General features: G+C 38.2%; 5 protein-coding genes, 1 long non-coding RNA gene and 1 pseudogene across 8 annotated transcripts; 3 read left to right on the top strand and 4 right to left on the bottom strand.

Moving 5' to 3' along the window:
- Positions 1-16042: 16042 nt before the first annotated feature.
- On the top strand, positions 16043-22999 carry LOC149812315 (LRR receptor kinase SERK2-like). 2 transcript variants are annotated; one of them, XM_089992595.1, is made up of 12 exons: positions 16043-16277; positions 16629-16769; positions 17673-17805; positions 17990-18061; positions 18983-19126; positions 19231-19302; positions 19481-19546; positions 19729-19799; positions 19930-20073; positions 20816-21157; positions 21860-22254; positions 22340-22999. In XM_089992595.1, exons 2-12 carry the CDS (start codon positions 16703-16705, stop codon positions 22652-22654), a joined length of 1821 nt encoding a protein of 606 aa, XP_089848721.1. In that variant the 5' UTR covers positions 16043-16277; positions 16629-16702; the 3' UTR covers positions 22655-22999. The 2 variants fall into 2 exon arrangements, with proteins under 2 accessions (XP_089848721.1, XP_089848722.1); XM_089992596.1 differs by lacking the exon at positions 16043-16277 and having other exon boundaries at positions 16586-16769.
- A 3834-nt stretch (positions 23000-26833) lies between these two features.
- On the bottom strand, positions 26834-28386 carry LOC149812316 (uncharacterized). Its single transcript, XM_089993422.1, has one exon. The coding sequence runs from the start codon at positions 28379-28381 to the stop codon at positions 27266-27268; it is 1116 nt and encodes a 371-aa protein (XP_089849548.1). The 5' UTR covers positions 28382-28386; the 3' UTR covers positions 26834-27265.
- A 7813-nt stretch (positions 28387-36199) lies between these two features.
- TOC64-V (translocon at the outer membrane of chloroplasts 64-V) lies at positions 36200-57477 on the bottom strand. Its single transcript, XM_089993028.1, has 14 exons — positions 57328-57477; positions 52822-53108; positions 52557-52709; positions 51991-52115; positions 49739-49864; positions 46855-47037; positions 46549-46693; positions 44190-44358; positions 43341-43475; positions 42982-43182; positions 39412-39539; positions 39260-39311; positions 37947-38016; positions 36200-36580 (listed from the first exon to the last, which is right to left on the bottom strand). Exons 1-14 carry the CDS (start codon positions 57475-57477, stop codon positions 36498-36500), a joined length of 2007 nt encoding a protein of 668 aa, XP_089849154.1. The 3' UTR covers positions 36200-36497.
- Positions 57478-59101: 1624 nt separating this feature from the next.
- Positions 59102-66612, bottom strand: LOC149812318 (putative protein phosphatase 2C 10). Of its 2 annotated transcripts, none has more exons than XM_089992786.1 (5): positions 66299-66612; positions 65529-65774; positions 65161-65437; positions 59717-59871; positions 59102-59624 (listed from the first exon to the last, which is right to left on the bottom strand). In XM_089992786.1, the coding sequence occupies exons 1-5, from the start codon at positions 66341-66343 to the stop codon at positions 59481-59483; spliced, it is 867 nt and encodes a 288-aa protein (XP_089848912.1). In that variant the 5' UTR covers positions 66344-66612; the 3' UTR covers positions 59102-59480. The 2 variants fall into 2 exon arrangements, with proteins under 2 accessions (XP_089848912.1, XP_089848913.1); XM_089992787.1 differs by having other exon boundaries at positions 65529-65793.
- A 4741-nt stretch (positions 66613-71353) lies between these two features.
- LOC149812319 (tobamovirus multiplication protein 1-like) lies at positions 71354-80169 on the top strand. Its single transcript, XM_089993498.1, has 11 exons — positions 71354-71460; positions 76765-76855; positions 76945-76997; positions 78218-78310; positions 78395-78466; positions 78552-78624; positions 78800-78845; positions 78950-79013; positions 79676-79729; positions 79819-79896; positions 80037-80169. The coding sequence occupies exons 2-11, from the start codon at positions 76786-76788 to the stop codon at positions 80127-80129; spliced, it is 696 nt and encodes a 231-aa protein (XP_089849624.1). The 5' UTR covers positions 71354-71460; positions 76765-76785; the 3' UTR covers positions 80130-80169.
- Positions 80170-99916: 19747 nt separating this feature from the next.
- On the bottom strand, positions 99917-101286 carry LOC149812320 (transcription factor MYB93 pseudogene; annotated as a pseudogene).
- A 7305-nt stretch (positions 101287-108591) lies between these two features.
- Positions 108592-111767, top strand: LOC149812321 (uncharacterized). Its single transcript, XR_016428597.1, has 2 exons — positions 108592-108678; positions 111576-111767. It is a non-coding gene; the product is annotated as an uncharacterized LOC149812321 (long non-coding RNA).
- The last annotated feature ends 23242 nt before the right edge of the window (positions 111768-135009 follow it).

Below are 135009 nucleotides of genomic sequence, written 5' to 3' on the forward strand. Positions count from 1 at the left end.
ATCTAGATAGCGAGATTTTTTAGTATGGTTTTGCCTAAAGTTTAATCTTGAACCTAACGACTTCTTCTTCAACTGTTCTGATGTTAACCTGTGTAGCAAAGAGCTTAGGTCCATTTTTAGGTGAGTGGTTTAGCATGACCAGGATTGCATTGTTCAATGACACGACTCTTTCAGCCCATTAGCTTTTTATGCCTAACCTAGTCCAACTTAATATGCAGCCAATACATCAGTGCTCAAGTGTTTGAAAAAGTATTGCCTCCATCAAAAGACTTGATGACTACTGTAAAGACAGATTTGAAGAAATAGTCATGATGTGCCCAACATCATCTCCCTAGTTGTCTAATTTTTTCTAGTCAAAGAATAGTGACTGATTACTAATTAGATGGTGGCGTGCATTTCAATAAAATACTAAAAGAATCTTAAAGAAATGGCATAAGGAGTGGATGATTCATTGAGGTGCAATAACAAACTCTTAATTTATTAAAAGTGCTCTCTATTCACGAAGTTAAGGCCCACAATCACTAATTCATTGTCACAGAACACCAGTTGGCTAACATCATTGACAGAAACTAAAACACTTCACCTTTTACTAAATTCTTCTAGACAATGAGTGTACCAACAGTACAATCTATCTATGAAAGGCAGCCATCATTTAGCCAGTTCATATATATATATATATATATATATATATATATAGAGAGAGAGAGAGAGAGAGAGAGGAATGAAAACCTACCAAAACCTACCCACTAAGAAATATTTTATCGGATTTTGATATTTTTTTAAAAATTCTGATGTGATCTATGTGCTTGTTTTTATAAGAATAAGTTCTTGGAGCATTTTATTCTGATGCATGAATAGGTTTTTATAAAATTTTAAAAATCAATATCCTACCATTTTTATAAAATTTTTAGGCTCCAAATACAATTTTTTTCATTTCTGGTATATCAATCATGTTGAATACTAAGGTCAAATTTTGAAAATATACCAAAAATCAATAAAATGTTTAGGTAGGTATGGTAGGTTTTCATTCTCCTGTATACATACACATATACATGAGAACTGAACATATTAGGCTCCATTTTCACGTCCCATTCTGCCCATAGTTTGAAGTGTTTTACGATAGATCTGAATTGTTAGATGTGTTTAGCATACTTGATTTAGTGGGAATCAAGTTTTTATTATATTTTTTCTACAAAAAAATATATTTTTATGAGCCAAAAAATTTGATGCATTCGTGACCATTGATTTTGGATCACCAAAAAAACTTGTATACAAGTCAAATTTTGGTGATCCAAAAGTTGGTTCTTACTAAACAAAACATATAAATCACATCTATGGTGTTAGATGTGAGAAAAAATACCAAAAAATTACGATTTTGAAGGGCTAGAATGGGGGCAAAATGAGAAAGTGGGCAAAACCAGCGCATTACTCTATATACATATATAAATATATATATGATAGTTTCCTTGTGATGGTAGACACTCGTATTTGCATGAATTTAGCCATCATAATGGATTTAACCATATAGATGTGTTTTAGCATGGTTTATTTACTATGTTAGAAAGTTTTTTCATGTCTAATACATTATAAGATCTTGCTTTTGAAAGAGTGAAAATCAACTGCTCACAATTCATGAAAATAAAGGTGGTCTATAAATGGTATAAAACATCATATTTTGGTCAACTTTAAAACATGAAAATTGTAAATAAAACATGTTAAGCTTGATCCAAATGTTAGATTTTGCATTTGAAACATAGATCTATATAAATCAAGTGTCCACCACCATAGAATCACCTTATATATATATATATATATATATATATATATATATATATATATAGAGAGAGAGAGAGAGAGAGAGAGACCTATCCTAGTCTGATTCTGATTCTGATTCTTTAATACCATTATACCGCATCTGATTAGATCAAGTTTGGCAAGTACTCGCATCCAAACAGGATTTGACTCTTTGCATCTTAGGCAATGTTGACACTGATGTAGCCTGTAGGCACAACTCACCAACTACCTCTTGTACCAAAGAAGGTCATCCTTGAGATTCAAGAAAGCAAGATTGCACAAGATCTGTGCATTGTCACAAAGCAGCACTCAGTGGCTCAAAATATACAATCATTTTGGACCACCCATTATTCCACCACCTAAAAGTTACCTATGGAAATGGTCACTCTAAGATTATGGTACAAGTTTTGAGCATCTTTTTCTTACCTATTTTTTACTTTTTACCTTCTCCAAATTTGTGTACCAAAGAACCACAGTGCTGCGGGGTTTCTTTTTTAAGCTAAAAGAGAAAAGCAACAAATAATTTCACCATGGTGCAAGTCGTCGAACAATCAACGAAGAATCAAAGTAAAGATAAGGAGGCATAATTTTCACTATGGAGCTTGCCTAACCCTACTATCATCCTTATCTCTACCCACTAAAAGTAGAATATGGGAGTGACTGGTGCTTAGATGCTGATTAATCTACAGTACTAGCAAAATTGGCTAATAAACAAGTTTAGAAAGTAGATTTTTTATCTCAGAACTTATGACCAAGTTCAACATCTATAATTCTTCTCTTTGGTATGTTTGTGTATCACGTCAAACATCTCAAGCTAATGAATTCCAACATCTCTCATTAATAATAATATATATAATTATAATAGTAGTAGTAGCAGCAGTAATAACAATTATTATTATTGTTGTTGTTCTTTTATAGTCCAAGAGAAAAGTCCTTAATCATTGACCACAAATTGGCTGGCCAGTGGATCGGGGCGAGGGCAGGGGACAAGGTCTCCACCCTCGCTCCGTCTCAAAATTCTGCCCTCAATCCCCGCCTTCATCCCGCATGGGTTTTGATTTTAACCTCCATCGCCGCCTTCATCCACGTTTCATGTCCTCCATCCCTGGTCCAAACAAGGCAGGACCCTATTTTCCCTCAATCCACTGTCATCCATAAAAATTTTTAACATTTTACTAACAGTGATTGGAGATAGGGCAGGGCGGTGGAAAGCGTAAGTCTATTCTTGCATGGGTTTTGATTTTAACCTCTATCCCTGTTTCATGTCCTCAATCTCCCATCCCAAATGGGCAAAGCGGGGTGGGTCCCTATTTTCTCCCTGTCCACTGGTCAGCATACCTCGGGTTGCCCAAGTGGTCAGGGTGGTTTTTAAAAGTTGGGTGAAACCCCCATCTCAGGATCGATTCCTTGGGATCATGCTAGTCGCTTGCCTAGTGAGTATTTTTTGTGGGCTCAGGGCAATCACTCGGGGTGTATACCTAGGAGGGGGTGCCATGAACCCGTTCCTAACCAGGTTCTTAGTCTTTAAAAGCTATATATATATATATATATAGAAAAAGAGAAAGAAAGAGCCAAAAGTAATTCAACATTACCACTCATGAAAATCAACAAAATGTTGAACACATGAACTGATCAAGAACAAAAGCCAAAACAAATAAAGAAAGCACAAGAGAAAAGAACATTAGACAGATAAAATGGGTTCACGCCGGAGGGAGAGAGAACTTGCTTTTGGATCTCTTTTAACTTGCTACTTGATGCATTATTAAGAAATAGCAGTGATCGATATATTCAAAAGTTAATTATACCAACTACTGTTTTCCATATAAAAAGATGCCTATTTTTCGAACTACTCGATGGGACATTTTGGACTCTCATGAGGACATAAAAACGTGTCTTCTTTTGGTGCCTTAGTGAAAACCACCTATTGAGCATGGCTTGCGTGCCCCCAATATCAAAAGACCTTTCTGTCGCAAAATTCAAGGCATTGAATATGCTCAACATCTGGATCAGTTCCTGGTACATACGGATCCAAATATATCATTTCCTTGCTCTTAGGTGAATTTGGATCCTTGGCCTTATGGTGTTCAGTCTGACTTAGTTTTCTAATCCAACACTATCCAATTTAGGTGAATACAATTACTACCGGTAACCCATGTGGTCAGGGGTCCTGTGTCGAGCTGAAAGCCTAGGATCGAATCCCGTTGGCACATGAGGGCTGACATTCCTTCGTCACTGTTGGAGAATGTAAGGTTGGGTGGTCCTCTCCTCAACTAAGAGTTTTACCTATCCGAGAGGCAAGCTCATTAAGTGACCCAGTTTTAAACGAGGGTTTTTCTTGGACATAAAAACAAAGGAACATATAACCTGCCCGCGTTTTGTACTTAGGATAGCAAGTCGGTCTCAATCAAATTAATTCTCTCTCTCTCTTTATGAGATATTTTTTTTGTTGAGGTAAAAAAACACATGAAAATTATTTAATCTGATATATATTTTCTACTAATAAAGCGTTGAGATGATCAAATCTATGTGCTTAAATTAAGAAAAAAAACACATGTAAGTATAACGTATATTTTTTGAAAAGTCTGGGACAGTGTTTGAGATAAATGATTATATATATTAGCACGTAATAGTGGATGAGTTAATCTTCCACTGTTAGTCGGACGTGTGCCCACTGCTGATCGCATATGCAATCAGCGGCGGGAATTTTTTCTTTTATTGTGCAAAATCAAGGAGCAAGTCAGACGTTACACGTTTTCATATATATATATATATATATATATATATATATATATATATATATATATATATATATATATATATATATATATATATATATATAAGAATAACATTTGATAATGGCATCATTACATTAAAATGCCTATGGAAATCAGTGGCACGTATTGTTCTGATCCGTAAATGTGTTCAGCGTGTTGTAAATAGTAGGAATCAGCTTTTGATTAATCTTTTTCAATAAAAAATATGATTTTATAACCTGAAAAAATATCACACACTATAAGCCATTGATTTTTTAGCCCTTATAAAAACATGCCTATGTCACCCAATTCGATAATTTAAGAACTGATTCTCACTAACCAAAACATGTAGATCACATATGTGCAATTAGTTTCATTAAAAAAAATGTTTGTACTTAATGGTGCTAGGATTTACTGCTTGCATTGAGTTGATATATCTACATTTCGTGTGGTTATGAAGTTGAATCGCGTAATTAGCTATATTTTGATATGCCTTATATTTTAGCTTTATGTGCGCGACCCGAAAATCGCGTAAGTACAATGTGTAAGTAAGAAGAGCCCAATTCTGGACGAATTAACCTCTGAAAATTTAAGGATAAGTTTGCAATATATTTGTATAGTTTGTCCCTGAATTTGGGACCTATACGACGAAAAAACCCCATCAGTGCATGTGAATTACGGGATTTGCTTAACGATTATACGCGAGCCGTAATAAGCCTATTTCTAGCAAACGAAGGAGAATTTTCTCAAGAAGCATTGAACATTCCATGTTAATCGAGGGCTTGAAAATAACTAAATGAACTATTGAAGTCGAATTTTCAGTTAAAGGCATTGAAATAGCATTTTATCTTCTTTACTATTTAAAATTTCGTTTTGGTTTTTGGATCCGGAGTTGGTATGGATCCATGAACGTCCAACCCCTATGAGAGCCCTCTAGGGGACGATTTTGAACCTTGGTGGACCAGTTGGTCAGTAGTTGACCAGCTGGGTGGCATTCTTGCAAAGGATGCATGACTTAGAAAAAGGGAAGGCCTCTATTGGCCCAACCCTTGATTCAAGGCCTCATGATGAGGCTTGGTGCTCATCATGAGGGGCGCATTTCCAAGAAGGGGAGCATGAGGCTGGCGCCCCATGGTCTTTTTGAAATTAATTTGAACTATTTCAAATAGCTAAATTTGGTTAGATGAGTTGGGCGGCAAGCTTTGGACATCCCATGTAATTTTTACAAAGAATAATGGCTTTTATAAAGCAACCCAATGACATTTTTGAAAGAAATTATAAAGTTTTCAAAAACAAGACATGCATTGGAGGCTTGGGCGGCTATGGGGGGGCGTGGAGCACCCCAGCCCTTCATCTCCTCTCCTTTAGATCTCAACCACACGTTATGTTTACCCCTAAGTATTTAAGACTTTAAGAGAGAGAAAGAGAGCATCTTCTCCTTCGGCGATTTCTCTTTGGGGACTCCCTCTCTCTCTCACTCCTTTCTTCTTCTCCAATTAGAGTTAGAGTGTTGTGTGGGTACCATCTACGCAGTAGCTTCAGCCTTAGCTTCCTTTTTCCACCATCTCCACCGTTGAGAAAGCCTCGAAGGTGAGACGCACCTTCACAAGACCATGAACATGGCTTACGGTTGAGCATTTTAATTTCTACTTCTCATTTATGTATTTAACGAATAGGCTGCATGCTTTGTAAATGCGTTTTTCGGTTGAGCATGCCTTCATGCATTGGTTTTTCCTTGTTATGCCATATAGTCGTTGTTGGCTTGAGAGCATTTCGGTTTTTATTTCATATTTGTTGATTTTATTAAGTACACTTGCATGCATTGTATTTGGGGATTTTAATGAGCATGCATGCATGCATTTTTTGCTGAGCAATGTAGTGGTAGGTTCGATTCATAATGGTGGGTTTTTAACGAGGATGCTTGCACGCATTATGCCCTTGTTTTCCATTTCATGTCACGCTCCATCCATTTTTTTTTTGTTGGCTTGTCTCGTGGTAGCCCACGTTCCTGCCCAGCCATGGCAGCGAAACAAGGCTACCAAGGGGTCATTTTGGTTGGCAATAAGCCTGTGAACCGGCTCTAACCCAGCAACCCTACCCAGTTCGGGTTAGCCCCTTTGGGGATTCGGGTGCTGCTGGCTAGGTTGGTCAGGCTGAGCATAACTCCCCTATTTCTTTTGCAGTTCGGTTGGACCCGTCCAACCAGCTAGATGTGTCCAGCAGGAGGTGTCAGCCTGGGACGTCCTCCTCTTCCTATCTCCATTTTTGTTTTTGCGCAACTTATGCGAGCACCCATTTCGGGTGGCTGGGGTGTTTGGATGGCCTAACATGGTCTGGACCGGATATGGTCCAAACCTGTTAGAGGCCCCTAACCGAACCAAGTTTCGGTTAAGGGCTCCTCGCTTTTGTGCCCAGCTTAGTGTTGGTGTTGTTTGGGCTACTGCAGCCTGGCTGCAGCATTTTGGACCGCGGCTGGGTGCATGCCATAGGCCTGCGCCCCTTTGTTTGGTGGCAGCTGAGCTACAGTTTGGGTCTGGACATTCGGTCCAGACCCTGCTCAAGTTAGAGCAGCCCGTTTGTGGGTCTGGACCAGTCGGTCCAAACCTGGGCCTTTTCCTTGTGGTTGCAGCCGGTGAGCGTATTGTGCGGGCTCTTTCCCCGAACCCGGCACACCTAGTCCTGGTATTTCGGCCCTTACAGCAGGGTCACTTTGGCGCCTTGTGACAGCATGGTATGTTGTCCTCCTTTCGGTTCTGCAGCATTGCCCGAATTGGGCCTGCATGTGTGCGCATGGTGCCCATGGCACCGATGTGGCTGGTAAGGTTGCTGGTCTTTTTGGGACAGCTCCAGCCTAGCTGTTGTTATTTTCTCCATTTCGCCACACTTTTTGCTTCGTTAGCAAGCCCCGGACTGCAGCCTATAGGGCTGCATGAGTGCCTACGACAGGGGTTTCTAATGCCCCGACAGTCCATAATAGTGACTTGCCATGACGACGACGATGAGCTTGTGATCGCTCCAAAGTAAGTATATATATATATATATATATATATATATATATATATATATATATATATATATATATATATATATATATATATATATATATGCGCAAGTAATAGTAAAACCCATCAATTTGTGTAGTATAGATTCACCTCGTTGGGGGTATGACCGACTTGGCAAAAATGTTCGCAAATGACACCTTGTTTGATGCCTTTTTGTAAAATAAGGTTTTTACGATAGTGAGAGGTTGATGGCACTTCTCTTGCCATACATGGCACGACACAAACTACGTGTTTATATAAGAAATCATCACAAGTTATGTGTTGCAAGATATTGTAACGAACTGCGTAATATAATGATAAACCCGTCAATGTGGGTGCATACTTTTATGCATGTGTTCGCTTTTGCATAGAACCCGAAGTACTTGTAGATGATGCTTTGTTTAATGCCTTCAAGTAAAATAAGATTTTTACCTAATTACGAAACCTATGGCGTATGTCATCAAATGAATGTAGGCGCATGGTCGTGCTTGTTATATTTGATTGCACGAATCACTTTGGCAAATTCAATGTATTTCCCTAAGTACGTAGGGATTCTCGAGATACATGTTTGGGATTTAGTCTTTCAAGACTTATGTGTTTTTGGAACTCCTTGGCGAGTTCGGGTGCGGGTGATGGCCCCAACTTCGCGAGATGAGCTCGCTAATGTTAGAAATACATGGGTTTTATGCTTTTGCATGTCTCGTGGTTCGTTTCTAGAGATGCTTTACTGTGGCAAAATGTTTCTAACTATCTCATCGTAACGCTCGATGTTTTGTATTGCCACATGACTAGATACGCGTGCTTGTTGCATGATGTACATGCTTGTTCACTTATATTTTTGCACAGTCCATTATAACTTATTTGTTCTGCATAACACATTGGTTAATTATGTTCCTTGATGCATACCATGTTATTGCTAGTAATTGTCATTTATTGCTCCATGTGTAGATTTGTCACTCTTGTATACTTGGTCATGTTTTAACTGTTCAATCATTGTAAATAAGCATGTTACGTGTTTCATGATAAGCTCTACTTCGTTTTTCATATATTGGTATATCGTGATTGGTTTGTCTCACCAGCTCGAAAGAGTACTGACCCCGTTTTATGGGGATACAGGTGTTTGCTTAGGCGTGCGATGGAGCTCGATGTGCGGCAGCGGACATGAACTCACACTTCTAGCACTTCGAGGATCTTGTCAGTTGTTGTTTTTGTTAAAAGGGAATGGTTGTACTATTTGGAAATGTATTAAATAAAGTTGTTTCAAATCAGTGTTGTTTCACTCCTGTGACCCGCTTAGAGTTTTCCGCTTGTTTCCCTTTTTGTACTTCGGCACTTGCGCAAAGGTTTACAACAACAAAAAAAATTACCCAAAATCCAAAGGATTTTTAAGGATTTTCAAAGTTGGGAATTCTGGGGGCGTCACACCGTTGGTGTACCTAATGGTGGTATTATCAAATATTATCTCATATATATATATATATATATATATATATATATATATATATATATATAGAGAGAGAGAGAGAGAGAGTAACACGCAGGTGCATGATCACTTTTGAACATGACAAAAACGAACTTGTACAAAGCGTTCATCGTGTATGTGATGGACGCCCCAAGCTTGTTTCCGCTGAACAAGAGCTTTAGTGAGGACAAAAGTCGGCATTAAAGGTTTGAGACCTTTAGCGGTGACTTTTGTCTTTGCTAAAAGTCTCGTACAAGACCTAACATCAACTTTTGTCACCGCTAAAGGTCTTCTTTGGCGGAACCACGTGCAGAGCATCCATCACGCACGTGGCGAATGTTCCGCGCGAGTTCAATTTGGTCATATTCGAAAGTGATCATGCACTCAAGTGTTTTAGTGTATATATATATAACTTAGTTGAGTCATGCCAAGTTTTGTTAAATCTTGGGCCTTTCAGACCCAGTAACTGACTGAGTCCACCCAAGTCAACTGAGTCAACAGGGTTTGGTCAAGGTTGCAGTTCTCGGTGAAAGAAAAAACACACAGATGGTTTGACCCCAACATTAAAAAACTAGAACCTTACTATTTATGGAGTGTGAGTGCATTTATATCCACATTGTGATGTATCATATTCATGTATCGGTAGGGGTCTGACTAGGGGTGTCAACGGGTCGGGTTAACTCCGACCAAACCCTATCCGGGTATGGTGACAAATAATAAGACCCGATTAGGACCCAGGTCCGATTAATACATGGACCCGGGTATAGTTTGTGAAATTTTATACCAGACCCGAGACCGACCTGAATTCCGATTAAGACCCACAATTTTTCAATGTAAAAATGATAAAAAATATTATTTTATCGGGTATGGTTCTAGTTCATGTAGTTCTTATCAGGTCTGGGTATGATTTCTTTTATAGTAAACCCAGATCCAGACCGAATACCATACCCAAAAATCTGGTCCAAGTTTGGTTCCACCTGGTCCCAAGACTAGTTAAAAAAAAGATCGAAAGTTGGTAACATTATGTTTAGATGCACCTCCACATTTAAAAGGTCGGACTTGTTCGAAGAGTCCAAAACATGAATAAATGCGGTGAATAATGCTTGCAATCCTTTGACTGTTAATTCGCTAGCAGTTTGGACCCAATCAGTGTGCCACATCTTCACTTGCTTTAACTGGGTCCCAATTCAGACCAATCGGATCAAACTCGACTTAAACATGACTTGAATTGGGCAAAGTGTCGGATTCAGACAAGGGAAATCCGTTTCTGCAGACCACTGCTATTGGATCCCACTGATCATATCCAGAACCTAACTGATATCCATTTTCATCATAATGATGTAAACAGGTAGGATTCGGGTTAATCTAGTCATTACCAAACCCAGACCCGACTAGCTTAATCGGGTTTGGCCTAATTGGATGAAAAAGATAAAACCAAACCCAGATCCAATTAGCTTAAAACTAGGTATTTACACTCAATTGTGTCAGGTTTTTAGTGGAATTCTAAACTTAATATCAAACCTGAATCAAATTATTAATCAGATCCAAATTCGGCAACCAAACCCACCTAATGAACTTGGATTTGGGTCGGGTAACGGAAACCCTAAAAAGGAGAAATTTCACATGGAGCCCACCTTTACTAAAATGTCACTATACTACCCCCTTTTTTCTGAAAACTTTGTTACAGATCAATTTTTTAAAACAAACCTTTTAAAAAAACCGTTTTCGCAGAAATTCACCCCCTTCTGTGGATTCAACTGCCGAGGAAAATGAAATCCAAAACCCCCATGAAAACCGTTTTCGCATCAAACCCACCTTCAACGTGTAAAATGGCATGCCCGTCCAGGGTTTCTGTAGAAACTCAGGTTTCTGTTGTTTGTATTATCACCCTGGGCCCCACAGAAATGCACGCCCGTAGATGCATTTCCACGAAAAACAACCCACTTTCCGTGACACACAAACGCACCCTTAGGGGTAGGTGCTGGTTTTTTTTTTTTTTTTGAAAGGCAAGCTTGGGTTACGCAGACTCTACCAGGTATACAACAATACCACTGGGATTTGAACTTGCAACGTCCCAACACAAAGTGGCGTTCACTAACTGCTCCTACCAAGTGCCGGTTTTACCCTTATATAACAAAAGAACGTATTTGTCCTTAATGCTGCACTTGGACATTCTTTTGTTCTACACAATACATGGACACACCGCTGCCGGCAGAATGACCGTAGGTATGGCAGGCTGAGGTCTCCAGGTTATAAATCTAAAAAAAAAAAAAAATATTTATACGCCAAAACAACAAAACTACATTTTTATCGACTAAATACTAAAAAACTAGTGCTCTAGTATGGTTGCACATGAGCCAATCTAAGCCCTAGATTGGTTATTTGATGGTTGCTCAAACTTGAGTTGAGCTTGAACAATAGTGTTCGAGCTCAAATCAGTCGAGTTTGGCCAAACTCAACTCGAGCTTATAACAATTATAAACAAGAAAAGTAAAAAAAAGGATGGGATTTAAATATGTGAACTCAGGGTGTGTTTGAGTGCTTGTCTAAGGTTGGGGTCATATATTGGCTTGCTCCAGAGTCAATGACCCAATTAGTTTTCAACGGCTTCTGATGATTGAAAGAAAATATACCTGCAAAGTTTGCACTTGATTGACTAGAGGTGGGACTTCACCTGGATCATTACCTTTTACCTTTGAACTCTCAGCTTTTGACATATATGCAGTCACAGTGGATGCTGATTTCTTCTTTTGATTTTTGTTGGTTTTGAATAGTTTATGTTCATAAGGATATCCCACCAGTTTGTAGCATTTCTTCTTCACATGTCCTGTCATATAATAATGTATGCATGTATGATGTTCTCTTCGATTATTACAACTCAACCTCCCTCGTTGAAATCTATTTTCACCTTGAGTTGAGTTAAGGGCAGCAAAAGCAGACCCGTCAATATTAGGGTTTGTAATCCGTACTTCATGTTGATTTTCTTTTCGCAAAACCAAAGCATACACTTTCTCAATACTGGGAAGAGGATCCATAAAAAAAAATTAGCCCCGTATAACATGAAGTGAATCATTAAGTCCCATTAGGAACGGCATAATTATTTCTCTCTTAACTTGATCAACAAAAGTCTTCATAGCTCCAAAGTTACATGTAGGAATTTAAGCATAAGTAGATAGCTCATCTCATAACGCCTTCATTTTAGTAAAATAATTGTTGTCAGAAGAAGTTTCTTGCATCAAATAGCAAATAGCATTTTGGATTTGAAAAACACGCTGAGCCAAACTTTGAGAGTAGTGTTCTTCGAAGTCTTTTCAAACAACACACGCAAACGTAGAGTAAATCACACTATTACTAATATCACTATTTACTGAGTTCATAATCTAGGAAAGATGTATCCATTGATCATGATTAGTTGCATTCTTTTCAGGTTGAGGGAGACTTCCGTTTATGAACCCAAGCTTTTTTTTTTGCACTTAGGGCCACAGTTATGTCTCTATTCTATGTGGAATAATTATATTTATTTAAGAGTTGAGAAACAAGTACAACACCTGGATTGTTTGAATGATGCAGGAACAAAGCATTTGGACAATCATTCTCTGACTTGGTACGTCCTCTTCGAGTTATCTTTCTCGGTCATGATGAGATTAGTTAGCAAACAGGAGATCCCACAGATGTGTAAATGGCTTAATTACAATCATTCAACAAAGAATAGCTTGCAAAAGGGCCTGCAGTGATTGTTTATGGTGTAGGACAAAAGGTGCAGAGCCTGCAGTGACGAAGATGATGGTCTCTCACGTGCGTCAAAACAAAGTAAGATTGACTCTTGTCGATGCAATCCAGAAACAGAACCAGTAGATGCTTTTCGATGGAGCAGTGAGGATCACTCACGTGCAGAGGGTGAAGAGCAACAACATCGTCTTCTGTAGGATAAAAATATCCTCACAAGCATCAAGGAGATCTTCGACAGGATGAAGGATCTAGGCTAATCCACTGGCCCAACAAGATAAAAAAAAAACTTCACGAGAAAAAAAATGGTCTCAGATATCCTGCTATGATACCATGATAAACGGAAAGGAAGAAAGAGATAAAACTTGATAACGTTCTTTCTTAAATTTAATAGCACGACAAGCCTTTAAATACACAATAATACAAACACTTTACAAACAAATAACACAACAAGAAACACTAAACCAAATTCTAAAAAAAGGCTGTAACCAGTTGCCAAAGATAATAACTCGCGGACACCACAACTCTAACAACCTTCTATTCATCTCATGATAAACACAATCTTCTAGCCTTTCAACATGAAAACTTTGAATGAATTAGAGATGATATCATATCTATGTGGATCAGAAGGCAGAATTTTGATATGTTGCAGGGCCGATTTTACTATTTTTTAATAAATATAAAAAAATATTTGTTGATATTATTTTAAAATTATTTTTAATAATTTTAACATGTGTCACATTCTATATAACACATACTCTCCTAACAGGACACCGCACCCATGTCACACGACACTTGAATACAACTTTCTTTGTTTTAGGTGAAGCTAACAACGTTGAAGTCCATTTCTATCCAAAAAAATAGATTTAATTCACTCTAATCAAGTATATATATATATATATATATATATATATATATATATATATATATATATATATACCCTTTTCAGACTTATGTGAATGTTATGATTGACATGTGATAATTTTGAAATATTTTTGGACCCATAAAGATGAATCTGCAGTCCAACGATTGAGGGCCCATACCCATACTGACAGCATTGGTCAAAGGGTGCATTAATGCCATGAAAGGCATCCAACAACCGAGCATTTCTTTTTTTTTGTCTCAGCTGTCCATTTTAGATGACTTAGATGCCGTTCATCTAAAGCATCAATGGCTTCAACTGAGGGGACTAATATAGAACATGAGTAATCCATTCATGATGGTTAGATGCGGTTAATCCGCATTGATGAGCGGCGTCAGTGGGACATCTGACTAAACTACCCCTAACCTAACCTAACCTGATCCATAATCCAGTTCATATAGACTTGTGGATCAGATTGTTTTGCGCGGGTCAAGTGTCATCAAAACTCAAAAGTGATAGGCACCGTTTTGGAATTCTAAACTGCAGGGTGGCAAAATCTGACACGACCCGCCAACCCGCTTCTTAGCCGGGTTCGGGTTTGGCTTAAACTGGTTCGTGTCATAAAAGGGTTGACCCGCCTAACCCGTTTATTAAACGGGTCGGGTTTGTGTTAGGGGTATGCCAACCAGGCTGACCTGTTTAATAAAGCGGGCGGGTCAATCTGTTTACCCGAACCCGACCCGCCAACCCGCCTGCCAACCCATTTACCGGACCTGCCCGCCAACCCGTTTACTCTTACCCGACCCGCCAACCCATTTACCCGTTTACTTGAACCCGACCCACTAACCTGCCAACCTGTTTACCCGACCCGACCCGTTTATTAAATGGGTTAACCGTGTCGTGCCGGGTTATCCGTTTAATAAATGGGTCGGGTTCGTGTTTGCCACAGGCGACCCGTGTTGAGGTATGCTGACCCGCCAACCCTCCAACCCGACCCGATTGCCACCCCAGCAAGATATTAATAAGAAATTACATGTAGGCGGGAGGGAAAAAGATCAACGACGAGTCAACAAATAGTCCAGCCTTTGAGAAAACAAAGTTTTCAAAAAGGCGTCCATATTTTCTACTGCCACGTTTTGACCGACTTCATTTTTTGCTGATAAAGCCTCAATCTTTTAGATCTATTACAATAGTACCCTCTATCTTTCAACAAGATCTGGGTGCCCTTGACCTTTCGGTGTTTTATTGAGTCAATCACCTTACCGAAAATAGGAGAGGATGGTCTCTATGAGGCGGCCGCCCCACTCATTCATCCCCCACAGGCACAGTCCCACACTCCAAAATAGTCCCCGGGGCTCTACTTTTTTTTCTTCTCTTCTTCTTCTTCTTCTTCTCTTTCTCCGAACCCGAGAGATACAGACGTTCTTGTGTTTCCTGCTCTCGAATTTCGCCTCAAACTCGAATCTTTGCGATGTTTCTTCTTTTTCTCGATCTTTGGGGTTTTCCGAGTGAGTGTGGCTTGGTGGACTCGTTGCTGCTGTTTGTTTCTCCTTCGTTTCTTGTAGGAATCGAGGGTGTTCGGTTTCTGCTTGATTTGTGTTTTACCGGCTGAGTGTCTTCTTCTGCTGCTTTTTTTTCTCTGAACTGGGGTTTGTTTGTTAGTGGAGGAGATCGCGTTGGCTCTCTGAGAATTGTTGGTTTTTGCTTTCTTTTTTTCTTTTGTGGATTTTAGTTTTTGGTGGGTTTTCTTGCTTGGTTTCGTTGTTGGTTTTTTTTTTGGGTAGGATGTTCACATTGAAGTGATGATTTTTTTTTCTTTCTTTTTTTTGGAGTTGTGTAGGATTTTGTGATGTTTGTGTTGATTTTTTTTTAATATTAAGGTTTTTTTTTGTTTTCTGTGTTTTCGTACGCTAGTGATTTTTTCTGCTTAAGATGAAATGCTTGTTGTTAATTTTGTTTTTAATAAGTATTTTGAATAATGTGAAGAGGGTATTCCTTTGAATGTACTTGCGGCAGAATTTCTTTTCGGATTTTCATTAATATTTTTTGGAAAATTACGGTAATGGTTCGCTGGTCTGGTAATAAGATCCATGGTGCTGCATATTATTCTCTCTCTCTCTCTCTCTCTCTTTGTGGGGAATGTTTCTTCCTTAGAAGATTTGCTTGCTGTTAAAATTTTCTCTTTTTTTCAAAATTAAATAGTTTTGATTAAAATGGCCATAAATTCCTTTCATTGTATCTGCTATGGAAACTGGGCCCCGAATTTTGTTTCCTTTTTTTTCGAGATATTTTTACCTGTTTCTATGATCCAAGTTGTTTTCTGTGTTCACAAGTACGATAGATTAGTGTTTCTTGTTAGTGCCCATGATTCATAATCAACGTCTGATGTGATGTGTTGTTGCAGACTGGCTATAAGTGATCATGATTGGTCTCCATTTTCTCAGAGAAATTTGTAGCGGTTGCCTTTTGCTCAATTGCTTGAAAATTGGTTAATGACAAGAGATGGTAGAGATGATAGCAAAAGGGGTTTGTGGTATAAGGAAACAGCGTGCAGTAGCGGATAATCGATTAATGTTGACCAAATTGTATGCTTTCTAGGAAATCAGAAAGGATTGCTTGCCTTATATGTTGTTTTACAGGTAAGGTGCACTTCAACTTATGAATGTTAACATGCTTGCTTTGTGTTTTCAGGGCTATCTTTTGCTGCTATTCATTGATTTCACTATTTCTTGTTTGTTGAAGTTTATATTATTTATGATGTTTTTAACATAGATTGACTATTGCTCATATACATTTAGTTTTTCTTTTTTGTTGCTTTTGTATCGTGTCCTGTGACTGATGAAACGAACTAATATCCATGGTGCATGTTGACACAGGCTTCAATTGTTATGTGCACCAGCCTACTTTTAACCGAATGTCACCTACTCCTGTAAATTGTTTCCTGTCCTTTATATTATTATCATTGCTAATCAGGTGAAATTTGTTTGTAGGAGATGATATACGATCAGGAATGAATTCCGTTTCAGGCGATTTGTTGTGATCCCATCTTATACTCTCCGCAAAAATGTGGTGGGCTTATGCATTTTTTGCTCTGGCAGTTTTGCTGCAACAGGCAAGATCTAATGATGAAGGTATGTGATTTCATTCGATCTTGTGATTATGAATGGTAAAACATGATTTTGTTTATGAGTTATTATTGTACAGGTTGAAAACATTATAATTTTTATGGTTTTCTTAATTCTTCTCCTGTGATCTATTCCAAAATTCTTTCCTTAAAGCATCTTCTATGACGCAGACAATGATAACGTCATACTCATCCATTTCAAGCCATCACTGCTTTGTTGTAGAAGCAAACTCCTTTCTCTGTGACCCATTCATCATTTTTATCTATTATACCCAAAAAAAGCAGGTGTAGCATTGTGTTCGTCTTAATCTGCATATGTTTAAGCTTCCAATTATACATCATAAACACCACAAATCGCCCACATGATTAGCACCAAATTTATTATTATTTGTTTTTTGTCATGCACACCTGTTAACAGTTTATATGTGAACAACATGTTTCTTCCACACTATCACCGATAAACCACTTATGACTTCTAACATGGAATTGGATGTTTACAAATAAGAAATAAAGTTAGGTATTTTCTCATAAAATCTGATTAAACGAATTTTACCATTGCTGACACCCCAAGGGAACTGTAAATCAGCTTTTCCATTTGTTTTCTCATTCTTTCTTTTTGACTTGTCATTCTTATTATCTGCTATTTAGATCTATGTTTGCTTTTAATTTAGATGCTGAACCATCTGATTACCTTTCCTTCTTGGCATCTTGCTAAGTTTTTGTTTTAAAGACTAAAACTCCCTGGTCATGACTGTTTAAGATAAGATGTGTTGTATGATTGGTTTTCATCTTCAAGTTGAAGCTTTTGTTGCACTATTTCTCTAATGTTGCATAGATGTAACTTAGTGGACTGTTTATCTGCCCTGGTCAGCATTAGCATTTGACTACTTGGCATCCTTCATTTTCACAGGAAATGGATTGTTTACATTGAAGAAAACTCTGAACGCCACTTCCAGTCAGCTTAGAGATTGGAATCCATATCTAGTTAACCCGTGCACTTGGTCTCTTGTTTCTTGTGATCCAAACAATAATGTAACTTCAGTGTAATTTCCTTCAACTTGTAGCTACCTTCTTTTTCTGTCTACAAATGGAGCTCCTGATTTTATTCCAAAGTGTTGATTTCATTTTTGTGTGTCAGATTGAAAGTTGCCAACTGGGTTTTGCTCATTTGACCCTTTCTTTGTTTCATTTTTTTCCTTTTTGTTTTAATAATGTGTTTGGCAACAGAACTTTGGTGTCCATGGGATTGTCAGGAACTTTGTCACCCACAGTTGGAGTTCTGCGTTCCCTTGCTACTTTGTAAGTCTGATTTGTTTGTTAGTCAGAAACTGGTTTCATGAATTACATATGGTGTAATGTTTTTACATCATAAATAAGGATTATCATGATAGTTTTTTTCTTATTATGCTGTTTTTGAGACTACCAAATTTCTGCTGAACATTAGAAAGATTGAGATCATGTTGAATACTTGCATATGCACCCACATCCGTGTGCACACATACAAGATTTCTATGTAGAAGTCTGTTAAGTTGCCACTAGTTGCAAGAACTAGAGATGATGTTGAACCAAAATGTGGCTTTAGTTTCTTTTCTGTTATTTTTACTTGGGTATGGCATTTTAACAGCTTAGGAAAAGGGAGGAATGTCATTACAAATAAGTCCTATGGGCTAACAAGGAGGGTGCTTCTTGTTGTCATGCTAATATATATGCATCATCTTAAGTCCTATGCACCTAATGATTCTTGAAGATCTAGAGTGCTATGTTACTATGTTTAGTTCAAATCAAGATGAGACTGTAAATTTGAGAACAAGTTCTAAATCCAGATATCACTTTTGGAAAAAAAAAATCTAAGCTATGCATTTTCATCTAATAACACAAATTGAATAGGAGTTGGATGTGAGCCACTCTTGCACTAAATCTTTAATTCTTTATAGTCAAAGGACTGGGGGTTGCCTAGTTGGTGTGATGCCCCCTAAAACCCTAAGTGGTGCCTAGTCAATACCTAGCTGTCGAGTAGGGCCCAAGCAAGTTTTTTTTTCAAATTTAAAAAAGGCTAAGGATAACAATGGTACATGTAAAAACTAAATGGGAGAAGATGGAGAATGAAGCAAAAAGTGGAGAAGAGGAAGATAAACATTGATAATTTTCTTCTGGTTGATTCACTACTTGATTCTGTATTCAGGGAACACTGATAATTTTCTTCTGGTTTGCTTGATGCAGTTCAGTTCAAGGTAACAACATTACGGGTGAGATACCAAACGAATTTGGGAATTTATTGAAGTTGACAAGTTTAGATTTGTCAAACAACCGATTATCTGGCCAAATTCCAAGATCCCTTGGGAACCTCACAAAGCTTCAATATTTGTAAGCTATACATTGGCTATCCCTTTTCTGACATTTTGGATACTCAAGGTTGAATAAGTTGAAAGATCTTGTGTGACATCTATTTCTTCGATCATTATGGCCAGGATTTTGAGTAAAAACAACCTGATAGGAAGCATTCCCGATTCTCTTTCAAATATTCCAAATCTGGTTGAAATGTAAGTAGTTCTGTTCTTGGCATGTTGATTAAATAAAGAATAGCTGGTGAGTGAAATGATTGAAACTGAATTTACCATGCTACATGATGCTCGTTTTTGAGAGATGTAGTATTTCAAGAAAGCATTCGTTTAGTAATGGTCTTCTTCATTTTAAGTATGTAATTTGTTCTCTATGCAGTCAGCTTGCTTTCAATAATCTCAGTGGTCTCATACCTGATCGATTATTTCAAGTTCCCAGATACAAGTATGTCTCCTTTTATTATGGTTTATCATCATTTTGAATCTTGCATATGACACATAGATGCCTGATTTGCACAATTGCCTGAGTCGTTCAATGGATAGTTATAATTTGTTGTAAATCATTTTGTTCTTATTATATGAAACGTCAAATTTGCCTGAAATCCTAATTTGTGTTCCTTGTTTCAGCTTTACAGGAAACATGTTAAATTGTGGTGTTGGTTTTCCAAACCTGTGTGCATCCTCTCCTAGTGATTTTGGTAACTAGATGCACTTGTCTAGCTGCTATTCCAAGAAGCTGCTTTTGAATAAAAAATCATTTATGTCTAAAATTGTTAGATCTTTCCTTTCTTTGAAGGATAAGGCACCATATTATTTTTCTCTTGATAGGAAACTCAAAGAAATCAAAAGCTGGAGTTGCATTTGGTAGTGTTGGAGGTGTTTTGGCTTTTGTTCTATTAGGAGGTGTGTTTTTTGTTTGGCGGAGAGGTCGGCGGAAAGGCTATAAACGTGATGTCTTCGTTGATGTTTCAGGTTTGCATATCTTATGTATCATTTCAGACGTAATCTATATCCATACATGTTAAATCTTTTCTTTCAGTAAACTTTTATGACATTTTAATTTCTAGGAATCTTTTAGAATCTTTTTTAAAAATTTTAAGATTTTTTTCAAGTACTTTAATTTGCTGAAAATTAATTTCTGAGACATGATTGCACCATGTTAATATTCTAAACAGTAAGTTTTGTTCATGCACTTCTCTTGTTGACAATGAAAAGTCATAATAACCATGAAGTTCTTTGGCCTCTTGAGAGGGACTTGGAACACCTTTTGTGATAAAGGATTTGGATATTTGTTATAGTTGCTTAGAAGTTGGTCTTGCTTGATTCTTGGGTAATTTTAATTTGTGTGTCTTGGTTACACATTTATTTGTTTATTTAGAGTTTATGAAACCTAAACTATTGAAGGAACACAATATTGTGTACAAAGACTGGTGAGCAGCCCGTGGGCATCTTGCAAATGGATGCTCACAATCTTTCTATTCTACTTTCAGTAATGTGTATTGGATATCCATTGGAATCCCATCTTTGTGTTCTTGGCAAAGGAGTCTTTCCTCTTCTTTTTGGAAAAAATGAAAAGTATGATTACAATATGTACTATTGCCTTCTTAATTCTTATGCATCTGTGACTTTTTGAAATGCTCAGATCATCATTGTGTTTGCCTTTTACATGGATGTGGTTTTCTCCGGTTTAACTATTTGCTAGTTAAATTCTCAGGTGAAGATGATCGCAGGATTGCATTTGGGCAGCTGAAAAGGTTTTCGTGGCGCGAACTGCAACTGGCTACTGACAACTTCAATGAGAAGAATGTACTTGGGCAGGGAGGGTTTGGGAAGGTTTATAAAGGTGTGCTTGGTGATAATACAAAGATAGCTGTGAAGCGCCTGACAGATTATCAAAGTCCTGGTGGAGAGGCTGCATTCTTACGAGAAGTTGAGTTGATCAGTGTGGCAGTTCACCGTAACCTTTTGAGGCTAATTGGATTCTGTACAACACCATCAGAACGCCTTCTGGTCTATCCTTTCATGCAAAACCTTAGTGTTGCATATCGCTTGCGAGGTATCGACACTTGAAAACATTTAGGGAAAATGATATTTTTTCTTGATCTCTATCCAAAAACTATTGGAGGCAGTTCTACTGTTCCACTTTAATTCTGCATACCTTTTTGTGTATACTCATTTGCTGTCATTAGCATCTATATATTGTCAAGCAAACCTTTTGAAACAGAAAAGCATTTTTCATGTCACTGCAACATTAGAGATATAGCGTCAGACTGAACGAAATCATTAAGTGTGGGGGCTTGAGTCTCTTCCGGCTGCCTTTTATCTTTGTTGTCAGATATGCCAGTTTTGGCTTCACGCACACACACACTATTTAAACATTTTCCATCTTGTGTCATTCTTTTCCTTTTTTTTCTGGTGGAAGCTTCTGCTGATTATGCTGCAAACTTTCGGCAGTGGTGCTCTTCATCCTATGGGACCTCAATTTCCTGCTTGCTTCAACATTTTCATCAGTAAAACCTATTTTGTGAACTCTAATGTAAATGAAATAGCTCATTCACACTGAATCTGGGGTAAGATTCCTTTACAACATGATCACGTGGTGGAAGCATTTAGAAAGTGGAAACGATCACTTGATTTTGACAGATCAGAACTAGGGTACCTTAACTAATAAGGACTTTATGAGTTGAAGGCTGAATATCTGTCAAGTTCTTGCTATGATTTTTCCTAAGAGGTTGGTGTATTGATTGTATTGATGCAGAGCTTAAGCCCGGTGAAAAGATTTTGGATTGGCCAACTCGGAAACGAATTGCTTTGAGCACTGCTCGTGGACTGGAATATCTCCATGACCACTGCAATCCTAAGATTATCCATCGTGACGTGAAGGCTGCTAATGTTCTACTGGACAAAGATTTTGAAGCCGTTGTAGGGGACTTTGGCCTTGCAAAGTTGGTTGATGTTCGAAAGACTGATGTGACAACTCAAGTTCGTGGGACCATGGGCCACATAGCTCCCGAGTATCTTTCCATGGGAAAATCATCGGAAAGAACCGATGTTTTTGGCTATGGAATTATGCTATTAGAGCTTGTTACAGGACAACGTGCAATAGATTTTTCACGCCTCGAAGAAGAAGAAGATGTCCTGTTGCTTGATCATGTAAGTTCCCTTATCATCTTCCCAAACATATGGGCGTGTACATAAAGCTTGTGGTTACTAATTGGTTGACATTCTGCTTGAAAAGGTGAAGAAGTTGGCTAGGCAGAAAAAATTGGATGCTATTGTTGATCAGAACTTGAAGCAGAATTATGACAACCAAGAAGTGGAGATTATCATACAGGTTGCATTGCTTTGTACACAAGCATCGCCAGAGGACCGCCCCAAGATGGCAGAAGTTGTTCACATGTTGGAAGGAGAAGGCTTGGCAGAAAGGTGGGAGGAGTGGCAGCAGGTTGAAGATACTCGCAGGCAGGAGTACGAGAGACTACAGAGAAGATTTGATTGGGGTGAAGATTCCGTGTATAACCAGGATGCAATTGAATTGTCTGGTGGAAGGTAACCTGATCGACTGAGAGCTCACAAGTTTCCTGTCCATTTCAGTTTTGATTCCAAGTTTAATCTGCGTAGAAACAACTGTGCCGGAATGTGTGTGAAATCAACAGTTTCCTGTTTTAGGCTTGTTGCGACTAAACTTGGCCGAGCCTTAGCATTAATCTGCCTGAGTTCCTGAGTTGCTGAGTTGACTGTGGCCAACCTAAAACTTAGTCTGGAGAATGCCAATCATATCTGAAGTTTCTTTTGTGAATGACTACTACTGATGTTTGATACTTGAGAATGTTCTTGATTGTTCATTTGTGGAGTCACTAGAATATGTTCACTGGAGTGTGAACCAAGATTTTTGTGAGTTTTTTTTGTTTTTTGTTTTCTTAAATCTCACCCAAATGCAATGGGTATGTTTGGTTTTATGGGGACCAGCTCTTGGATCAGCCGATTATGATGCATAAGCAGAACCTTTTGAAGGCTTGAAAATTGAAGGCTCATAACTCTTGTAAATATTCGAGAATCCAAAAATCATATATTTTTGTCAAAAATAAACAATCCGACAGTTGATTCCTAGCAAACGGACCATGCCAAATGCATTTGCAGGGTCAGATTCGCAATAAAAGTGTTAGAAATGCATAATTCACACTCCTGTAAACATATTTCCATTTGACATCTCCTAGTGACTCCATTTGTGTATACCAGCATCCATGTAAAGAAACGTCACACTTAAGCATGTGGTATTTACCTTTCTACATACATATCTGGATCTGGTCACAAAGCTGCCTAATTTGCAAACTTGTGATCCATTTGTTGCCCAAACCTCTTGGGCTTGATATCGGGTATCGAATCCGCCACATACAACACGGTGACTAGGTCGAGTCAAGATTTTTTATTTAATTTATTGAAAATAAATGATAAGTAATTTATGATACAAAAATAAAAAAATAATATATTAGGTGTGATTTATTATATATAGTAATAAACATAATTTTTAAAAATCATATATATTTATATATTAAATTTATTTTTAAAATATTAAAAATGGCATTTTCACTATTTGAAATTGAAAATGGCTAAGACTTGGCCGAGTTTAGCCCTAACTGAATTATATTACTTTTTTAACTCGGTTAGGTCCCTATCGGAGACAACTCCTGCGAGTCACGAGTTGACTCGCCGAGTTTGCCAACTATGCATTCAGATCCAATGGTTTGTATAAAGTTCTTATAAAAGCTACGTGGGTGACAAGGTTCAAGCATGACACGCAGTAGGGGAGCAAACGCATTGGATATGGTCTAGATAATGGTTGGTCTGAATCTAAATCTGAAATTCAAGCAGTAAGTTTGGATTCAAATCTGAATCCAGAATAGATCCAACAAAATATATTTTAACCAGATTCAAATTTATATGGTACTATTGGATCCAGTGACATTAGGTCATTTACATGTACAAAGTACAAATGGTTCAGATATATGATCAATTTCAACATAGATCCCGCAGAAAATGATGATCTGAACCAGTGCCCTAATCTGAAAAGGGCCTGATCGTAATTTTGATCTGAATAACAGTCCTAATTCTGAAAAGAGCCTGATCGTATAAATCTGAATCGGACCCCAAAACACACACGACTTTTATTTCAAGATCCATTAATAATGTACCTGTTTTGAATCAGTGGTCTAATCAAATCCGATTCATTTGCACCTTTAGGGCATGTTTGGATTCAAGGAGTTGGGTGGAGTCTGAATCCAAACATTTCAGAAAAAATTGATCAAAAACAGGCAAAAAAGGAATTTTGATGGAATGAATTCCAAATCATCCTAGGGCAGCTAGTGCCCAAGCTGTCAATGGGTCAGATTGTGAAGATAGATTCGGATCCAGTTAATGTTGCATTGGATCCTCATCCAACTGGTCCACACGTTGAGATAAATCCAGTTGGTGATACATTGGATCCTCTCCAAGATGACCCACACGTTGAGATGGATCCATCTACTGTGAAGGCAAGTTCCAATAAAGAAGACTCCTACCTTGGTGAAGCTTTGAAGAGTCCAAGTATAGAAAGAAAAGCTTGTAACATGGGATTAAAGGTTTTTAATTATAATGAAAAATCTGATAAGGTTGTTGGAAAGTAATGGAATAAGGAAGTTCTAAACAAGCTAAACTTACTATTTTTTATTGTATTTGGGTAACATCAAAAGAAGTTATAAATAGAACCTCTCTCTCTTTTTGGGAAAAGTGTGTGTGTGTGTGTGTGTGTGTGTGAGAGAGAGAGAGAGAGAGAGAGAGAGAGAGAGAGCTTTGACCGAACCACTCTAAATCTGTGTCCCCTGTGTGGTTTGTTGCTTTTCAACTGTATGGTTGGTGCTTTTACACAGATATCGGAACCATCAGGATGCATGTGAACATGGTCAAGTCACACACATTCGGGTTTGAGCAATGCCGGGTCAAAAAGTTGGACATGTGCTTAACCGATAAGACTTCCGGTCGAGCAACACAAATTATTCAGTTTAGTTTCGGGTTGATCCAAATGTTGTCTGGACCAGCAATTTTAGACCATAGGAAACCCGGGTTCAGGTTGGATCAGAAACCTAGAACATATGCGACCCATTGACAGGTCAGACTAAAGCTCCTCACCTTCATGTCCATTGGTGGGTAAATTATTTTCTTCTGGCCTTCTAGGATGTGGATCACCCTAAAACCACAAAAATTCAGTCTTTATAAGGTCCTGTAAGGCCACATTGACTCGAGGATGGAAAGGACATTTAGGGGGTGTTTGATCACAGGCCCCTAAATGTCCTTTCCACAAAAATCCACGGGACGCTCAATGCACAGTCCCCACGTGCATCTGCACGCCCACACAAACACGGGATGCACGGACACCCACTTGGTGCATCCTGGGGACATGAAATATGTGTCCGCCGCTGTTCTGTGCCCCACCCAGACACAATTTATTTTTTTAATGGTGCATGAATAGGACGGGATAGTTCATCCTGTCCTCTCCACAGACAGTACAGGACATGCTGTCCAGACTCCAGACATGTACCCCGCGGAATGGTTTATGGCTGTTGTGGAGGCCAATAACATCAAATTGGTAGTGATAAAAAGGTCACTTTCTAGTTCTATTTTCATTAATTTTCTATTAAAAGAGCCCGCTTTACTCTTTTGTACAAATAGGCTAATACGGTTCATATTGATCCAGCACATCGAACCTCTATGCATCTATCAATCAGGCTCTACTATTCAGTTTTTTTACTTGAAGAAACCACCTCAGGAGCAGACTGCCATACTTATGCTTGCTGTCCTATCAGCATAAAACCCCGAAGGCTTACCCTTCATCCCCAGGGAGTCGCCAAGCTTCGGCTTTCCCAAAGGTGACGCCCATGGGATTTGAACCTAGGCCCCATCTCACTACTTCAAACTCCTTGGGTCTCAGGCTCAACTATTCATGAATGAACCTCTAATCCTTATTTGTAATAATTAGTTGGGATTGGAGAGAGAGAGAGAGAGAGAGCAGCTTGTCATGTGAAAAGTTTGATCTTCAGATATGAAAAATTTTCATATGAATAACAAAGATTTTCTAAAAAGCTTTTCATATGAAAATTTTCTTCTCGTGTGAAACAATTGGAAATCTGTATCTTTTTCTTTTTTACTCACAATTTTTCCAATCATTTCTCGCTTTCGAACATGCCTATACTCGAACTCAAACCAAAAAATTAAACCATCCGAACTCCAAAAAGCAGCTCGTATAACCATCTGAAGACGCTGAACTAAAGGTTTCATCACCTTATGCTAGAAGCGTTATCTTTCACCTCTTTAAGAGATACCAAAGAGCTCCCATATTGATACTGAGTGTGAATTATTTCCATTCTAAATGAAATCTAACGAACACAAAGTGGTTGTTTTTCCATAGTCACCAAAAATGGCACCTGAGCAATCGGCGCTGCCATTTTCTCTGTTTCTCTTATCACTTCTTAAAATACCAGTATCTATGGCTTGGCAACTCCCATGGGCATCACCCCCTGTGTAAGCTGAAGCTTGGTGACTTTGGGGTCGAGGGGTAAGCCCTCGGAGTTTTACACTGGAATGGACAGAGACCGTAGGCACGGCAGGCTGAGCCAGAGCGGCTAAGTCTCTGCTCCTGGAGCTGTTTCTCCGAGTAAAAAAAATACCAGTATCAATGGCCGTGGTAATAGGGGTGTGATTAGAAAATGACTGAATAATTTCATGAAGAGTTGGTACACAAAGATTTAGTTCATTTCTTCAGTTTGTTTAGTTTACTAACAAGTTCATAGCCTTCACCCGTAGACAAATAAGGGCTCCTAAAGAATTAAACAAAAAAAAAAACTAAAAATCTAAAAGAAGAAGAAGCCAACATTGAAGAAACTAAGCTTTGGAAATCAGGAAAGGGAAAAAATATGGTGGCCAAAAGTGCAAGATTCAAAGATTGCAAAACCACTAAATCCATACATGCAACCTCAAAAATTGAATATAAAAATACGGAAAAAATCTGTACTAAGGGAAACGAAAAGAGGAAAGACGGAGAAAAGCCAACCTCAAAAATTGAATATAAAAATACGGAAAAAAAAAATCTATACCAAGTGAAAACTAAAAGAGGAAAGACAGAGAAAAGAACCTAGAAAAGTTCCCTGAAAGCATCGTCATCCATGGGCACCATATCCGAAAACCCTAACCCCATCTCCATCTCTGAGCCAAATAAATCATCCCCCAAACCCTCAAAATAGCTCTCGTCGATGGCCGCCAGTTCCTCCTCCATCGACCCTCCGATGATCCCGCTCCCGGACGCCTCTGCCTCCGGTCGCTCCTCCTCCTTCCTCTCCCCCACGGCCGGCATGTGCCCCTCGAAGAGAGCCATGTGCCCGAAGAGCTTGTCCTTCCTGGAGAAGGTCGTCCCACAGGAGCACGCCCACCGCGTCTCTCCGCAGTGCTTGAGGTGGTTCTTGAGGTCGGCGAGGACGGAGAACGTCTTCCGATTGCACTTGTTGCACGAGTACATCTTGGGGCAGTGTCTCCGCTTGAAGTGGTTCTTGACGCAGATGGACGACTTGAGCGGCCGGAACCTCGGGTGCCGCTGGTTCCGGCAGCACCCGGCGAAGGGGCACGAGAACCGAACCCTCCTGGCCTCCTCCGCCACTGCCGGCGCCGGCTTCGCGAGCGCCTCCTGCGTCTTGTACTGGTTCCCGTGGGCGCGCATGTGCATACGGAGGTTCGCGTCCCTCTTGAACCTCTTCCCGCAGATCTCGCAGAAGTGTACGTGCTCCGCCAGCAGCTCCACCGCGTCGATCTCCACGATATCGAACCCCCCGCCGATTCCGCCGCCGTCCGGTGGCGGTGGAGGAGCCGAGATCACCGGAACCTTCAGATCCGGCGAAAACGAGGCGGTTTGACTAAGCCCTTGCTTGCAGGACGCGAGGAGAACCGATCCGTTAGAGATGATACCGTGGATCGCCGAGTCGACCTCCGACGAGATCGCCGCCATCTGCTCCCTGCTCATCACAGAGGGTCCCCGGTCGAGGATCCGACGGGCGGCGTCCATCTTCCCTTGGAGGATCGCGAGGTTCTGCAGGGGGTCCCGGACATCACCGGACCCGGCTGGCCGATTCCCGTCGTAAACCGCCGCCGTTGCCGGTTGCCGGTCGCCGGAATCGTAGTCACCGACTTCTGAACGGAAAGAGAGACCCATCACTTCTTCAGAACGGAAAGAGAGATCCACCCTTGGAAAACCTGACATGTAAGTAAAAACACATAAATCACATTTGAAAGGTCAAGATCTGCAAACAAACTAAAAATATATAAAATAATATCACATTTTTTCACAACAAGAGGGATGTTGTCAGTATCGGAATCGGACCTGTATAGTTTGGCCAGCGATTTAGGTGAATCGGCCAGATACCGATTCTCAAGTGAATCGTTTTGAATTGACTAAAAAATAATAAAAAACTAATTTTAGGTTTTATTAAAAATAGCCAATTCAGGTCAGTATGGTTTTAAGAGTTTTTTTTTTCTTGGAAGAGTAGCCCCATTCAAAAATTTAAAACTGAACATGGTTTTATCTTTTGAAACAAAGTTTAGGTGTATTCTTGAAAAAATGTTAAAATAGAGTTATTTCTCAAATTAAGTGAAAATTTTAGGTGTCAGTTCGAAAAATAATCTTTTTCTTTTTTCTGGCATTTGTTTTAGTGCCAATAATTGGAGTCGAAGGCTTGACCAGCGAGTCCAATGTGGGATAAAAAAAGGTTCCCATGTGGTGGCCTTACAAGTTTGATTTCAATGTAGCATTTGTGGCTGCCACATTTCCACAGTCTCTAAATCTTGTGCTAAGTCACCATCAAAAAGAAAATCTTGTTCAAGTGTTTCTTCTTTGTCTTTTTAAGCAAAAGAATTTTTCTTGATAAATTGCAGATTCTTATTTTTTGAAAAATATTGAGGTCAGTATTAGGGGTGCCAACCGGTTCGGTTGGGTTCAAACTCAAGTGGAACCAGACTTGGACCAGATTTTTGGGTATGGTATTGGGTCTGAACCCAAGTCTAATTGAGTCTATTATAAAAAACTCATACCAAAACCCTATAAAAATTGCATGAACCAAACCTAGACCATACTTGGTAAAAACCATATTTTTTTTATCATTTTTACATTGAAAAATTGTGGGTCTTAATCATAACTCAGGTCGGGTCCATGTTTGGTATAAAATTTTACAAACTATACTCGGGTTCATGTATTAATCTGACCTTTGGGTCCAGACCCGGGTCTTAATCGAGTCTTGTTATTTATCACCAGACCAGTACATTGATAATAAAAATATAAAAACAATATGGCATGTATATTATTTATAAAAAAAAAAACATAAAAAATACAATAATACCATGGTAGCATAATACGATATATTGGAAATAGGCAAGACCTTGACATCTACCAACAAAAAGTTTTTTTTTTTTAGAATTTTGAATATTTGATGAGAACACCACAACATATTCAAATTCTTAGGGAGCATTGACTTTTTTTTTTTTAAAGGCAAGCTGGGGTTAGGCAGACCCTTACCAGAACAACAGCCGCCCCATGTGGCAGAGGGATTCGATCCTGGGCCAGGACCCAGCTTACCGCATGGGATACCACCTAAGTGGTAAAAAGAATGTGTGGGGTTAGGATTTGAACCCCCCAACCTCCTTAGGGGGAATTCACTTTCTATGAAAGATAGGGCCTCTTTCTCACCAGGGGTGAGACAAACACCCTTGTAAGATTTAGGTGGTGGGGCTCACCTATTAAATGGTGGCACGTAACAAATAGATGTGGCCATCAGGTCGGTTGCCCAATTCCGGGTCAAGCTCGGGCTGCAAAATGCAGCTCGGCTCGATTAAGTGCCGAATCGGGTCGGACCCATGTGCAAAATGCACAAGGCCTAACAGGCCCAATCCATTAAATAGGTTTTGTAAAGGGCCCGACCTGAGCCCGAGGCCGATTATAACTGGGTCCGGCCAGCTCGATTGCCACCCCTAGTAACAAACGCCCCCTAGTGATGTTTGTGACTAACTAGAGTTGGTATGAACACAAATCTCATGGTACGACGTATGATGAGATCCATCATATGACGATCCTAGCTGTCCAACCGATGGCTAGGATTAGTCCATTCTCATCCCAAATATAAACTAAACCTAGCCTAGCCGTATGTTGGATGGCTAAGACCTGATATAATTCCTTTCTCATCACACTTTAATATAGGTCATCTAAATAGGTTACCAAATTTAGGATTTAAAGTTTAGGGTTTACGGGGTACGTTTGGTTGCATCTTATGGGATTTGGAATCGCTTGAGATGCAATCAAATGTGATTTGAAGTCATATGATTTTGAATCACATAATACACCATGTGATTTGGAATCACATGAGATTCACTTCAAATGCAATTTCAAATCACATTTCATTTCTCATTTGCATGAAATTCAAAATCACATGTTTGTTTGGCTGTGTAAATGAGATTCATTATCTCATTTGCGTGAGATTCCAAATCACATGTTTGGTTAGCTGTGCGAATGAGATTCATTCTCTCATTTGCATGAGATTCTAAATCACATTTGAATGCAAGTAAACATAGGCTATAGTTTATTATTGTTTATAGCTTAAATAATGGTGACATCATTTGATAATTAGTTGACATAACAAACGTATTAGATACAAGGGAGATGGGGATTGAGGACTAAAATAAATGTGAGAAAAGTCACCGCCCACTTTGCGTAGAGATGTTGAGTATCTTTGCTTCTAAGTCAATCAATGGCTGACTAATCTAAGCCGTAGTTTTCAGAAACCAATGGTCAAGATTGGAATTCATGGGGATTGGTCTTTTGGCAAGGTTGAGTAGTGTTATGAAAATGTCAAGGGTGCCTGCAAGGTTGATGACGTGCTGACTCAGTATGAGTGGGTCCCATTACCGCCGCATATGAGTGGATCCCCATTAACACACAGAGGAAACCCAATGCTCACATAAATGAACTCTACAAACAGACAAATTTGGGAGTTGAAGAAGTGAAATATTGTTTGAATTTCTTTGTCCCAACTCCCAAGGGCTTGATAGCCTAATTAAGCTGGACAACTTGGATGTGTTTGAAAGGGTGAAAGCATGTTTTCTACTAAGAAAACTATATAGAATATATTTCTAAGTTCAAATTAAGCAAATATCTTAAGCTTTTTATTTTTCCAAACAATTCATGATGGTTTAGAATACTTTATATATATATATATATATATATATATATATATATATGAGTGTCAGCGGGCTGATTTATCTGGACCCGACCCGAACCAAACCCTATAGCATCCGGGTACTGTGATAAATAAAAATACTCAATTAAGACCCTGGTCCAGACCCAAAGATCCGATTAATACATGGACCCAGGTGCAGTTTGTGAAATTTTATACCAGAACCGACCCGACTTCTAATTAAGACCCGCAAATTTTCAATGTAAAAATGATAAAAGAATATGGTTTTACTGGGTATGGTTCGGGTTTGGATAATGCAGTTCTTATCAGGTCCAGGTATGGTTTTTCTTATAGTGGGCCCAATTAAACTCAGGTCCGAACCTGATACCATACCCAAAAATCTGGTCCAAGTCTGGTTTCACCTAAGTCCGAACCAAATCCGACCCGTTGACACCCCTAATACTAGACAACAGCCCGCCCACATGGCCCGACCTGATAAATAAGGTTTAAAACTTTAAATCAATTTTTTTTTTTATAGGCAAGCTGGGTTTAGGCAGATCCTCACCAGTTCTACATTGTACCATTGGGTTTAAAACTTGCAACGTCCCAACACAAGGTAACGTGCACTCACAGCTCCTTCCAAACAAGCCTGTTAAATGTAAGATATAAAATTAAGTGTATATAAAGAGTATCTCATCCAGGGCTAGGAACAAAAGAAGTGCCAAGGCAAGCACATGTGGCGACCCTTTGTTTTTGCAAAATATAGCTTGATAAAATGAATACATTAGATCAACGGGGCTACGCTTGTCTGGCAGGAGCAGTTAGTGCACGTCACCTTGTGTTGGGATGTTACATATTCAAAACCCAATGGTATAGTTGTATAACTGGTAGGAGACTGTCTAACCCCAGCTTGCCTTAAAAAAAATGAATACATTAGACTTCTTGTAAAGAAAATTAACAGTCTTGGATCAATGTGGAAATTCATGCATAAAACCGCCTCCAAGCTTCGTCCATGGACCATAGGTCACAATAAGCACAATGCACACCAGAAAAATCCATTTCATTGGACCCGGTTCTAGAAAAATGAGGTTTTACTTTGAAAATTGTATCCACATATATATATATATATATATATATATATATTGAATATTTAGTGTTTTTTAATGCTTTTATTAAAGGCATTCATCTAAAAATGTTAGTTCTTGAACTTTTTTATAACAAATAACGTCAATAAAGACATACATTTCATTAATACATCATAATGTATTTAAAGTTAAAGCATGCAACTAAAAACCTAAAGCTATTTAGATAAAAATCATACAAAATACTATCACATCTTGTTTATACATGCATTCAATGAGAAAAAAAGTTAATTTGAATATGTAATCGTTACTATTAAAAGGTGAAAAAGAGCATACCTACCATGGTTGCAAGGTAAAAGAAAAGTTTATATCATTTACAGAGAAAACAGAGCAACTTTTGTCTAACACAGGAAAAGAAGGCTGTACATGTAATTAAGAAGAACATAATTAATCTTTCTCCATTTATGTAATGAGATAAAAAAAGAGAGAGAGAGAGACAAAAGGAAAGCTTAAAAGATGACAAAAGAGACATCAGGAACAGCATACCTACCCGCCATGGTTAAAATGTGAAAAGAAGACCATGTTGAGAGGGAATTGAGCAGTTTTTGGCAAAGATATAGGAGAGGGACGTGCATTATGATAAGATCATGCACATTTTACAAAGAGACACATTAATTTTTTATAAAATGTAATGGTTGAAATTATGAAAATTAAAGGGACGTGGTTCAAATTATCATAATAAATTAGAGATGCAAGAAAAATTAAAGCTGGAATGCCATGCAAGTAGCTTTGGTTATGAGGAGACATTGTGAGAGAGAGAGAGAGGTTGTTTTCTCAAATTGACAACTGTATTTTTTATCAAAATTGACATGAGTGTCATGTCAGTAACACATACTCTTTTTGGGACATGGATTTATAAAATGTACACAAATTTATATTTCCACTCCAAAATCACATGACCTATATGTCATTTTGAGAAAAGTTATAAAGCATTTTTTTTTGCCTTCCTTACCCCTGTTTTTGAGTTAATAAGATTTAGGATATAGACACTTGATTTACATAGAGCTAAGCTAGATGTTTAACATATTCTATTTGTTATTTTCATGTGTTAAAGTTAACTCAAATATGATGATTTATAACATTTCTAAACTACTCTTATTTTCATGAATTGTGAGTTCTTGATTTTTTATTATCTCAAAAGCGAAAATTGTGGTGTATTAAACATGATAAAACCTTCTAACACAATAAACAAATGTCAAACACATTTATACAGTTAGATCTATTATTTGGTGGTTAGATCAGATCCATACAAACAAGAGTGTGTACCAGCATAAGCAAGGGCGTAGCTAGGATTCATGTGTGTGTGTGTGGGGGGGGGGGGGTTCGGGGGCAGAGCGCTCGATAAATTTTTTTTTGAGATAAAATAAAAATGGCTACAATTATTAATAAAAATCTATTGCATATGGACGAATCAAACTATTTGCTGCAGTCAGGGCTGGGCTGGGCTACAAAAATGGATAAAAATCTATTTCATATGGAATCAGGGCTGGGCTAGGACTGGGCTTTTAAAAAAAAAAATATTAACTGTTTCCGGAGGCAGGCCCAGTCCTGCCCCCCCCCCCCCCCCCCCCCCCCCCCCCCCACCCAGCTACGCCTTTGAGCATAAGGTATCATGGTACAGAGAACCACCATGTGTGTGTGACTATAATAAATATGTTTGCTGGTATGAACCAAGATTTTTATAGTTTTTTTTTCTAAAAATTTTACTGTATGGATGTGACCTAAATGCTTGGTTTTATAGAAACAAACTCTTGAATCATCCAATTACCATGCATAGGACAGATCTTTTAAGGCTTAAAAATCAACCACTTAAAATTTTCATAAATAGCAAAGCATAAAATTTATATTTCTTGATCCGATTACAGTGATTGAATTATAGCAAATGGACCAGGAATGCATTTACAAAGTCAGATTTGCAAAAAGGCATATGAAATGCCTAGTTTTATACCAGCAAAGATGTTTTTCTACTAAACATATTCTAGTTTCCCTACATATAAGAGAGAGAGAGAGAGAGAGAGAGAAATTGTCCATTGTTATCAGACTATTATCTTCGGGTGATCGCGCGGATCAGCAACAAAACTTTTTTTAAGTTAAAACAAGAATTAAAAGCAGTCGCAATTGTCGCTAATGTGTTGATTTTGTGCAAAATCAACAAGCCACAGCGCATCCGATCTCGTTTGACGTTAAGGCCGTCCAACATTATGTCTTTTGTTATATATATATATATATATATATATATATATATATATATAGAGAGAGAGAGAGAGAGAGAGAGAGAGAGAGAGAAATGAGCTTCTCAAAAAAATATGTCAAATGAACTAAAACCGTCGGATCTTATTTTTATTGGTTGGTTTTGATTAGTCCCATATAATAGGCCCTTTTAACTACCCATCCCCACCCATCTCTCTGTCTCCCCCCATCTGCCCTCTGCCTCTTGCGGCAACCACCTTTGGCTGCACCAGAACCCGCAATGACCCAGCCTCTCTCTCTCTCTCTCTCTCTCTCTCTCCTCCGGCAGCACCCGACGGCAAACCAGCCAAGCCTCCTCCCTCTTCAATGCTGGAGATGGTCTGGGTAGAATCGGAGGCAATGGGTCACCATGATGTCCACAGTGCTGCTCGTCACAAGAGAGGGGTAAGAGGGAGGTGGTGGGTTGCCGGATCATCACCGATGGTGGGGGCAGGGACATCAGATGGTGCTAATTAAGGAGGAAGCTCGTCAATGTCATCACCGAAGTAGAGCTTGTTAGGGAGGAGGCAGTAGATGGTGTTTGTTGCTGGAGAACGTAGGCTGTGGGCAGTCACTGAATATGGTATGGGTGGCTGGGGATGGTCTAGGTCATCATCACCGGAGAAGGGAGGCGGGAGAGGGAGAGAAAGGGGAGCAGTTTAGGGCTGGAAAAGGCAAGAAAAAGGGTATATTTAAGAGGGCAACCAGAGCCTTCAATCAAAATATGATCTGATGACGGTTTCATTTAGCATACTTTGTAAAGAAGTCAGCGGGTTCCCATCTTTCTCTCTCTTATATATATATAAGAGAGAGAGTATAGGGTAGGTGATTGCAATATGTGCTTGATAGGTTTTTCAGTTTTTTTTCATTTCATTTTTAAATTTTGACCATTTTAAATTTTGACCATGAAGATGTGATCTATGTACTTGATTTTATAACTTCAAGTCTTAGATTCGGACACATGGGCGAGTTTTTATAAGGTTCAAAAAATCAATTGTCCAAAAAAAAATTTACATGATCCAAATGTCATTTTTTTAATCGAAAATACATGATCCTGGTGTGGATTCCTCGCAAATCGACCATGCCCAACACATTTATAGGGTCGGAACTGCTAAAAAAACACAGAAAAACCCATCAAACAATTATCGCAAGCACCTAATGTTCAAGCACCTATGCTCATAGGGAAAATATTTGCAACTAATGAAGGTAAGGAACTAATGACCTAGAAATCATAGGTGCAATTTGTATCTAATCAATCTAACTACAGAGGTGTTACAAAACTACCTTTTTTTTCTGAAAGACTCCAAAACTACCTTTTTTTTTCTGAAAGACTCTCCAAAACTACCTTTGCCAAAAGAGTTTTGGCAAAACTCCAACCAATATCCCTGATTCCTATCCAAACCGCCCAGCTCCCAAAGCCTTACACCTGGGGTAGATTTAACCATATCAACAAGACACGGAGTATGCAAAAATGGTTCAAACCAGAGATTTTGATAGCAATGTTCACCTGTAGCTGAAGCAATACTAACAGTGAAAACAATGAAATAAAGGTATCCCTCACGAAGAAATCAATTACTATCAAAAATATGAAAAACATATATTAATTACAGAGTAATGACCATAAGAAGCACATATTACATTTCCTGCTTCGTCAGGCAGGCTAATTAAGCCAGAATGCACCGAACCCTCATCCTGTGCAAGAAATTTTTTTGGCACCGCCGGGGAAATATGTCAGCTACCACACATTCAGCGAGATGGAATGGATGATGCCAACAAGCTTGAAACCCTAGACCATCAGCTTTTTGAGCCTTTCCATTGCAGCAAGAGCAGCCTTGTTTTGTGGTTCCAGGACAAGGGCATGCTTGAAATCTACAACACACGTATTTTAGATGCAAAAATTAGATGTTTTTATCTCTAATCAAACCCTAGAACTTTGAACCTTTTATCTCAATAAACTGATGGTTTAGATACCCACATCATGCTTCATGATACAATTATGAAAACAGCCAACAAATAAAACATACAATCAGAACAAAACTAACCAAGAAATACATGGCATTCATCAAGAAATACATTTTTACTGGCACAATTTCAATCAGCACTTAGAGGCATATAAGTGCCAAAGTTTGACAGTAAAGAAGAATAATGTCATCAAAGCTTATGTATTTCGCTCAAAAAATGGCACAAACACAACTAAAAAATGACAGCTCTTAGGGACCACTATTTAAGAAAACGGCCTCAGTTCTGGCTTGTGTTTGGTAAAAATGTAACATAGCTAGCAAAATGGCCCTAAGTGTTCAATGTCTGAAGAGAACCCAAAAGCAGTGCAACTTGGGATTTGGCCAGACGTTCATGATGACGAACATAGGCAACTTAACTAAACCACTTAGAAGATTGAAAATGATTGAACTCAAACCCCAGGAAAGCTAGTATATCAACTCCACCAGGAAAGATCACAGGTATACCTAATAATTTGCCTTTAAAACATGTAAATAGTTTTTCAATTAGTAGACAACCGAAATTTATTGAGAAAGTAATCTATACAATGTCACCAAATATTGGTACATTGATTGCTAGTGTGCTATGAGGCTTGCATCAACAAATAGCTTTGAGATGCCAAAAATCATTAAACAAGCACCCAACATACCAAAAGACAACCCTGACGATGCTAATGAGCGAAGTTTTAAATTCTCGCCTGTTGAAGCTCAAGTCACTCATATCAGACTTATAAGTCAATACCACGCTTTCAGCCCATCCTCCAAAAGTAGTATGACTGGACTCCAAAAATTGTATGAACACTCATACATCATGGGTCTGACATACAATCTTTACAGGTGAGAGTAAAGAATTTTACTCTCAACCTGACTTCATCATCAGGCAATCAATTTCCATCAGAAAATTCACATGGTCAACAGTGAGAGTAGAAAATTTTGCAACCTACTCTCAACCTGACTTCATCATCAGGCAATCAATTTTCATCAGAAAATTCACATGGTCAACAGTAAAACATATGCAACCAAAATTAAGAGTAATGTCATGCAAAATTGCAATAAAAATCATAGGAACAGCGACTGCAGACAATCAAAATAAATTCATCATATCGCATTTCATAGAATACTCCATAATCATCTTCATAAAGAAAAATAAACTCAGCTTTGTGGTTAAATTATTTTTAGGATAAATGGCCACCATCTATCTCATCATGAATTAAGGAATCTTGATGGAAATAGCTCACCTTGAACTGCATCCTTGCAGAAATATAGCATTTCCCTCGCTGTTCCTCGTCTCAGATATGCCTTCACATTCTGCAAAAGTGATACAACACTGTCAAAGTACCATATCACAAAAGGAGCTTCATCTACTTAAGCACAACAAATATGCAGGAGATCTTCAATTTAGCAAACGACTCAAAGTTCAATCTTGTCGAGGGACATGCAGAAAGTAATAGAAAAGTCCTAGGATCCTTGATAAAGACTAGTGCTCTGAAACACCACTCAAGCACCATGTAGAATAGTGCATACATGAGGAAGAAAACAAACTTCAACATTCATTTCTGGGCTAAGGCACCACTTCTTGCAGTCAACAATAAAAACAAAGGAACAAATAGATGGAGTATAGACAGCCATTAAAGTTCTAAACAGCATATAAGTTCACTTGTACTGTTGTACAAACTGGTAGAAGTTGAAAAATGGAGTTCAACATATATAATGAGTTGCTTAAACAGCTTCTTTATGTAGCATTACCCATGTGATATATGCTGCTACAATATGCTATGTTACGCTTAGGGGCTGACATCTGGATGGGTTCATACTTAAGCCCATGCAAAACCAACCTTGGTAAGTTAGTGGTCCGGTTCTAGTTAGCTCAGACATCGACATAGGCACATTTCTTGTATGTTTGACCTAATCTGGCTGCATGCATGGGAGGTTGGGCACCACCAACCTGGCAGGCTGGGTGCCCAGGTCCATTGGGTAAGTCTGGCCTGATGCCCAACCTATAAAAGTGCTTTCCCAGCCTGATGTCCATTCCTAGTTTGCTTAAGCTGTTACAACATGTAATATCTCAGTGACAAAAGTGCTGAACCGAACTGACTGCAATCATAATCACAGGCTGGCCCAAACTTAGCTTGAGTACTTGCCAGCAAAGGCCCCTAGAGAACATACCCCGGATCTAGTTTGACCCCCTAGAGAACATGCTCCCCAGTCTGATGTCTGCCTCTGGTTGTGATGCTCTCATTTATACATATGGCCTTTTCTAAATCGGCAATAAAGTTCCCAAAATTTGAAAGCATCCATGAACACCAAAATTTCTAAAAGTAACGAGAAGGCAAATTTCTGATAGGCACAAAGAATTCCTACAAGATCTTGAATTCTGTGACAAAGCCAAAGCCATTCAAGGAAAGAAAAAAAATCCTGAGATTTATTAACTACCAAATGGATTTGAAAAGAAGAGGTGCAACCATATGGAAAGTATTATATACCACAACAATGTAAAGGCAAATAGAATGAAATAAAAAATCCATCAAAAGTAATTGGTGTAAACTTTCACCTTCTTATCAAGTAAGAGTGCTTGGTTACAATCAGATTCAGCCTGTTGGAAGCTGCCAAAATTAGAAAGTCAGTAACATTCCACAGATATTGTTTATCATTGAAACAGTTGAAGGTATATGATATGTAGGTAAGTATGATAACATCTAATACCATCCCAACTCCAAATAGGCAGCTGCTCTGTTACTATAATAGGTTGCAATTGTGCTGTTCAATTTAATAGCTTCAGTGTAAAAGTTTACAGCCTTATTCCACTGCCTAACTTTAAATGCAGCATTACCCTGCAAAATAATCAAAGCTCATTTACTACGTGGCAAACAAAGTCTATACTCAAGCAATCACAAGCAACACAGAAGACTTTAGTATATTGAACAGACGTTTGCATTCCAACATACTGAAATGGAATCAATGGATACAAGGAAAATTAGGTCTGTAGCGCTCTTCTGAGTAGACCCCATAAAAAAAAACTTGTAATTATCTTCCTTTTTTCTATGTACAAGCACTGGGGAAGGGTTGTGTCACCATGATGCATGACAGCTAGCAGGCATCACAAAATAGTTCTCAAATAACTTCCCCATGCATGCTCATGCTTGGGTGATCATGCAAGCACTCAAATATATACACACAGGAGATGCAATACAGAATTTATGAATTTCAGATACACACACACACACACACACACAGAGAGAGAGAGAGAGAGAGAGAGATTGAAAATAAAACCGAGCCACATGCTACCATGTTTACAAAATTAGGCAGATTTGGGGACTTGACAAAAAAGTTCCATTGCACCTTGACATGTCATATGGAGATTTAACATGACAAGGTAACAAAGTAGTAATACAGCTGTTGTTTGGATATGCATGACACCAAATTCCAAATATTTCTTGTACAAAATTTTCATATGGTAGCAGATATACCCATGTTGTGAACTATATACTTGTTTATGTCCTAGTGAAGACTAACCTTTCACACACTGAACTAAACAGGAAACATGACAGAAGGAGAATCAAAACCCATTCAGATAATTCTCTGTCAAAAGCAGGGTTACCGGAAGCGCCATAGGACATGGGAAAGCGTGCTTTCCCGAAGCGTGTTTCGGAAGAGCGAAACATGGTGCTTCCAAAACGTGCTGGGAAGCACCAAAAATTTTGGGAAGCCCGCTTCCAAATTTAGGGGAAGCTCGCTTCTCCTTCTTTTCTCATTTTTTTTGTGTTTTCATTTTTATTCTTCTTTCTTTTTTGTCTTTTTTTGCTTCCCCTCGCTTCCTAGGTCGCTTCCTGTTCGCTCCTCTTCTCGCTTCCGAGACAATCCCCGGTTCGCTTCTAAGTCATCATGCGCTTCCCGCTTCCTAAAATTTTGGAAGTGCCTCGCTTCCCTCTCCCGCTTCCCCAACGGGCAACTCTGGTCTATAGCCTAAGCAGGTAATTTTCAACAGTTTGCAGATTTATTACAAGAAAAAAAAAACAAAAGGAAGGTTGTGTTTCTCTAACAGCTTGAACATGCACAAAATCATAACTACATTTCTGGAAAGGTTAGCACCAATGTTATTAAAAATGTGCCTCAAGGTGTAAAAAGCGCACCTCGCCTCAAGGCAAGGGGCTTTATGCCTTGAGACGCATGTACAAAGCGCAACAGCCCCGAGGCGTGAGCCTCATACGCCTTGAGGCGCACGCCTCGAGGCGAGGGGTGCCTCAAGCCGAGGCGTACACACTTTGAATTTTTTAGTCAAATGAGGATCAAAGCCCTCATTTGACCAAAAATAGGGTTTTTTTTTAATGCAATTTTAACTAAGCTGCTAGTAAAAAGGGCATTTACTACAAGGCAAGGGCAGATACAAGAGAGAAAGAAAAAAAAGAATTTATACAAGGCAATGGCGACAGCCCTAAACCTAAACAAACCGGGTTTGATCCATAAGACACCGGGTCTCAAACATAAGCCCAAAAAAAATTCTTTCGGGGGGCGCTGCCCCCCCCTACGACCCCCCGCCAGGGGCAGCCCCCCTGGACCCCCGTCCGCTGAATGTGCAGCGGGACCCGCGCCGGGGGAACCCCCGGACCCCCCTTACTGCAAGGGCAAAACTCTGAATCAGGCTCCACAACTCATCAGTTGGACCTATGTTAAAATGAGTAGGTCCAAACCTGAATCCGACTAAGTAATGTAGGTATCAGATCAAGATTTGGGTTTAACTGGATTTTTATAAGAAAAACTATACCCAGATCCGATAAAAATTACATAAATTAGACCTGGCAAAATAATATTTTTAATTATTTTACATTGAAAAATTGAGAATCTTAACCGAAACTCCGATCAGACCTGGTTTGGTATAAAATTTAATAAACCATACCCAACCCATATAATAATCGGACCACATGGGTCCAACCTGAATAATTAATCAAAATCCCTTCTTTGCAACCAAACCCTGGCCCTATAAGATCCAATATGTGTCAGGATCGGGTCATACCCAATCCATTGACACCCTTAGTAGCAGGTTCACCAATTTGCAGTCTAATAGACACTCAAAGCAACCACGTTAATGAAGTCATTGAGATTAGTTGCTTCGTTTCACAGAAAATCAATATCACCGTGTCAACTTGTTCAATGTATTCAATTTCGTAAGAGCAATAATCTCTTCTAGAATGTGACGTTAAACCCTTTTAGTGGCAAAATCAAGTCATGCAATTACATGCAGTCACAACCCTATATATATATATATATATTAACATTTGGTTGTTAATGCTAAAATGCATTTTCTAATTATGACATGATATTGTTAATGCTAATATGCATTTCGTTGTTAATGTTAATTTTTTATTTAATGAATGCTCATGTTTTATTTATTAGATACTTACATAGATCAAGTTGTTGCATTAATGTTATTTTTACATGTTAATCTCATATTTTTTCAGTATTTATTTGAGATTTTTTATTTCTTGTTGGTTGTTGCTTCATCAATAAAGAATTTTTTATTTATTTATAATTTTAGATATTTTTTATAGTTTTTTTAAGTTAAAAAAAAAACTTTGAGGCTTACGCTTTACGCCTCGCCTCAGATTTTGGTGGAGCGCCTCACTACGCCTCGACGCTTTTCACAACACTGGTTAGCACCATAGACCACAAAAACTCTCGTACCAATGCAATCCAAGAATGATCATTCATCCACAACTCACACAAGTTATCTTACGGGTGATATGGGAGAAACGAGCACCACTTACAACCAATAGCAAACAATGCTGCTTGTATGAAATTATGTCAAAAAGACTCCTGTACACCAAAAATAATTAGCCCACTTCTCTTAGGAATCTTGGCATGCTAAAATTTCCAATAAGCAAGGTGGGTCCAAGAATGACTACTCATGGCCTCAGGTGTTAAACTACATAATATTCCCCAAAGCTTAAAAAAATAAGAACCACCAAGGTATGTAACTATCAAAATTTACCATGTAAGATTTAAAAATATTGGCATCTAATTATTTGGTGATGCACTTCTCCATATCCTACAATACTAAACAACAGTACTACTGTACTATGGGCATACACAATTTGCATGCTAAATTGATCACCTTGAAAACTAAAACAATTAAGCATTAGTGACCAGCCCCTAGCAACAATATTGATGACAACAAGAAAGGTATAATAATCATGAGAAGCCTAATTACAGAGATAACATACGGATCACTTAAAAAATTCCAGCACACAAGTTACTGACAAAGGAAAAGCAGCAAACCTTTTCTTTGAAGAGTTCAGCAGTATCCATATCTCCATCAGTATCTGGCAAGGGAGGTAAATTTGATGCAGCATCAGCTGCTTCTCTAAGTGAGGAGTACATGTCCAAGACTGTATCAAGAAGAAACCTATCCTCACCGTGTGATGCAATAAATGAAACAGAGATAGGAGAACCATCATGCTTCCCAAGTGGAATAGCAACCTGACAAGCAAAAGTTACTACAAGGATAAACTGACAAAGGACCACACCACATTCAAATTACATAAAATGTAAGCATATAACAGTTCAACAAAAGAACAACAAATATAAATCCATTAAGAATGCAGAAAAAAAAGGAGTTACATAACATATTTAAATACCTGACAGCAACCAGACAGTGCAGCAAGACTCATTAGTACAGACACTCTATTCTGAAACTGATCGCACAAGCTTCTTTTAGAGTTGACTCTTGGTGGAGGATCAGGGATTGTTGGAATCACCAATATTCCATCATCCTACTCAAAAGAAACAAGAAAGAACAAGAAAATAAACAAATTATTAATAACCAAATTCAACTGAATACACAAAAGTACATATCTACAAGAGAAACCAAAGAGCACAACATTATTATGTAGATCAACTCATTCTGAATCTGTCTTAGGACTTTAAAAAAGTAAAGTGATAGCAGATGGTGCAATCTGAAAGGAAATAATTTCTTGATCATACTACAGTTTTTGTAGATCAAGCTCCTTTAGTGAGTGTACTTCCATGTGAAGTTGTCATAACATTATTTGCAAAATTTCACTTATCATCTTATTAACTCCAGAAATACCACTAACCTGCTACACATTGCAGCACGGAATTAATAGCTTGATTTTTGGCTTTATATATGTGACTATATGGCTATTCAACTAGAAATATATTTGTACCTTTCAAGATCATCTTGGGTCCTTGGTTACTGCAAAAAAAATGACATGGACACAGTATCGGTGTCCATGTGGTACAACACCTAATTGGATGATAGGTTACATGGGCAAGTTTTGTGTGTGTGAGTGTGTACTTTAAGGAATTAGACTAAATAGAAAAATACCTTCAAGAGACTGTTCAATGCAGATGGCATTTTGGACTTAACATGGATGGGATAAGGTTAGAGGGGTGAGCCTTGTGTGTGTGTGTGTGTGTGCATGTGCCTATGTACATGAAGGTAATTATATTAAATAGAAATATACCTTCAATAGGCTATTCAATGCAGACCGCATTTCAGACTTGACTTTATAGCAAGACTTGATGTTCTCGTTTGTAGTGTCCATCGATGCACGCACATGAGCAGAGATATCTTGTCCTAATCTTGGCTTCACTTTATTGAACCACTCCTCATAATTTGTTCGGAATTCATATCTGAAATCACAATACAAGTTATAGTACGTGTACTCATCTGGCAAGGACAGACTAAGACACAGAGTACTACAAACTAAAAGTACAGATCTGTATGTTCAAAAATTGGAATCACCATAACTGCACTTAATAGTTAATAGGTAGGTACTATTTTCAACCACAAGAATACACCAAAGGAAAAAGGACACAAGCATTATGCATTTAACATGGAGTGCATCTCATCATAGATCTTGATTGGCTTTTTCACAGTTAAAAATAATAGCAATTAGTGAAGAACATAAAAGTGAGGCTAGCATAACATTCAAAGAGAACCAAGAAAGGACTGGAACAGACTGAAGCAATAAAGAAGACATAAAGATGGAGAACATCTAAAGTCCAATGAACGTTGTTCACTCCAAAAATGGACAATTAATGCCAAATATGAAGTAGAATTTAAAGTCACATGATATACTGCTGAACTGTGTCACATGGATACTCCATTTTGGCTCCGATATCCATATCCCCTTATATATTAGTCATGTTGAAAACTTCAAAAAACTGGCCATATACCCGAATTTTCAGCTGTATCGATGTGACACTCCCTACGGTGCCTCTTCCCTTATCTCATCCTGAGTCTCTTGCCCTAATCGGGTAGAGGAATTATTGCTTACTTGATCTATACTCCCCCTTCACCCCCCTCCTTTACTTGAGGGTTCTTGTCTACTTATTGACTTACTCACTTTAATTGCCCTAATGGGCTCGAGTGGCAAAGTTACTCTTGATTTCTCTGATTCTCTCTTATACGCTTTGAGGCTGAGGCTGCTCCTACCTTTTTGAGAGTTAGGAAAGCTCAAGCTATAGAGAGAGATGCTGAAGGAATGACTGCCTGCCCGATAGGGCTGAACCAACAGAGGACCTTTGCATGAACTTTCACCATGGATTAGTTTTACTTTTACCAAGTACATAATACTTAGCCACAAAATAAAGAATCTTCATGATTTTCCCAGTACTTACTGCCTTAGCTGTTTTGTGCAATGTAATGCATCATTAATCAGTGACACACCAGAGATAAATAGAGAATGCTGTGTAAACTCCACTTGTTTGGGCGCATTCGCCGGGATTTAAAAGTGGGTTTGACTGTTAAACCAAAAGAATAATAGAAGACAGATGGAACTATCATATATAAGCATAGTAGGTTGCACAAAGTGCAATAAACATAACAGGAAATGAAGCAGCCATAGAGAACTGTATAAAGACCTAAAAAATAAATATGGCCTCACTGAAGAAAAGCTTGATTACAGTCATAGTTTTTTGTAATCATAGCTACCACATGAATTCATTGTTAAAATAGAACCAGGAAGTTAATGACAAGAATGAATAACTGATCATGTACCCATGAAAGTATATATACCAAGGTTGCCAGACTAAGAAGCGGAATGGGAAACAATATGGAAAGTGAAAGCGAGAAGCAAGGTATCAATTTGAAAGCGAAACAGGAATAAAAAAAGGATGCAATATGGGAACTGAATAGGAATCAAATAAGAAGCAAATAAAAATGACTTCCTATATTTCATGGTTTTTTAGTGTAAGAATTAAATTTTTGTTAAAATCTAACAATGATGGTTACCAATTTAGAGTGGAAGAGTGAGAGGAAGCACATGGAAAACATGAAAAGAAACATGAGAAAAGCATATATGAAGCATGGACGATGTGTGAGGTAAGCATAGGAGAAACGTGGGAGAATTGAGATTCCCATGAAGTTTTGGAAGTGAGGAGTATTGCGCTTCCGAAGAGAGTTTCTGGGAAGCGCACTTCGCACCTACCTAAGAAGCTTCCGGTAACTCTGATATATACCTACAGATGTTAGAAGGCGCATATTTGAGCCACACACACACACAGAGAGAGAGAGAGAGAGAGAGAGAGAGAGAGAGAGAGAGATGGTCAAGGAAACCTGTGTTTTAAACTAGTAAAATGCAAGAGACGGGACATTGACGATCTGAGAAGCTGCAACTTATGCCATTATTACGATCTAAGAAGCTGCAACTGATGCCATTATTACAGTCTAAGAAGCTGCAACTGGTGTCATTATAATTGCACTCATAGCATGAGAAAAAGTCAAAACCATCTAGCAATTGTCCATCAAGTAATCATAGATTAAATCATCAAAATCTGAAGATTTTGTAATGGGAGTTTCTCAAACTTCCTCCACTCTACCTTTGAAGTAATGCCATCACATATGAAAGAACTCTCAAAGTAGATGTTCCTTGTTGCACAACTGCCGAGGGTTCATGAAACCCCCTTAGACTGGGAACAGTTGAAGCAATGCATTGGCCAAGATTCATACGTTTTGGAGGTTGATCTGCAAAAGACAATAAAGAAACATGCTGAGATTCATCAAGTTGCAAACCCACAAAAGTGAATTGTGATTTCTAAAACACTTTATTTTAAATCACTAGCATCAGCATCATGTGGTAATCCATCTATCTGCAAAAAAATTCCCCTTGTTGTAGGCACACTTACACCCAGATAACTTCTCAGTTGCTTTCTCGACAACATAAACAGACTTTTGCTTAGGAACTGTTGATAACTCAAAGCAATCATCAGCAAATATAAACCTCCTTGACCTTCTGAGATTCATAGGTTGTAACTGTAATAATGCATGCCCAACTTGTCGTAAAACTGATGGGTCTCGTGCAAACCATCCTGACCAATTTTGCAAAGCATGGAAAGTGTAAGAGGATAATGATAAAAAAAGGAAAATTGCATAACAGCATACATTGAGAAGCAACATGGAAGCAAATTCAAATCACTGCAACTGAATAAATTTGGCAAACAAACGTCTAGAGGTGGTTGACAATTCCAGTACAGCCATATTGTTGAGAACAAGACACTTTTCCTACCAAGAATAAACAAAAGGTGCCAAAATTGTGTCCAAAGATGAGCATGATGTAGAGAAAAGAACTCCACTGAGGTCATCCAAATATACTCCACAGTTAGATGTGTAACACTTTTCCAGCAATGTTTAGAAACCTGCTGGACTGACTCCTTGACTTGCCCGAATCAGCCATTCATTGGGCTAACCCAGTGAATCACCTAGAAATAATACAAGACTCAGCCAAGATACAGCTCGGCTCACTGAGTTATGCGAGCTTTAGAATGACTCGGATAAAGTTAAAGTCTATGTTAGTGTTTGTGTGTGCTAGTGTGATGTTAATCATGTAATATATGGTATGCATATTACCTATGTAACACGGACTCTTCTAACAGGGCACTGCACCCGTGTCGCACCCGCACCCATGCGGGCGCGACACTTGGACACGGCTTCCTTTGTGTCCGGTGAAGTCAACCACACTTAGGTTCATTTCTGCCCAAAAGTATATTCAGTTAACCCTAACCAAGTACAGTTTTATATATATATATATACCCTCCCCGCACCCCTGCACCCAAATTTTTTTAAAGTGCTGCATCGCTGCACCCGTATCCGCACCCGCAATTATGTGACATAGCATATTACCTATGTCACACATACACTCCATTTTTTCCTCCGTACCTGTGTCGATACGCGTGTCCCAGTGTAGACACGCATCAACACCTGGACACACCATTTTACCCTCCGTACGTACAAATTTGTATTCAATTTATAATTTATATATTATAATTATATTTTCAGTATATAATATATATTTTAGATATCACATATAGAATTAGATTATATTTAGTTTATTTTGTATTTATGTGATATTTAATATATATTTATATAGCTGTGTCCCCGTACCCACATTTTTTCGAATGGTCACGTCGTACCCGCACCCGTACCCAGGTGACATAGCATATTACATACATATAATCTTATCATAAAATGCATAAAGTCATCATGAGCCTGCCGATTCACTGAGTTGATCTAGTGAGTTCCGATCAATCATTGCCAGGTTGCATCACAAGTTGATGGGTTTTAAAATACTATTTTCAAGGAAGCCTGTATCAGGGTACTTTAAAATTCCTGCAAGTTCAAACCAACACTTAAATACGGCTCATTTGGACAAACATTTCAAAAAAATTCTAACCCAATTCCATGTAATTGACAAGGATTATATGACAATAGGCAAACAAATGGCCTAACTAATTGAATGTTAAACACATTTAACATGAGAAATAAGCATCAGCAATACACAATTGCATGTTACAGTCCAAGTCACATAACAAAGTAGTCTGGTTAGGAATGGCCACCCAAGGTTCTTTACGTAATGTTTTCTCATTAATCTTGCATTTGTATACCTATATGTGTAGCATTAACATGCAAGGGGGGATATCTAATTTCACACACAAAGTTATCGCATGAGATTGTCATATGAGCATCTTAGTAGTTAAAATCCCACCTACGAGCCCCTATGTGGTGCTTAAGCAAGTGCTAGGGTAGGAGGGGGCACCAAGGTTGGTATTTTGTATTTGTTTTTTATAATGTTTAAAACATTAACGATCGTGCTTTGTCAAAAAATTAATGTTTTTATACCATTTTATTCTGTGAAAAATTAATGGTCATGTTTTATATGTGTATTTTGAAATATTTAAGTTTTTTTGTTTTTCTTATTTTTATCATTTTTTAAATCTTTAATTTTTTGGGGTCTTGACTTGAGGTGCCGTCTAGCGACTAGGGAGGCTGAGGCTTCTGCCTAGCATAGTGACAAACGATAAAAAAGGCAAAATCTCATTTTTCAAAAACTCGCAAGAATTTGAAAAATTTCATAAATCTTGCATTTTTTTGGCAAAATCTAGGCAATAAAAAATTTAATTAAAAATATAAAAAATATTTTTATAAGAAAATATTAATAAAAATTATTTAAAAATAAAAACACAGCTTTTTCGAAATCAATAGCCATTTAAAACGTAAATATCGCGTTTAAATCGTGGTGTTTATGTTTTTTCATAAATCTTGCGATATTTTGAAAATCTCATGAGAAATTGCCGTTTTAAACTTTCAGGCAATTTCTCACGATATTATCGCTTTGACTACTAAGCTGAGCATGCCCAAAACCATTCTCCTTCTACACAATTTTGAGCCTGAGCTCCATTTTTATATGAAGTTCAAACTTCTTTCACTTTCATTCTCTATTATAATAATGCAGTAGAACTAATTTCACAATCCAGAAAAAACATGATAAAATTCCCATTAAATATTGATTTGGAGTTTAATAACCTATATGTAGCTTAAATATTCATGCTGCATTTTTCACCAACTCTATAGTCAAATCATTCTGTGCAAGCAAACTTTAAAATGCTATGACAGTTTAATCATGATAACCGCAACAAAACCAATGTAAGAAGAGAAGTATAGATAAGAGTACTCAGCAAGAATAGGAAAAATCTACACAGAACAGTATCTAAACATGCTATATGAAAAGCATACCTACAGTATCCAGACTTTGGGAGTTTGGCAGAACTCCAACAGTGGAAACAGAGCCATGAGAAGGACGGAATCCTAAGATTCCACAACATGCAGCTGGTATTCTTATGCATCCGGTGGTATCAGTACCTAAAAATATGACAGAGAGGCTTCTAAGAAAGTGCCAATAAATATCAATCAACATTTGTTGCAAAGTGCACATCTCAACATGTAAATGAAATGAAATCACTTCAAGATTAGTATATAATTATCAAAATATCTAGCCCATACAGAATCCCACACAACACACCCCTCCTGTCTCTCTAACACCCCAATAAAGAATCCAATCCATTCTCTCCTATTAGCAATCCATTTTGAGAAGTGAGATTACATGCCAAGGGAATTTTCTGATACAAAGAGGAAGTGAAAGACACGGTCACACCAGGAATCATCTATTTATGTATTCTCATGCCTCTTGCTTTTTTTTTGCCTCGGATTCATTCATTGGTTAAATAAATGACAGGAAAATAGTGCAAATCTTCAACAACGTTACATGTTGACTCAAAAACCTATGCACAATCTTGTGCATGTGAAAAGCACATTCAACCACATAGATGAGCATTTTTATGCATGTATTCATGGACATCTAACCACAGACACATGCAAGAATTTTCCCAAAAAGGGCATTATGTGGCCTTTGTGATCTATGACATGGGAAGAAGTGGAAATGATACTGAGATGGTGGCATGAGACCAATTGCAGGCATTTGCGTTTAAGAAAAAAATCTATAAGTTATGGAAGTTCCAAGCTGATCATGCAAAAGGGATCCAGATTTGGTTACTTGGCTGCATTTGAAGGTTCTTTGTAGGACTTGATACATTTAGTGGTTTTCTTAACTTTTTCCCCATCCGATTATATACTGTCCTACTATTTTGGAATAAAAGCCCCCCACCATCTCATATATATATATGGTAAAAAAAGACAAGTTTGGGCTTAGGCAGGGACTAGTCGGTGCCTAGTTGGCCTAGGCGGGGGACTACTCGGCACCTAAGAGGGGACAAGTCCGACTAATCGGGACCTTTTAAGTCCAGGGCGCCTAAGTGCCCTAGACTAGGCACTGACTCCATGCCTAGAGCGACTAGTTGCCAATTTTGAATATATATATATATATATATATATATATATAATACAGTCGATTGCAGGTACAATCTAGTTGAAATCTCAGATGAAAGTTGTTTTGACTCAATCTAACCACGTAGATGTGTTCATCATGCTCGAATTAGTGGGAAACGACCCTTGAATCATGTTTTTCCGATGAAAAAACATGTTGATTTGGGTTGAAAAAATCGGTGCATTTACAACTGTTGATTTTTGCATCGCGGGAAAAACCCGTACATAGGTCGGATTCCAGTGATTCACAAGCGAGTTCTCACTAAAAACAATATGTAGATCACATCCATGGGGTCACTTGGACCAAAAAATATAAAAAAAGGAAAATAATAGAAGTTGCTAAGAAGTTTGCACACACATACAAACGATTGTACCAACTCTTAACCCACACATATATATATATATATGTATAGAGAGAGAGAGAGAGAGAGAATTTGGTAGCTGCTCACACGTTAGGTGTGAAATGATAAGTGCTAAATGGGTTTTTTCTGCCCTTCTGGTGTTTTTTCGCAGTTCCGGCCCCATAAATGTGTCAGGCATGGTCGATTTAAGAGGAATCCACACCTGGATCATGTATTTTCGAAGAAAAAAAATGATATTTTGAGCCTCAAAAATTTACAAAGATTTTGGACGTTGATTTTTTTTTACCTTATAAAAACCCACCCATGTGTCGGAATCGAATGCTTCAAGAGATGATCCCTATAAAATCAAGTACATAGATCACATCTGTACGGTCAGAATTTAAAAATGAAGTGAAAAAAGGCTGAAAACCCCATTTAGCACGTTCATTTCGCACCCAACGTGTGAGCAGCTCTCTCTCTCTCTCTCTCTCTCTCTCTCTCTCTCTCTCTCTCTCTCTCTCTCTCTCTCTATATATATATATATATATATATATATATATATATATATATATATATATATATATATATATATATATATATATATATATATATATATATATATATATATAAGCGCCATTATTCCACTAATAGTACGCTTCTTACCAAGCTCGTTAAAGGAACAAAAGATTTTCTGTTAATCAAATAGGAAATACACCAGAGCAGAAGCTCTGTTTTATGTTCACGAATAAAAGGTCAAAAACATACCAAGAGCGAAGTCGACAAGTTCACCAGCAACAGCCACAGCAGAACCACTTGAAGACCCTCCTGGAATTTGTGATGGCTCTTCCGGATTCATAGGAGTTCCATAGTGTGCATTCTGCCCAGTAAAGCTGCAGTCCCATCAGCATTGCTAAATCAAGTCAGTAGTTGTTCACATTTGCAAGAAGTACAAAAAATAAGAGGAAAAAAAACACATTGTTTGAGCCACCAATCGTTATTCCGCCGTTAAGCAACAGCAGCAATTTCTAATAAAAACCAACTCAGCAATTAAGAGATAACAACTGAGTCATTCATTATAGATACCAACAAGATCTCCACTATGCACAAGTAAAACTAGCCACTGAGATGTAAACGTCCAGGATCATAACAACATTTCCAGTTTAATTACAATAACTAAACAAACTTGCAGTTTGAAAAGCAATCGAAATAGAAAATAGATCATTTGATGGAATGACAACAAACAACAACGATGCAACACAGAGATGATCAAATGAACAAATTAAACACCAAAAATTCTGAAAAAAAAAATAATAACAAAAAACCGAAACTACCCAAACGCCAATTCGTCCATCATCGTCTTCCCGGCGCAAGTGGCCCCTTGCTTGAGAAGGCAGGAGACCACAACCGCCGTCCGCGTCGCCGGCTCATTCGTCGCCTTCCAATCGGGGTTACCGAAACCGGTCACGTACCCCTTGATATCGAAACTAAAACCGCCAAAGAAAACAAACGAAAAAGAAAAACCGATCAATTAAAATACGAAAAAAGCCAACGAATCCTAGAAACCCAAAACCCTAACCGGGAAGCGAAGTGGCGTACACGTCCTTGACGGCGAAGACGAGATCGGAGAGCGCAAGACGGGCGGCGGGAGGGGGCGGCTGGGGGGAAGGGAGGAGGACGAAGCGATCGACGAACGCACCGAGGTCCTCCCGGCGGCCGGACGACTTCCGCCGCCTCCGGCTCAGGAGGATGATCCCGGCGACGCCGAGGCCGACGATGATCCAGACCTTGGCGGAGGAGACATGGAGCTTGCCCAGACGGAGGGACGCCGGAGAATCCAGCTTTGCCAGTTTCTGACGGTCTTTCCGGCGGCAATCGGCGGTGGGCTTTAGGGTTTAGTGAGGGTTTAGAGAGAGAGAGATTCGCGCTAAAACCCTGGCGCGACGGAGTCAGTCTTTCTCGGCGTCGGCGTTTGTGGTGGGACCCACCGATTTTTTTTCCTCTTTTCCCGAGGGAGCGATGGTGGGGCCCAGTCACCACTCCCCACTGCTTTAGGCCCAGAATATGCTCCTAGCATTTCTTAAATTAACAGGAATATCCCTCCGGTTTGGCGCTGGGTATTTTTTAAGGAAAATTTCGTTTAGGACCAACTTTTTGACCTATTTTAAAACGTTGCACACACTTTTCTTAATTTCCTGATATTGACCACAGGTTTCCTGAAAACTGTCTATAAGGACCTCAGGTTAACTGCATCTTGGACAACGTGATTCTTTTCAGTTTTCTTTATTGCCCTTTGAATTTGAAACATATTTAGCTTATTTACACGTAAAAATAGAAGCTAGATATTTTACTCATTTGAGAGCATTATTGTCATTTAACTTAATTTAACTAAATATTTAAGCTGAGTTAGTTGTCAATGGTGAGAGAATATCTCTATTTGAAAGTTTTCCAAAAAAGAAGCCTATCTTCTCAGGAAAATGAGAAACATGAGGCCTGCTTTTGAGATTAAGAGCAAAAGTTGGCCCCTAAATGGAATTCTTATATTTTGTGGGATTTTGGTTTGTCTGAACCTGACTTGACTGGATCCAGGGTGACTGGATCTGGATTTTTAGTCGGGTTTTATGGGTGGGCAGTCTGTGCAAATCAATAATGGGTTTGCCGTCTGAATTAGGCATTTTGGTTTTGGATATGGTTCCTTAATCAGAGTCTGAATAAGCAAGCCGATTGGATTCGAATTCATTTAAGGAGAATATTTCCGATTTGGTTGTGCTCTGGATCAGTAATTAATATTGAATTTGTACTTTTTTATGTGAAAAAGAAAATACTTTGAATTCAACCCCTTCGATTTCATTTAGGCTCGTACTCAGATCTGGATCTACATTCAGATGGAGCACGATTCAGCCAGCATCTGATCAGTTTTGCACCACTGGTATCTTCTTTAGTATATCAGTATCATGGGAGAAGTAAATGAATTCATAGTGATTAGTGAATGTTATAATAGAGTTGCTCATGACCCACAAAAGCTTCTCATAAGCTTCAGGAGCGGAGCATAAGACTCGGGTCTATGAAAGATTCGTTTGGATTCATTTCAATATTTTTAGATATTTTTATCATTTAGATTATTTTTTTTATTTAAATTATTTTATAATGAATACTGAATCCTTATACCTTAATCCATAGGGTTATCAGTTTAAGGACTCTATTAGGATTAGAATTATTTTCCTATAAATATAGAGAAGGCCTAGAGGTTCACAGTTCAGAGTTTAGATTGAAGGTGAAATTGATATTTGTTATTTGTTTATCTATTTGATTTATTCCTTGCTTTTTGGCTAATTTTTCATAATTTCTAACTATTTCCAGTTAGTTAAATTCGGAATATAAGATTTGGCATTTGAGATCCAATTCCACAAAGGCAATGCTGGTGGGGGTGCGACAAGGCCAAAATTCAAGGAAGAAGAAGATGGCATCATCTGGCAAGGCAAGAATTTTTTTCTGGTTTCTGATTTCCTGTCGGAAAAATCCCAACAAGTTGCCTTCTTCATGCTTCTGCTGTCTGATTTTGTTGAAAGAATTTCTGTTGATCGACAAGTTTTGATTCTGCGATTCGTGAGTTGTGTTTCTATGATCGATTTCAACCTTGCAAGTGAAACAAAAATCTCTTTTTTTCGGGGCCCTAACTCGTCGGTTGTATTTTTATTTTTCTTCCTCTTTTTCTTTTGTGCTTTTGAATTGGTTGGTTGGGCTGAGTTTGTGTTTGGTAGTTTGGGATTTGTGTACAAGTATTATACTTAAGAATGATTTTTGTCGTCTTTGAGATTATTTACGACGAAGGTTTTGAGTGACGCAGACGGAATTTTGGACATAAAACAAAATTTTTAATTTTGACTTTGATTTTATTTTAATTGCTTACCATCATCTATGATAGGTAGTGTTCTCATAAAGATGCATATAATCTCATATACCCTATCATAGGCTATAACAAGTTTCAAATAATTTCTCATGTTGTTATGGATATGGGTTATCATCGGCCAGAATAAGTTTCAATGATTTCTCATGTTGTTTTGGGTTTACAGAATTTGAAGTTGGTGCTCTTTCTATTGGGTAGCAAGTAGGAGATATAAGTGGTGGTTCTGGCTACTTTGTTAATATGTTTATTATTACCATCATCATCATCATCATTTTTTTTTAATGTGTTTGAAAACAGGTAGCTAGAGAAGGAACTATAAAATCTCCCAAACCCATTTGCAAAGTTTTTGATGAATCTATGATTGTGCTCCCAAACAGGTAGGTGGGAAGTACCAAATCAACAAAATTTGAGGGTTTCATAGTTCCTTTCCCATCTACCTGGGACCGCTAGTTTCCAAACAGGGCCTTAAGTCTTTAACCCATAGAAATTCTTAAGAATCTTAAGCAAGGTTGTTAAATGCGATGAGGCGAAGCGAGGCGTTGAGCCTAAGCTTCGCCTCTGAGGCGTATGCCTCTCACAACTGGTATGGAAGTGAAGCGGTGGGAGGGGAGGCAGGGAGCGGCGGAGGAGCAGTTGGCCGGCACGTGGCGGTGGATCCACCGGCACTTGGGGTTAGCACAGCCGACGAATCGGGCGGAGGAGGAAGACTTGGGGATGAAGGAGGGGGTTCTGGAGGTTGATGAGGGACAATTTGCGCATCACAGCACGCCTCAGTACCTTGAGCGTGCGCCTCGCCTTCAGGTACTGAGGTGTACGCCTCTCACAACACTGATCTTAAGAACAAGTACCCAAATTTTTAGCCAATGTTTGAAGCCTAAGCTCATGGTTGCCATGAATCCACAAGAGCGATGTTACAAGAAAGAGGAAAAAGAACAAGCAGACCTTTCCCCTTAGGGTGTGTTTGGTGGCATGTCCAAGATTGAACAAAACAACCGAACACAAACAAAACACATGTTCTATTTGTATTGTAATAATTGTACTATGTTCATCTTTTGTTTTGACTGAACAAAAAGTTGTGTTTTTTATCAGCGTTTGATTTTTACACTGTGCCAACAGCTTGAACACATGGATAATGGGTTGAATAACTTTGTTTTGAATCACAGGACTCAATTCACTCAGACATATGAGTGTTTTAACCTGTTTATTATGGCTTTTAGCTTTGGATATGCATCTCATGGATCTAAAAACTAAAAAATATTAAAATTTAGATAATTTAAGAAAAAATAAGAATTGATATTTTTTGACATATAAATGCTTTAATCATTGTCACATTTGATCTAATTATGAAAGTTTATCAAAAATTATAGATTTTAGCCACAAATATGGATCTCACACTTGATCTAAGTATGAAAAAAAATGTTTACATTTTGAGTAATTTAATAGAAAAATAAAAATTTATATTTTGTGTATATACAAATACAAAAACCATAAATAAATCATAAAACTCTAAAATGCAAAAAAATAAATCATAAATAAACTATAAATAAACCAAAAGACCTTAAACTACAAGAAAAATAAACCATAAATAAACCTTAAAATTAAATATAAAAAACCCTAATTCAAACTCTAATAAAAGAAAATAAAAGGAAAACAACCTTAATCAAGGACAAAAAAAGTCTTAATCAAATTAAGTACAAGAAACTCTAATTAAATTTTTTGATTCAAACCCCTAATAAAAAAATCAAGAAAAAAAACCTTAATGAAATTAAATATCAAAAATCCTAATTAAAGTTATTTGATTTAAATCCCTACTCAAAGAAAATCAATGGAAAAAAACCTTAATCAAATCAAAGAAAAGTCTTAATCAAAATAAACAAAAAAATCTCTAATTAAATATATTTGATTAAAAGCCCTAAATAATAAAAATCAAAGAAAATAACCCCTAATCAATGAAAATCAAAGATAAAAACTATAATCAATGAAAAAAACCTAATAAAAAAACTAATTAGAAAAGAATAAGAAGAAAAAAGAAGGGAAAGAAAGAAAGAGAGAGATGAACAAAGGAGAAGAGAGAGAGAGAGAGAGAAACCAAAGGAAAGAAAGAAGAAAAAGTGGAGAGAGAGAAGGCCTCGCTGCTGGCCTGGTTGCACAGGAGAGAGAGAGAGAGAGAGGGTTGGGGTTAGACCCTCTTTAAGTACCGTTCTCATCATCTCATTCTCATCGTAACAGGGGGAGTGATGTTTCACAGATGCACAACGTGCACTACATCCAGCGTTCGATCGCCGCGTCGGGCGATCAAACACCCCCTTAGGGTGCATTTGATCGTCTTGGAGATCCCGGAATCTCATGGCTTGAGGTCAGATCTGACATGGAGCCCACACCAGATCCACTGTCAAACAAATATGTGATATCGACACAAGGATCTGAGATCCTTAAATCCATGGTTATCTGGTCAGACTGGGCGGAGGACCGCATAAGGGGTTGTTTTCATGCACTAACAAAGATTTCTACCACTCCTAAAAAGTAACAAAAACCATTATCTTGTTCATTAGAAGTCTGTGTGATAGTAAGGTTACCTTCGGCACCTCAACTCGCCTCTGATTCTAAATCCCAGGGCAACCCATGAGATCGGGTTGCCATGATTATTCTGATTCGAAATCACCATTTCAGGGCTTTTAGAATCGCTTTCTCAGGGAACCTGAGAAAGCGATTCTGTTGGAACAAACCGAGCATGCCCTAAAAGACTGGCACCTTAAGGGGGTGTTTAACTCACTGGACAAATGCCACCTGGACACACCAGGTGGTGTTTGTCCAGGACCTGGGGATGCAACTCACTGGTTCCCTCACGCCCATGTTAAATACAAAGCGGCAGGCTGCGTATCAAATACAGGGTTGCACCCAAACAGGGACCGGTCAGTCTCCGCCCGGGTACCTCCCATGATTCAAACACGCAATAAACCTGACTCATTACCTAAACTTGAGAATATTAATTTTCTCCCTTGTTTCTTCTGATGATGATGACCATAATGACAGAAAATGATAGCACATTATTGTTGCTGCTGTTGCTGCTGTTGTGCACAAAGCCAAAACACACATCATGGTACGTTCACCGCACATCATGAATTTGAAAGCATCCTGGTTCCACAATTATCAACCAAGTTTATATGGTCGAATCCTCTTGCGAAATCAACAAACCCCCTATGGTGTGCATATACTTGCTTTGCAAAAGCATGCTACTTCCATCAGTAACCATACCTATAAGAGCAAGTACAAAATATTACCTGATAAGGTGAGTAGAAACCAGTCTTTTTTTTGCATAAAAGTTGGTAATAATATGGATAACAGGATATTGTTCTAAGCTTTAACACGTATGTGTTCATGTCTTTATGATTTTTTGAAAAATTAATGCAGGTTATGCCATTGCTGTTTGCATAGGTGATGCTTAGGATGTTGTATATTGGCTAGAATACAACTGACACAAACACTACCATACCACTGACGCAAACACTACCATACCCCAAAGAGCCATGGTTAACAAATGATCATTTAACTTGTCAGTGTCAACCATAGTCACAGATATCGCGATATTATCATTGTATTTTTAGCAAACGATATTATAAATAAAATATCATGATATTTTGAAAATATCACTGTATTATCAATTATTGTTACTGTTTTTATTTGTTTTCTACATCTTAAATGTGTTTTTCTTCTTTATTTTGCATTTTTTACTTATTTATTTTATTATATATATATATATACTTATTATCTAAACATGATATTTTCTTACTTATTTTTGTTATTTATATATATATATTTTTATTTTTTTAAGCCCCAAGATCTTCCAGAGATTTTTTCCGAGATTTATCACCAAACCTATAATATCGCGAGAAATGGCCTCACCGAGATAATAGCAGACACCGATATTTGTGACTATGATGTCAACTAAAAGAGAGAGAGAGAGTCCTTGAATCGAGAAATTGATGATTTAGGTCCTAAAGTTATGGACTTCTTACAAAACAGATCCCTGAACCTTCAATCACAATAACAATTGAGAAGTCATTCCCTCATATCGTGTATAGCCACAAACAGAAATTCTGTCATTTGAATAGAGAACGTAGAAAGAGTACACTAGTACACGTTGCAACTCTAACAAAAGAAATCATAGAATTTCCAAACAGCAAAAAACAGGAAAGGCTGAAACTTTACAGGAAAAGGTCATGGGATGTCATCTGCGGATAAGAGATTCCCATGGCATAGGAATCATAATGGTAGGAATGGTGATTTCCATTATGATGGCCTCAAATAGAATCAAATTTTAAGATAACCGAGATTCTCGGAGAGGATTACCTTATGGTGATCTGAATCGTACAACAATACAAGATATATCATCTTTACTTTCTTTATTCACTGCTTCTGCTGTTAATCGCTTTGCTGCCACCATGGGATCCTTGATCTGTCTGGCAAAATCAACCACCTCCTGATTACTCATCACCTAATTCAGATTTGAAAAGGAAAAGAGTTGTTTAGACAATATTCTTTGCAACATGAAAAAGATCAAGAGTTCACATGGAGAAGGAAAACAACCTTCCACAGACCGTCACTTGCAAGAATGAGAAATTCAATACTATTGTTGATATCCACATTCTGTACATCAGGATCTGACCTTAAATGCGATTTGAGGCTCTTATCTCCAAAAGCACGAGAAACAGCAAGCTGACCATTAACTCTGGGTACATCACCTGTTATCAGAAGACATAAAATATCTTTAAGACATGGTGGCAAAAACTTGAAGTTGAACATCCTCCATGTAACCAAACGATGATACAAAAACATGAACTGGATAAAGGGCACACAAATACCTATTTCCAATTAATTTATATGCCAGAGTTCTGAAGCATTGCAGAGAATCAAGTTATGCAAGGAGTATTGAACTTACATACATAAATGGATCCATATAATTTTCTTTGGCTATTTCAAGATTTGAATCATAACCAAGGCTCAATCAAGATTTACGAACATTGCAAATTTTTGTTTGAAAATTCCTGTTCTGATACTAAGCTTGATCAATACAATTCAATGTCGTGCTTCAGAAGGAAAGGTAGCAAGTAAATCTCCTCATAATGCCCACTATACAAACCCTTAGTATCTCAAAGATCCACCTGAACATATTTCTCTTTCTCCTGAGAGGGGAGTGGAAGAGGGGAGAGAGAAGCAGAAACGGCAGTCAACTGTTGATAAAAGTTACAAAATCATCTCCTGGGAATCCATGATGGATATCACAAACTGCAAAATATTTTGTCCCAAAGATTCATTTTATCTTTCGGGCCTTCCAAATCATGCCAATAAGCCCTGTACAATCGTGATATCTGTTTTATAGGTTGACTATGAAATGGTGGATTGGACAAGAATATGCATTATGAATACAGTTTGACAGAAGATTGACAGGCTTGGTAAAAAAAAACTTGGCTCAATGCACTAAGACTTTCACAAATTGACTATCCTAGATTTTCAGTCGGGGCATGTAAATACCCATTTCCAATCATCTTGATTAGCTCAACACAATAACAGACCTATCTAGTCGACATATTCTCAGTTAAGTATGCATCTCAACTAAAAGTGAAACAGAAATAAGCTGCAGCAGAGTGAGATGACTTGGTTTTGACACAAAAACCACCTTCAATTGAACTCAAAACAGGGCCATTAAGAATTCTAAACTGGGTTTTGATGAGGTTCAGTAAAGGAATAGAACATCTATGCTACATGATATATGAAACAGGTCACAAGCTTATCTATCCAGGATGTCCAGGAGGTGTAGAATCAACCAGGCGAACCAGCATTGAATCTTAACCCTCTCAGCTTGTTGAGAAACAGATTGCCTACAAGGTGACATACTGTATAACAAGGAGTTGCACAGGTTTGATGGGTACTCAACCACGATCTTTAGTTAGAAGTATGAATTGGCAAGAAACAACAACCAAATTTAAGAGGGAAAGAATGAGTCTGTTTCCTTAAAAAGTAGAGAGTACATATGCAACAGAAGAGAGGCGACCAGCAAAATATGCAATTAGCCTGAAAAAAAAAAGATAAAAAGGAAACTAAAGTACAAAAGAAGGCCGAAAGGCATACAAATATAACATACAAAGAATAAAAGAATGTAAAAAAAAAAAACAGCGGAAAAGTTCTTCTATTTGGTAGGTATGACCAAAAAGAGTGCTTGATCGAAAGAAAAACATGTTGCCCTTCTGCATGACCATCCATCTCTTCTTCAAATATCTATGTTTTGAAAGTAGTTCCATTGGCAATTTGTGCATAGAATAACGGCCATATATACATATAGACCTATGCATATGAAGGGAAGTAGATAGTTGGGAAAGAATGACAAGTGGACACATGAATGGAATAATCTATTGTATGAAATCTACATATTTGTTAAAAGAATTCTAAACATTTTTATGTGTATGCATGCAGTCACGTGTGTGTGTGTGTGTATGTTGCTTTCCTACATTTGGCACTGGCTTGGCAAGAAATGGACGAGGTGACACCATCATGGATGGACCTTCAGTTTCCAGCAAAACCTACATAGGAATGATGCAGTCAAGTGAGATCTAATTGGCCAAAAAATAAGTCCAAAACCACGTGAGAATCCAGTGCCCCGAAAATCAAAGAGTTCCTTTGTAGGTTTATCCAAAGAGAGTAAGGGCCTAAGATCAGGTCAATCAAAATTCCACCTACACATAAAATGTCATTCAATTACCAGTTTTTGATCATGATAAAGAACGACAGCGATAGAAAGAAAGCCACCCTATGTAGTCAAATGCGCTAGGCGGTGCCTAGTTGGTAGACCGCAATAAAGACTAGTCAAGGACTAGTCAGTCTAGCCGGTACCCCAATTAAAAAATTAAAAAATATACATAAAAATATGCTAATTCTTTTGGTAATATTTTCATCAAATAAGTACACAATTACACATGCAAAATATATATAACCAGAATATACATCTATATTCAATTACTCATAGCCTATGTCACATGGGTGCGGGTGCTGGGGGGGGTGCGGCACTTTAAAAAAACTTGGGTGCGGGGGTGCGGCAAAAAAAACTAATATATATATATATATAGAAGGGGGCTCCGGGGGTTCCCCCCCGGCGCGGGTCCCGACTTTGCTGTGTATTTTTTACTAAAATAAAATACAAGCAGACACGACACGGGAGGTAAGTTTGTTTCGGACCCGACTTTGGTTTGGACACACAGAAGCGTACGGACCGTCCAGCGGGTAGGAGCCGAGTGGCGCCAAGCGGGAAGGAAGGATAGCAGGCGGTCACGTGACTCAGTGGTCACATCAACAGCCACAGTCCCTTTAATTTCCGAATGCACCAAAATTCCCCCCCTTGCAACCCCGCCTCTTTGTTTCTCAATACTCAATAGTTACTATTCTTGTTTCAAGTTAGGAACGTCATTTCTTGAACAATTCACTGGCTTCCTCTGACATCCACTACCATTTAAAAGTTAAGTCACTGCTCTGAAGCAAAAATTGAATGGCCAGATTTATTTCGAAAAGGACTTTTATACCAAATTCACCAATTCAGTAAAGGTGGTAGTTTACGGATTAAAGTCTTGACTTTTATGTTCAATCGTTGTTTACCGCATCACTTACTCGACGCCATAAAAAAACCCTCGGTCACAGCGCCTCCATGACCCCATATAGTGAAGAGAGCGTGGCCTCTTAAATTTCCCTCCAAGCCCTAATTCTCTCTCTCTCTCTCTCTGTCTATCTTCTGCCATTCTTTTGTTGGGGGTTAGGGGGATGGCGGATTTTGCTCCTAATGTGGAGGACGAAGAGCTCCGACTGTCGTCCGATGTGTTCCCGGACGAAATCTATTGTCCGAACTGTCACCCTCCCTCCAAATTCGAATCGGAGTTCTGCGAGCTCACGTCCTCCATGGAGAAGCTCGCCCACCAACTTGCGTTTGGCATTCTTGACGATTCCCACCACCATTCTCCCCACCCTCTTCCCCACCTCAACCCCTTATCTCAAGTAAAATCCCAACGACCTCTCTCTCTCTCTCTCTACCGTTTTTGTTGTTTGAAGGTATTGATCTCTCTCTCCCTCTGGGTTCAGGTGAAGCCCCAAAGGAGCAATGAAGGGTACACGCGTTTCGGCTACTCCGGTTTTCAAGTAACTGGTTTTGCCAACAAACCGGTTCAGCAGAGCGTCTCGAGGCCGGTTCTCGGTTCTACTCAGCTTCTGATCAAACCAGAAAATGGATTGTTTCGGTACATCCTCTTCGCATATTCTCATCTCTTTATCTCGACTCGGTTTTGATGGGTAACTGATTATTCTTCTGTTTATGCAGGGTCTGATGGTTTCGAGGCCCCAGAGCCAAAGCCGGGGGTTGCCGTTCCAGGTGGTCGGTTTGGGAGCGAGCGGTCCAATTTTTTTTTTTTAAATTCCGCAGCCCATTTCATAGGGCAGTTTTTTGTCAAAAAAAAAAAACAAAAAAACAAAAATGGACCAAAATGACCCTGGGTGTGTTGACCGCACCCAGGGTCGGGTTGACCGCACCGGGTGCCACACCCACGTCACGTCGCATCGATGCGGGTGCGGCACGTGTCTGGCCGAATCCCTGTGACATAGCTCATAGCATATTCAGTATAATCAACAAAACATGCTTTTAGCCTTTCATAGAAACATTGATTGTAACACACACACATATTTTATTCATAGCATAATCAGAATATATATATATATATATATATATATATATATATATATATATATATCATACTGTCCGCCTTTCATAGAAGCCCAGTACCACATACATATATAAATAACATATTACGTACGCAGTAATACTAAAATATGCTTTCAAGCTTTTATAGAAAAATTTACAAAAACTCACACATATACAAACAAAAATCGCACATATATAAAAAACATAATCATGCAGAATTAAACTGCCTCCTTTGGTACAGTTTATATAATAATACTACTATATATAATACTAATAATAAATGACTAAACTGCCCTTGCACCTAGGCGAAGGCAGCTTAGTAATTGACTAGGTGCCCTACTCGTCGACAAAATCGATACCTTTTAATGTGCCCACCAAGGAATTGCAAAGTCCAGATGTTTTACTTACGCCTAGGCTGACTAAACGGACTAGTCAGTGCTTTTGACTACATAGAAGCAAAACCCAGGTTGATTCCAGTTGACTAAGCCGAGTCACACTATGACTCGGCTAAGTCTCACTTGGTCTTGCTGGTTCCCAAGTCAATCAGGTTTAACCCAGTAAATGGATGAGCCGGGCTGAGTAAAGGAATCAATGAGTCACAGGTATCATCATCTTGATATTAAGGATCACATGTTGATTTTTACAGAAGGAACAGAGATTGTATTTTCAACAACTACTACTTTTAACAGAAAGATCATCTAAATATCAACGATCAGTCCGAACTCTGAATCATGATTGAAACTCGATGGTCTGGTCCCCTGGCATCCAGACTCTTTGGGACCATAATCACTAATCCACGTTGTTATGCCCTTTAAATGATTGACATTTTTGGATGAGTGGTAAAGACTTGTTAAAAAACATTAAGTGACTGTACAATGACTTCACTTCCTAAGTTACTGTCATTTTTGTGCCCCCCCCCCTGCCGGGCCCAAATAAAGAAACTACTCTATAACTCATGCAATACTTCAACTATGTTACAGAAATAGTGTAAGAAAGATACATGCATTACCTAGATTAGTGAAATAGACCATGCACATTTTCAGGCTTCAGTAAATCTACCTTTTCAATATGCTAATAGTTGCAATTATTGGATGAACAAATGCTTCAAGCACCCAATAAAAGAAAACAAGCATCGAACAACTTCAATTGAAATGATTCTAACAAATTTTCAGGTTTTCATTCTTAAATGTTTTCACTACCGTCCTGCTTGTCCTATAATAATTCAAATTCGTATAGCCTCTCTAGTTCGCCCAGATTAGAGATGAACTAGGTGAGTACAAATAGAATCTTGTAGCACCTGGCATATTCGAAACAAATCCACCCTTTGTCTCGATGCTCCCACGTTCAGTATTAGGCTCATGGTCAGTTGTCAGCTGCACCGCAGTTCCACTTCTAGAAAGGACTGCTCTTGAGTCACCAACATTGGCAATCCAAAGCTTCTGTCCATTTATAATAATGGCAGTAACCGCCGTGGATCCGCCTCTCCCCAAATCCGGACTACGAGTCAGAATAGCCTGGTCCGTCATCTCATAGGCTCTCAAGATGGATTGCCGTGGTTGAGACCAAAATTCTTCCTGCAAAGCAAATGCCAACCAACGAACGAGTCACACCTACAAACATTACATCCACACCATGCACATTCCATCTACGAAATCACGAACCTACCTCCTTGAGTATATTGTTAAACAGATGCTTCTGCAAATATGCCGGAACGCTATGGCCCAAATGCCCATCATAGATCGCAAACATCCCAAGTTCGTGTCTGTTGACTTGAACAAACTTCGCGACATGATAATCCTCCATGGGATGACTGGCTTTGCCTTTCACCAAGCTGAATCCATATGTAATCTTGAAAGGACCTTGCTGATTTTTCCCTTTACCGTAATTACATGAAGACCCAACTCCTACCGACTGAAACAGACAAATCCAACTTCACCCCCAAAGTAAAAACTACTAAAACCGACAATTCAATCCCTACTAACACTCAAAAAACACAAAAACCCTCAACTCAGAACTACCAAAAGAAATAAAGTTCGACTCAATTAATTCATAAAACGACCATCAACACTCAAACCCGCCCCCAAATCACAAATTCTCCAACCAATAAACACTATAAAACAAGTAAAATTTCCTGCAAGTTAATGAACACTCCATTCCATCACAAAGCCAATTAAGATGCTCCGAAAGAAAGGTAATCAAAATTCCACAATCAACAAGTAAAACGCCCACCAACACTCAAATCCAGTCCAAAATCTGAAAAAATCTTAACTTAAAACAAAAAAGCACAAAACCCACAAATCTTCGACAATTCAACCCTAAACACTACCAAAACACACAACCACAAATCAACTAACGCGTAATCACAAAAAGGACGACTCCGAGAGATCGAGAACAGAGACAAAAACAAGAACAAGGATGCAGGCGAGGGGCCTTACCTGAGAATAATTAGCACCGAAGCAACATAGCCGATCGATAAACATCTGATACGGATCTGTTTTACCCAATCAAACTCCTCCGCCGCTCACTCGATCCTCTTCATAACAAAATTCTCACTGCCAGGGATCACAATTCACAAAACCCTAATTGTGATTTGAACCAAAACCCTAAAACCACAGAAACCCTAGATTGCACCCCAGATTTTCTCACTTTTTCCCTCCATTTCCCGAATTCGTCTCAACCTCACCACCAAGAGAAAGAGAGTTCGCAGATCGGTCTCTCTTCTGCTTATTTTTCTCCGTTAATATAGTCCGTGCTAAACTTTTTTCAGTTTCTTTTGTGCTTTTTACGCGGTTCTGGTTCTATAAATGTATTGGGCATGGTCGATTTACTAACAGAATCATGTGTTTTCGATGATCAAAAATTTATAAATATTTTGAGTCGTTAATTTTTTGAAAAACTCTTCAAGAGCTGATCCCTAAGTACACAGATCATACGGTTAAAATTTAAAAATAAAATAAAATAAAAAAAAACTCGAAAATTTTATTTAGCAAAAAAAATAATGGTAAAATTAATAGCAGTGGTTTATGTAATTTAAAAGTCAAGCCCGTCACAAAATTCTGACAACTATTCGATATACGGAACTGGATGTGCAGTACCTAAATGGTGGCATAGTACCTACAAGGACTTGTTTTATAAGTTTTTTATGTAATCAAGGACTATTATCCGAAAAAAGAATGCGAGACGCTGTACATTCTGTGATGGCAGGCTTTTCTCCGATGTTGACTTTGTATGTACAAGTCCCAATCCGTCCTTCTCGTTTCTCCATAATACCACTTTTTGTTCTTTGTTTGCCTTTTTTGCCCTCAGCTTTTGCCATAAGAAATTTGAGAGGTTTAATAGGAGAAAATATTTCCTACGCTTTTAAAATTTTGGAAGCTCCCTACAAACAAAATAAAAAAGCAAAACTCTCTTTGAAAGTGTGAAACTAATTGCTTTTTTTTTTAAGTTTTCCAAATTTTATGAGCAACTCATTTTTTTTTCAAAAATAGCTAGCTTTTCACAATAAACATTGAACCTTTCTTGATATTGTAAATAGAGGTGTCAATAGGTCGGGTTTGACCTAGACTCAACCCGTACCAAACCCATAAGGTCTGATTGAAATCCAGGGTTTTGTGATAAAGAAGAAAGTCTGATTAAAATCTAAGTCCCACTTGAGTTTCTCTTAAGATCCATGATTTTTCAATGTAAAAGAGATACAAAAAATATATTATTTTGTAAGGTATAAACTTGGTCTAGTTTATGTAATACTTATAAGGCCCGAGTATGGTTTTCATTATAGTGGACCCAATCAGACCTGGGTTCAGACCTAGTACTCGCACCTCAAAGTTAGATCTAGGTTCAGACCCACTGGGTTTGAACCAAATACGACCCCGTTGACATCAGTCACACCCATTGTAAATGTCTTTTTTGTATGAAAAATTGTATTTATTTCAAATTTTATTGAATAATTTTTATAAAATACTTGAAATTCATTTTAAATAAAAGACCACAATTGTCGAATGTTTCGAGTTTACAAATCCAAACATTTTCTAAACATTATAATTATAGGATGTCAAATAACGGCCTTTTGTCGTTTCTTCAATATTTAAGGGCATTACTGACATCATGTTTAGGAAAGTAGACTTTTTTGTCTTTGACCAAAAACTTTGTTCACTTGTGCATGTTCAAGCCAAGCAGAATCTTTTACCACAGAATGGAATATGTAATTATTAAAAAAACCGACTCGTTTTTTTGTGCTTCATGGGAAACGGGTCGGTGAAATGGATCCCGATTCACCTGCTCCCTTGTCACTTGTGAAAATGAATTATTAAAAAAATATTTTACTCCGTGATTTTCTTATACTTTACGTATGTATAAATCAATATCACATCTCACGTTCCCGTAAAAAAACTAGGCGAGGAAAATCTATGCATAGTAACAAATTTCGCTAGATTTATGAAAATCTCACGATAATATCGTGAGAAATTGCCTGAAAGTTTAAAACGGCAATTTCTCATGAGATTTTCAAAATATCATGATATTTATGAAAAAAACATAAATACCACGATTTATATGTTTTAAACAGCTATTCATCATGAAAAAACCATGTATTTTTATTTTTTAATAATTTTTATTAATATTTTCTTATAAAAATATATTTTTATATTTTTATATTTATTCTTTTATTACCAAGATTTTGCTAGAAAATGTGAGATTTAATTATGAAATTTTTTCAAATTCTCATGAGTTTTTTTAAAAACAAGATTTTGTACGTTTGTCACCATGAATCTATGTAACCAAAGGGCCACTTATCTAGAAAAGCAAGATAATCGGGGAATTTCATAAGAGTTACCACAATAACTAGTTTTCTTTGACTAGAAGTAACTCAATAACAATAAGCAGGATAATCCGGGTTTGAGCTACCATTTTTGTTAAATGAAATATGTTAAAATGGTTTTTCAAAAGGTGTGGATGATACTGATTTTTTATGTTTCAATCCATGTTTGATAAATGAGTATAGATATGTTTAGCACGATCCATTTATTAGGAATCCACTGTTGGATCATGTTTTTTTTTTATGAAAAAATGATTTTTAGGAGGTTTAAAATATATAAAAATTATAAGCCATTGGTTTTGAATCCTTATAAAATCCTACTCACATGTAGTAATAGGATGATTCAAAAGCTGATTCCTTCTAAACAAGCCATGCAGATTGATGTCTGTAAGATCTGATTAAATTAAATAAAATAAAATAATTTGAGACATCCACACCCTCCTATAATTAGGAGAAACCAATCGTTATATATATATATATATATATATAGAGAGAGAGAGAGAGAGAGGTTTATTATTTGAATTTGAGAAAAACAAATTATTAGCAAAAGCAAACAATTGTTTTGATATGTACTGTAGTTTTGTCATCCACAAATGCCCCCTAAGGAGGTGTTTGTTACATTCCCACTTAAGGGAAGACTCTTTCCTTTAAAGAGCCATTTTGGAGGGAAAAGGCTTCTCAATGGGTATGAACCCATTTTGACACGAAAGTTGCTTTTTGCGTTTATTATGCGAGTTTCACCATATATTTCTCAAAGACATGTTTGTTTCACATTTTGTAGGAAAGATGTCTTGTTTCTTATGAAAGAGAGCTTCTTTCATAAGAAAAAAGCATGAAACAAAAGCCCCCCTAAAACAACTTTTATCTCACTCAGAAAAGAATACTGACACACTTATTTGTCTATTTGAATAGACCACATTCCTATATTTCGAATTGTCTGTGAAAGAATGAGTGGCTCACATCTGATATTCTTCATTTCACTTTTGACAAATAAAAAGTAGTGGGGACTCAAGAATCTATTACCTTGGTCAGTGCAAGCATTGCAATCATATTAAAATCATACACCATCCTAACTTCTGAATATCCCATCTAGGGGTGGTTTGGTTCAGACCCAAGTGGAATCAGACTTGAACCAGATTTTTGAGAATGATATATATTGGGTTCAGACCCGGGTCTAATCGGGTTCACTATAAGAAAAAACATATACTCGGACCCGATAAGAACTACATGAACCAAACCATACCCAGTAAAATCATATTTTTTTTTATCATTTTTACATTGAAAAATTGCGGGTCTTAATCGGAACTTGGGTCGGGTCCGGCTCTGGTATAAAATTTCACAAACTATACTTGGGTCCATGTATTAATCAGACCTTCTAATCTGAACCTGGGTCTTAATCGGGTCTTCTTATTTATCACCATACCTGGACCCTATAGGGTTTGATTCGGGTTGGGTCCCGGTAAACCATGCCAGTTGACACCCCTAGTCCCATCATATTTATTCCTGCTTCCAAGTTTTCAATATGTTTCCACAGTATAGGCTCTGCAGATTAGATGGAATCACATGTGATTTTAAATCACATATTCCACGTTGTTATTTGAAATCGCGAGATTCACTCCATGTGATTTCAGATCACATTCTGTTTTTTATTTTCATTTTCTGATGTTTGGTTGGTTGTGAGAATGTGATTCATTCTCTGGTTTGCATGTGAATCTAAATCTCATGGAAGGTTACTAAATAATGTTATACTATTCTCTCGTTTGCATGTGAATCTAAATCTCATGGGGGTTACTAAATAATGTTCTACCAATGATAATGACGAGGATTAGGGCTCCATTTGGATGACAAAAAAATCAAGTTGAAAACCTAGCTTTGTACCCAAAACCCGTGTAATTTTAAAAATTTATATTTATTAAAAAATACATATAAAATATTAAAGCGGGAGTCGGATATCCAATAAAAACCCGAGTCAGGTCTATTACTAGACAAAAAATCATGACTCAAATTCAGATACTGGCTAATTAGATATGGATTCAGATGGTAAAAACTTACACCAAACATGTTTTTTTTTTCCATGTAATGAGAGTCAGATATCCATCAGAATCGGTAGCAAAAAATCAAAACCACGTTTGCATTCAATTATAATTGGATATGGTTTTGACTTACCAAATCCGACTATACAGGGTCAAAATCTATCAGATAAACATCCGATCCACATATTACTTGGTCCGGGTTCGAGTCAATCCGAATATTATTCGGGTCAGCACTTTCCACGCTTATACTAGGGAATTAGGGGCCGGGTTGGGTGCACCGTACAAACCAGCCACGTCGACAGCCCTGCCAAGACACGATCAGTGTGGTCATGGAAAAAAAAAGTGTATGGATGTCCACGTGAGATGATGACGTGTCACTGTGCCACGTGGAGACAGGGCTTTGACTGCGGGGTTCGTTCCCGCGGTCACCAAGTGTCACAGCGCGCCTCACTTCCCGCCCTCCCCCAGGGACGATTCCTGCGAGTCTGCGACACACCTCCCTCCCCTTCCCCTCCTTCCTCCCTTTCTAGGGTTTCTTCTTCTTCTCCTTCTTCGTTTCTAGGGTTTCAAATTCAGAATGGTCCTCTCGAGGGTTCTGGAGCGATGGAGCGAGTACAGGGTGCCTTCGGGGAGGAGTTATTACAGGGGAGGGAGCGACTGGTGGGACGAGATCGACAACTCCAGGGAGTGGCAGGACGGCATCTTCTTCTCCCTCTGCGTCGCCTACGCTCTCGTCTCTCTCGTCGCCCTGGTAACGAAAAACGAAAACCTTTTTTCCCCTCTTTCGGGGCGTCGCCCCCTCGCGGCTTTCGTTTCCCTTCTCTCTCTTGTTTCTTTATCGCGAAATTGTGTCTCATTCATTTGTTTTTTGGGAGTTTTTTTGTTACTTTGTTTTGGATGATCAATGCCGAGACTTGCCTGTTCGTGTTGAGCTTCCCTGTGGTTGGAAAGTTGGGTTTTTTTCTGCTGTTTCTTGGATAATGTCGTTGGATGGAGTTGTAACATGATGTTTTCTGAAGTTTCTTGAATAGGTTTGATGGAGCGGAGTACGCTTCGCGGGTTGCATTGTTTGTTTTAGGATTTGGTGAAGGAACGGCCTTCTGAATGAGGACGATTTCCGTGCCACGTAGTTCGATTTTTATGGTTTTTATTGAGGAACTTGCAAAATCTTGGAGCTGTTTGTTGTCGTGAATTGTGGAGTTTTTTTTTGGTTGGGTGAGTTGCAGTGGTGCGTTTCTTTGGATGCTATTATTCCTGATGTAAAATGGGGGTTTTACGTGGAAGTCCTGTATTGCTGGACTCGAGCACGAGTGTTTGATGAGGCCCCTCTGGTTGTCATTCTTCTGGAGTTCTGAATATTGCTGTCACCAAGGGTTTCCTCTAGGAATTGCATAAATGACATTCGGTGCCTGGTTCAATGAACTTATAGGATCGACCCCAAATTATTATGATTCCGTTTTGTGGAGTAACAGCCTTCTTTAGAGGTTTGTTCCCATTCTGATTTGCGGGTTCAAATTTATTGAGTTTGAATTTGTGTTTCTGATCCTGCCATTTTTCAGAGTTCATGAGTTAGTTAAGGTAAATCCAGATATGCTGGCATGCATGAAATCCACTATCAGTGAGATTGCAATATCTAAGCTTCTAATTTTCCAACAGCATGATGATTTTGTGTTGATCATGCAACTAGGATATGATCTTGGAGGGATATTCTTTTTTGCTTACATCATGCATTCTGCCCTCCAAGTGTTTGGATTTCTCAAGTGTGTTTCTGATCTCAGCAACAGAACACAGCACAATTTCTTCAGAGGATGGGAGGGAGGACTCAAGTCAATGGCTTAGCAAATTGGCATTCATTAACTTCAACTTAGATTGTGCACCTCTCAAGGCTAAGAGTTTATATAGGTGAGACCTAGAAACTGAGGTTTGTTTTAGACATAATTGCTAGTTCTATCAATATAAGAACCGGGCGAGTTTATACACATCAATAAAATGGGCCAAATATTTGTCAGACAAAATCCAAGAACTCACGATGCCTTGGAAAATACAGATCAGAAAAATTCACAAGGAATATGAATAGGGAGCTGCATAAAAATTGATATCCATGATATAGATGGATATCTTACAAAGACTAGATCCAATGATGAATGGGATTTGTTATATTGATGATTAGTATTACTGTAGTGAAAGATGTCCAATGCGTTTTCTGAAAGATAATACTATTTATATATTATTTCAACAAGTACAGGTTACCAACTATTTCTTACTTTATGAATTCCTTTAGGGAAATATGCACTTAAAATAGTAACTTTGGGTAATTTAGTGTAATAGAATTAGGACATGAAGTCAATTCTTTGTTAAAGCAACCGATTTAAGCTATATAGAGATTTTGAACTCTTTGTAAAGCAACATCATCGCCTGCCAACCTTACAAGATTAAATAGTAATTTGCTTGATAAAGATGACATTCTTCTATTCTAATGATACAAATTGGCCAAGGTTGTCATACTAGGAAGCATAAGTGAGAAACGATACTGGAAGCAGAAGCGACAAACAAGACGTTTAAAAATTTATAGGAAGCAAGAAGCACAACATTTTAAAATTTCTAGGAAGCAAGAGCAAGGAATCAATTTGAAAGAGAAACATGAATCGAAAAGGAAGCAATATGGGAATCAAGTGGGAAGCGAAATAGGAATCAAATGGGAAACAAATAAAAACTAAATACAGGGCCTATTTTTAAATTTCACGATTTTTAGTGTAAGAATTAAATTTTTATTAAAATATCAAAATGATGGTTACTAATTTAGAGAAAGCACATGAGAAGAAAGTGAGAAGCTCACATGAAAAAACATAACAAGAAACATGAGAGAAGCATATAAGAAGCATGGAAAAAAGTATGAAAAACATAGGAGAAGCATAGGAAAATGATTCCCATTAAGCTTTGGAAGCGAGGAGTATCGCACTTTCAAAATGAGTTTCTGGGAAGCACGCTTCCCACATATCTAAGAAGCTTTTGGTAACTCTACAATTGGCTATTGCCTTTAAAACTTCCAAGACATAATTAAGGGGGGTTCATTTGGTTACTATGGGTCCTAAGTCATTATGGTTTGGCTTCCTAGGATCCCAATCCTGAGATCTTTGGTCTTTGAGGATTTGAAACATAGATCTTGATGTGTGTTAGTGTAAGAGAACATTAATTGGAAACCTCATGCTCAAACAGTATGAATTTTATGACCAACACTGAGCAGACAGACTTGAAAACCCAACATTCTTATACCTTTGATCTTTTAGGATTGAAATCTGGTATTTGATTTACACTAGAGTAGGGAACACTAGTTGGAAGTTGGAACCCTTGAACTCAAAAACCATGGTTTCAAGTTCTGATGCTGGTAGGTGGGACACAGAAATCCCTAATTCTGTCCCAGAAAATGTATTGGAGATCTGAAGACTCTGATCTTATTTTGCTTAACGCTATATTTGCTTCATGTCCATGTATAACATGACATCTGAGGTAGTCAAATGTGCCTTGTAGAATTTACAAGATAATAAGTGAAAGCTCTGACACGTTTACTTTAAAGTGCATGGGTAAACATGGCATCTAAGGTAATGAAATGCACCCTAAGTAGTTTATAAGAAAATTAGTGAAAGCTTTGATAGGTTTGCTTTCACTTTTCTATCAAGGATGGTGAGGAACCTCATTCTAAAAATTCTCATTGGTGTAGGGCACACCAATTGAGAGTGTGGGATAGATATTTACTCAAATTGCTGTTCAACATATTTCTACAAATTTTCTCTGATCAAGGACAAAAAAGGAGAGTCCTTATGGTATAACCCCCTTTTGCCATTTTGAGCTATGGTAAACTATTTTCCCATATTCTACAACAATTTTGGGCCCCATGGATTCCCCAAAAGTGTGTAGAATCAAGTTGCATCCCTTGTTGGACAAGGAAATCCATCTGATCATCATTGGTTGTAGAATTTAGACCTTCCTTTCGTTGGACAGTCCCCATTATATAATATATATATATATATATATATACAATTTACAATTGAGTGTCGTATATGTGTTTGTGACTATTTATTTCCATGTTATGTAAGTTGAAAATATGTTTCAAAAGCTAAAAATAGTAGCTTTTCAATCAATTTACTGTAGACTAAGATCTCAGACAGATTTGACTATTTCTTAAAACTATGACCTGAATTTACAAAAAAGTTTTTGCATGGACTTAATTTGCAATAGTTTCTATGTGCAGCCCTGCTTTTGTATATTTGATTTAACCTATATAGGGTGTGTATGCCTCATAGTAACTCGTCATCCTTGGGTAATCTTTGTCAAAGGAGATTTTGCTGGAGTGTGAATAAGATGAAGACAATGTGCTGCTTTCTTTGGGATGCAAACTTTCTCTAGAGATTTTTTAACTTATGAAGCTCAACTAGGTGTGCAATTTCATTTTCGCAATCAATATGAAATTGTCAAAAAGTTAGTGAAATTTTTGTTTGTTTTGGGAGATTGAGTGCCAGTAAGGACCAGGAGAGAGGTAGTGAGAAGTGGTATGAATTAATGAGAAACGATCTTGTTTGACAGCACATAGGAATGAATGGAGGAATGCGACTCACAAAGATGGAACATGTGGATGGGGCAAGGCATGATCGTGATGATGATAATGATGGAACCCCTTCAGCGGTGACTGAAACAAATGTGGAGTGATTAATAGCTTTGCTTTAAATAGAAAAGAATGGGAAATAGGACAAAAACTAGTCTCTTTTAGTGGAGACACCACTTGATAATGATGAAATGATGATGATGGAGTCAAAAGGTTTATTCTGACCTTAGTTGCCAATGCCCAATCTTGATAGAAATGATCTTTCTGGTTGTTCAATTTTGCCTTGCCAATCAGATAGCTAGGATATGAACATCCAATCAGCCTATGTAACAGGGATTCGGCTAGCAGGGTGCCGCACCTGCGTCGACGCGACTCAACGTGGGTGCGGGTGCGGTCAACCCGACCTTGGGTGCGTTGACCGCACCCAGGGTCATTTTGGTCCATTTTTTGGATTTTTTTTTTTTAATTTTTTTTGCCCGCGCCGGGGGGAACCTCGGACCCCCCTTCTATATATATATAATTACATTTTTACCCCTGCCGCATCCCCGCACCCAAGGTTTTTGAAAGTACCGCACCCACACCCATTTGACATAGCAATCAGCTGAGCATTCAATCACATTTAAGGGGAGAAAAAGCCTCTAGGAGCCAGATGGCCACACCAGCTTGAGCCCAAGTTGGTCAGTGGCCATGATGGTCAGAGTAAGCAGCACGCTTCTATGTATTTCACGTGGAGCAAGCATGTGAATGCACAGTGTGCAATCAAAGTGCTGAAACAGGAATGAATTAAAACCATGAACCTTCAATGTGGGAGAAGGATATAATCAAATTCTGGGTTCTCACTGTAATTTTTGAACACTCCCTGATTTTATTTGAATATGGACTTTGATAACTACATTTTATTTTTAAGGTGAAGTAAATGTTTTAATATGGAGTTGGGCAGCTGCATTTTATGTCTAAGGTGAAGTAGATGTTTTCTTTTTTAATCTTCATTACGAAGATATGAATGAAACCAAAAACATTGGACAACAGTTGTGGCCTATGGCAAACACAAAAACAATCAACATCGACCCTCAATGGAACATGGAAGCTAATAAGTCCGTGATCTACTTGTTTAGTGTACATCAGTACACGGTAGTGTTTGATTAAGCCATTTATTAGTTTGGTAGCCTGTGAACCTCTTCTGGAAAACAAGTAAGGTAGTCTGGCAATCAGTCTTGAATTAGCTCGAATATGTGAAGATGTGTATGGCCATCTATTCCTTATTGTTTACTGTTTACTTATATGCCTTTATGAACTTGATAGCATTGTATCTTAGTCTTTTAACAATGCTTAAACAATGCAGTGTAGTTGAAATCCTTTTGCAGGATCTGTTTTATATTCTTGCAGACTTCCTGCCTGGAATTGTTGTTATCATGCAATCTGATTATCAAACTTGTACTCTGCTCCATTCCTCAGGTACAACTCTTTCGCATTCAAATGAGGGTTCCAGAGTATGGGTGGACAACACAGAAAGTTTTTCACCTAATGAATTTTGTTGTGAATGGAAGTAAGCAGAATTTGGAATACATTTTTTGCACTTCCCAACTTAGTTTCATTTACCCTGATTTTTATATGGTGCTATTTTGTTTTGGGCAGTGCGTTCTATTCTTTTTGGACTGCATAGAAGGGTGTTTCTACTTAAACCAAAGGTAAGGCTCTCCAGGTATATATGAAAGTATGTTTCTTCATATAGATGCTGGGCTAATGTTGAAAAATATATTCTATTCTATTTCAAGAGTAATTTACAAAATACCACCTAACTTATGAGCTATTTACAGGAAACTGTCTAATGTTTGGGTTACATTTAGCAGCCTGCTTTTGTAATTTATGTATCAAAGACACACTTGGTCCTAAAATCACTCAGTTGACTTTTTAGTCAATCAATGTGATTAAAATGCATCATTGTTGAATTGTTTATTATAAAAAAAGGACAAAAAATTCAGTTTATATCTCAGGCAGATATTTAGAAACCTTTAGAAACAGTAGGCAGTTGAATGTAATAATGCAAATGTTGGCTATATTCTGTTAAACAGCCAATAAGATGGAGGTGTCGTGTGTGTAGGGTTGGGGTGGATTAATCTGGGGTTTGTTCCCTTTATCAGTGTTTGGTAGCAGGCATACTCTGCAAGCTCATTCATGCAGACCTCAAGTACATGAAACTGAAGACTATGGAAAGTTACTATAATAGAAGGTTGGTAGGTATGAATAATAAAACAATTATTCATAATGTATATAATGCAATTATAAATATGAAATATGTATGTCCGGGACAGGATAACTTAGTCAGCTAAGAGCAATATTAGTACTAAGTTAGATGTTGTGTCCTCTAGAACCTTCTTTTCTGTTGCTAGAAAATAAAGTGTAGACAACCGATTGTGTGAATAACAAACAACATAGTGGAAAGGTGCATTGGTCTGTTTTGGTAGATTATGGAAGGTCAAAACTCAAAAGTGAGGACATCGTTTCTGCGACTCTACAATTAAAAATAGAGGCTATAGTGGCTATTTCTGTTGTAGTTCGTTGGATGTTCACTCTTCTTCTGAAAGGTTTCCAGTGGATTAGATTGCAGTTCATCGGAAGTTTATGATGCTTGGCCATGTGCTGGTACTTTATGTAAAATGAATCCCAATCTATTGGCAGATTGATGCTCTGTATAACTATATGTTGTCATATTGGGGTATGCCATTGATGCATGGATGTCAGATTGGATGTCTTCCATTCACACAATGGATGCACAGTTGGGCATGACTAATTTCGAATGTTGATATGCATTGCTTCAGTAAATGCATGAGATTATTCTCTCTTGTTTTTTTTTGGTTCCTGTGGACTTAGTTCTGTTCCTCCTAAAAAACATATTTGTGGCATGCAGGTTCTTAAGATGGCTCTTCTAGATATTCCGGCTCTCCTTTTTTTCTCAACATATACATTACTTGCACTATTTTGGGCAGAAATATATTACCAGGTATTACTCACTACTATTTGTAATGGCCCCTTTTTACATATGATGAATTGAAAAACTCTGATGCCATGGGTATGATTATTTCAGGCAAGGGGCTTTCCAATAGATGGTCTTAGACCAACTTATTTAATTATCAATGGACTTATGTATGTCATGCAGGTTAGACATAAATGTGAAGAGTTACTTTTATTTGTCTATTATTGCAATTCTTTTGCAAGCTATTTCTTTGTTGTCTCTTTTGCAGGTTTCAATATGGATATATGTTCAACTAAGTCAGCAAGCTTTTGCTATGGAGATGACAAAACTATTCTTTGCAGGTCATCACTATAACTTCAGTCTATTAGTTTGTAAACTTTACATGTTTCTACAATTCAAATTTTCTGTCTTGAGAACATGTAACGTGTACTCCTTGGGAAAGATTTCTTTTATTTTATAAGGAATACCGTAGTTCTGTTTAAGTGATTTTGCAACTGATATGGAATAATGTCACAGTTGTTTCTTTCTTCGCTGCTGTGGGATTCATGATATATGGTGGAAGGTACTACCATGAACAAAATTCTTAGTTGCCTCCATATGTTAGTATGCAAGGCTCTGTCTTCACATATTATTTACAATGTCATAATGAAGCTAGTTGGTATGTAGGTTGTTCATCATGTTGAGGCGTTTTCCGATTGAATCTAAGGGGCGTCGCAAGAAGCTGAATGAGGTTTTGATTGAAGATCCTGCTCCAATGAATATTTTGAATATCTCGAGTCATTTCACTTTTAAAGGAATTGAAGGACTTTATATTATCTCATATTCACTGCATATGATTATGTCAGTGCTTTGTGAACAAGTAGTATTCAGTTTAGAATTGATTCTCAGCCTCTGTTCCCACGCTTCTGCTCCTGCCACCCACTTTCTGTGTGTGTGTGTGTGTGTGTGTGTGTACACGTGCATGTTGGACATGATGATGGATGTGACTGATGGTCTTTTTTGGTTTTGGCTGGCTGGTGGTGGATCACAACATGGATGCCAGATAAAATGAAAGATAAAAGCTGTATCATCAGCTCTTGGATCTAACAGCAGGATTTTCGCCCCAGCTTTCTCGCTATATTCTCATGTTCCGTACAACTGCAGTGGTTGTGATTTTGATGATAGGATGATTGTTCGCCGGTTATATACTTGATTGTGATCAGAATTGACTTTATCACTAACCATTGGAATGATATGGATTATGTCTTCACCATGAACAGTGAAGTATATATATATATATATATAGCTCTTTTACTGATATATATTTCCACAAGCTTAAATTTAGCTCTTTTACTGTTTCATCTTTTCTCTTGTTTTCATATATGTCCAACTTTTCCAAATTGTCAAATGCAGGTTGGTTTTGTGACGAGCATATGCTGCACATGTTTTTTGATAAGATGCTTTGTGGTAAGCCTTTTTTAAGTTATTGCGGGTCTATAAAGTCTGCATAAGGTGCTCCACAGCAGATGGGTTAACAACCGTGTTCTGTTTTCCAGGTTGCACTTTCTGCATTTGATAAAAATGCTGAAATTGATGTGCTTAACCATCCCATCCTCAATTTTGTCTATTATATGGTAGCTGCCCTCTCTCTCTCTCTCTCTCTCTCACACACACACACACACAAACACTTGCATGCACACATGAGCAAATCTTCATCTACAATTGTGCATCTTCATCACTTTTTGTTTTCATCTTGTTAATGCTTTTTTGACAGTTGGTGGAGATCCTTCCATCTGCTCTAGTTCTTTTCATCCTACGGAAGCTGCCACCAAAACGTGTTTCCGATCGATATCACCCTATCAGTTGAATCAAAGTTTTAAGAGGAGAGTGATCTTATCCTGGTCATCGGTAATCTGTTCTTTCATACCTGAATGCACCATTCAAGTTCAGAATACAGTGCAAGGATTGAGCTGATGTTACAAGTCAGAATATTCTTTGGGTGGAGGCAATGTTACTTATTCTTAATAAGAATCTGGTTTATGGTTCCCGTTCCATTTGGTGTAGCAGCTGTGTCATGGTTTCGCCATGATTTAGTAGATCATCTATCACCATTTAGGTTGTGTTTGGGAGCTATGCATTGAAGTTGGGTTGTGTAATCCCTTACACAGCTGTGTTTGGGAGCAATGTTTTACCAAAAACAATGGCAATGGGGAGGGTGTTGGCACCTCCAACACCCTCCCCAGTACAGAAATAGAACACCCACCTCTTGAGGTGGGTTTTGTGGATTTCACCAAATTTCACCAATGAACACCATCTAGGGATGCGAATGGACCAGATCAAGTATGCTACTTTTATGATTTTTGGCTTCTGACCCGATCCAAATCTGACTTTCCTATGTATTTAGCTGATCCTGATCTGATCCAATTGCATTTTAACACCATCCTTGGTACCTTTTCTTTTTTTTTTGATAGGCAAGCTGGGGTTATGCAGACCCCTACCAGATATCTCTTAAGCCCCATGTGGCAGAGGGATTCGAACCTGGGCCTTCAGCTTGGCACAGGACCCCGCTTACCACATCGGATTCCACCTGGGTGGTACCTGCCTCAATGCATGGACTAACCCAACAACCACAATGCATGGACACATGCATGAACGAATATGCATGGATACATTGCATGCACAAAATATGCATGACAAATATACATGCATCGACACATATTCACGGATAAATATATTGACGGGAAGGAAATAGTGGTTGCACAATTCATGTGACAAAGGTCTTGGATCAAGGGCATATCACATGATCACATATCTATAATCATATTTGCATGTTTACTTGGTTTTCCTTGTCTCTATAATAATACAATGATTCTCTCGCTCTCTTTGTTCTTTTTATTTAGTAACACGGAGAAACCCCAGGCTGGGAATGGGTAGATCATATATCGACCCCAAGGGGAAAAACTCCGTGGTTAGGACCTTCACCCCCAGGGCCTATGCTGGGCGCCGGCCTTGCAGGGAGTTGACGTCCACAGGGATTGAACCATAATAGTATGATAGCTAAGGCCCATCCCCACAACACCAAACCCCCTTTGGGTGAACATGATTTTCTCTTGCAATCAAAAGATGAGAGAGAATCGTTTACGGTGGTTTGGACATATTCGACGAAGGCCTAATGATGCTCCAGTTAGAAGGATGGAGAAATGGGAAAATATATTAGTTAAAAGAGGTCGGGGTAGGCCTAGAAAGACATGGATGGAGGTGATAAGAAAGGATATGAATGCTTTGAACCTCACCGAGGACATGACATTGGATAGAAATGAATGGAGGAGAAGGATTCATGTGGAAGACCCATAATGATTTTCTTTGTTGGTTCATATCGCCGACCCCAATTGTTTTGGGATGAAGGCGTAGTAGTTGTTGTTGTTGTAATCAAAAGTTGCAACTACAACAGAAAAACTATCTGACGGTCCCTTGCCCCAAGATCCCTTAACCATAAAAGCTCTGCCTTCGTGGCTACCGGCAACCATGGTTTGTCACCTAACATGGGATGACCGAGGTTTAAAACCTAAAAAGAGCATCCCTTGCCACAAGGTTGAAGCTCGGTGTACTTCCTATTGAGCAGGGGGAACCTCAAGAATTTCCTCAACAGGAGGCTTGCCAATAAGAGGCTGCTTTTCCTCGACCTAGCAAAACAAAAAAAATCTCAAGATTTCAGTGACTACATATTAAGTCCAAGGAACCTTCAATGCCATATTCATCCCTCGTGAGGTATGTGTTAGAAACTTGTTAAAACATAACACACTGAAAAGGCCAAAAACATAGCAAATTGCTAGCCTTCAAGCTTAGATGCAGATTGTGAAATGCTTGTTTAGAATATAATTGGGTGCAGAGTATGCATGATGACTGACTTCCCAAGATACAATTAGGTTAGACCTATAAGAGCCACTGTTTCACAATTCTAAGAGGACTTTATTAAGCTAAAAGTAAGGACCATAAAGTAGGATCGGCATCATAGGAACACCAACAATTCAGAAGAAGACAGATGAAGGAAAAATAAAGAAAAATTGGCCAGTTTTTTTGCTGGATTAAGCTTAAAGCTTTATACCGAGCAGCGGTCTCCCTGGTGGGTGAGGAGGTTGGCCAAGGGGTTTTAACCACTTGCGGGTGGGCCATACAGTAGGGTTTCATTTTCATTCGGTCACACCACTTGAGCCAGGGTTTTTTCCTTATTATCAAAAAGGAGGGTTTAAGGATCCATTGAGATGCCCTTTAACTGTTCTGATCGCTAGTCAAAGGTCTATATAACTCTTCAATGTGCTAGTTAGGCTACTTGCCTTTTTTTTTACTTGAAGAAACCACATCTAGGCCAAGGCGTCGGCGCCCAGCCCGCTAATGGACTGGGCCATTGATTGGGCTGGCCCGATCAATGGCCCGGCCCATTGGCCCAACAGGCCAATGTGAAGGGAGCTGGGTCTGGCCCAGCCTAATCTTAAAATGCATAAATGCTTGACTGAAATCATGGGTTAATGAGAGAATAATAAGTTCTCATGCAACTAATTTGGTAAATAGTAATAATTAACAAATAGTAAGTTCTCATGCAACTAATTAGGTAAATAATAATAGTTATCCAAGTTACTATGTAATAATTAAATTATAAATTTTTTATATTATTAAAAAAATTAATAAATAACTCAGGCCCACCGGGCTGGGCCTGAGCCCGGCCCACGTATATAACGGGCCGGGTTTCGGCCAGGTACCTAATGGGCCCGGGCCTAAAATCATGGCCCAAACCCCCCGGCCCTTGGCGGGCTGGGTTGGCTTGGCCCATCGGTCTGCCGGGCTGGGCAACCCCTAACCACATCTGTGATCAAAGACCTGGTTGCACTCAGCTGCCATACCTATGATCGTCATCTCAGAGGCGTAAAACTCCGAGGCAAGGACCCTCGCCTCCAGGGCCTCTGCTGTGTGCAGTTAGGGTACTTGGCCTTGTTTACCAATTTTGACAGAGAGAAAACGTCTAGCTTTGTAATAGTTTTGATCAATGGTCAAGGTGGGCTAGGTTAATACAATTTCCACTATTTTGAAACTCCATGATGGCATCTAAGACCAGTTAGGTTCGGCTTATATCCCTCGTCTTTGTACCTCTTTAAATTTTATGATCCAAGTTGTTTTGATCAAATCTGACTCTATAGATGCATTCAGCATGTTCGATTTGACAGGAGTCAACCCTTTGATTGTATTCATTCAACGAAAAAACCTGATTTTTTTAAATCACAAAATATTGTGTTTTGGCAACAGTTGATTTTTGAATTGCCAACAAATCCTCACAAAAGCCGAATTTAGGCTATTTAAATATTGATCTTCACTAAATGAATGATGTAGATCGCATTTGTAGTGTCTGATTTGAGCAAAACAACTTTCATCAATGAAATCTCAGAGAGAGGTATGAAGATAGGGATGACATAGGGGGATAAGTGGAACCCATTTGCATCTAAGAGACTAAGATGCCCTATAGTGCTAATTAACCCCATATTCTGAGTTCCAACCACAGCTGACTCACTGGTGTGACAACTAGGGGTGGCAATCGGGTCGGGTTGGCGTGTCAGCATACCTCAACCCGAACCCGACCCGTTTATTAAACGGGTCGGCTGTGGCAAACACGAACCCGATCCGTTTAATAAACGGGTAACCCGACACGACCCGCCAACCCATTTAATAAATGGGTTGGGTCGGGTAAACGGGTTTTCAGGTTCGCGGGTCAGGTTGGCAGGTCGGGTTGGCGGGTTGACGGATCGGGTTGGCAGGTAGGCAGGTTGGCGGGTCGGGTTGGCGGGTCGGGCAGACGAGTTGGCGGGTTGACCCACCCGCCTAACCCGTTTATTAAACGGGTCAGCCGGGTTGGCGGGTTGGCATACCCCCAACCCGAACCCGACCTGTTTAATAAACGGGTTACGCGGGTCGACCCGTTTATTAAACGGGTTGGCTTAAGCCCAACCCGAACCCGCCTAAGAGGCGGGTTGGCGGGTCGTGTCAGAAATTGCCACCCCTAGTGCCAACCAAAGCTGGGTGTACCTCCTAGGGTCGGGGAATGCCTTGAGAGTTCTGCTGGTTGTTGCCATGAGGGTTCATGATCAGGATTTCCCTTTGCCTGACACAGATCCGAGACCCTTTTTTTCTCTTAATAATCAAGCTGGGGGATTGAGACAACCTTCTTTCCAGTAGACAAGCCCTACTGGCATGGCTATACAATCAGGCAGTTATTCAGCCACCCATACCAGCTGGGTTCGAACTTGCAGCGTCCCGTCACATGGTGACTTACACAAACTGCTCCTACCAAACAGACGGAGCCCCCATTTGTTGGATAGAAGACCTTAATACACCAATTTTTTGAAAAACTAGGGCACAAAGACGGATTTTTTTGTATTCTTAGCAAAAGTTTTATATTTTTGATGTTTTAATATAAAAAAGATTTTTATTTAATGAAAATACTACTAAAAATATTAAAATAATGTGGGTCATGTCATGCCGTGTCATATGGAGGTCTACGTTTCTTGTCCCTTGGTTGCATTGAAACCTAGAAGAGAGCATTATAACTTGATGTGAAGACGTCAGAAATTTGTGATCATACTTGATAATCTTTTTTATTTTTTGAAACGATGATTATACTTAATAATTTACAGTATATTGCTTTCAATTTACTCAACATTAGTACAAGCTTTGCTACAACCACCATTGACCCAATTAACGACATATCATTATTATATTTTCTAAGAGAAAATCTTATCAAAATGCATGATCAATTTGCTAGTTCTACACCCTTTTGATGATTTTTTTTATTACGGGGAGAAACCTGGGCAACTGTAGCAGGTTAGGGTGTCAATGGGTCGGGTTTGGTTCGGACCCAGGTAGAACCAGACTTGCACCAGATTTTTGGGTATGGTATCGGGTTCAAACCCGGATATAATCGGGTCTACTATAAGAAAAATCATACCCGGACCCGATAAGCACTACATGAACCAAACCCTGAAAAACCACATTTTTTATCATATTTACATTGAAAATTTGCGGGTCTTAATCGGAACTCGGGTCAGGTCGGGGTCTTGTATAAATTTTTACAAACTACACCCGGGTCCATGTATTAATCGGACCTTTGGGTCCAGACCCGGGTCTTAATGTGGGGTCTCTTCTTATTTATCACCATACCCGGACCCTATATGATTTGGTTAGGGTCAGGTTTCGGGTAAACCAAGCTCGTTGACACCCCTAAGCAGGTAGAGCTCATCTCGATCCTCCCTGGCTAAGACCCTCATGAACTCCATGTCCTATGCTTACAAGAGGAGTAGCGCCAAGGGAAGATCAGGTGCAATGTGATTGCATACTTTTAGTCTGCCAGTGTACCTTATGGCCCTCCATCATTTCTTGGGACCCACAACTGATAGGCCCTATCTCCAAGATTGAGGGTGACCAGGTGCAGCAGCATACTAAAAGTGTGCAATCACATTGCACTTGATCTTTTTTCGAGTAGCACCCTTGGGGTTTGTGCCCGACTACGGGTCGAGGCCCTCTCCAACTACCCTAACCCATTTGGATGAAATTATTGAAAAAAAAGAGTTGAACATTGCTTAAGAATCCGGTCACATGTACGATGGTGGCCTTGAACCAATGCAACAGTTGAAGCAAAACACATGGACAAAAGAAAGAAACAAGCTAAATAATATGTATACTAGCTCCTAAGGGCTCCGGTCATCTGGTAAAAAGGCCCAGCTCAAGACATTCCAATTCTAAGGAACGTCTTGGGTGATAAACCTGGGGCATGTGTCCCTTGCCGCAAGGTTGAAGCTAAGTATACTTTCTAACTAGGGGTGCAAACGAGTCAAATTCGGTTCGGATGCTGTCATATCTGAATCCAAAATGCAAACAGTAGATCTGAATCCAGATTTGGATCCAGATCATATCTGAGGAGGTTAGATTGAATCGAATCCAAAATACATGTGGTAATATTGGACCCAGAAAGTAGAACAAAACAAGCTATTTACATGTAAAAATGCATTCGAGCTGGATTTTGATTTGGATCAACTCCTGATCCAACTTAAAATGCAGATCCGAATTTAACCCGAATCTGATCAAAATCCACATTCAGATTTTACTTAAAAGATCCATATCCGAAAAACATGTAGGGCTCTGATCATATACCAACCATATCTGATCCGTTTGCAGCCCTATCCCTCATGGGTAAGGGGATCTGGGGTTTTACCCTTGAACAAAGTATAGGTCAACAAATTATACTCAGGGGCGAAGCCACATTAGTGGGAGGGTGGGCACATGCCCATCCTGACTTGCTGAAATCCCTTAAAAGGGATATGAGTCAGGGTGGGCAGTATCCATCCTGACCCCTGATAGCATGGGCAGTGTCCACCCTGGTGGGCACTGGTGCCAAACCCAAAGAGGGCTAACCCTGCATTGGTTACACATTTCTCCAATCCCTCCCTCCTCCAATTTCCCCCTCTCTTTAGGGTGTTGTATGTGTGTTTTCTTCTTTTTAATCAACATTAAGCACAAATAATGAATGCTTGACTTTTTGTTAGAATATTAGAGCTTCTATTTGTTTTTTTTTTCAATTAGCAAAAATCTATGATTTCTTTTAGGATTTTGGGTATTTGTTTTTTTTCAAATTACATGATAATATAATGAAGATTTTAGGTTTTTTATCTGGTATTTTTTCAATTACCATTAAGTGTGATTCCATTAATAAATATTTGATTTTAGTTATCAAACCCCTAAATCTTTGATTTTTGTTAGGATTTATGTCTTCTATTTTTATTTTTCAAATGACATAAATATTTAATTAGGATTTGTTTTTTTTTCAATTAGCATATCTATAATGTGATGTTTGTTAAGATTTAAGGTCTTTATTTGCTTTTTTTAGAATGAAGTAAATGTTTAGTTTATAGTTTTAAGGTGTGTGTATTTAATTATCATTAGGCATGAATCCATGAATATTTTGTGGTTTGATTTTGGTTAGAATATTAAGGTTTTTTTATTAATGAATCATAATTGCATAATTTATAATGTTTATTTCTTTATGATATTTATACGAAACCACCATTAGGAATAGCGACCTAGTTGTGTTGGCTTTTTCTGCCGTACTTATGGTCACTGTCCTGAAAACATAAAACTCTGTGGGCTTACCTCTTGCCCCCCATGGAGTTGCCACACTTAAGCTTGCGCAAGGTGTGACACTCATAGGATTTGAACCCAGGCCTGCCTAGCGACCTAGGTTCCATCCCACTACGCCAAACTCATTTGGGGCTTTTATAATGTTTGCAGGGATTAGAGTTTTGTTTTTTTACATATGACATAAATGTTTAGTTATGGTTTAAAGGTTTTTCTGTGTTTTTTTCAATTATCATTAGGCATGGATATATGAATATTGCACGATGTGATTTTGGTTAGAATATTAGTGTTTTTCTATTACTTAGCATAAAAGCACAATTTATGTTGTTTGTAGTGATTAGTTTTGATTTGTTTTCTTAGAATGATATAAATGTTTAGTTTATAGTTTAAAGGTTTTTATATATTTTCTTCTAATTACCATTAGACATGAGTTCATGAAAAATGTGTGATTTGATTTTGATTAGAATATTAGTTTTTTTTATCTAGCATAAATGAATTATAGAAAATAGGGTTTTGATTTGTTTTTTTGAAACATATTGTTAGTAAATTTTTTTTTTATATATTTGTGCCCACCCTAGGTTAGAATCCTGGCTCCGCCCTTGATTGTATCTACTGGTAAAGAAAACAAATTAATGCTCTTCTCTCCCTGGCTATCCTAGAAAAAAGGTAAGCAAAAAGTATATATAATATGCTCCTTATTGTATCTAAATAATTAAAAAGAAGAGGATAAGATCGGCAAAACTCATAAGTTCCAAAGGCAGGAGTGAAAAAGACTTTTTTTTTCTTCCAGATGTGATCTACATGTTTGGTTAGCAGTTAGTGCATGTCACCTTGTTTTGGGATGTTGCAAGTTCGAAGCCCCAAATGGTATGGTTGTATAACAGGTAGGGTTCTGCCTAACCCCAGCTTTCTCTGTCAAAAAAAAAATGTTTGGTTAAGTAGGGATCGGCTCTTGAATTATGCTTTTCGGACGTATGTGTAAGATTTTATGGGGGTTGAAAAATAAAAAAGGCCTACAATGTACTAAATTTCCACTTCTAAAAAGAAAAACCATATTTTTATGTCCAAAACATATGATTTTCGGTTTGATTTCTACTATCTGAAACATACTGAATGCATCTATGGGGTCAGATTTGGTCAACATGACATGCCCCTATGAGTTTCATCTAGGATTTTCAGAACCACAAGTGTAACCAATACCATTCACAAAAAGAAGTATAACCATATCGTACCCAACCATATTTGCCCCAAGAGGCTCCCAGATATTGGTGCATTAGCATTATAGATGTAAAAGATGCACCTTATTGGGAATATCTGCATAACTAATGAGATGCTTCCTCATTGATTAGTTTATCTCATCCGGTAGCAGTAGGGACTAATGTCTCAATTTTCTGTATTAGTTCTATAGAAACATGATCTTCTAGACTAGAAGTTTGTGTAGATACCTGCCTTACATCATTCAATCCTTCTCAAACGTTTGTGCCAAAGACCAACTAGCAGTGGATTAAAAATTTTCAACTCAGATTGCAAATAGGTCTGCCTGTGAATAGTCCAGACTAGTGTCTAAAGTTGTCTTCCTTCTGTGCTATAGTCATTTTTCACTTCATTGCCAACCTGTGTGGGTCCTATGCATGTGAGCTGGGCACATGACCTTTGTTATGTAACCCTGTGCCATATTAAATTTGATGTAAAGAATCCAGGTTATTTGTTTAGTGATCCTAAAGAAAGGATCAACTTATAATTGTCATTTGAATATATCATGATTTTTCTCATGAATGCCTTTCAAGTTGTTCTAGTTTCTTTCTGCTTTTAATATTAATTATTTTAATTATCACAGAGAATTTCCCTAACCACAAATTCTTTTACTATTCAGAGAATTTCCTTATTTATAGCATTTAGAAAATGATATTTGTGACACTGGACCGGATCTATTTACTTCACTTTTTAAGTGCAATAAATGATATAAACATTGAGTTCAGATGATAGTAGTTATTGGTTCCGACCAAATTGAATTATCTTAATGGATTTCAGTTGAATTTGGATTTTATTATTTTTTTAGAGGAATTTGGATTTTATTCTAATAATCAGATTTGAGATCAGTTGAAGTAATTTTACATTTGACTCCAATACAGATACCTAATCCAAGTGAAGAAAATCTGATTTTTTTTTTTGTTTTTTTGGGGTGGGGGGATAATTAGTCTAACTTTTTTTTTGGATTTATAACCCAAAGAAACCACACCCGGCACAAAGACCTAGTCGCACTTGCTTAGCTTGCCATACCTATGGTCGACGTTTCAGCAGCGTAAAACTCCGAGGCTAGGACCCCTGCCCTCAGGGCCTATGCTACACGTTGGCTTGCGCAGAGGGGCGACACCCATGAGAATCGAACATTGACTACCGGTCTAGCAGCCAATGCACCACCCCACTACCACACCCCCCCTTGGGGCTTAGTCTGACTTGATATGACCTACATCGAATTGAATCCGACCCATTTGTATCCCTTTCAACAAATGTAGACCTATAATTATTGACATAGTTTTAATGTTAATGAGCCGAAGTACAGAAGAAATGATGGCCATCACAATCCAGAACCGATAGTCCCATCATAATCCCAATCTTGTTTGTAGCATTGTACTGCAATTAGGGTTGTCAACGGGTCAGGTTTGGTTCAAACCCAGGTAGAACCAGACCCAGACCTGATTTGAGATGCTGGTACCGGGTTTGAACCCGGGTCCAATCGGATCCATCAAAAGAGAGACCATACCCGGATCCTATAAGGATTACATGAACCAAACCCGAACCATATACACAGTAAAATAATTTTTGTTAGTCTTTTTACAATGAAAAATAGCGGATCTTTGTCGGAACTCGGGTCAGTTCAGGGTCTGGTATAAAATTTCACAAACCATACCCGGCACCATATATTAATTGGATCCTTTGGGTCTGACCCCAATTCTAATCCGACCTTTTTATTTATCACCAAACCCTGGCCCTATAGGGTTTGGTACAGGTCGGATCTGGGTCAAACCATACCCATTGACACCCCTAACTGCAATATATGTTCTGCGATCTTTTTGGTTCATTTTCATGCTTTCTTGACTATTTGGTAAATGTTCGTTGAGCTGTTGCTACATTAGGGCTATCGTGATCAGCTTTTATTCCATGATAGATTGAGTAGGTTGGATTACCACATCACAAGTAGGTGATATATGTTTTCCAAAGATCCAGGTCCATGTTTTCAGGACATCAAATCCTTTTGGAACATGATTGTGAGATGGCTGATGCAGAAAGAAAGTGTTAAGGAGGAAGGCAACCATGGTAATTATTGCAAATGTAAGAACTTCAAAGCATAGAGCAGCTACTTTTGTTAAAAGTAATTAAGAAAATATGAGATCCCTATAGCAAACTAATTATGATGTTAATATCTATGTTGTATATATGGTTAATGGGACTTTTGATGATGTTCAAGAGATGATGATCAATTATTTTGGACATGGATGAATTTATTAGACTTAATAAGGCTGGTTAATGTACTTGGGCCTTCCCTGGTTAGTGGTTGAAATTTTTGGGAGCCATTGTACGCCATCATGAAAGGTTTTTCACTAAGATAGGACAAGGGAACTCTCACCTTGCCCCAATGACTGACCACATATTGACAGGGCTCCGGTTGGTGAAACCCTTGAGGTTCTTCCTACCCGCCATGGAGTAGACAGTTTTGGCCTAAGGGATGCCCCTCGTGGGTTTCAAACTCATGACGTACTGTCAACTTGGTGATGTTTTGACACAAATCCTACACTGAAATTGCGAAGAAATAACTAATTAAGTTATGCTACTTTTATATATCTACACTACCAAAGCAAGATTAGTGGAAAATAAGCAATTACTAATGCATAAAATTAATGAAATAACAACTCTCAATCCAATCAATCTGCTTAAAAAGATACTTATAATGATTATTTATAGGGGAAGCACATGCAACTCTAGGTCAATTTCGGATCTGAGATGGATCCATTACATTAAAAGATCCAAATATAAATAAAAGTCAAATAAAAAAAACCTTAAAGTGGAACTAGATCCAAATGAATCTTCTGTGAACTCAGATTGCAGGATGCTCATCCCCAGAACCATTCTTCCTAGGTTGAAGAAGACTTGCTCAAGTCAGTATCTCGCTTACACTTCTTTCAATTCTACTCGAAAGCTAAAACCCACAAAAATGATGCAAACTCCACTTTATGTAGACTTATTAGGAGTAGGTGTAAAGAAAGCGATTGCTATTGTTACAACCCAAACTTTAGAAGACGGTGCAAATTCGAGCTCCAGTATTCACTTGCCTTTCCTTTTAGGTATTGAGGACTGTCCAGGCCTAGGTGAGACCTAGGAGATAATGGATGACAAGTCAAAGATCTAAAATCTCAGTCAAGAGCAGAAAGAACCAAACACATGTCAACCCCAGATGCATGCCAATTAAGGAGTGAGGTCCACCTAGAGGGCGTACCATGCTAGAGAGTTCTAGGGGACATCTTCTAGTTCTAGAAGATTAATTAGAGTTAATTAAAGCTAATTAAGTTAGTAAATTAATTATGAGATAGTCGTTTAATTTGCTTGTTCTTTTGAAGAGTCTTTTACTAAGAAGCAATCCTAGTCTAATTAGTTTTTTTATGCAAGACTCAACTCAAGCTTCATATCTATATAAGGAGGTCTTGAAAAGTCATATAAATTATTGGTTAATAAAATAAAATTCATTGATCTCTGACATCTCTTTCTAGCCGTCTTCACTTTCTGGACGAGTCTCTCTCTCTTCCCTTACATTTTCTCCTTCTCTTCTCTCTGATACACATGAGATTAAACTTCTCTAGGCTGGTCCTTCATCAATTCCAAGGGCCCAAGCCCTTCTTGTACCTGTATCTTCAATGTGGAGTATAATCCCTATCTTGAAAATCGATTAGGAGCCCTATCAACCGTGGTTTTTCTAACCAGTCTTTCTTACAAACATATATCAAGTATTTATATCAATCTTTGGACTTCTATTATATCCTAAGACCAATCCCTAACCATCCCTAAAATCACCTAAGCCATCTAGACCAAGGCTACATTCAAAGGAGCAGTGCAGTCTCGTTCTATGGGTTGTTTTGTCTCTTTTGATCTCTTGTACCTACCCTGCCTGAATATGTAAACCCATTTAGGACTTTTCTATACCAGCTACACACTCCTTAGAACTGATCACAATCTTAGCTAAGACCTTACACATATTCGAAACCCGAAACATCAAAATTGCACCCTGCCGATTTGATAGAACATGTAGTTTTTACTGTTTGATTATCTTAGCCAACCAATAACCTATTTTAGTGTTTTCTAACCTCTAACCTGAGTGTCCAACAAGCTCTTGCTTTAGTCCATACCAAATCTGAATCGATTTTTTTTTTTCAATCAGCCACTAGAGTCATTTTTAGCCTACCTGATTTTCTTTAGGTCCTTTCCTAGAATCACCTGAAACCTACACCATGACCTCTACCGCATCATGTCTGTTGGACATGTTCAACCTAATTTCAGAAGGCTAAGAACCGTAAGTTCGATCCTCTCACTTTTGTTAGACTCAGACGAGAGTACATGTCTATTGCTAGCTCGAGGATCCCTTCGAGTCCGAACTCTGTACCGATTCAACCGGACTTTGAGGATGACCTAACAATTGCAAGATCTGTTTTGCCAATGATCCAAATATAAAGAATATCTGGAGTCTGCTGCTCAGTGGTGGTTGGTGTAGAGCAATGTTAAATGGATTCCCTTGCAACATATGAGTCAAAGTTGAAAGGTTCAGTCGTAAATGCTTCTGGATGCAATTAAGGCAGATTGAATCCAAATTGGTTCCACAATGTCAAATGGGTACTTTGGTGATTGTTCAAGTAATTAATGGACTTGAATACGTATTGATGGGTTTAGGTGTTGTTTGGGTTTGAATGGTTCAATTGGATTGGTTCTAAAGGGTTTTGGGTTGTACTCAAATCCAAAATAGTATAGGATACGTTAGGTAAGGTTTGAGCCAGTGGGTATTGGGTCGGATTTAAGCAGAAAATGAGAGGTTGGACTCAATCCGATGGTCCTGGATAGTGATGGACCGGTGGGCCTTGGATCCACATCACCCAAATATGGGTTCTGGGTATGTGAACCACCTAGAGTCCCGATTGTACGGGTGAACCGGTCCCTTCCAAGGAACACATGAGTGAGACTCCACCCGTGTTGGTAACCCTGTGGTGGAGCTCCTCTCACCCGCATGGGTAAGTTGCAGGGCAGCGCTCGCCGACGATGGGTAGGGATCTCACCACCTGATGGCATCTGCCGGAAGCTCGTCGGAACACAGTTGACATAAGCCACACCTACCAGATGACCAGAACCCTTGTGGGAAAGTAGCTATTTTTCGCATGCTTGGACCTGATCAAACTTAATTTTTTTGATATTTAATTACAGGGGAAACCACCCTCAGGATCAGAGACCTAACCGCGCTGGTTTTGCCTGCCATGCTTACGCTCACTGTCCTGGCAGCTTAAAACTCCGTGGGCTTACCCCCTTGCCCCCAGGGAGGCCTAATCAAACTTGAAAAGACGAAACTTAACATTGGATCATCTCAATGTCCATGACTTGTAGTTTTATTATTTGTTCAATGAATCAGATGGGATTCTTCCCAACTCTAGATAAGCTTGAGAAATTTAAAGAGAAACAGCCTATTATCATGAGTTGAGACCTCCAATCTCAAAAGCAATGAACAAGATGAGGCAACTTGTTGACTCAAGGTGATAACCAAGTCTGTCCTGTTGTTTTCAATCATCCATCTCCTGATAATCAGCTCAAAGTCTAGACTTCGAATCTTTAATCTTTTAAGTCTCGACGTGTGACCTATTCCTCCCCACCCATTAAATGTTTTTGCTGGGAGCAACTCTTGATCAGCTTCAACTTGAACATGAAGATTAGGTGAGCCAACATGGAACAAACAGTAGCATATAGTCAAGAAAGAAACTTATTATCATAGGTCAACTTGCAGGTATCTTTTGTTTTGTTAATTGTTCGAAGTGTTCCGAGGGGAAGAAAGCTGATGGTCATTTCTAATTGTGTCACTCATACTCCCTATTTCCATCCTTGTGACATCACATACATATTTATTTAAACTAACGTGCTGGTGAGAGGTAACGAAGATGCCACAATATGGTGCCTCATTTAATCACCCTAATAAGGATTCGATGACATAACCATGGGGGCAGGGTTTGGGTAATTGCTTCCCTACTCTAATTGTCAAGACTGCACCTAACAAATATCTTGTTTTCTTTCAGTGTTGACGAGCATGACCTGTTTGAATTGAACCCATCTTTCCAAGATCGACAAAAAACCATAATTGGAATGCACCCACATCTATCACTAAACCATACTCCATACGTCATATACATGCACTTAAGTATATATACTCAAACACATTTATATGCGTGTTCATGCACATGTACGTATAATGTATGCATGTGTGCATGAATACGTGCGTGTGCATACTCCTAGAAAGTATACCAAAGATATATAAACCTCATGACCAGTCACCACTTATTTGAGGCCATGGCTTTAGATTTATTAGACTATGTTGAGAATTTCAAGCTTCTTTCCAAGCCTTCTAGAGGCTCTCCCTATTTGATCAGAACACTTCATAAAATGTTCTGCCCCGAACACTGGATTTGCTTCCGTCGATGGGGACATCCATCAAGTAATTTCCTCCAGTGTTGTGAGAGGCGTACGCCTCAATACTTGAAGCGTACGCCTCAGAGGCGAAGCGCACGCTCAAGGTATTGAGGCGTTGTAGTGAAGCGTTTCAGGCTTGAAACGCACGCTTCACTCATGTGAAGTGCACGCCTCAAGTCGAAACGCGCTTCGCTTCTAAGGCGTGCACATCATGTTGAATGTCGTCTCCGATTCTCGATTCTGTTTTGAAAGAGATTAGAAGAGGTGAAATTGTTGCAGTGAGGAAGCGATGGCGTTCGCCATTTTTGCTAGAATCGTTAAAGTTTCCCGACGGAATTTGGGGGTGTAAGAGAGGGAGTTGAATGGCTAATAGAACTGATCCGACGGCCAAGAGCATCCACGGAACGAACCCTCAGAATCTCGTCGAGAAGGTTTTGAGGTCGAAGATCTATCAGAACACCTACTGGAAGGAGCAAGAAAGAGCAATGCTTCGGTCTCACCGCGGAAACCCTCGTCGACAAGGCCATGGAGTTGGACCGTTCCAGCGGAACGTATGGTGGGAACAGGAAGGCGACTCCTTTTATGTGTTTGGTGATGAAGATGCTTTAGATCCATCCGGAGAAGAAAATCGTCGTCGAATTCGTCAAGAACGAAGATTATAAGTAAATGCCCCAACTTGCTTTTTTTTTTGCTTTGTTCACTTGTTATTATTATGCCCTCGTCGATGGTGACTTTCACTGAGTCATCGGCAGCCTTGTCGGTGACATACCTTGCAACTAGGAGGCTAAATGGGTATGTGCCTGTATCAGTGGCCACTCAACCTAATGTCGCCATCGCCGGACTACTGGAGGTGCCCTCATCGGGAAGCAAGAGTTGGATGTCGCTGGGGGTCGCTGCCTCACCGACAACATCACCGACGACATCCTCTGTCACTAGATATAAAAAAAAGGAAGCATTTGCCCTCCTTGATCTATGCTTTGGCCGACCATCCAGTTGCGATCACCAGAAAGCTTTGGGGGACCTCTTCTATAGACAGTTGTCGATTCACCGACATCTTTTTTTTCACTCACCGGATATCGAAGGAGGCATTTGTCTGGTTTTCTTATAAAACCATCGTTTCCAAAGAATGACGCAATGTCAGTGAGGGTTGCCATCATCGACGGCCTTTCGACTGGCTGCCAATGTCGGGGTGACATCGATCGGCGACGTGAGCGATGTGGGTAATCGTTACCCTTTTGAGAAAAAACTGATGGCTTTCAGTTTTCTCAGAAACCGAAAGCCATAAGGTTTTCAGTTTAAAGCAAGGTACCAGGACGAACCAGGTATTCCAACCCGGTGGCGGGCCCAATCCAGACCCATTTTGGGTGGATCGGGTCTGCCCGGATCTTATCGGGTCGGTCCTGACCCAGGATCAGACCCAGACACATTAATGGTTTTGGGTTTGGGTCTGGTCCAAATTCAAATCCGTGTCCTGTTTGGACCGGGTCACCGAGTCAGACCCAGATCCTGTGTGGAAAGGGTCTAACCCAGATCCTATGTGGTTTGGGTCAAACCCGAATCTTGTATGGACAGAGTCTGCTCCAGATCCAATTCGTATAAGGTCTGACCCGGGTCCTGTTTGGACCAAGTCAGACTCAAGTTTTTGTTATGGATCAAATCTAAATTCAAATTGAATTGGATATGATTCGTAATATGGTCCAGATAATATTGACACCTAAACCAGATCAGTGACCAATACAACCCTTTCTGAGACCGGTTTAGAGTCATTTTTGACTGGTTCCTTATGATTTTTTACCTGTTTTGAGATGTAGAGACTTTGTTTTCATGAATTCATGAAAAGACAAGGATTTTCTCATTTGCTTTGTTCACTTGTTATTATTATTTTATATTGTCATTTATTATTAGTTTTTATTTAAAATTTTCATTATTTTATTAATATTATATATTTTATTATTTTGATCATGAAGCTTACGCTTCAACGCCTTGAGGCTTACGCCTCGCTTCGCCTCATCGCATTTAACAACCTTGATTTCCTCTTTTTGCATTAGAGCATGGCTTAGTATTTGAAGCTAATGTGAGGTCCAGTGGCCACATTGTATTTTATTAATGACTATTTATATAGAATTGTTTGAGTTGCTTTGCATATATATGCTCCCAGGGCGGCGTATAGGTCCTCCTAGCTTGGGGAGAGAGTCAAAAGTTCAAGGCTCAGGATGTTTGAAGATCGAACCATGAGAGGGTGTGCCCATGGTTACCAGGAATCCAATTGTAGGGCCAATTTCACTCTTGGATCTTACCACCAAAGATGAGACCAATGTGGTTCCATTCAATCCTAAGTGCATTCCTCCTTATTTAGAAATAAAAAAATTGTTGTGTATATGTGACCTCTTCTGTGTTTTTTTTTCCAGATAGGCAAGAAAAAACCCTCCATCACCAACCACACACTGATAATGTTCATGTTGGTAAAGCCTGAAAGTCTCCCCTGCCTACTAGGGAGTACACTAAGCTTCGACAGCTTGTTGCAAAGGATAACTCCCCCATGAGGTTTGAACTCGTGACATCCCGTCAAAATGATGATTTTCACAAGTCGCCCCTACACATGTAACTCCATTCACTCACTTTTTTTGTGTGTGTGTATGTTTGTGTTAGCATAGACACGCACTGATATGAGAGAGAGAGGTGAAAAGATCAGGTGCAATATGATTGCACAAATATTTGTGCATTAAGCACCTTCCATCTTGGGGACAGGGCTGTCAGTTGTGGGACCCAAGGCCTGATGGAGGGCAATCACGTGCTTAATGCACAAATTTTGTGCCATGTGATTGCACCCGAGTAATATATATATATATATATATATATATATATATATATATATATATATATATAGAGAGAGAGAGAGAGAGAGAGAGAGAGAGAGAGAGAGGTATTGTTTAATTAAGTCCACTACTGTCAATTGCTTGATTGAAAAGGAACAAAGGGTCTCAACTGCTCACGAGGAAATAAGAGTTGTTCCTTTCTCTTTCTCCATAGAAAAATGACCAACACAAACCCCCTAATAAGGGGAAAAGATACGAATGCAATATTAAAGAAAAAGGAGAATGCCCTACGCCCAAATAATATTTAGTACCCTCCCTTAGCATTGCCCCCCATCATTCTACGTCACTCTTTTCACATGACCCCCAAAAAATCAACTCCAAAAAACCCTACAAAGAATCATCTCCCTCCCCAACATTCCTAACTCAGATCCCTTTCCCCATCAACTAACTAATCTCCAATGGAACCATGCTGTTAGTGCTCTCTGTAAGGTCCCCTATCTCTTTTTAATTGGTAGAGTTTTCAATAGTTATGGCCTCTTTATTGAATTATTATTGTTTTTTTAAAGGCAAGCTGGGTTAGACTGACCCCTACCAGTTATACACTACACTATTGGGTTTTGAACCTGCAACGTCCCAACACAAGGTAACGTGCACTAGCTGCTCCTATCAGACGCGGGGAGACCCTACTGGTTCTTTATTGAATTATTGCTCATACCATAATAACGAACACCCTTTTAGTTGGTCTTTTTCTCTTTTATCATCTGATCCCTTCAATTAATTTTAGAGACTAAGAACAGTGATGATCCATGTCACAAATACACGTGGACAAAAAGACGCGACATGCAGATTTTGACTCACAAGTTTCTTTTTTTTTTAAATACGAGATGAGGAGGACACGGGAATTTTTAATCAATAAAAACTATTTTTTGATATTTTAATATTAAAAAATATAATTTTCTTAAAACAAAAACATTAAAAAATAATAATATGTTATTAAAATATTGTTGTACGTGTCCAAGTGTCCGAGCCTATCATCAGGGACATGCCACCAAAATGATGTGTCCTGTGACATAGGGGAGGGTAAACAAAATGACTAACCAAACAAAGGTTGTTCAAGCTCGGCTTCTACTTATGGCAAGTCAAAGTCGTGCTCGAGATCATGGCGAGCCTGAACTTATGAGGCGAGTATAAGCTGGCTTGTTTAAAACATAAATAAAATTTTAAATCTAAAAATAAATAAAATTTTAAATTAAAAATAATAAAATTTGGATTCAAAACCCACTGAGCCAATCTAAAACTGACTCATTTACAAAATAAATACATTGTTTCAAGGCTTAAGTAATAGAATTTGAAGTTGTAAGCCAAACGCTTAAACCAACTAGACTTTGGTTAAAAATATATGTAGAATATATCTATTACTAGTTAACGAAATTAACCTATACGATCCAACAAACACTTGTAGTTCGTATTTGGCTTGCCGACGAGTTCGAACGAGCTCTCTACGAGTCGGGCCACGAGCAGTTCATCTTGTTTCCCTGACCTAACCAAGGGATTCAACTGTTTTATGTTTGGTAAAACATAAATACACAAAATAAACAATGAGTAAACATAGTACTTTTTTTCTTGGTTATCCCTTTCTTCTGTATATATCATATGCTTCTAGTTGATGAAAATAAGTAAACAATACCCACTTAACACTAATCATAAATACACAAAAAGATGTGAAAATAATCATTCACCAAATCTAACTCAGACCATTTACACATAACCTTGTATGCTTTTATCAGTATATACAAGTGATTTTCCCGAATGCAGTATCAACACGTAAAAGATATAGATGATCATCATCAATGCAAAGCCAGGAAACTGTGCACTCTGAAAAGGGTAAATAGAAAAGAGAGATCCAAAGGTGAAAAAAAAATGTTGTAGTGGAAGCACCCCTCACACTACACCTTCAAACAATTTCATGAATGAAAGGGTCTTCAAGGAAGAATTCAGGCCAGATCACAGAAGATCCATATCCGGAATTGCTCGAGATGTCGGCTTTGTTGCCGATCCAGTTCTCGTCTGAGCCGAAGGGAAGAGGAGGCAACAATGGGGATTTAGATGTTGTGTCTTCTTGGTTAACGAATGTGCAACCTGATTCCTGATTATTGAGATTAAGGGAATCAAAGTTAGGTAGGAGTTGTATGTTGTGTACAGAGGTGGGGGCTATTTGGTCAGCAAGATTCTGTGAGGGAGAAAGTGCAAGAGAGGAACCGGCATTATCCAATTGGTAGTTGCTCCATCCCATGGCCTCCTCATCAACCTGAAAGGGCTTAGATGAAGAACAAGGTGCCAAGAAATTTAGGCCTTCCATGTCTGTGATATTGTTGCTTACAGTACTGCTAGCACTACTAGTCATATCTGCTGTAGATTGGAGGAGATACTGCATGTACTGAAGTCTTGCCATGTGAGCAGCCTCTGCTTGTAGTCTAGCAGCATGGTCCTCCCATGGATGAACCATTATGTCCCTCAGATTAGCCAAGGCGAGTAATTGAGAAAGATTGCTGAAGAGATCGGTTCGCGGGCGGTGCGTCATCGGATCGAAGCCCATCTGGATGAGCTTCTTCTTCAAATGGGTATTCCAGAAATTCTTGATCTCATTGTCTGTCCTTCCTGGAAGATGAGTTGCAATAGCAGACCACCTAGAGAGAGAGAAAAATAATGTGAATTCACTAATCTCTAGACTAGTAAAATATTAGAATGCATCATGTGCGTCTCCCTAATAAGTACTCGTCAGTAATCTATTTCATTCTTACCATCCTAATCTTACTACCATCTAAGCATGCTCAGCTTATTCTTTGGGATATTATAATGGTGATTACTGAATTATCCTTCATAACAGCAACCTCATGATCATTGCAAAAAAAAATCTTGATACAATAAGAGAAAAAAATAGTTACTTGTTTCCAAGGATGGAGTGGAGATGCAGAATAGTTTGTTCTTCCTCCTGGGAGAACTTCCCTCTCTTGATATCAGGCCTTAAATAGTTTGTCCATCTTAGCCTACAACTCTTGCCACATCTATTGAGCCCTGTCAAAACCAAAAAGAAAAAAAGCCAATAGTGAGTCCTCAACTGTAGGAAAAACTCCCCATAGATATATATCTCTGGTGAAGAATTGAGAGAGAGAGAGAGAGAGAGAGAGTACCTGCATGTTTGGGAAGGGCCCTCCAACTATTATGTCCATGCTTCTGAATGTGTTCCACCAGCTTGTGATCCTCCTCAGGTGTCCATGGACCTTTCTTCAACCCACTCTCATCACAACAGGGTGACCTCCCCATTCTCTCTTTCTCTCTCTTATACCTTCTCCTAGGTGTTCCTGCTTGTCTACAACAGACATGAACTCCCTCTTTGCCCTCTAAAACCAACAAAGGAGACAATGTATTTATGCTCTCCCATGGCCATGAACGTCGCCTTCCCCCCCCCCCTCAGTATTCTATTAGTTAGTCACTAAACTAATGAATTAACTAGAGGCAGTTATTTCTCCATCCAGAGTGTCACCGTACATGTTTCGTCACCACATGGCTCCCACTATGATGTTGACACGTCAGCATGGGCCTACACGTGTACGGTGGAGTATGGCCCAAGGCTTTTCTACGTCCCACACTGCAAGAGACAGGGCATCTCCTGCACGCAACATAGAGCCCACACTCTCGTCACCCTCACCAAACTGCAACAAGATTTTTCCAGGGTTTGATGTCACGTTGCATGGCTCCTGTTCCATAGGATCTAGTGGGCCTAAGCCCCACATAGGTATACCCGTGCTAGGCCTAGATGAGCACCTATGACATATATTGTGAAATGATGAAAATACCCTTTATACACGGATCGTTTGAAGACTAACCAGACCCGGGTCGCCGAGCCATATATATCAAGGGCATTATCAGTTCATGAACAAGGGAGAGTCAAGTTGTACAATTCCCTAGCCTTCCATCGATCTTCAAGTTGATGTTATAAATGGATCTGAATCGGTAAATTAGAAATACATTGTAATAATGGACCAGTACTGCTATCTAAATCTGATAGTCTGTCACAGTAAAAATCTAACTGTGCTTACTCTGATTTTGGTTAACCTATCAAATGTGTTGACCCTGATTTTAGTTAACCACATTTTACTTCTTTCCCTTTTTGAAATCCAAGCATCTTGGTCCAGCTTCATGAGCTTAATTTGTACAATCAAGCCATCATTTGAGTCAATTTTCGGTTGATTCAGCATCAAATCTGACATTGCTTCAATCTATGGCGTTGAGGTGATCAGGTAAGTTGGTCTATAAATTCTGTATGTCAAGTCTAAATCTCTATTAAAAGTATATCTCTGTCACCTTGAAATTACAGCAGTGATGTTGTCAATATCTTGCAAGATGAAAAACATACCCTTTAGTCCTGCAACTGCTTTCAGACTTTCCCTATGTCAATTTTATGATGGTACGATAGGTAGGGATGCACACGAGCCGAGCCTTGGTTGTTCAAACTTGGCTCACTCTGAACCAGCCTTGTTCAAGCTCAGCTCGCGCTAGAATCCAAGCTGGATCAACCTTGTCCCGGCTCGGTTGAGAGCTCGAGCTGAAGAGAGCTTTAGTCGAGTTTAAAAAAAAAATGACATAGGGACTTTCCCTATGTCAATTTTATGATGGTACGATAGGTAGGGATGCACGAGCCGAGTTTGAGCTGAGCCTTGGCTGTTCAAACTTGGCTCACTCTGAACCAGCCTTGTTCAAGCTCAGCTCGCGCTTGAATCCAAGCTGGATCAACCTTGTCCCGGCTCGGTACAGAGCTCGAGCTGATGAGAGCTTTACTCGAGATTAAAAAAAAATAATACTCGTTTGAAGAGGTAGGAATCGATCACCAACCTCGCCTAAATGTGTACAAATTCCTCACCGTTAGGCTAGGCTGACCATTATTTATTATTGTGCAAAAAAAGTTATATATATTCTAAAAACATAAGCAAGGTTATTGTAAAACATGAAAAGTCATACTGGCGGCAGATTTGATACCATGACCAAAGCCTGCCCGTTAGAGAAACACTTACTACTGTTTATACTTTTTTAAAAATATTATATATATATATATATTATTTTTATGAGCTTTATCAAGCTTTTCCAGCTTTATTGAATTTAGTAGCTTGATAAGCTCACCTCATTTATGTAGATCTAGCTTGAACTTGTGTACAATCCCAGCTCATTTACACTACAAGAAAATTGTTAATTAGCGACGGAAATTAGCGACGGAAAAAATCCGTCGCTAATTAGCGACAGATTAGATAGAGATAGAATCTGTCGCTAATTCGCGACAGATTAGCGAGGAAACAACTTTTATCGCTAATCTGTCGCTACTTAGCGACGGATTAGCGACTACAGTTTTTGTCGCTACTTTTTATTACAAGAACACCATTTTAGCGATGGATTTAGAGAGGGAACTCTGTCGTCGTTAATCTGTCGCTAATTAGCGACGGCGTAGCGACAGAATATATTCCGTCGCTTGTTTTGTATTTTGATTTAGCGACGGCTTAGCGACAGAAACATTCCGTCGCTAAGCCGTCGCTAAATGTCGCGTAAATCCCTAATCCCATCCCTCTTTCTCTTTTTCCTGTTTCGCTGTATTGCTCCCGCCCGCCGCCCTCTCCCTCCCGCCGCCCGTCGGCTCTCGCCACCGTCCGGCCGCCGCCGCTCGCCAGCCGCCGCTCTCCGTCCACCGCTCGCCAGCTGTCGCTCCCCGTCAACCTCCCGTCACTGCCCGGTGACGCGCAGGTAATCTTCTTCTTCTTCTTCTTCTTCTTCTTCTTCTTCTTCTTCACGCTGTACGCCCCGGCGATGGCCGATGAGGTTGAGCTCGGGCTATCGGCGGCGAACCTCGCCTGAGCTTGCCTTGCCTCAAGCTCATGGCCTGAGGTGAATTATTTGGGGGATGCGAGGATTACGAATTTGGAGGACCGTTTGATAATCTTTTTCTTTTTCTTGTGGAGCTTCGCTCGGCCCGTTTTTCTGAATTGAAGGAGAGGTCATTTTCATTGTCTCTGTTTCATCATCCCAACCTCTCTCTCTCTCTCTCAGGCTTCATTTTCCATTTTGGTTCATTTCTCTGAGTTGGGTATTTTTGGCCCCATGTCGAAGTTTGCCATGGAATTGGGAGTGAATCCTAAATTTTATTCCTCTGTTTTGTTTGTCCGGAAATCTTGGATCAGATTTCTGAGCTGGGTGTTCATGGTTTCATGTTAATGTTTCTGGAGTTGGTGCGGGGATCTGGGGTGCTCGGTTTTTGTTGCTCTGTTCGGATTGTTTTCTGTAGTTTTGGACTCCTTTTTTTGAATTGGGTAGTCATGATTTTCATGAAGTTCCCAAGTTTGAAGCTGGAAGAGCTTAGCTTTACTCTTATTTTTTCTTTTTTATCTCTTTTGGGATTCGGTTCAATTTTCTGGGTTGGGTATTCACGATTTCGTGTTAAACTTAGATATTAGTTAGGGGTGGAGGTTTAGGGTTCCTACTGTTGTCCCCATGCAGCATTTTTTTTTTCATTGTTCATTGATAATTAGGAAATTGGCAACCAAAATGGGCTTCAAGACCTATTACAATTATTAGTTAAAAGTTGGATTTTTTATTTTCAGGACCTGCATAGCTGATTGCCCATTGCTAGGGTCTGCAACATTAGTGTCATCTAGATTCTTGGCTCTTAGATAGCTTATGTATAATCCCATGCAGCACTTTAAGTATTCTTCTTGATGATGGTCTTGGTTGACTACTTGTGAGTTTCTAATCATGCATGGACACCATGATGTTGGCCTTTGGAAGAAGTTGAGGTCCTTTATTGCAGAAAGGTTTGTTTTAACATAGTGTGAGGACATGGGATTCTCGTATGGCAGCATTTCTTGTCTGGACATGAAATTTAGCTCAACTTCTCATACAGTAACTGTCATGTTTTCTTAGCGTCGATTTAACCTACTAAGCATGGTGAGGGCTTATGCATGCATTAAATGGCAAGTCTTTGTTAAATAACTCTAATGAGAACAAAAAAGAAGGCGTTAAGCGGGTTGTATGTCTAATTGTTGAGGTGGTAATTATAGTATGTTGTACCTGGTCCTGCACTTTTTCTAATGGGGAAGAGGACTGAAGCATGCCACTCATAGGTGTTCAAAGGTGTTTTTAATACACAAAAGATTCTGTACATAGTGCATTAGTGAATAGGATAGTATTCTAGTTATGTTTTTGTTCGTGCATTGTATGCAAAAAGAAATTAGAAATGAATAGTGTATTTATATGTACTCAAGACATTTTAGTGTAAAAATAGTACCTTTAGGGTATGTTTGATGGTATGAACAAAAAAGACGGAACAAACCATTGGTTCTGTTCATAACTATTCCAAGTCCAACATTTGTTTGGACCATACTCAAATGCTATGTTTCAAGCTCATGGCCTGAGGTGAGTTTTGTAACATTGGTGCAATTTTGAATTATACTGAAAACATGGGAGCAATTTGAAAAATTAGCCTTTAGTTTTTTCATCGAGTTCTCACTACAATTTGATGTTCAAGCTTCAAAAACAAGGTTCGGAGTGCACTTATAATTTTTCTCCCTTTTTTTTAGGGGAAGACGCTAGTTTAAAAAAATATATCATCAATGCTTCTTTTTCACTTTATTTCATCGCATTTCATCATTAGATATATCATCAACAGTTTAGTTGTTTTTTGCATTGCATAAGTGTTTGTGTTTCCTTAATTAGCTTCAATATTCATTTTAACATAGTGTTTTTTGCAGATTTCTCAACGGAACTCGCTTGTGCCCCGCCACCCGTGGTAAGTAAGTGACAAAAATAATGCAAATCGAGTAAATACCCGTGGTGAGTAAGTGATGCAAGCGCATCACATGTTATTTAATTTATTGAATATAACACTTTATTGTTCACACACTCACTTAATTATTGATATCTAGGACTGCTTTGTTGGAGTTCGGAGATCATGCTGAGCATGATTTTAATGTATGAGAATAGAAGTGTTCTTATTTTTGGAGTACAGAGTCCATGCTATGCATGGTAGTAGTTAGTGGGATATTGAAGTGTGTTTGCTGCAGGTACATGTTTGACATTTGTTTGATATGAATTATTTCGATGTATTGCAATGTTTGATGTGATTGTATCCATGCTTACATGTAGTTACTTTCAATTTGATTATGTCTTCCATGTGAAATTGTATACTGAAAGCATGCTTCAAATGAATGTATCGTGTCATGAATAGTTTGCACATGAAAATATTAAGTTATCAATGCATGCATCATAATTCTTGTGATTGTATGACATCATATATTGCATGATAAATTTGATATTTTGTTCATCATAGCATTCTGATGGTTCTCTTTTAACTGGTTAGGATACTATTCGTAACATCATACGACAGAATGACTGCAAACCGTGAATGGATGTACCGTAGGTTAGTGGACAATGAGTTATCGCATGAATATATGGATGGTGTCGATAGTTTTATTGAATTTGCAACGGCAAGTGTCAGTACGGTAGATCCCACAGGTCGGATTAGGTGTCCCTGCAAGATTTGTAAGAATAATCGATTTGTAGAACCTCATGGCGTTAGACATCACCTATACAGGAAGGGTTTTGTGAGTGATTATCAGAACTGGACATTTCATGGAGAAGAATTTAGAAACAATTTTGATGCACGGATGAATGTGGTGCACGATAATCCATATACGAATTTGATATTTGATGCTGCAGGAACAGAACTGGGTTCTGCTTTGAGTTCTAGTGATGTAAGAACTGGCGTAGATGAAGAATCACCAAACGATGCAGCTAGTAGATTTTATGATTTACTTAGAGATGCTGATTAGCCACTTTGGAACGGTTGTGAGAGTCACACTATCTTGTCTGCAGTTCTTCAACTAATGAATTTGAAGTCCGAGTATAATTTGAGTCAATCATGTTTTGACCGTTTGTGCATGATTGTGAAGAGTATGTTGCCTAAAGATGAGAAATTGCCACAAAATTTCTATCGTGCGAAAGTTATGGTCAACGCTCTAGGTATGGGTTACAAAAAGATTGATGCTTGTCCAAATCACTGCATGTTGTATTTTAAGGAGCAGGAAAATGACATATCATGCCCGTCATGTGGGCATCCTCGGTTCAAGCCAAAGACAAGAGGCAATGGTAGCACGAGATCAAAAGAAGTTTCATACAAGTTGCTCCGCTACTTTTCTATCACTCCTAGATTGCAGCGATTGTATATGTCTTCAAGGACAGCTAAACACATGAGATGGCATGCAAATAAAGTTCGACACGATGAAAACAAGATCACGCATCCTGTTGACGCTGAAGCTTGGAAGCACTTTGATCGTACTCATCAGAACTTCGCAATGGAAGTGCGAAATGTTAGACTCGGTCTATGTACAGATGGATTTAATCCGTTTGGGGGTAGATCAACTCCATACTCATGCTGGCCAGTATTTGTAACTCCATACAAACAAATCAACAATAAATAGTGGCGTGTGTGTCAAGGGTATCAGCTACGGTGAAAATGAACATGATTACTACGGTGTTATAGAGGAAATAATGGAGTTGACTTACTTAGGCATGAATAACAGGGTTACGATATTCAAGTGTCATTGGTTTGATCCAACTGCAACAAGACTCGACAAAGCTTCAGGCATTGTGGAGGTGAATCATAAATCCAGGTTTGGAACATATGAACCATTCATATTAGCCTCGCAAGCTTAACAAGTTTATTATACTTCATATTCGAGTATAAAAAAGTCAGATAGAAATGAATGATGGGCAGTTTGCAAGGTGAAATCCAAACTATACCCCGAGTATGATCAATTACAGGAAGATGAGTTAGCTGAAGACAGTGATTACTATCAATCAGATGATGTCTGTGACTTCGCTTATGGTCACGATGTTGCGCATGATATGCATGTCATATCTCCATTGGCTGATGAAACATTCATAGAGGAATGTGATCCAAATGATGTACCAAGTGGATGGGCAAACAATGAAGAAGAAGAAGAAGAAAGTCAAACTAGTGACGATGAAAAATTCTCAAGCTAGTGAGCAAAATCTTATACTACAAACCTCTATTTAAATGCATTGTAATACTTGATGTGAGTTGTATTGCAATACTTGGTGTGAATGATTAAAAATTTTATTTAAATGTATTGTAATACTTGATACGAATGATTCGAATGCATTGTAATACTTGATGTGAATGATTTCAATTATCTGAATGTATTATAATTTATGCAATTAACGAATGATTTGAATTAGTGCAATACTTGATGTCAATGATTTGAATTATTTAAATGCATTGCAATGCTTGATGTGAATGACTTGAATGCATTGTAATACTTGATGTGAATTATTTGAATGTATTGTATGACATATGTTATTTGTTAGAATATGGTTCGTGGAGGTTATAGTGGTCGCTCATCCAGTAGTAGCCAGACTCAATCTTCATCTTCACGGGCTCCTGTGATAGATATATCATATAACTAATTAGATGCTTGATTAGTTCAAATGCACATTCTGAGAATTTCTAATGTATTTTTTTACAGATGATGTTGCGCCTGTACACGACCCACCTACACCAGTTGATCACACAAGTCAACAGCCAACACAGGAAACAGGGTCTTCTCAGGCTGGCACAAGAAGACTCATTCGAATAGTGTATATCGATAATCGACCGTAAGTATTTTGTTTTCAATTATTGCATATCTTTTAAATATTTTATATTGATATTTACTGTGTAACAATTCATGTGCAGCACGAGGTTTGAGCCACAAGAAGTAGTACGAGAGATTAGGAATTCACTTCTTCAACATCTACCAGGACCAGTTGCTCAATGGAAAGAGTACCCAAAGGAGGTGTTAGACAGATTGTGGTCCTCATTCATGGTATACAGTTGTTCCTCATAGTTAATGTGTTTCATATTTAATTTATTTAAGCAATGTCTACTAACTTTCTGAAAATATTTGTAGGCTTCGAATCGCTTTGCAACTACGGTGGAAGAAAATGATGCAAGGAAGGTGTGGCAGAAGGTCCAATCGATTTGCAGACATGCTGCACACTATGAAGACTGCAGCAAAAAAAGCATCTGGCGTAGTAGATGATCCATTACTGTGGAAGGACCATGGTCCTATTACTATCAGGAGAGATTACTGGGATGAAATGTGCGATAAGTGGGCGGGAGATGCATTTAAAAATCGCTCTGCGAAGGCTTCACAAAATCGATCGAAGATGCCTGAAGCCCATCTACACACAGGTGGATCTAAGACATTTGGGAGCCACCTAAAGAAAATGGTAACTCATCAATATATAATATTAATTTTATAAGTATTGTTGCAAACTTGTGTACTAAATCTTTTGTCATTTAACTTCGCAGGAAGCAGAAAAAGGAGTCAGTGTACCATATAAGGATGTGTTTGTAGAAACACATAAACGGAAGACCACGGGAGTCTTCGTATCAGAGAAGACGAGAACGACAACAGTATGTATTAATTCTATTAATAATCATTGCAATATATATGCAAGTTATCATAATGTTATCATTAATTATTAATGAATACTTTAAACATTATTTTGTAGGAGGCATATGAGCAACAGATGGTAGAGCGATATGGCGAAGACGCTACTCAGCATCCATCATTTGATCCTACAGCATGGGTGACTGCAGCAGGTGAACCCAAAAAAGGTCGCGTGTTCGGGTTTGGGAGTAATATGAACACTTCACCAGTTATTGGTTCTTCCAGTTACGGCTCACCGACTTCTTGCGCCGACATAAGCTCCAAGCAGCCGACTATTCTTTCCGGTGATGATGTACGCGAGATCATTAATGAATCACTGAATAACTACTTTCAATACACCGTCGCCCCCTTTCTCCGAAATGAGATCAAGGCCGCTGTTCAGGATAGGGGATCTTCGATTCCAGGTCCCTCTCAGGTATAATCACATATATAGTTTTTTTGACTGTCTTAAAGCACATCTGAGCATGGTAGAATCACATATAGAGTTTTTCTAGATGCCTTAGAACACATATGAAAATGCTATAATCACATATTCAATTTTTTTACTGCCTTAGCACACATATGAGCATGATAGAATCACATATAAAGTTGCTTTGCGTGCCTTAGAGCACATATGAGCATGCTATATTCACATATTCAATTTTTTTACTGCCTTAGCACACATACTAACATGATCGAATCACATATATAGTTTTTTGCCTGCCTTAAAGCACATCTGAGCATGGTAGAATCACATATAGAGTTTTTTTATATGCCTTAGAACACATACGAACATGCTATAATCACATATTCAATTTTTTGACTGCCTTAGCACACATATGAGCATGATAGAATCACACATATATATATATATATATATATATATATATATATATATATATATATATATATTTAACTTTTTGTCTGCCTTAGAGCACATATGAGCATGATAGAATCACATATAAAGTTTTTTTGATTGCATTAGAACACATATGAGCATGCTATAATCACATATTCAGTTTTTTGACTGCCTAAGAACACATATGAGCATATTATAATCACATATTCTGTTTTTTGACTACCTTAGCACACATATGAGCATGCTATAATAACATATAGAGTTTTTTAACTGCCTTAGAACACATATGAACATGTTATATATCATTTATGATAGAATCACATATAAAATTTTTTGTTTTGCCTGCCTTAGAGCACATATGAGCATGCTATATTCACATATTCAATTTTTTTACTGCCTTAGCACAAATACGAGCATGATCGAATCACATATATAGTTTTTTGCCTGCCTTAAAGCACATCTGAGCATGGTAGAATCACATATAGAGTTTTTTTATATGCCTTAGAACATATATGAACATGCTATAATCACATATTCAATTTTTTGACTGCCTTAGCACACATATGAGCATGATAGAATCACATATATATATATTTAACTTTTTGTCTACCTTAGAGCACATATGAGCATGATAGAATCACATATAAAGTTTTTTTGATTGCATTAGAACACATATTCAGTTTTTTGACTGCCTAAGAACACATATGAGTATATTATAATCACATATTCTGTTTTTTGACTGCCTTAGCACACATATGAGCATGCTATAATAACATATAGAGTTTTTTAACTGCCTTTGAACACATATGAACATGTTATATATCATTTATGATAGAATCACATATAAAATTTTTGGCTTTGCCTGCCTTAGAGCACATATGAGCATGCTATATTCACATATTCAATTTTTTTACTGCCTTAGCACACATACGAGCATGATCGAATCACATATATAGTTTTTTGTCTGCCTTAAAGCACATCTGAGCATGGTAGAATCACATATAGAGTTTTTTTAGATGCCTTAGAACACATATGAACATGCTATAATCACATATTCAATTTTTTGACTGCCTTAGCACACATAGGAGCATGATAGAATCACATATAGAGTTTTTTTATTGCCTTAGATCACACATGAGCACATGATAGAATCACATATAGTGTATAATTTATTTCATTATATTTTGTTTATCAATACTGACTGTTCTTTTCTTGTGTAGGCTGCTAGCGATAATCAGGGTAGTGGAGCTGAAGGGACAGATAAAGACAATGAACAAGAAGACGCACAAAATCTTGGCGATGATTAGAGGACTGTGTTGAAGAAGTTCTATTTTTTTTATTTTTCCTAATTGTAATTGTTGAATTGTAAATAATTAAACTTCTTAATTTTAAGGTGGAACGATTAATTATTATAGATACTTGTTATATGATTTTTTTTGTGTGGTTTGTTTTTTATTTACAGGAAATATAAATTGTACAGGAAATAGAAATTGTACAGTTCTCGGTAATTAATTTTTAAATAAAATTTTTTTTATTTTTTTTCGTGTTTGCGACGGATTAGCGACAGATGATTCTATCGCTATTCATATTAATCTAGCGACGGCTTAGCGACGGAACCATCTGTCGCTATTCATATTAATCTAGCGACGGCATAGCGACGGAATTAAATCCGTCGCCAAGCCGTGGTCGCCGTTTAGTACCGGCGGATTGGCGACGGAATATAGCGCTCGTTATTCCGTCGCAATTAGCGACGGACCTGGCGACAGAATTATTCCGTCGCCAGTTAGCGTCGAAATATTCGCGACGTAAGCATACTGTCGCCTCGTTGTCGCTAATCCGTCGCTAACATGGTTAACGACGGATTCGCGACGGAATGTGGTCGTCGCTAATCTACTGCTTTGTTGTAGTGTTACTACAATAGACGAACTTGAGTCGAGCTTAAACAAGCTAAGCCTGAGCCGAGCTTGAGCTAGCTTGGTTCGTTATGTAGAGAAATGAAGATAACAAAAAATTTATGAAAGTAATATATGATCTAACAAAGACACAATCAAATCACAACGCAAGGGTTTACGTGGTTCGGTCAACACGACCTATATTCATGGGGCACGAAGAGAATAATCCACTATAGTAAGAGTAGAGAGTACAACGTCCAATAACTTACTAAAAGCTAAAGAGAACAACAACAAAAGAATCATAAGAAAAGATGAATACAAGATTACCTCCCGGGTGCACAACCAAGATTAAAACTCACACCACAACCAATACCTTTCTCTAAGGATCAATATGTGGTGACAAACCTTCTTTCCTTTTCTCTCTCTCTCTCTTAATTTTTTTTCTCTCTTCACTCTGCATGCTGCACATTGCACACTGTCATTCTGCTCACAACACCCCACTGTTGCACACAACCATTGCACCTCCTTTTATAGATAGCACAGAGCATTCTAAACTCATTTCAGAAACCGAAGGAGTTTTGACCCTTCAACTTCTTCTGCATTAATGGAGAGCAGTGGGAGGTTATTCCACTTCCCCATGTCATTAATGGAGCACTACAAGAAAAACGTGGATTAGCGACAGACTCTATCCATCGCTAATCTGTCTCTAATCCATCGCTAAACAGTTTAGTGATAGATTGACGACAGATTAACGATGGATAATATCCGTCGCATAATCCTGATTGCTAATTAGCGATAAAACTTATCTGTCGCTACTTTCGTCGCTAATTTGTGTCAGATTAACGACATACATGACCATTGCGAGTACGTCATTATTTTAAATTAGTGATGGATAATATCCGTCGCGACTCCGTCGCTATTTTAAATTAACGATGGATAATATCCGTCGCTAAATTTTTAATTTTTTTTAAAAAAAATTGCTCCTTGCCGGACGGTATTATGACAACAATAGGTCGGATGGACTCCCACCATGAGCAGGCTCGCCCCCTTCCCTTGGATCAACCAGGGCCGCCTCAGGATGTCAAAGATCTCTCCCCACTTTCGCCGCTCAAGCAGATGACGAGAGAGCGGACAAAATTTGACTCGCACTAGAGGTAGAGGAGGCCGAAGGATGCGACAACGGGGATAGTAGAGGAGAAGGGGAGGAAATCGAGCGGGAAGTGGAGCCAAACATCACTTTCGGCGTCGTAGACGTGGAGGGACTCCAACGAGGCACGACGGGACTTTCGACAGTGCAAGGGGTGGACAACGAACCAGTTGAGGGTGATGCAGAAAGCCACCTGCTGGAGGAAGAAGGGGCAAGTCAGGGTCTGCTGGAACAACAAACACACAACGTGGCAGACGAAGATCTCCCAGAGGGAGAGGTGCGAGAAGATCTTGTCAAGTGGGTCGGTCGGCAATTGATGTATGGTGGTCCGGCTTGTCGGCTCCATTGGACGCCGAAAAATCAACTCTGCCTGGTCCTCCGGCGCCGGTGGGCGACTCTGACTCCTCTTCTTCTTCACGTTCCTCTACCACAAAATCGTCATCGTTCGAGAAGTCATCGGTTTAAATTTTGAACGAGGAGAGAGGGAAAATTTCGTGCCTCAGCTGAGACAGTTTAAATTGAAAAGTAGCGACGAAATTGTTCCCTCGCTAATTCCGTCGCTAATTAGCGAGGGATTAGTGAGGGAACAATTCTCTCGCTAATCTCTCGCTAATTAGTGACATATTAGCTACAGAATAATTTCTTCGCTAGTTTCGTCATTAATTAACATTTTTTCTTGTAGTGTTTGGCGATAAAAAAAAAGTCGTCGCTAATCTGTCGCTCATTAATGATGAAATTACGAGGGAGATATTTATGTCGCTAATTTTGCAAATATTTTGAATGTTAGTGATGGATAGTTTTCTCTCGTTAATCCGTCGCACATTTGCGACAAAAAAAATTTGTCGCAAATGTTCGTCGCTAATCCACATTTTTCTTGTAGTGGAGGGATAGGGCTTGACCCACCACGTTATGCACCCCTTAATGATAGGAAATAATGTCATTGACATTTTCAATACTTGTTTTGTGTTTCAAAACTTAATCAAGGGGAGCTCTAAGAACTTTTGCAATTTTTTTTATATATTTCCATTAAATATGACCAAGATTTTCTAAGAAAAGGGGAAACTGATTTTTGAAAAAAAAAATGGCTGGGCGTTCCCACATTTCAAATTATGATAGGATAGGCTTGCCAGCCAAGGATGACTTGACTAGGTATCATTATTTAGGATTTAATTGGCTTATATTAAGTCACTAAGATCTTATTATTATTATTATTTCACAAGAAGGAAAAACAACCATTGTGGTTCAGACCAATGTCAGTATCGAGATGTATAGATCGGCAGTATGGGTGCGTATATATCGAAAGAAAATCGTTTCACCCTTGCATCGGCTATTTTTTAAAAACAATACTTAAATTTATTTTTTAAATATTATTTTAATAGCTTTAACACGTGTGACATTCTGATTGACACATAATATTTTAAGTGTTCAGGGTGTCCTGTCCTCCCCTGTTCCAGGGGAGAGGCCAAAACTCTCCCTGACACAAAAAATCAACCCAGAGGGACGAGTTGGGTGCAGTGTCACACCCGTCTGCGCATCCCACTTATGTGTGGGCACGTGGCCCAGCATGAACAACGAACACCACCGTCAATGCAATTGAGGGCCTGTTTGAAATCTCGGCATTGGGATGTATGTTTATGCATTTGGTGTTCTTGAGGCAAAATCTTGATCAAACGCCCAAGGTAGTTTATGCATTTGGGATGGGCTTTTATGCATTTGGGATGGAAAGTGAGGCCCTTTCTCTTTTGAATCAGCTAAAAAACAGTTAAAAAATATTCTGTATCAATGACCACAGAAGTTAAAATCATTAAAATACTATTAACAAATTAATTTTCAGCATTTTTACATTTATTAGCCGATTTAGGCTAGTGTAGTATTTCATCACAATATATATATATATATATATATATATATATATATATATATATATATATATATATATATATATAGATAGATAGATAGATAGATAGATAGATAGATAGATAGATATAGAGAGAGAGAGAGATGAAAACCTCCTCCAATGAAAAACAAAAGCAGATCAGAAACACGAGAGTTTTTGCTCATGCAGACATCGTGGCCATCCGATTTGCATTTTAAAAACTCAAAATTAAACAAAACCACATGGCATTCATCTAAAATGCAAAAGACTGCCACGATGTCGCATGAGCAAAAAGCTCATGTTGAGAATGACCCTGATCTGCTTCCATGGAAAACCATCCCAAACCTCCCCAATAAACGCTTTATTGGATTTTTGTTATTTTTTTTTTCAAAATTCCAATCATACTGTGATCGGTAAGCATTTTTATAGGATTTGGAGCATTTGATTCTGATGCGGATAGGATTTTATAAGTTTCAAAATCAATGGCATACAAAATTTGTATATTTTTTTAGGCTCCAAATACCATTTTTTTATTCAAAATTCATGATTCAAGTGCCGATTTATAGTAAATCAATCATGCTGAAAAAAATAACAAAAAAATCCATTGGAAATATTTGGGAGGTTTTCATTGTAGGGGAATGAAAACCTCCCCAATGGATTTGTTTGGTATTTTTTTTTTCAAATCTTGACCATACAAATGTCTTCAGCATTATTGATTTACTATAAATTGACACTTGAATCATGAATTTTGAATAGAAAAATGATATTTGAAGCCTAAAAATTGTATTCCATTGATTTTGAAACTTATAAAAACCTATCCACATGGATCATAATCAAATGCTTCATAAACCGATTCCTATAAAAAATAGGCATATAGATCACATCTGTACGATAGATTTAGAAAAAAAAATGACAAATCTAATAAAACTTTCATTGGGGAGGTTTGAGAAGGGTTTTCAACAAAAATCCAATATATATAGGAAAATGAAAACCTCCTCAATGGAAAACCCTCCCAAACCTCTCCAATGAACGTTATTGGAATTTTAGTGTTTTTTTATTTTATTTTGGCCATACATATGTGATACATATGCTTGTTTTTTATAGGAATAAGTTTTAAGAACATTTAATTCCGATGCACGAATAGGTTTTTGTAAGTTTCAAAATCACCATGCATTTTTTATAAATTTTTTAGGCTTCAAATACCATTTTTTGTATCCAAAAATCATGATCCAAGTGTCGATCTATAATAAAACAAACCATTTTTTGTATCCAAAAATCATGATCCAAGTGTCGATCTATAATAAAACAATCATGCTTAACACATGTACTATCAGAATTTTGAGAAAAAATAGCAAAAAATTTCATTGGGAGGTTTGGGAGGGTTTTCATTGGTGAGGTATATATATATAATCACTAGAATATGAGAAATGAAAATATGATAAGTAATGTGTGAACCACAATTTTTATGATTTTTTTTTTATTTTTTTGTCTTGAATCTAACCATCCTAATGTAATCTATATTCTTGGTTTTATAAGAAAATGCTCTTGAATCGTCCAATTTTGATGCATAAATGAGATTTTTTTAAAGCTTTTAAATCAAGCTCATAATCTTCATAAATATTCAAGCATTCAAAAATCATATTTTTTTTAATAAAAAATACACAATCCAATAGTTGATTCTTAGCAAACTCACCATACCAAGCACATCCACATGGTTGGATTTGCAAAAAAAGTGTTGAAAATGCCCATATTTCTAGTTCTCATATTCTAGTGTTATATATATATATATAAATAAAAGAAACACGGTCTCATCATTTAGATGGAGATTAGATTAAGTTAGGCAACTAGGAGGGTTAAACCTTTTTAATTATATCAATTAGAAAATCTACAAGTAGCCGACATGATCTCTTCATCAACCTGATCCTTGACTTTGCTTTTTTATATCTATAATAATTTTTAGTTACTAATGTCTCTTCATTAATAAATTACATTTCATACATTTGCCTAGCATAGGTCAAACGGAATTACTAACAATAAGCTCTTTCCCATCGTCGTATACTTAATTTTTATTCAACTTTGCCTCTTAATCAACCTATTTAATAGTTACATATGCTTGATTAACAATATGACTTATCATTATTTCCCTACATCTCTCCCTAGAAAAGTAGAGTATGGGAACGAGTTGGACCCCTAACGAATGACAATATTGGTGGCTAACTCTTAAGAAATACCGAACTTGGGGTTGGGAAAGCCTTTGGTGTAAGTCTTTTTTTTAGGGAAAAACTCATAGGTGGAAGTTGTTTTGACTAGGGGTATCAACGGGTCGGGTTTGGTTCGGATCCAGGTGGAACCAGACCAGACCCTGATTTTTGGGTATGGTATCGGGTTCGGACTGGGGTTTAATCGGAACCACTATAAGAAAAATCATACCCGGACCCGATAAGAACTACATGAACCAGACCCGGGGCCATACCTGCTAAAATAATAAATTTCTATTACTTTTACATTAAAAAATTGCAGGTGTTAATCAAAACTCGAGTGGGGCCCGGGTCTGGTATACAATTTCACAAGCTATACCTGGCTCCATGTATTAATCCGACCTTGAGGTCTGAAACCGGGTCTTAATTGGATCTTCTTATTTATCACCATACCCGGACCTTATAGAGTTTGGTACAGTTCGGGTCCGGGTAAACCCGACCCATTGACATTCCTAGTTTTGACTCAATGTGACATTGTGGATGTAATCTATATAGATTGTTTAGTGAGAATCGGCCATAAGATAGTAGTTTCTCGATAATTAATTAATTTAAGGCCAATTTTGAATTGCTGAAAAAATCTACCCACACATCAAAATCTTGATATATATATATATGTGTGTGTGTGCGCGCGCATGCATGCGCACTAAAAGACAATCAACTTTGGAAAATGTATTCTAAAAACTATTCAATTTTTAGCTTTTTTTTTTTCCAATGAGGATGGAGAAACCACCCCTGTAGTAAGAGACCTGGCCGTGCTAGACTGAGTCTGCCAACCTATGGTCACTTCTCCGGTAGTGTAAAACTGTGGCTTACCCCTTAACCACCCCCGGAGTAAGAGACCTGGCCGTGCTAGACTGAGCCTGCCAACCTATAGTCACTTCTCCAAAGCGTAAAACTGTGGCTTTACATATGTAAAGTAGCATTTTCCATCGAATAACATGTGAATATTGCTTGTCCGTTTTTTCATTGTTTTTTTTAAGGGCAAGCTGTGGTTCGACCGTCCCTTAATACAACTATACCATTGGGTTTTGAACCTGCAACGTCCAACACGAGGAGGTGATTTGCACTAGCTGCTCTTACCATACAAGCCGAGGCCCTTGGATTTGGTTGAGATATAGAAAATTACTAAAACACCCTCAGGGCGGACTTGCTCATGTTGAAGTGGATATTTAGGCTGAAATGACAAAAATGCCGTTGTTTGTGTGGCTTGATCATCACGTGAGTTACCCTGTTTTCCTCTCAAGACTCTCGGTAGGGTCTGCCTAGACCTCCATCTCCGCCAGCTGGCCTAAGCTAAAGTGTCGCGGCTCCATAGGGTAAGGGTTAAGCTCATAGAGTTTTATGCTGCCAGGACAGTGATTATAAGTAAGTACTGTAGACAAAGTCAGTGCGGTTAGGTCTCAGATATGAGAGGGTGTTGCCTGTGCACCTTCGAAACATGCACTGTAGCTACAGTGTATATTCCGGGGTCTCCATTGAGCATCGCTTGGCGCTCATTGGGGTGTACGGGAGAGCCGTATACCAGCCTGCAGGATGTACGGCGGTGTACGGCTCCCCCATACACTCCACTGAGCACCACGCGACGCTCAGTGGGGACCCAAGAACATGCACTGTAGCTACGGTACATGTTCCTGGGGAACATATAACCTGCCCGCCTCAGATATTGCGATGGTGCCTTGGTGTAAATAAAAAAAAAATACTGCACTCAGTTCTATATATAAAAAAATATTGGTTATATATATATATATATATATGATTTATCAATTAGTAAATAAATTATGGTGAACACTAAGTACAATTAGATCCAATCTAACACCAGAGTGTACCACATAATGATAGGGAAGGAAATCTGTCCAACCAAATGAAGGTCGAAAATCTATATCTGATGATGATTGACAAAACTCGTCCTCTAACATCAAGTTTTTCATCAATTAGACTTTACATATTAGATTTTTGTCATTCATTTATTAAGCATCATTTTTTAGATTATAATTTTTCAATATTTAGATGCATTTTTTAGAGCGCTTAAAATCAATGACCCCAATACTTCAAATTATAAATTTTTAGATGTATTGTGAGCCATCAATTTTTACTTTTCAAAAACATGTCTAGATATTGTAAAGTCTTTTTTGTAAAGCATATTTCTTAATAAATTATAAAAAAACAAATATATAATGTCAGATTGATAAAAAAACTCAACCATTGGAGAAGGAGAGCCGTCTTGTCATCATCTATTGTAAATTTTGGACATTTGGTTAGACGGTCATAGGGCAGCTTCTTATTTAAAACGAAACCTTTTTTGTCGATTTATTAGTCGAAGAAACCACATTTGGGATTGAAGACGAAAAAACCTTAATATTCATCTTTTCAAAAACCAAAATGATCACCTTAATCTTTATATGGGTTCTATTAAGTTTTGAGGGCTCCAATTTTTTTTATAAAACTCTCTCTCTCTCTCTCTCTCTCTCTCTCTCTCTCTATATATATATATATATATATATATATATATATATATATATATATATATATATATATATACACACACAAGTGGGAATAGGGTGGATATTGGTGTAGGTGTAGGTGTACTATAGTATTCTGGCCCAAACCACTATTTCAATGAGGGAATCACCTTTTAGCAAAAACAAGTTGATATTTTACATGTGGTGGATTTAGGTAAGAAACAGGGTGAATCTCAAGCTAGGTGTACTAGGACTAAGATTTTATGCCAATGGACTTTATGAAGGAGGCAATTTTTCTCTCGTTATAAAAAAAAATATCAAAAGCAGGAAAAAAGTTAGCAGTTTACGTGTGGTGAAATTGTGTAAGAAATCATTAAAAGGAAAAGATTTCACGTTTTAATCCCTTAAAATTCAGGATTTCGTAACTCATCATTCATTTATACTTACCATAATGGGATTTTTTTGGGATTTATAACCCCAGGACCTGGTCGTGGCTCAGCCTGCCATACCTATGGAGAGGGGGGGGGGGCAGGAACAGTAACTTTTTTTTTTTTTAAAAGCCCAGCCCTGACTGCAGCAAATAGTTTGATTTGTCCATATGAAATAGATTTTTATTAATAATTGCAGCCATTTTTTATTTTATCTCAAAAATTTTTTTTTTGGGGGCGCTGCCCCCGAACCCCCGACTACCACACAAATTTTTTTTTTTTTGCTACACCCCTGTTTGCCCTCCCCCCCCCTCACATGAATCCTAGCTACGCCACGGCCTATGGTTGTCATGCTGGCAGAGTAAAACTGAGGCTAGGACCCCTACCCCTGGGGTTTATGTTAAGTGTTGGCTTGGGCAGAGAGGCAACACCCACAGGAATTGAACCTTGAACTGCCCGTCTAGCAGCTAAGGCCTCACCCCCACTACGCCAATCCCCTTTGGGGCTACCATAATGGGATTAAGCTAGTGCAATTTCTTAAAAAAGTATGAGTTCATCTAAAATATTAAAAATTATGACTGTAAAACTTAAATTCAGCTTACATTAAGCGCCTATATGTAAATCCCTAGGATGATATAAGATAGAGATGACAATGGGAAGAGTGGATCCCATTTTGCATTAAACTCACTCAGGTATTGTTTACTTCTAGAGATAAACATATTTGTTTGGGATAACATTTGCTACCCTCGTGGATAAGGAACCCCATAGTTAGAACTCATAGGGAGAGGTTGTTTTGACAAAATCTGACCTCATAGACGAGTTCAGCATGATCAAAATAATAGGAATAAACTTTTGGATCATAGTTTTGGGATACATGAGGTTTGAAAATTTGCTACATTGTAATAGATTTTTCAACCCTTGTAAAATCTTACGTATACATCAGAAAGACCTGATCCAAAGGCCAGTTTCTACTAAACTTGATATATATGTATATCATATCTAGATGTGAAAACAAAACTGAAAAAAATAAAAATATGACAGTTTTTTGACTAGCAAACATTAACCCTATTTGTTTTCCTCCAGACCAGGAATCCAAAATATAAAGATGCATGCCTGATAGTATTCTCATGTGTGTCTATTATACCAATGTTGTCAGTATCAGTATGGGCCCTGTATGGTTTGGCCAACAATTCAGGTGAATAGGCAAATACTGATACTCAAGTGAATCGTTCTAAATTGACCAAAAAATAATTAAAAAATATTATGTGTTAATCACATCGTGACTTGTGTTAAATATATTAAAATAATATTAAAAAGTAATTTTAAGTATGTTTTATATTTATTAAAAAATAGTTGATTAAGGGTGAAGCGTATCGATTTTCTGTCAATACAGGCTGATAAGCACCAATACTGACAACGTTGGTCTATATATTTTATTTGTTTATTTATTCATTTATGTGACATTAGCATCGTACTATCGAATCAGAAAACATAGTCTCTAGCATTGTTTGCTCAATTTGGCCACAGATATTTCGGCATGCTTTATTATTTAACAGGAAATGCAATTTGAATAGTCGTTTTAGACACAAATACCTCATTCTTTTTTTTCAATCAACAAATTTTATTGCATTATGGTCCTTCAAAAAACTATATGCTTATTACGATCATAAGATCCAAATCATGTTACTCATGAAACAAGCTATGGAGATCATATGTGTAAAGCTTGATCCACGAGACATTTAAAAGAGAAATGATAAAGTCTACTAGTAGTAAAGTGCTAATGACATGATCATATTATTCCTCTCTCTCTCTATATATAGAAAATATTTGCTATTAGTGAACATAAACTACTAATGAGTAGAAATCAGGTTCTATTAATTTTTTTTTAATTGCTCCAGTTAGAAGGATGGAGAAATGGGAAAATATATTAGTTAAAAAAGGTTGGGGTAGGCCTAGGAAGACTTGGATGGAGATGATAGGAAATGATATGAATGCTTTGAACCTCATCGAGGACATGACATTGGATAGAAATGATTGGAGGAGAAGGATTCATGTGGAAGACCCATAATGATTTTCTTTGTTGGTTCATATCGCCGACCCCAGATGTTTTGGGATAAAGGCGTAGTTGTTGTTGTTGTGAGTTTTTAAAGGGTTTCAAAAATCTCGTCCCATAATGTGCCAAATTTTCATAACTCAAAAGATCACTTTTTATGTCAAAAAACATGATTTAAGGTTTGATCTTTAGCAATCAAACCATGTTGAACACATATATGTGATTTGATTGAGTCTATGGCCCCTATTCACATTTGTTTGTTCATTCAAGCTTGATTCTCTTAGGTAAGAGTTTTGTCATATTTAAGATAATCTTGAATGAATCGTCAATAATATTATGCTAGTTTAAAAAAACTCTTAATGTTGACATTTTTGCATTGCTTTCAATCTAGTACGATTTTTACTTTAGTGAAATTCACACACACTTTTTTCTTAAATATCATGTGACTCAAAAACATAACTTTTTGAAGCCAAAATTTATACTCTAATAACTCTCAATATGATCCACAAATGCTTTTTATGTTCTAAATTCTCAGAATAAATCAAGATGTTATTGATAATCACAAACGTATCCAAATACAATCAAAACATTTTGTTCATAAAATTTATAAAGACTGCTAACTACAAAGTATTAAAATACATGGCATAATAAACCTTCGGATCTCAACTGACTCAAAGTTTTTTTTTTATAAGTACAAACTGTAAAAGTTAAATATTGAAACTTAAGTTTAACAAAATCACACTACTTTTATAACACAAAGTCAAACTATTTAGATTTATAAATACTGAATTGTAAATATTAAATATTATATTTTTTACTTAAAATTAGATACACAAATCTAACCTTATTATGATAAAATGTTAAGTGAGCAATGAACAAAAGATGATGCTATGCAAGATCAACATTTTATTTTGAATCCTAAAGCCTAATCAGAGCAACCGAAACATGGGCAATCATAGAAAGGAAGATATTTTGAACATCCCTGCCCTGTCTTAGGATTCCAAGCCAGCTCCAGCAATGCCTCACTGAGCATCTGCATTCTCAGAAGTAGATATGAATAACTATTGCAGCTTCTTAAATGGACTGCAATAGCTGGTTTTCCTGGGGGCCTGGAAGATAGAAGACTATCGTACAAGTTCATGTTTGAGTCTCTGCAGTCCCAATGGCCGCCCCCAATGCCTGAGTTAAAGCTTTCAACCCTGAAAGATGGGCTTTTCCTTATATCAGTGACCTCAAAAGAACACTTTCGTGTTATCTCGCGTCGGCGCCCATGGTTATCAAACCTCGAATGAAGTCTGTGATAGAATTGTTGTACAGGAATCTCAATACAATTCAAATCACATAGCTAAAACACTTATCCACACACACACACAATATATATATATATATATATATATATATATATATATTAATATATATGTGTGTGTGTGTGTGTGATGTCATTGCTATATATACATGATTTCTTGGGGGGATTTGTTGCATGAATTCTGTTGACTGGTAGTCCAGAATCAGCTGCCAAACAACCATTGCGGCAAATCATGAAATTGGAAATCAACAAAAAAAAGAAATGAAGAAATTGGAAAAAACTGGAAATGCGTCCTTAAAACTTTTTATTATTCCTTAGTCTTTAAAATAATGAACTTGCAGTGATTTAAAGGAGCAAGAACACACAGGAAACGGGAAGACTGGAAAAAACACTGAGGTAAGCATGTAACAGGCTGCCCCGAGGGGGGTTGGCGTAATGGGGTGGGGGCCTTGGTTGCTAGACGGGCAGTCAAGTTTCGATTCCCATGGGCGTCACCCCTCTGTGCAAGCCAACATGTAGCATAGGCCCCCGGGGCAGGGGTCCTACCCTCGGATTATGCTGCCGGCACGACACCGTAAGTATGACAGGTTGAGCCAGAGCGACCAGGACTTGGTGCCGGGTGCGGTTTCTTCAGATTATAAATAATAAATAAAGCATGGAACAGGCTGATCTCACTCTGCTTTTAGTACTGTTTTGCATGGTCCGGGTTTGCCTCTCTTTGACCAAGACTGAGCTTGCTAAGTTTTGCCCACAACTAGCAGTACCAACATGAAATGCTTGCAATAGGGATAAGGCCCTTTTTCAGTTTAAGAAAAAGGTTGATATAGGTTAATCTCTCTCTCTCAACCCTATATTTCTTGGTTAAGAAAGTGCCACTCTACCATTACATATATGATATTTAACCCAACCTCATGTAGAACTGTGTGTGTGTGGAATAAGAGTTGAGGTGGTTAGGGAAACAGGGGCTTTACCCTAGATCGCATTCAAGTCCTAAATTATCTCCTTGCTTAAGATAGTGCTACTCTACCCTAGATTGCATTCAAGTCCTAAATTATCTCCTTGCTTAAGATAGTGCTAATAGTTAAAACATTTTAAAATGTATAGGTTTAAGAAAATATTAGCATTATAATTAGGATTATGTGAAAGTTCTTTGCACAAAACTGCAACTTGTACTTAATTTAATATTGGTCTACCACGTATAATATACTCTTCTTACAAATAAAACTAAGTATTGATTCGCCAATCCAATTAAACTAGCATGAAGCAGAGAAAGCAACAAGGACGTGTGCAACAATGAGTTTAACTACGGCAACGTATATAAAGACAAAGTTTGTGTTTTAATATTCATAGTTTAAGAAAATATATCAATATAATTAGTAATATAAGAGTTTGGCAAAAACTGCAACTTGTACTTCAATATTGGTCTACATTGGCACAACCACAGCATAATACCCTGTTCCCTTACAAATAAGATGCAGCCCTTTAATTCTCCAAACCAAAATAGTATCTGAGAAAATATATTGTCTGTTGTTTGTATATATGGAAAATATTATCCGACCAACAACCATGAAATATCTGAACAGTGTATGATATAATGCACAAAATATCTTATAAGGCCAACAACTATGAGGGATGTAGGGCCGTACTTATATTATGGAACCAACATCTGCATTTCAATATTACATGGCCCAATAACCTAATTCACTTTTTAAAAGTTATATATTGTCCCACCTACTTTTAAAAGTTATATCTCATTTTAGTTGATTGAATAGAGGAATAAATGAAGCTTAGAGTTTAATTTTGAGTTTGAGTTATGAAACTTTGTGGAGATATGAGTTAACCATTTTGTCTTGATCACATCTCCTTCAACATCCCCATAATGGTTTATATGATCGATTGGGGCACAGAACCCACATTTCCTAGATTTTTCATATTTACTACTATTGGATATTCTAGATCTTCAATTGCATATAATGATAAGGTGTGATGATGACCACTAAAAGTTCCCTAATTTTTAAGCATTCCTATTTGTGGCAGAGGTTCAAAACTCATTAATTAGGTATTTCTTTGTAGTTGCATCTAGCAAATCTAGCAAAGGTGTATGTATATATTCAACGAATGAGACAACTTTAGTGATAAAGTTTGTCCTGTTTTTTATCACCTTAATGCTTCATGCCAGTAGTCACCAGCGCCCATGAGTTGTAACCTTGTCACCTACTTGAAATTATGTAACAAATATCGATGATATTTTGAAAATATCACTGCATTTTCAAAAATCAATATTACCCCCAAATTAAACTATGACATGCTTAAAACATCACCTATATATTTCGCAAATATCAAAATTTTATCATGCCATATATAATGCACAATGACACTTTTTAATATGTTTATACTTTTTTGATATTTAACTCTCCTCTTTTTACCCAAGACCAAAAGGATATTAAAGGGCGACAAGCTATGACTCAGGAGTTCAGTGCTTTACTAACCAATGGCACCTGGTCTTTTGTTCCTGTATCTCCTAATCAACATGTTATTGTCTGTAAATGGGTTTTTAAAATTAAAAGACATGTTGATGAGACCCTCAAAGCTCGCTTGGTCGCAAAAGGCTATAATCAAGAGGAAGGTGTTGACTATTTTGAGACGTTTAACTCAGTAATCAAGCCCACCACTATTCAAACTATTTTTGTTCTTGCTGTTGCTGGAACATGGGATATGTGTCAATTGGATGTTCACAATATCTTCTTGAATGGTTTTTTTTATCTGGAGAAATGTATATTCAGCAACCACCAAAGCTTTGAAGACTCAATATCTGAATCATGTGTGCAGGCTTCTGTGACTGTGTGGTCTCAAACAAGCACCATGTGCCTGGTACCACCATCTAAGTGTCTTTCTTATTGGACTCGGCTTCCACAGTTCTCGTACTGATACCTCATTATTTATTAAAAGATCCAATGGGATTCAACGTCTGAAGGGATAATTCTGTCTCAACAATGGTATATTGGATAGCTACTTCAATGTTTAGGCATGGATTGAGCCAACCCAGTCTCCACATTTATGTCTTCCACTTTCAGGTTGTTTCTCTATGAAGGTGATCCTCTTCCTGATCCCACCTTCTACCAAAGCTTGTGGGAGCTCTCCAATGTGTTATTCACTCGGTTTGAGTTGTCCATTAATGTTGCTCCAATATGTTTTCTTAGAATCAATAATATAACTAAATTCCTAGAATTGCTGCCACATTTTTTATATTAATAATAGTAATTTTATTGTTCAAGTAGATCATGCATGACTTCTCGTATGTAGGGGTGTCAACGGGTCGGGTTTGGTTCGGAACCAGTGGCAGAGCCACGGGTGGGCATGGGTGGGCGGTCACCCACCCTAGATTTCGAAACCGAGTCGATTCGCGACTCGGGAAACCGAGTCGACTCAGGACTCGTGAAACCAAGTCGGCTCGGGACCCGGGCTCTCGATGAGTCTAGAGCCTGCCGAAAGGGGGCGAGGGGTAAAACCCTTGCCACTTTTTCTCTTTCCTATGTGCTCTGCCCTTCTGTTCCGGCGTTCCGTCACCGGCAACCCCATTTGCCGGCTCTCCTCCCCTGTCCTCTGCAGCCACCGGCGACTGTCGCCGGCCTCCCTTCGGTGAACCCGCGGTGCCCCCCAAGCTCCGACGACGCGAGGCACGGGTGTAGCAGTCGGACCTTCCTCCTCGTTCGCCGACGACCATCGCTAGCCGGCGTAGCCGCCGACCGTCGCAATGTCGCAGGTAACCCCCCCTCTCTCTTGCTTTTCTAGTCGATCGGCAGACACCGCTCCGACATTGGTACTACTGTTTCTTGGTTTATCCCAAATTAGGGACAGTTCATTTGCTGCCTTGCCTTTTATTCACGGCTTAATGCATGATTCATCTTTCATCAAGGAAGCAAATCTGTTCATGACATGGTGGATTCTTTTTGTTTGGTCTGCTTTCACCTTCGTGTGTAGTGCACTTCATCATTTTGGCATTATATTTGTTTCTTAATATATTTTATTATATTAATCACAATTGTCAATTCAAGAATTTTATCCTTGTAGCATTTGGTTTCTTACCTTGACCTTGAACTGTGGCAATGATTTTTTTCTGTCTAGATGAAATCTCTGGAGGTGATTTTCATTAAAGATGTTTGATTTATGTATAGGTTTCATGTGGTGGAAATTCATTCATAATTGATATAAAGTCAATATGTTATTTAGGTTGTTGATCGTACCAAATGTGATTGCAGTTCATAAAAGTCATTCAATCTTAACAACCAACAGCAACCAAAAGCATAACAGACACCACAAATGGCAAAAACTACAAATTCAAAGAACTATCAGATATTGTGTCCTTTAGTTCATGTAGCTTAGCATGAAATAGAATTTTGACAAAGTATGCAAAGCTGGGCCTAAAGAACGTTTCCTGCATTGATGAAGAAAAGCTAGGATATAAGGGATTTGAACTGATGATTGTGTGGTTACAACTGGTCTGTGGCTTTCTCTTTTCTCATGTTGTTCAGATTTTGTCCAGTTTTTACCTTTTCAGCCTACAACATATGCCCATAAGAGAATTATTTGACCCCTTTTCTCTCCTTGAAATATCAAGTAGCTACTAGTTAGGAACTTGCAATGCTATCGCCATGAACTCATGACTCTCATTGCTTGTGTATCAAGAGTAGTACAGTTAGGACCACTTGGCTATTTTGTTCATACTTTTGTTGGTTGATTGTTGTAAAGTTTGGTTGACACTTTTCTCAACCATTTGTGAATTCATTCCCTCAGATAACTTGAGAAACCCGCCCACTAAAGCCTTGCTATGTTGCTGCTTTTTCTGGTCTTTTCTCTTAAGAAGACACCACGATAATTCTTGAGGCTAGTCTAGTTAGAATTGAGGCTGCAATGATTGTGTGCGCTTAGAGGAAACCCATTTGCCAGGATTAATTTAGCCCTGGGCTTTTTGGTGGCAGCAAATTGCTCAATGTGTCATAGACTGGTGTTAGAATGGAGCTCCCTTGTCAAGTTTTTAGGCGAATTCTGTTGGTTCTTTTGCACAAGTAGACTGCCTAAGGGTCTGAATGCTGTAGGCTCCATGTTATCAAAACTGGAAGGTGCATACTGTAAAGCAAAAGAGGTTGACAAAATCTACAGAAAAGTTGAGGCCCAAATAACAGGTAACCAAGAACTAAATATCCTGCTTGGAGAGGTGCCTCTTCAAAAGATCATGAATATGGGGAACTCAATGGAAATAACTATTGCAGCTTTCTATTAGTCATAGTGGATGACTGCTTATTATGCCACACTAAGTACTTTGCTTGTAAGCAAACTTAAGACAAATTGCAAGAAATATACTCGTTAATCGAGTCATGTATCTGTTTCCTATAGTATATACAGAGTTACAATAAGGTGTTTTTTTCCCATCTTTTTGGAAACAAAACCAAATATTATGTAGAAACAATCCCATAATGACACTTAAAATTTTTGGATATGACAGGCTAAAGATAATGGTGATAGCTTTGACTTTAAATTCTGATAACTTCGTTTCATATCCCTTTGATTTCACCATTTGCTGAAAAGAACCAAAGCTAACTTAACCAAACTAAATCTACTGCATGAGATAATGATGCATAAAGTTTTGAGAATTGTCCGTGTGTGTGACCATGTTGTTGTTTCTCTTCTGCAGTCTCTTGAATTAAGTGCTTCATGTTATGTAATACATTGTCATTTAAACTGCCCAACTCCTGGCTTGATTGCAGTCAAGATAGTTGGCAGGGAATATTTCATAGGATTTATGCCTCAACGGGGTCTCTTAGGATAATACTAGTGCTGTTATTATGAAGGATTAGCAAGAGTTTCAGTTATCTCAGAGTTCTTGAATGAAAGGAATCGGGTACACATGCACACACACACAATTGATCCTTAAGTATAGGACTACAATTCTCTGAGACTTCTGCTAGGTACTATTTGTGGTGTCAATGTTTTGCTTGGGGCTTAGGTTGGCCAGTGTGAATGCTTTCTGCTTGGTTGTGCTATCTGAGTAGGAAGATGTATAAGATTTATCCTGTCAGGTCATTGAATGAAAATGGTAGTTCATACATCATCTGGGTCGCTTGACTTTCCCAACTTGTGTTTTTCTGGTGGGGGGCTTCATCCCCCTTGCCTCTGCGATCCCTTCCCGACAGGGGGCTTTGCCCTCTGTCCCTCGATTATCGGTTGGGGCTTTGCTTCTGATTGCCAACAGGGGGCTTCGCCCCCTGCCTTGTTCTTGTTCTTGTTGTCATTTCATTTTACTCGATCATTTTTTGCAATGAGATTTGTCTTATATAACATTGTCATATTTTTTTTTCGTTGCGTAGGAATGGATAAGTTTATAACGAAAGGGTCAATCTTTGATAAATCTTTTGTAACTCGAGATGGAGAACCAAGTCAAAAAATATGCAAAACAGAAAATGATGAATCAGAGTTACCTGCAGACCCTGCACTTCGTCCTTCTATTTCTAGTTATCATCCTAATATCCAAGATAATGTTCGTAGAGCATATATGATCCGAGGTCCTTGTCAACCTCGAGATTGTATGTTTCAACTAAACCATCAAAAACCAAGGTTCATTCCAGCTTGGTATGATGAGTATAAGGATTGGTTGGAGTATAGTACAAGTAAGCATAAAGCATATTGTTTGCAGTGTTATCTTTTCAGGCCAAAAAGCACAGAGAAGATTAGTTTAGAGGCATTTGTATCTGAAGGATTTGATAACTGGAAAGACAAGAAGAAGTTTGATAAACATGTTGGAAGCTCTGGCAGTTTTCACAATTCAGCATGAATGAAGTGTCAAAATTTGATGCAACAAAAACAACATATTGATTCTATACTTTATCAACAAAGTGTTCGACAGAAAGATGAATATAGACTTCGCCTTTGGGCAACTGTTAGTGCAATCAGATACTTGTTAAGTCAAGGATTGGCATTTCGAGGGCATGATGAAGCTGAAGAATCTCTTAATAGAGGAAATTTTATTGAGTTGTTGAAGATATTTGCAAAGATCAATGATGACATAAATAAAGTTGTATTGAAAAGTGCTCCAGAAAATAACAAATTGATATCTCCTGATATACAAAAGGATATTGTCAAGGCTGCTTCTATACAAACCACAAATGCTATTATCATGGAACTTGGAGATACTTTTTTTTCTATTTTACTTGATGATTCTCGTGATGTATCAACTAAAGAACAAATGACTATTGTTTTACGGTTTGTTAATGAAAAAGGTCGAGTGGTTGAGAGATTTCTTACACTTGTGCATGTTCTTGAAACAAGTTCTCTATCACTCAAACAAGCAGTTGAAGAAGCATTCTGTAAGAATAAATTAAGCATATCAAGTTTGCGTGGACAGGGTTATGATGGAGCAAGTAATATGAGAGGGGAGTTTAAAGGATTGAAAAGTCTTATATTACATGAAAATGCATCTGCATATTATATTCATTGTTTTGCACATCAACTTCAATTGGCATTAGTTGGTGTTGCTAAAAAAAATTCATTGCTTGATGTGTTTTTCAATATATTAGGCAGGTTGTCAACTTTTTTCTCCACTTCATGCAAGAGATCTGAGCTTATTCGAGAAGCATAATTTATGCGAATTGCTGAAGCACTTGCATTGGGTGAACTTGAAACAGGACGAGGATTAAATCAAGAAATAAGTTCCAAATGACCTGGTGATACTCGGTGGGGTTCTCATTACGATGCTTTGGTTAATTTACTCAGTATGTATTCTTCTGTTATTCAAGTGTTAGATTTCATTGCAGAAGATACATATTCAGGAAAAAGTTCAGATGCAATTATTTTATATCATCAGTTGCAAGATTTTGAATTTGTGTTTTGCTTGCATTTGATGTGTAAAGTTTTAGGAATAACTGATGATCTTTCACAAACACTTCAGCGAAAAGATCAAGACATTGTGAATGCTATGAGTTTAGTCACTATATCAAAACAGTGCCTTCAAGGTCTGAGAGACAATGGATGAGACTCTCTCATAAACAAAGTGTTCATATTTTGTAAGAGATTTGATATTCTGATTCCTGATCTAGGGGACTCATATACACCTCAAGGACGACCAAGACGAAAGGTTGAAAAGATCACCACATTGCATCATTATCGTATTGATGTGTTTTATGTTATTATTGATTTGCAACTTCAAGAGTTGAATGATCGTTTCACTGAAGCAAATACAGAGCTCCTCCTTTCAATGGCATGCTTGAGTCCAAAGAATTCTTTTTCTGCTTTTGATAAAGATAAGTTGATTCGTCTTGCTGAGCTTTACCCTAAGGACTTTTCTAACGTAAACATAATTAGACTGAAAAATCAATTGGATATATATATTGCAGACATGTGAAACAGTGATCAGTTTTCAAATTTAAAATCTTTAGCAGAGCTAGCAGAGATGATGGTAGCAACTCAAAAGCACATTGTATTTTCTCATGTGTATCTATTGATTAAGTTGGCATTAACTTTGCCAGTTGCAACAAGTGTTGAAAGAGCATTTTCAGCTATGAACAATATCAAAAGTCGTCTACGTAATAGAATGGGAGATGAATGGATCAATGATGCTTTGGTTACTTACATAGAGAAGAAGACATTTGATACCATCAGTGATGATGCAATTATGAATTGCTTTCAAAATATGAAAAATAGAAGATGCCAATTGTAAAATTTTCATGAATTTAGTTGTTTGTATTTCTTAAGTGAACAATTTTTATTTTAGTTTAAAAGTACAATTTAAGGTTTTATCTTATTATGTTCATAAATTTAGTTGTTTGTGTTTGTAACAATTGTTATTTTAATTCAAAGGCTTATTTAAGTTTTATCTCTCCACGAATGACTGTTCCTCCAGCAAAATTTTTTTGGCTCCGCCACTGGTACGAATAAATGGATCGTCCTTCAAGACCATAGCATTGTCTCCGAGACCCGAAGTCTGCCCACCCAAGGAAAAACTTCTGGCTCCGCCACTGTTCGGAACCTAGGTGGAACCAGACTTGGACTAGATTTTCGGGTATGGTATAGGGCTCGAACTCGGGTTTAATTGGGTCCACTATAAGAAAAACCATACCCGGACTCTATAAGAACCAAACCCGGTAAAACCATATTTTTTATCATTTTTATATTGAAAATTTGCTGGTCTTAATCAGAACTCGGGTGGGGCCCGGGTCTGGTATAAAATTTCACAAATTAACTATACCCGGTCCATGTATTAATTGGACCTTCGGGTCCAAACCCGAGTCTTAATCGGGTCTTCTTATTTATCACCATACCCTGACACTATAAGGTTTGGTTCGGGTCGGGTTGGGTCCGGGTAAACCAGGCCCATTGACACCCCTACTCGCATGGTATTCTCTCTTCTATTATTATGCATGACTATTTATTGGAAGGGATAGGTTTTAGTTGAGAGATTGAATGCAAGAGGGCCACCTAGGGACAAGGGCCATTAACACGGTCAGATTATTAAGATATTTAGGAATATCACATTTTTTAATATTACTTTGATATCGGCTATATATCTGGAAAAAATAATATCCTTTTATATATTTTTTGTTATTTTCTTCGCTTTACACATATCTTTTTTTAGTTTTCTAATATATTTATTTCTGCCTATATTTTTTACAAAATTGAGAAATATAATTTTTTTTTCAATTACTCAATAGATATCGTCTGCCGTTTTTTTCCCGTTCAAAAATTTTGTAACTATGCGTAGCTGTTAATGGGTGCAAGCAGGTCCAACCATGACCTACTTGCTGGACCATGTCAGGACGACTTGAATCTGGTCTGGGTTTCTATAATTTATTTCCGATCTAGCAGAGGTTTTTAATGGAGGTCTCAGTCTTCGTTCAAACCTGAGCCATTATATGGGATTGGACCCGATAAGATAGAATATGCAGACCCATTACCAAATTAATTGCTAGTATATAGACTACAGGATGGTTTTGGACCTGCATGAGTCTGACTTGGTTCCTATAAGCAACCTCCAGTTATTTTCAGTCCGAAGGATATTTTTATATGGGATAACAAAAGCAAACGAGAAATATATATATATATATATATATATATATATATATATATATATATATATTGTTTGGATAGGCCAATGGAAAAACCCTTCTATCATAGACCGCAAATTGGCTGGCCTCCGGTTGCTAAAACCCTTGAGGTCTCTCATGCTCACCGGGGAGTAATAAGACTAGGGGTGTCATAGGTTCGGCCCGTACCAAACCCTATAGGGTCCGGGTATGATGATAAATAATAAGACCCGATTAAAATTCAGATCCAGACCCAAAAGTCTGATTAATACATGGATTCAGATATAATTTATGAAAATTTATACCAGACCCGGGTCCGACCCGAGTTCTGATTAAGACCCACAAATTTTCAATGTAAAAATAATAAAAAATAGTATTCTACAGGGTATGGCCCGGATTTGGTTCATGTAGTTCTTACCGGGTCAGAGTATGGTTTATTTTATATGCAGCCCAACGATTCAGGGCCGATACCCATACTGACAACATTGGTTAGGCTAGCAAATGAGCCAAAGAATTGGTGCTTGCGTTGTTCAAGCTTGGCCTTCTTGGCTCAACAACCAAGTGCACCTCGTTAACGGCTGGAGTTGAACTCAGGCCTTCTCATCAGTGATGCAAATGGACCGGATCCAGATCAGCTAAATGCATAGAATTGTCAGATCCGGATCAGGCTGGAACAACAAAAAATCATAAAAGTGTCATACTGGATCTGGTACGTTTGCATCCCTACTTCTCATCATGGGTTCAAGCCAAGCTAGTCAAGACGCACTGGTTCATTTACCAGCCCTAGCCGGTGGTCGATTCAGCCTTGTTCCTGATGGACCTGACCAAGTACCATATAGACGGCTTCTGTTTGACTCAGACCTGGTCAATGTGAGCTTGGTGAGAGTTATCCAACTATATACCTGTTAAATGAAACCGGACCGGGTCAATATAGATAATAAAAATTGATCATGACTGCAAATGGACTTGGGAAGCGTTGATGATGACAACGCCCGTCAATGGATTGGATCTTTTTCCCGTATCGGACACAACCTGAGTCCAAATCTTCAGATATGAACATATGAGAATAGAAATATCGACCCAAATTTTATCTGATTTGGGTCGACCCTAACCCATTACCCAACCCCAATAGTATACAGGTAAGGTTTCAACTATGATTTTT

The sequence above is a fragment of the Nuphar pumila genome, chromosome 17 (genome assembly GCF_984573655.1).
Source record: "Nuphar pumila chromosome 17, dmNupPumi1.hap1.1, whole genome shotgun sequence".
In the NCBI taxonomy this organism is placed as follows: Eukaryota; Viridiplantae; Streptophyta; class Magnoliopsida; order Nymphaeales; family Nymphaeaceae; genus Nuphar; species Nuphar pumila.

Coding starts and splice junctions, on each gene's coding strand:
- LOC149812315 (XM_089992595.1), top strand. CDS start 16,703: ATGTGGTGGGCTTATGCATTTTTTGCTCTGGCAGTTTTGCTGCAACAG. Junction 20,074..20,815: donor TGTCTTCGTTGATGTTTCAG/GTTTGCATATCT, acceptor TTAAATTCTCAG/GTGAAGATGATCGCAGGATT. Junction 21,158..21,859: donor TGTTGCATATCGCTTGCGAG/GTATCGACACTT, acceptor GTATTGATGCAG/AGCTTAAGCCCGGTGAAAAG.
- LOC149812316 (XM_089993422.1), bottom strand. CDS start 28,381: ATGTCAGGTTTTCCAAGGGTGGATCTCTCTTTCCGTTCTGAAGAAGTG.
- TOC64-V (XM_089993028.1), bottom strand. CDS start 57,477: ATGAGATTCCGGGATCTCCAAGACGATCAAATGCACCCTAAGGGGGTG. Junction 49,865..51,990: donor ACTTGTCGACTTCGCTCTTG/GTATGTTTTTGA, acceptor TCATATTTTTAG/GTACTGATACCACCGGATGC. Junction 36,581..37,946: donor CTGCAAGGATGCAGTTCAAG/GTGAGCTATTTC, acceptor CGTGTGTTGTAG/ATTTCAAGCATGCCCTTGTC.
- LOC149812318 (XM_089992786.1), bottom strand. CDS start 66,343: ATGTTTATCGATCGGCTATGTTGCTTCGGTGCTAATTATTCTCAG. Junction 65,438..65,528: donor TTAACAATATACTCAAGGAG/GTAGGTTCGTGA, acceptor TTTGCTTTGCAG/GAAGAATTTTGGTCTCAACC. Junction 59,625..59,716: donor CAAGTGACGGTCTGTGGAAG/GTTGTTTTCCTT, acceptor AATCTGAATTAG/GTGATGAGTAATCAGGAGGT.
- LOC149812319 (XM_089993498.1), top strand. CDS start 76,786: ATGAGGGTTCCAGAGTATGGGTGGACAACACAGAAAGTTTTTCACCTA. Junction 78,311..78,394: donor GGGCAGAAATATATTACCAG/GTATTACTCACT, acceptor TGATTATTTCAG/GCAAGGGGCTTTCCAATAGA. Junction 79,014..79,675: donor GTCGCAAGAAGCTGAATGAG/GTTTTGATTGAA, acceptor TGTCAAATGCAG/GTTGGTTTTGTGACGAGCAT.